The 121896-nt window shown below is 43.3% G+C and overlaps 1 protein-coding gene across 4 annotated transcripts; it reads left to right on the top strand.

Moving 5' to 3' along the window:
- Positions 1-21542: 21542 nt before the first annotated feature.
- DICER1 (dicer 1, ribonuclease III) lies at positions 21543-94277 on the top strand. 4 transcript variants are annotated; one of them, XM_064292914.1, is made up of 29 exons: positions 21543-21561; positions 43467-43532; positions 44519-44619; positions 49872-50060; positions 50706-50868; positions 52099-52229; positions 53389-53523; positions 53945-54105; positions 57567-57735; positions 59539-60011; positions 67474-67606; positions 69524-69766; positions 70383-70537; positions 72861-72993; positions 73771-73846; positions 74648-74787; positions 75361-75540; positions 75770-75983; positions 76191-76344; positions 77305-77487; positions 77744-77849; positions 78409-78584; positions 79922-80690; positions 84262-84417; positions 87584-88478; positions 90361-90629; positions 93249-93411; positions 93504-93579; positions 93945-94277. In XM_064292914.1, the coding sequence occupies exons 4-29, from the start codon at positions 49917-49919 to the stop codon at positions 94108-94110; spliced, it is 5763 nt and encodes a 1920-aa protein (XP_064148984.1). In that variant the 5' UTR covers positions 21543-21561; positions 43467-43532; positions 44519-44619; positions 49872-49916; the 3' UTR covers positions 94111-94277. The 4 variants fall into 4 exon arrangements, with proteins under 4 accessions (XP_064148984.1, XP_023402306.1, XP_023402305.1 ...); XM_023546537.2 differs by lacking the exon at positions 21543-21561 and adding an exon at positions 21633-21722 and having other exon boundaries at positions 44524-44619; XM_003408853.4 differs by lacking the exon at positions 21543-21561 and adding an exon at positions 21633-21722.
- The last annotated feature ends 27619 nt before the right edge of the window (positions 94278-121896 follow it).

Here is a 121896-nt window from a genome sequence, read left to right as displayed (position 1 = left end):
GTAGGTCATGCAAATAAGGTACAGGAATCCTTGAAGGGGATTGGTCAGTTTTGCCATTCTCCTAGACTTAAAAAGAGTCAATCCCAGAAGAATAGCTGGGAGTCTAGCCCGTAGTTTAGAGCCAGGGCCCCTGTGCTGAGTTGCTTTTAGACCCAGGAGACAGAGAAGGCTGTAACACTGAGGACAGCATTAGACAGCAGCAGCATGGTCCTGGCAGGCTACGCTCGTCCACCCACAGAGCAAGAGAGCTGAGCGCCTTCAGGCAGCAGGTGTCCTGGTGGAATGGGGAGCTAAAGAGCTTTGTAACAATTGCCCAGGTAGGGCAGAGGTGAGACCAAGAGCAAGGGCTGAGGGCCGAGCGCTGCCTGCGGGCATGGCTGAGAAGAAGCTGTCCTGATCGAAGAACTGCATCCTGAATTACTTCTGTTACTTCCAAGTTGAGCCTGATCCTGAATTGTAAACTGTTACTTCTCTAATAAAGCCCAGAATCGTGAGTAGGATCTATGAGTTCTCTGTAGCCATTGCAACAAATTATCAAATGCAACAGAGAAGCAGAGAGTGCCGTGGGAGGGACGGCTGGTGTCAGAATTGGTAAAAAGGTTGGACAGCGGAGGTATGTCTGACCTCCGCTTCACAGGAATTAGCTTTGTGTTGAGGCTAATCTCGGTGCTTCTCCCCCTTTGAATTTAGGTGACATTTGATACCACGTCAGTTTTAAAAAGGGCACACGGGATCTCTCTGTATTATGTCTTACAAGTACATGTGAATCTACAGTTATCTGAAATTAAAAACTTGAATCAAGATGAAAAAGATGAGAGGCAGCCAAGATTATAACAAGAAATTACTGCAGACTTATCTAGGGAGGCCTGAGAGGTAAACCATTTGCCTAGTGGGAGGCTGTGAACAGCCAAGTCACACAAAAGAAACCATGAATCATAAATAAATTGAGAGCAGAAAAGGCAACTAAAGAAATACAGTGGAAGTACTACTTTACACATTTCAAATTAACAAATGTCAATGGAGCTGATGTTTGCCACATGCTAAATTAGCACACAATTTAAAAATGCCACCCGGTGTTCTACACACCTTGGAATGTGCCATCAGCAAGAGCCACAGAGATGTTCACACCCTGTGGCTGTATAATCCTAGAAGTTTATTCTAAAGGATGGTTCCTGAGGGCCCCATTCAACAGAAGTAAAAAACCTATTGTGGAATATTGTACAAGAAAATATCCTGGTTTGACATTTTAAAAAGTAAGGTTGGGTGTGGTAAGGACAAAAGAGAGTTTACAAGACACCACAGCGAAATGCAATGTGTGGACTTCTGATCCTGATTTGAACAACTAACTCTAAAAGACTTAGACAGCTGAGGAAATTGTAATACAGACTGGAAATTAGATGGTATTAAGGAATTATTTTTAATTTTGTTATGTGTGAAAATGGCAGGATGATTATGTAAAAAATGTCATTATCAGAAATGTACTTTGATGTTTTTAGGGGTAAAATGGCATGTTAAAAATAACCCAGAAAAAAAAAATGTGGGACGGTGAGGGTGGGGAAGAGATGAAACAGGGTTGTTGAAGATTTGTGATGGGTACATTGAAGGTCATTATACTTTTTTATATCTTTGAAGTTTTCCATGATGAAAAGTTTTAAAATATCTTATTATGGCAGACTGCTAGTTAATTGTACCTTATTATCTGTTCTCCTATATGTTTAGCTGGGCACATAATTTCCCAGCCTTCCTTCCAGCTGAGGTATTGCCATGTGACTAAATTCTGACCAATAGGATGTAAGTGAAATTGATGTGTGCTACTCGTCGTGGATCTTTTTACTCATGGGTCTGGCCCTTAAAATAACTGGACAAGTGTTTTCCTGGTCTTTGCCTGCTTCTCTCAGGATGTTGTTGTTGTTGTTAGGTGCCGTTGAGTTGGTTCTGACTCATAGTGACCCTATGCACAACAGAACAAAACACTGCCCGGTCCTGAGCCATCCTTACAATCGTCGCTATGCTTGAGCTCATTGTTGCAGCCACTGTGTCAATCCACCTTGTTGAGGGTCTTCCTCTTTTCCGCTGACCCTGTACTCTGCCAGGCATGATGTCCTTCTCCAGGGACTGATCCCTCGTGACAACACGTCCAAAGTATGTAAGACGCAGTCTCGCCATCCTTGCCCCTAAGGAGCATTCTGGCCGCACTTCTTCCAAGACAGATTTGTTCATTCTTTTGGCAGTCCACAGCGTGTTCAATATTCTTCGCCAACACCACAATTCAAAGGCATCAACTCTTCTTCGGTCTTCCTTATTCATTGTCCAGTTTTCACACTCATATGATGTGATTGAAAATACCATGGCTTGGGTCAGGCACACCTTAGTCTTCAGGGTGACATCTTTGCTCTTCAACACTTTGAAGAGGTCCTTTGCAGCAGATTTGCCCAATGCAATGCGTCTTTTGACTTCTTGACTGCTGCTTCCATGGCTGTTGATTGTGGATCCAAGTAAAATGAAATCCTTGACAACATCAATCTTTTCTCCGTTTATCATGCTGTTGGTCACTGGTCCAGTTGTGAGGATTTTTGTTTTCTTTACGTTGAGGTGTAATCCATCCTGAAGGCTGTGGTCTTTGATCTTCATTAGTAAGTGCTTCAAGTCCTCTTCACTTTCAACAAGCAAGGTTGTGTCATCTGCATAACGCAGGTTGTTAATGAGTCTTCCTCCAATCCTGATGCCCCATTCTTCATATAGTCCAGCTTCTCAGATTATTTGTTCAGCATACAGATTAAATAGGTATGGTGAAAGAATACAACCCTGACGCACACCTTTCCTGACTTTAAACCAACCACTATCCCCTTGTTCTGTCTGAACAACTGCCTCTTGATCTGTGTAAAGGTTCCTCATGAGCGCTCTCTCAGGATGAGAGATGGGAAATGGCACAGACTGCAAGTTAAAGCCACATGTTGAGGTTGCCAGCCTAGGGCTGCCTGCCTGATAGCTTCTAGGCTCTTCCAGAAGAAAGAAAGAAATATATAGCTTGTGTACTCATGGAATTTGGGGGGTTTGTAGTTATAACAGCTTTTCCTGTACTCTAAGTTACCCATTTTCTGGCTGAGAGCATATTTTGCTCTTTTAGGTACAAGAGGGGTTTACGACATCATGTCTCCACTCTAGTGAAATGTGATATTGTTGTTTCAAATAATGGATGACATTTGAGTAGCAATAAGGAAAAATCCTATGAACCAAATACAAAAAGAAGAATACAAAGTAGTATGTATTCTGGTTATAATATAGAAAAGAAATCTGCATTCATGTAAATGAGGACTAAAAAGTAATGAGAAAATAGCAATAATTATTGCAATAGTAAAGGTGGACTGTGGGAGTAGTTTTTCTTCTAAAAAATATTTTCCCCCAAATGAATATTTTCCTATTGAGAAGATACCCAATTATAGCCTTTAGTTTAAAGTCTGGTTGAAAATGGAAGGAGATTAGCTAATGACGGGGGTGGGACTAGGGACCAATGATTAGGAAGAAAGAGATGGGAGAGCTTCTTCACCTTCTCTATTGCCCCAGCCAAAGTGGGAGCTGATGGTAGCAGGTGGGGCACCGCAGGTGTTGGAACTAGGGTGGACCAAAGACAACAAATGTGCCGTTTCCCATTTCTATCTTGCTGGTATCAGAAACACTGGGAAAGCCTCCAGGGAATTCTGGCTCCTCTGCTGCCCTCTAATCTCAGAGGTTTGTCTTTCTCTACATAAAAAGTAGACTGAAAGATACGTCATCTCTCTGATCCTGTTTTAGGACTGATTTCTAAGACTACATTGTGATGCTTAATTTTATGAATCAACTTGACTACGTTATGGCGCCCATTTGTTTGGTCAAACACTACTCTCGATGCTGTTGGGAAGTATCGACGTGTGTTCAGCATTTAAATCAGCTGGCCTTAAGTAAAGCAGATTACACTCCACAATGTGGGTGGGCCTCATCCAATCAGTGGAAAATCTTAAGAGCAAAATTGGGGGTTTCGCAAGGGAGGATTCTACCTCCAGACTGTAAAAGATATCCTGCCAGATTTCTTCTTTATCCTCCACCACCTGACCTACCCATTTTGGGACACATTTGCTGAAATTTCTAGCCTGTCCCCCCACCTACGGATTTTGAACTTGCCAGCCTCCACAATCACAGGAATCAATTTAATAAATACACAGCTAGTTAACTAGCTAGATGGATAGATGGGTGGATGGATGGACGGACAGATGGAAGGATAGTTGGACAAGTAGATGGGTAGATAGATAGATAGATAGATAACTGATCTATTTATAGACCACCAGTTGCTCTCCAGTCAACCTTGATTCATGGTGACCTCCATGTGTCAGGGTAGAACTGTGCTCCCAAGGGTTTTCAATGGCAGGTTTTTCAGAACTAGATTGCCAGGCCTTTCTTTCAATGCATCTCTGGATGGACTTGAACCAAGTACAAGTTATTACTTTCTGGTTAAATGTAAAATACTGAATTTCAACAAGTTTCTGCTTGCTTTGGCTTAACAGTAAAAGGATGGAGTAATTATTTGTATTCTTTGACTGCAAAAAGGTAATATCAGCAACAAAAATATTTTAAAGGAGAAAGTTCCACTAACAATCACTTAAGACATACACTATTTCAATTTTCCATTTATTTCAGTTCTTGCTTATACGTATGTACAAATTCTACAATGTCTAAGCCAGGTATGTTGCTGTTGTTGGGTGACCCATGTGACATAGTAGAACTGCTCCTTAGGGTTTCCTTGGCTGTAATCTTTTATAGAACCAGAAGGCCAGGTCTTTCTCCCACAGAGCCATTGGGTGGGTTTGAACAGCAAACCTTTCGGTTAGCAGCTAAGTGCTTAACTAAACATACACATAAGTTCATATTGTGAAGTGTTCAGTTCATCCCTGCCCACACTTTTTTTCTGTATCTCTGAATAGGCTGTGTTCAAATCCAGCAGCCACTCCTCGGAAACCCTATGGGGCAGTTCTGCTCTGTCCTGTAGGGTTGCTGTGAGCTGGGATTAACTTTCTGTTTTTCAAATAGGCTACAGAAATACTTCGATGGCTGTAAAATATTGCATTGTTCTAATATTACACTTCACTTAATTGTTCACTTCACATTTATGTATTATGGTGTTTTGAATGTTTTACTGCGAAAAAAATGCTGTAATGAACAACTTCTTGAATTTAAGTTTTTCCTTTTGAATTGTTTATTATTGAAATTTCCCAGAAATACAATCACTAATTCAAAACAGTGATTATTTTTATGTTTCCTGCCAAGTCAATATCCAAGGGAGTTAAACCAATGTTCATCACTGCTAGGAATGTATAAATGTAACAGTTTGAACAGAATTGCTGTGGATTTGGGCAATATCACTTAACTTTTTGATTTATTTAAAGTATTTATTTTAGAAATAGATATATAAAAGAATACTTCATTATTGCTTTGATTTGCTTTTTTAAGATGACAAGCGGGGCTGATTTGCCAGTTAACTGCCCTGATACGAAATGTCAGTTTCATCTGTTGGGGTCTTGAAGACTTCATTATATCTTTGGCTTTTAATAATGTCTTCTATTCAACTGGAAAAATAATTCTATTATGAAAACATTCTGCATCCCACTTTGAAATGTGGCGTCTGGGGTCTCAAATGCTAACAAGCGGCCATCTAAGATGCATCAATTGGTCTCAACCCACCTGGAGCAAAGGAGAATGAAGAACACCAAGGTCACACGATAACTAAGAGCCCAAGAGACAGAAAGGGCCACATGAACCAGAGACCTACATCACCCTGAGACCAGAAGAACTAGATGGTGCCCGGCTACAACCGATGACTGCCCTGGCAGGGAGCACAACAGAGAACCCCTGAAGGGGCAGGAGATCAGTGGGATGCAGACCCTAAATTCTCATAAAAAGACTATACTTAATGGTCTGACTGAGACTAGAGGAATCCCGGCGGTCACGGTCCCCAAACCTTCTGTTGGCCCAGGACAGGAAGCATTCCCGAAGACAACTCATCAGACATGGAAGGGACTGGGCAGTGGGTAGGAGAGAGATGCTGATGAACAGTGAGCTAATGATATCAGGTGGACACTTGAGACTGTGTTGGCATCTCCTGTCTGGAGGGGGGATGGGAGGATAGAGAGAGTTGGAAGCTGGCAAAATTGTCACGAAAGGAGAGACTGGAAGGGCTGACTCATTAGGGGGAGAGCAAGTGGGAGTACGGAGTAAGGCGTATATAAACTTATATGTGTCAGTCTGACCTGATTTGTAAACGTTCACTTGAAGCTAAATAAAAGTTAATAAAAAAAAAAAAATAATAATGTCTTCTATTACTTTTATCACTTCCTTTAAATGACAGCACAATTTCTAGGGAAACTCATAATAGCATTTTCTGGCAATTTATAGCAAACAAGGATAAACAGCACAAGCAAGTCCCATGGCTTTGAATATGGCTAAGCAAGAAGTATGAGCTGATTAATAACAACGTACATATTGATAATCCTACATGATACATGAAATACGGAGTAGATCACAGTAAAATACATAGCTCCATCTACTGTAAATACTTTGAATTGGATATCTCTAGGTTTTGTACTTCATGGATCTTAGTTTTTTACTAAGAATTAATTAAATTAATGAATTTGGGGGGGTTTATAAGATATGTCATGCTCACAGCATCTTGCTAAACACTGAGGGACATAAATATAATTTAGGAGAGATCCTGCCCTCAAGGAGCAATTTGTTGAACATTGACGAGGCAGCCCCCAGTCCAGCTTGACATCTGATGACCTGCTGACCTCTTGCTGCCTCAGAGGGCTTGGGGTATAAAAGGAAGTGCTCTGCTCCACCTAAAGCCACAATCATTGGACTGGGATGAAATGAAGTGATAAACAGGGAAAGAACTTTGGGAAGTTTTGAGAGGTGGACAGGGAGATGGAAGTATGAGGGAAAGAGTAAAGAGAGGCCAATGGGGTCCCCATCTATCCTGGGCTGACCAGCATTTCAAGGCAATGAAAGGGTGTAGTCAGAGGGACAGTCCGTGATGGACCAGGACATCCATTTACAGATATCATGTTCTGAATGGGGAGAATACTCAAGGAACTATTGTCTAAATAAAAACAATGCCCTGGATATGTGCTGGAATAAAAGTTTATGCAGTCTGCCTTGGAAGGAGAGTCAAGGAAGGACTTCATCCTCCCGCAGTGGGTAGGAGCTGGAGCAGTGGGGCATCAGGGTACAGAACGGGTGATCACCCAAAGGAGGAGACAGATGAGGCAAACCTGAAGAATGGGTAGGGTGTCTATGGGTACAAAAAGATAGTGTTATGAATTGAATTGTGTCCCCCCAAAATGTGTGTCAACTTGACGAGGTCACGATTCCCAGTATTGTGTAGTTGTCCACCATTTTGTGATCTGATGTGATTATCCTGTATGTTGTAAATCCTAACCTCTATGATGTTAAAGAGGCAGGATTAGAGGCAGTTTTATTAATGAGGCAGGACTCAATCTACAGGATTAGGTTGTATTTTGAGTTAATCTCTTTTGAGATATAAAAGAGAGAATTGAGCAGAGAGGAGAAGGACCTCATGCCACCAAGAAAAAGTGCTGGGAGCAGAGCATGTCCTTTGAACCTGGGATCCCAGGGGTGAGAAGCTCCTAGACCATGGGAAGATTGATGACAAGGACCTTCTCGCAGAGCCATCAGAGTGAGAAGGCTTCCCCTGGAGCTGGTGCACTGAATTCGGACTTCTAGCCCCCTAGACTGTGAGAGACTAAACTTCTCTTTGTTAAAGCCACCCACTCGTGGTATTTCCGTTAAAGCAGCACTAGCTGACTGAGACAGACAGGAAAAGCATTTGGGGCAAGAGGAAGGGGATGAACAACTGCATACACCATTGCCGTGGAGTCGATTCTGACTCATAGTGACCCTATATGACAGACTAGAATTGCCCCATAGGGTTTCCTTGGCTATAACCTTTATGGAAGCAGACAGCCACATCTTTCTCCCATAGAGCAGCTGGTGGACCTTTAGGTTAGCAGCCAAGTGCTTAACCATTACACCACCAGGGCTCCTTTAAACAATTGCATTGTTAGTTGTTAGGTGCCGTCAAGTGGGTTCCCACTCATAGCAGCCCTATGTACAATGGAACAAAACACTGCCTGGTCCTGCACCATCCTCGCAATCATTTGTATGTGGGAGCTGGTCATTGCAACCACTGTGTCAGTCCATCTTGTTGAAAGTCTTCCTCACTTTTGCTGGCCCTCTGTCACTGACCTTTACGTTAGCAGCTGAGTGCTTAACCATTGCACCACCAGGGTTCCTTTGAACAACTGCGTAACCAAAAACACCAAGCCCACTGCTGTTGAGTCAAGTGCTATAACCACCCTATAGGACTGAGCAGAACTGCCCCTAGGGTTTTCTAGGCTGTAATCTTTATGGGAGCAGATTGCCAGGTCTTTCTCCTAAGGAGCTACTGACTATTCAGTTAGCAGCCTAGTGCTTAGCCATTGTGCCACCTAGGGATCCTTTAACTATTATTATTACTATTATTATTTATTTCAAAAACTAAGTCACCTTTCCTGATTTTTTTTCAGGAACTCATCTTAATAGATAACCTTTAGAAAAGTTATATAATTAAAATTTCTTCAGATTAAGCAAAATATCAGAGATCACTAGAAAAACTGGCTTATTGCATTTAAGGTCGTTAACCCTTAGATCCTTTGTAATTATGTCTCTTCGTTGTTGCCTCAAGAAGCAGCTGTACAGCATTAGGATATTACTACACCTAGCTTACCTGTCTCCTGTTCTCACACCCGACTATGAGCTTCCCAATGTCAGGCACTCGGACATATTCATCGTTGTGCCCTCAATATCTCGGAGAATCTCAGAACATGGTCGATGTTATTGCCGATCAGTGTCAGTTAACATCCTTCTTATCTCCCACCCCTTGCCATAGCAGGGCTCCTACGCAGGTGTCACTAAGACTATTGTCCTTGATGCACGCTCAGCCTATTGCCAGGATTTCTAGCTGGAACAGGGTCCCTCTCCCATAACCATTGGGAAGTTACTGTTGTGTTTACAAGTTCTTCCTTATGTGATTTTTTTCTCAACCCCCAAGTAACTCTCTGAACACAAGGGTCGGGAACTTTGGCTAAGGCCAAACTGGGCCACTTGCTCTAGCCGCCATATTGGAGAGTCAGGGAGAATAAGCACAATGCGATCAGTGCTCCAGTCGGGGTGGGGGTGGGGAAGTTGTGGTGAGAAGACCAAAGAGGGAGAGTTAGCTGTTTTTGGAGGCAAGGAGCCAGGGAACAGACGTGATGAGGTGGCATTTGAGTGGATTTTTGAAGGACAAGCAGCTCTGCAAGCAGAGAAAGGGGAGAAGGCGTTCCAGCACATACCAGTAGAATAACTACCTTAACAACCCAAGTCAAAACACAGGGACAAAACATCCTGTCTCTGGAGTGTTTTCACAGCAGCGTGAGGAGGTCGGTGTTGCCAGAACAGAGAGGAGGGCGGGTGCAGAGACAGGATGTGAGGCTGGCGACCTGGCTAGAACTGGGCTGCGGAGGACCAGGAAAGTCACACGAAACATTTGGTTGGGGAACAATTAAAGGTTTTGGGTAGTGGACTCATTCGATCAGATTTGTGCGTCTAAGAAACGGGTCTCGAAGCACTATGGCACAGGAAATGGAAAGAGGTGATCCTAGATATGGAAGGAGGTGAATCTTCAGGTCCAAGGGATTGGAGGGAATTTACCTCCAATGGCCTCTCTTTTTCCTGTGAGTTATTAGGTCAGAGAGAAGGTCATGACTGGACAGTGAATGACAAGAGACGTGGGTAGGGGTCATAGAAGGACTGCTAAACAAAAGTGCTGTGGGTGGAAAGTACCCTGGGCAGAAGGTGCCATGGGCGGAAGATGCCGTGGGCAGAAGGTGCCGTGGGTGGAAGTCTCTTGGCCTCCCCACTGGTGTTTCAGTGGACTTGCCTGCCATCTTGCTGTCTTAGTCAGGATTCTCTAGAGAAGCAGAATCAGAGATATGCATATTTATATATGTACATTGTTATTGTTAGTTGCCATTGATTCCATTCCAACTCATGGCCACCCCGTGTAGGCAGGGCGAAACTGCTCGGTGGGGTTTTCAAGGCTGTGACCTTTCCGAAGCAGATCACCAGGTCTGTCTCTGACGCACCTCTCAGTGGCTTCAAACCACCAATCTTTTGGCTAGTAGTAAAGCACTTTACCATTTGTGTCATCCAAGGATTCATATATGTGTGTGTATGTATATATACATATGTGTGTATACATGTGTGTATAAACCAAAACCAAACCCATTGCCATCGAGTTGATTCCAACTCATAGCAACCCTATAGAACAGAGTTGTTAGGTGCTGTCGAGTCGGTTCCGACTCATAGCGACTCTATGCACAACAGAACGAAACACTGCCCAGCCCTGAGCCATCTTTACAATCATTGTTATGTTTGAGCTCATTGTTGCAGCCACTGTGTCAATCCACCTTGTTGAGGGTCTTCCTCTCTTCCGCTGACCCTGTACTCTGCCAAGTATGATGTCTTTCTCCAGGGACTGACCCCTCCTGACAACATGTCCAAAGTATGTAAGACACAGTCTCGCCATCCTTGCTTCTAAGGAGCATTCTGGTTGTGTAGAACAGAGTAGAACTGCCTTTTCAGGTTTCCAAGGAGCAGCTGGTGGATTCAAACTGCTGACCTTTCTGGTTAGCAGCTGTAGCTCTTTTTTTTTTTTGGTGAATGTAGATCATTTATATGCTCAGATAATGTAGTTAGTACAATATTCAATACAGTTAAGTGGGTTTTAGCCATAGTTTTTCATTTAGCTGTAATGTTATGTCAGAATAATAGTCTGATCTCATGGGGACTTCTTTTTATTTATATGTTTATTGTGCTTTAAATGAAAGCACAATAAATAAATTAATTAAAAATCAGGTCAGTCTCTCATACAAAAAGTTATATACACCTTGCTATGTACTCCTAGCTGCCCTCCCCCTAAGGAGACAGCACACTCCTCCTGTCTGCCCTCTATTCTCTGTGTCCATTCAACCAGCTCCCGTCCCCCTCTTCCTTCTCATCTCACCTCCAGACAGGAGTTAGCAGCCGTAGCTCTTAACCACTATGCCACCAGGGTTTCCTATGCATGTATACATATGCGTGTATACATGTGAGTGTATACGTGTGTATACATGTGTGTATATGTATGTATGTATACATATGCGTGTATACATATGTGGAGCTGGTGCAGTGGTTAAGTGTTCAGCTGCAAACCAAAAGGTTGGTATTTCAAATCCATCAGCTGCTCCTTGGAAACCCTATTGGGCAATTCTCAGTCCTATAGAGTTGCTTTTTTTTTTTTTTTTTATTACGACAGGGAACAGAGGGGCCCCCAAATCTGCAAACAAAGTAACAGGAAATGGGCCAGGGTGCAGAAACAAAGCCATTCCCCAGAACAATGGGGTACAGTATCAGAAAATAGCCAGCAAACTTCTTTAAAGTTATCTCTCAGAAGCTATACTCAGAAGCAGCTAGATAAAACCAGCCCCAGGGACAGAACATCCACCTGTGACCGCTGTGTGACCTTCCACCAGGGGCAGTGAGGGGCTGCAGCCAGGGAATCGTACTCAGGGAGAGAGAGACGGTGCAGGCGCAACACCCCATAATAAGTCCTGCTACGAATTCCAGAGGCCTCTGGGACAGGAGCCATGTTAGAAAGCTGCTGCGTGTGCACCGTAGCTATCATATCCCCGCCTATGCCTATGAATAAACATGTGTCGGGGAACAGCCCCAGCAAGGAAAGACCCTCGCTGTGCATCCTGGCAGATAATCCGAAGAACTGACACGTAGCCCTTTCCAGATTCATGAGTTTATTCAGGGAAACTTACTGACACAGGCAAGCAGCTGCTCTCCTGTGGCGGCCGGCTGGAGTATTTTCCACAACCACCTAGCAAGGGACCCAAGCTTATATGCCATTCCAGCTGAGACCAAGGCTCATTGTTTTCTTCCATGTCCTTGGGCAGTCAATGTTCCCAGGGACTTCACGTCCAGGCCCAGATGTTTTCCTTCTTGTTGCTAAGGCATTCTTCGGCCTTGGCTGCTGGCCCAGCCATGCCATTCCCAGCCTTGTACCTTAGCCCAAGTCCCTCCTGAATTCCTCCCCAGCATGCTTCGGGGAAGAGCAAAGCTGATTCCATTAGGAGGGGATGCACATAGCTGAATAGCATTACCCTACGACATGAATCTTTTCCTGCCCAAGAACTTTTAAAAACCCAGGCGAGTCTTTTGTTCTGTGAGATGGGAGTATGCGTTGCTTAGGCCCTTCTCATAGCTTAGGCTCTCCTCTTCTCCACTTGCAAGCCTCTTCAATAAAGCTTTGCTCATGTGGAAAACTCTGCGTGCCTTACCTGCTCATTCTTGACCAGTGAGAGGCAAGAACCTCACTTGATTCTGGCAACACTATGAGAGAGAGTGTGTAAAAACGGAGTGGAGGCAGTGTCTGATCTCCTCCAAACCCACAAGGGGGAAGGGGAACCAAGATCAACAGCCCAAGGCTGATTGTTATGAGGCAGAGGTCAGCCATGCCTTCTCTCTCTGCCATTTTTACCAACTCTGACACCAGCCGTCCCTCCCATAGCACTCCGTACTTCTCTGCTAGGTTTGATAATTCATTGCGATGGCCACACAGAACTCAAAGACTATAGTCATGATTATGGGGTTTAATATAAGGGAAATAACAGCTACAATTCAGGTGCAAGAACACCCACATTACAGTTCTTTCATCAGGACAGCCTCTTCCCAACCATGCTCACAGACACGCCTCTCCCTGGCCCTAGGCCTTTCCCCAAAGGCACTCGGTTTTTTTCTCTGTGGGCTGGGAAGCCTGCCGAGCTGTCTCTTGCTGCTTGGTCTCTCCTGCTGGTCTCGCCTTCCTTGGTGGTGGTGGGCTTTCTGGGATTGGCTCTCTTTTAAGGCAAAACTGACCAATCCCTTTGTTAGGCCACAATTACCCTATCACACAATCACCTGGGTGGGAGTTACTAGACCTTGGCTAGAAAGGCCACACACAAAAATAATCGAACTGCAGAGATTTACTTCAAGGGATTGGCTCACGTGATTGTGGAGGCTGGCAAGTCCAAAGTCTGTGGGTTAGGCTGCAGGCTGCCCCCCAAGATCTGTAGAGCAGACAAGGGGAAGAGTGCAGAGTAGAGACAGAGAGAACAAGTTCTGCCAAAATATCTATTTAAAGTCTCCAGGCCTACCACGTCCTAAGGAACTCCTCTTTCAACTCATTGATTGATTATGGTGTGGAAGGTTGATTACATCACATTGCATTAGATTACATTATGGAACAGCAACTAGTCTAATGTTTGGCAAAACCACTGGGAGCCATAGCCTGGCCAAGTTGACACACAAAATTAACCATCACACCTGCCATGTCTAGCTATGGCTTCTGCCAGTGTTCCGTTTGGGGGAGCATTCAGGGGTCAATTTTGTGTGTCCTGGACCCCAGTGATGGCAGAAGAATTGCAGAGGATCCCATGAGCTCCCAGATCCTGGCTGTACGTAGGCAGCTAGCTGGCAGTTGTCTTCTCCTGATTGGTTGGCTTGGTTCACACCACCTGGGGGAGATGCCAGTGGCGAGTGGGAGAACTAACGGAAAGAAACCATACATTCCATGTTCTAGTAAAAGCAGGATTGATGAATGGGAGTGAAGAGTGAAGGGGTGAGTGATAAGGCTCCTTAAAGTCAGGGTGAAAACCTCCAGCCCTGTTTAAATGCATTAAAAAAAAAAAAAAAAAAAACTTGGCAAATTTGATTTTGTAATTCCAACTTCCTTTAAAACTAGTTTATCAGAAGTAGAAAGGCTGGGTGAATGTTGTTTTCTCAGTAACAATTCAATGTAAATTAAATTGTTTTTATTTTCCCAAATGAGAAAGAGCTGATACTAAGATTTGGGAAAATGAGGGGGGAGGGTAGGGGGGAGACATTCAAATAGTGTAACACTGATAGGATTACCACATGGCCAGAATCTTTCTGTTGTTTTATTTTCCCCTGTGGGGGTGAAAAGATACTGAAACTCTATAGGAGGGCTATTCAGCATACTGGAAAAAGCAGAAAGTAGTTTTAGATAACGTTCGCAGGTAAAATATTGCATAGTCTGTGGGGCAGGGTTCTTTAGTGCTATAAGAAACAAGCCTCAGGGATTTGGAACTGAGGTGAGTGCCCAGGACAGGACTGAAGCAGAAGTCTGAGTCGCCCTGAAAAAGGAGATGCCAAGAAATGCTAATTTTACTCGAGTCTGAGAATGAGAGCGGACAGAATTGTGGTCTGGGACAGTAAAAAGGGTGTTGAAATGTTCCTGACTGCTGTTTTTTTTTTTTTTTCCTACATTTTATTCCAGCTGAAAAAGCTATCTAAATAGATTTAAGCTTTCTGTTGAGCTGCTTTGATTATTATGTTAGGAACAAAACAAAATAACTACAACAAGAGAAGCTTCACCATGGCTGTTATGGGCAGGATTTATCGACAGCATAGCTAAGAAAGTCCTTTGGTAGGATCTAAAAACCCTGATGGCATAAGGGTCAAATACTATGGCTGCTAACTAAGAAGCTGGCAGTTTGGATCCACCGAGTGCTCCTTGGAAACTCTCTGGGGCTGTTCTACTCTGTCCCATAGGGTCACTATGAGTTGGAATCGACTTAACAGCAGTGGGTATGGTTTTGGGTTTTGGTAATATCAGGTCCCTGATGGTGCAGTGGTTAAAAGCTTGGCTACTAACCAAGAAGTGGGCAGTTGGAATCCACCAGCTGCTCCTTGGAAACCCTATGGGGCAGTTCTACTCTGTCCTGTAGGGTCACTATAGGGTCTGTATGAGACTCAACGGCAGTGGGTTTGGTTTTTGGTAGGATTGTCAAGCTCTAATGCCTTGCAATGTTCTATCCTATTTGCACCTTTACCTTCTAAAGGAGCCCTGTTGGGCAGTTCCACTCTGTCCTATGGGGTTGCTACTCGACAGCAATGGTTTTTTTTTTTAGGAGCAGAGTAGAATGTTCACACTTTTATCTCCCAAATGTCTCTAATTCAGCTCTATCTCTCTTCCATGAAGACTATCCTTGTCAAAGCCACCACATCTTTTATGGTATTGCAAATGAGCACTTTAATTTTGTTCTTCCACATTTTTTATCCTGGCTGGAGTTATCTTTTAGAATTGTAAATCTCATCACATCACCTTTTGCGTAAAAACCTTTCAGTGGCTTCTCTTGCTGTCTTTTGGATGAAGCAGTAAATCCTTAACGTGATACACAGGTTCCTTCCTGTTCTGGCTGCCATCTTCCTGTCTGTCACCACCTCTTGGGTCAATACTGAATTCTTTCACTTCTTTGAATGAGCCACACCTCCTTGCCTCTGGGCTTAGGGCATCCTGTTCCTTCTATCTGGAATGCTTTCTCTCCCTGCCCTGTGCTGGGCTACTAGTACTTCAGGTCTCTGCTTACGGGTGCCTTACTTAGGGCCACTTTCCTTGACTCTATGGACTAAATTAAGCTCTCCTTACTGTGTGACCCCATCTCCCCCCATGCATCCACCATCGTAGCAATCATCGTTCTTTATTGATATTATCTGCCAGTCTCTCCTGCTGGATTGTAAATTCCTTAGGGATCACATCTATTGTGTTCAACTCTGATCAGCTGCTAACCTAAAGGTTGGTGGTTCAAACCCACCTCGTGTCTCCTTGGGAAAAAGTCCTGGTGACCTGCTTCTGTAAAAATTACAGCCAAGGAAACTCCACGGAGCAGTTCTGCTCTGTAATGCACGGGGTCGCCATGAGTTAGGGGCTGACTCAATGGCAGTAGACAACAATAACGACACAGTTCTCGCGCCTAATATAGCATTTCATACAGAGAAGGTGGTCAATGTTTACTGAACAAACGAGCGTTTTTATGATGAAGAGAGAAAAGCTTTGAACAGTGGATGCTTCAAAATTCCTCTCAGGAAAGGAGCTACAGTTGATCTGGGTCGGGGAGCCTTCGAGGTGTGGAGCTCTAAGACCTGTCTGAGTAAGAGGCTGCCACTCAATATCTGAATTAAAAAGGAGAATTTATTGTTTGTTTAAGAAAAGGAGAGCTGTGCTGTACCTGCAAGGCCCAGTCTTTGTGAGCAAAGCAGCCTGCAGTTCTTGAGCAGGCACTGAGAAGCATGGAGTTCAGGGACTGGTGGGCTTTCAGAAGCACGGTGTTTCGGGGTCGATTGATCATTACCCGTGGAAGCATGATAACTGGACTGAGACTTGTTAATTGGCCAACTTTCAGAGAGTGGGGGCTGTCACTGGTTGGCCCGTTTTCAGACATGTGCTAGATTTCGACTAGTTCTAGGGGTACCTGTTAAAAAAAAATTGTTACAGCTAAAAAGCAACCAGTTGTTTGGGAGGGTAGAAACTTTTATTCTCAGACCGCGATGAGGAAAGAAGCAAGGTGAACGCACAGAGGAACTCCACAGTGATGGGGTGTCCAGAAGACATTTTGAGAACAATGCCTTCTGTTCAACTGAAGTTGTCTGTTCTGATGTGAAGCAAATGCTCTTTTTTCACCCCAGCTTGCCTCCCACCTCTCTTCCCTCCTTTCTTCTTGTATTTTTAGCAAGATTTTAAGATTACTGAGAATAAATGAGCTTTTTGGGGAAACAGAGAGAAGGCTAGATTCCGTGTTGGAGTCAATATGGTGTTAGACAAACATGTTCACATTGTCCCATATTTGGCCAGTGGGAGCCCCTTAAAGCTGATTGCTGTGCCTTTCTGAAATGTTCCCATCATTCTTTGAGCATATTTCCATAGGTTCTGGCACAATAAGTTGCTCCAGGCTCATCTTCTACTTTCTCTGTCCCAACCCTGAACGCAGCCATTTCTGCAAGGAGTCCTGGTTCCTTTTAGTGGAGAATTGTGTTTAAAAACCAAGATCTGGCCATTAGGTTTGCTCGTGGCTATTGGGGTGTTGCTGCTCCAAGGCCCTCTCAGCAGACAGAGCTAGGAAATATATGTATGAGACTTGTTAATCAGCTGACTTTCAGAAAATAGGAGCTGTCACTGATTACCCTGTCTTCAACATACATACGTGTGTGTGTGTGTGTGTGTGTGTGTGTATGTGTGTGTGTACACAGAGCCCTGTTTCTGGGGGTACCTGTTGTTATAGCAAAAGAGCAATAGGTTGTTTGGGAGGTTGGAAGATGGAAACTTTCATTCTCAGACCCCGATGAGGAGAGAAGCAAGGTGAAGGCACAGATGAACTCCACAGTATACAGACAGATGTAGATACATATATATACACTTTTAATTTATATTTAATACATATGTTGATGTATGGAGTCCCTGGGTGGCACAAATGTTTAAGCACTTGACTACCAACCAAAAGACTGGTGGTTCAAACCCACCCACAGGTCCCTCAGAGGACAAGCCTGGCTATTTGCTTCCGAACGGTCACAGCCTTAAAAACCCTATGGAGCAGTTCTACTCTGCACACACGGGGTCATCGTGAGTTGGAATCAGCCTGATGGTGACTAACAACAACGACATGCTTATATATACTGAAAATCAGGAATTCACATCCATACCTCCAGCTCCAACCCAATCACACAAGTGTCTTTCTTGCTTTTTCCCTTTTCATACTTGGAACTCCCTTCTCCATCATCCTCAACATATTTTTCCTGTGTGCAGCCTCCCTGTCTATAATCAATCACCTGACCTTACAGGGCTGCACCCCCCTCGGCCACCTTGCCAGCTTGGGCTCTGATGCCCCATTGGGTTGCCTCTTAGCTGAATACAGGGGTGGTTATATTCTTCTACGTAGATGGAGGCAGAGGGAATAAGTCAGCAGATACAGACAAAAATCACAGAAGAGGGACACAAAGAGTAATTTTTGTGTTCCTGGAAGCTGTCCAATACCTGGTTCTAGTCCTTTGCAAAGACATGGCTGTATGCCAGCTCCTGGCTTTTGTGAGAAGCTCCTACATCTTTATGATAAATTTCCCCCTTTTGGGTAAGCTAGTTCAGGTTGGTTTCTGTTACTTGCAAACTGAGTCTTAAACAAAGGTGTATTTATATCCTGGCTTGTTCTACAAAATAAATAAATAAATAAATTATGGAAATAATCAGGGCAAAGGGAAAATAAAAATTAGCCCACAGAAAATGCATACCACATGGTACTGTACCATTGCCTTGCACGGGCTGAATATTAACTCTAGGATTTCTAGTGATCCAAACAAAGTGTGAAACACTACCCCTTATAAGATTTTATGTTTCCAGATTTAAAATAAACCAGCAACTGGAGCATGAATAGATGGACTATTGGAACAGAACACTGAATTCTGAAGTGCACTTACTCAACGAATGGTCAATAAATGGCCAACTGTGTAGCCATCTGGAAAAAATAATTGATTTCAATCCAGACCTCACCCCATAGATGGAATAAATCCCAAATGGATCAACATTTAATTCCAGAAGACTAGAAGTCTAAATGTCCATCGATAGATAATTGGTTAAATAAATTAATCTCTACAATGAAATGTTATGAGGGTTGAAGAAATAGTGAGGCACATTGTATATATTGCTATGGACTTATCTTCTACCCATAAAAAACTTATTGCCGTCAAGTCAATTCCAACTCATAGCAACCCTACAGGACACAGTAGAAGTGCCTCATAGGGTTTCCAAGCAGCAGCTGGTGGATTTGAATTGCTGACTTTTTGCTTAGTAGCCAAGCTCTTAACCAGTGTGCCACCAGGGTTCCCAGATATATTAAAAAAAAAAAAAAAGTGTAGTAAATGTGTATGGTATGCTACCATTTTTTTTTTTCAAAACAAGGAACAGAATATATATCTGCATAAAAGTTCTCCAGAAGAATGAATGAGCAAGAAAGAGTGGTTACCTGTCTGTGGTATGGAGACAGGTGGAGGGGAGTGATTTTTTTCAGTGTATTTTTTAATGCTGATGATGAGTGAACCATATGCATGTATGTATGTTGTTGTTAGGTGCTGTCAAGTCAGTTCCGACTCATAGCGACCCTCTGCACAACAGAACAAAACACTGCCTGGTCCTGCGCCATCCTCACAATTGTTGCTATCCTTGAGCCCACTGTCACAGCCACTGTGTCAGTTCACCTCATTGAGGGTCTTCCCCTTTTTCGCTGACCCTCTAGTTTTCCAAACATGATGTCCCTCTCCAGGGACTAATCCTTCCTGATGACATATCCACAGTATGTGAGATGTAGTCTCGCCATCCTTGCTTCTAAGGAGTATTCTGGCTGTACTTCTAAGAGAGAGATGTATGTATGACTTCTTTTAAAAATAAAATGATTTATTTAAAAAATAAAAACTTGAAAAATGAAAGCAACCCGGTGATGAAGCCCAACTAGTCTTGAGAGACTGTGAGAGGACTACGGGGAGGGGAGGGCGGGCTCCCAGTTTCTGTAGCCATTGTACCAGGGTGCTTGTCCTTACTCTCAGATGCCACCCTTCTCATGAACAAACATACCCAAAAGCTTTTACGTATGTTACTGGGCAGGTCTATTCCCACAGCGTTAGACACAGGAGACTCGTTATTTTTGGATGTGGAGGTGTGCCCACACTGTTCAGCCTACTTCCTAATTACGCTCATGAAGAGTCTATGTTTAGGTGAAGCTTCAAGCCAATTTACAGCAAATATATCATCACAACTTGAGCACAGGAGTGATTAAGCAAACTAGCCAGGAAGCCAGACCACCTGGGTTCAAATCTCAGTTGTTCACTTATTAGTTGTTACTTGCTGGAGATTATTTGGTTTCGTCATCAGTTAAAATGGTGTGTGGGTGGGGGGGGTGGGGGGGTGTGTCATGACAGCACCCACTTCACGGGGTCCACATGAGGATGAAAGTCATGTAAGCCCCAGACCAGCGCTGTCCAAAAGCAATATCACACAAGCCACAGATGAAATTTAAAATTCTCTAGTATCCACATTAAAGAAATAAAAAGAAACAAATGAAATTAATACTAGCACAGTATACAAAAAATAGTATCACTTCAACATGTAATCAATGTGATAAATGACCGAGATAATTTAAATGCTCAAATAGCCACATGGGGCTAATGGCTGATGCACTGAACAGCCTCAGACAGTGTCTAACACATAGTAGGTGCTGTTGTTGCTTTTGTGAGTTGTCTCCAGTTGGCTCCCCATGCATGCCCCACCCATATGTTACAGAGTAGAACTGCTGCCTCGGGTTCTCTTGGCTGTAATGAAAGCAGTTGGCCAGGCCTTTCTTCCGCAGTGCCGCCGTGTGGGTTCCAATTGTCGGCTTTACGTTAGCCACAGATCACAAAACCGCTACTAAGCATGGTTGCTGCTACTATACCTCACCGGGAGTAAACCAGTCTTTCAGGTGAATTCTTTTCAAGAGATGCCTACAAAACCAAAAACCAAATCCGTTGCTGTGTAGTCCATTCCGACTCATAGCGATTCTATAGGATAGAGAACCGCCCCATAGGGTTTCCAAGGCTGTAATCTTTATGGAAGCAGTCTGTCACTTCTTTGTCCCGCAGAGCCGCTGGTGGGTTCAAACCACTGGCCTTTGGGTTAGCAGCCAAGCGTTAACCACTGCACCACCAGGGCTCCTAGAGATGTCTCCATTTGTGGACAAATGAGGATTTTCTGTAAGGCAGCCCCTAACTTCATCTCCATCCATACTTCAAGTCACAGCTACAGGGTACGGTAGATTTGTTCAGATCTAGTCAAAGGAACCAATGACACCCATGCGGCCGCTGCTCCATTTCAGCATCAGGTTATCCCACTTCCCAGAGGGCTGGGGGTGCAGTGGGGGGTCTGTTCTCTCCAAACTGCGGGGTGCCTGCACCGCGAACGCTGCAGTAAGACGCCGGGAAGCAAACAGGGCAGCAGAGGCCCCCGCGGCCGAACGCAGGGAGGAAGCAGGCGAGTGGGAAGGTGCTTTACAATGGAAGGAAGGTGGCGAAGGAGAGCGGAGCTCTGCAGAACTCCAGCCGGCGTGGGCGCCAGAGGGGGCGACAACGGAGGCAGCGGAGTCCCGAGGGGCAGGAGACCCTCCCGAGGGCCAGTCGGGCCAGCAGCTCCAACCTCCGCGCGCGGGGCCGGGGAGGCAGCCAACGCGCCGCCCGGCCGCAGGCGGGGAACGCCCGGGTCCCGTCCGGCTCCCGTCCGGCGCTGGGCCGCAAACGCAGCCCCGGCCGGCTGTCTCCCTGCTCCTGAATGGCTGGGGGGCCGGGATTAACCTTTCACCGCCGCGCTGCGTCCAATCACAGGCTGGCTCTCATGCCGCCGCGGGGCGCGCGGAACGTGGGGCGCGCGGAGGGGGCGGCGGCGGCGCGGGTGCCAGTGGGATTCTCCAAGCGGCCGTGCGCCGTTGCCGCGGGCCGAGCGCGGGCTGCGGGCGAGCCGGGCGCTGCGCAGTCTCCGCAGGCGCCGGCGGGAGGGGCTGAGGCGGAGGCGCGGCGCGGCGCAGGCGGCTCCAGGCCCAGGTGAATGGAGTAACCTGACAGCGGGGACGAGGCGACGGCGAGCGGGAGGAAATGGCGGCGGCGGCGGCGGCGCCGGGCGGCCCCAGGCGGCCTGGGCTGTGACGCGCGCGCCGGAGCGGGGTCCGATGGTTCTCGAAGGCCCGCGGCGCCCCATGCTGCAGGTGAGGCGGGCTCCCGCGGAGCCGCTTTGTGTCCGGGCGCGGAGTCGCTCCGCCCGGTCCGCTCCCGCCTGCGCGCCGAGGCCTCGTGGGCGCCCTGCCCGGGCCCGAGCGCGGCCTTCGGGCCTGCTCGCTGCCCCGGCGCCGCTGGCAGATGGCGCGGCCTGCAGGGCCCGGCCCGGCCGCCCGCTGTCCAGCTCGGCCCCGGACTGGCACAGGCCCAGCGCCCGCGCCTCCGCCCGAGGCGGTGCTTGGGAGCGACTCCCCGGGGCCGCTCTGGCATGGAGCGGGGATGCGGCCCCGCGCTCACCGCTGACCCCCAGCCCGGTGGAGGGCCGGGGTCTTGACAGGTCCAGTTACAGAAATGAGGGTGGGGAGGAATTAGCAGCGGTGGGACGCGAATGCATCCTGGGGACCTGCTGTGCTCGGGGTCGCTGCGCTGGGCCTCCGCTGGCACCTTCCAAAGGGCCAGCACGGAGTAGACAGGGGCCCTCCAGGAGGCTCCCGGTGCTGGCAGGAGAGCGGGAGCCTCGGGCCCCTCCCGGGAAGGGTTGTCTGTGTTTACTGGCAGGCGAGCAGATCTGGGTCCCCAGGGGCCAGTGGCCTAGGCCATCTTTTTGCCCCTCCCCTCCCATGTTTTTGTGCATGACTTCTGCCAGGATGCCTGGCCCCTGCAGATGGACACTTTCCTAAGGGTTTGTAACTTTGGGAAATCAAGTTAGCAGTACTGATTTATGTGGACTTTTTAGAGAAGCTGAGCTTCTGTGATGGCTTTGCCTGCTAACAAGTACTGAGCTAACAAGCCACTTTCTGTATCTTTAGTGTTCTGAATATTTGTAAACACGTGGAGATGCGTGCAGAGTTCTTGCTCCAAGGATCACAGTCGGTGCTTTCGTGAAGAAAGTCATGCTGCAGAGGACACGTTACCTAAGTCTAAATATTCTTATGACTACCAGATTTTAAAAACGTGCCTCTGAAGTCTGTGCTTATCCAGGTTCTTTTGTCTTTGAATCTTCCGAAGCTTTACAATCTTGCAGTTGTCTTCTTGTGGCTTGTTTTTCGCGTGCAGCACGCTCAGCGAATGGAAAAGGGCACAAGTCAGGAGTTAAGTAACTTCGAAAATGTTTTTTTTTTTCTTTTAATATGCTTTAAAAAAAGCTGAATTGAAACAGTGAAAGTTATATTGGTACAAACATTAAACTCTTAATTTGATTTCTGAATAAAAACTGTCTTATCCAAGATCTCAAATAATTTGCTCTATTAAAAAATGGATGATGGTACAAGATCCTGAACGAGCTTGCAAGTCTATAGTGGTTTTACTAATATTAATATCTTTGGGAGCTAAGTTCTGGAATAACCAGTTTATTTTGGAAGGCATCTTTTTTAAAGTAGCTGCCTACCTGTGGTAAGGTCCCTGCGTGGCGAAAATGGTTTTGCAGTTGACTACTGACCTACAGGGTCACTATGAGTTGGAATCAACTTGACAGCACGGGGTTACTAACGTGAATATTGGCAGTTGGAACCCACCCAGTGGCACCTCGGAAGAAAAGCCTGGCAATCTGTTTCTGTAAAGATTACAGCCAAGAAGATCCTATGGAGGAGTTCTCTGTAACACATGGGGTCACCATGAGTTGGAACAGACTCAGGGCAATGAGTCTGGCTTGGTTTAATACGCTGCGGTACGTGTGTATTACCTGTAACGCATGCCGTGTACAGGAGCCCTGGTGGCACAGTGTTTAAGCATTGGGATTCTAACTGAAAGGTTGGTGGTTGGCTGTGAGTCAGAATCGAGTCAATGGCAGTGGGTGAATGCTGTGTATGTATATGTACAGTGAGTCATAACGCTATGAGTCAAAATCAACTCCGTGGCAGTTGGTAGATGAGTAAATGTCGTGTCTATATATAGTAATGCGATAAGACAGCAGAGCTGCCCCACAGGGTTTCCAAGGCTGTAGTTATTACGGAAGCTGACTGCCACATCTTCCACGAAGCGACTGGTGGGTTTGAACCGTCAACCTTTGGGTTAGTATAAGCACTTACCCACCATGCCACCATGACTCCTTGTATTTATATGTACACATATAAAATTATTTCAAAATTTCATTTTCAGGCCGTATTTTTATAAATTTCGTCTGTTTATAGATTAAAAGCACTATAAAGATTGCTTTAAATATGATCGTTATAAACATTGGTAATGGTAACCCAAAAACCTAGTGCCGTCGAGTCGGTTTCGACTCATAGCGACCCTATAGGACAGAGTAGAACTGCCCCATAGAGTTGCCAGGGAGCGCCTGGTAGATTGGTAATGGTAGCACGAGTTTATGGATTTTCTCATGGCATCAAAATGCTATTTTAAGAAAAGATGAATTAGCTTTAATTTGGGAAGAAGAGACCTTCTTTTCCTACAGTTGTCTCTTGGTGAGAGTTCACTTTGTCTTTTTATGTTACCTTGAAAGGTTCAGTTCTGATGCTGTATTATCCATGTGGCCTTGTACAAGTTGTATAGCTGGGTCGTTTTGCTGTCGCTGAGCTTTAGGGTCTTGGTTTTGGAAGACGTTTTATTTCGATGTGGCTCGTGATTCTCAGCTGGGAGTGATTTTGTGGTGGTGTGTAGCTGATGGTCCTTGGACTGTTGTGCTACCTTCTAGGAAGGGTGACTTTTATGGCGCTGAGCTTTTTATTCCCTGCTACTGCCTTGAGACAGTGGATATTTCATAGATATTCTCTTGCTTGAGACCTTCACATCCCACAGTCATGTTTCAGCTTACTTGTGGCAAAGAAGGGAAGGGACCCTTTTATTGAGTGCCTCGTTATTCCCACCATGTTCCAGGTCCTTTTACATACAGTCTCTTTTAATCTTCGCCTTGGGGGAACCCTGAGAAGCTCAACGTTGTCCATATTTTATAGGCAAGGAAAGTAAGACTCAGATTATTGCCCCACGCCGTGAATCTAGTAGAAGTGGTAGACCCCAGATTGAATCATGGTTTGATTCCGGAGCCCTTGTATGGGTGCTGTTTTCATTCCGTTCCATTCCATTGCTATTCCAAGTAGATTTTAGGGGAAAAGCCTTCATAATGTCTAGTAAGTCCTCAGTACTAGTCTAATGAATGAAGTTAGAGCTAACCTTAAATGTTCAGGTGACCTCGGGGTGTTTGAATACTTCGGATGGTTTCTTGATCATCAAAACCTAGACTCGCAATTTATTGCAGTATGAGCTTTCTCAGAGGTCTTCCAGTTATTTCTTATGAACAGTGTCTCTGTGTCAATAAAAAGCTGTGATCTCCTTGAAGCCTAGGGTTCATTCGTTTTTTTCCCCACAATTCCTATCATAGTGCCTGGCAAGTAGGCATTCAGACAACTGAGTTCATTCTGTTGATCAAACATGGAGCTCTGTCGTGCTCTGTGGGATGCTAGAGTACTGGTAAACATCTGTGTTTAACTTGGGTAAATAGTAAGGTGCAGCCAAGTGTTTTATCTTGTTTATCTCATGCTCTGATTTTTGGGACATTCAAGAGTTTAGCTCATTCTAAAAGCCTAATGGGTGTGTATATATTATATTAGCCCTTGCTCGCAAGTTTCTTTGAAATAATTTCTCCATTGTTATGTACTTACGATTTGCCAAAGTAGATTAAGATTTTCTGAGGCCGCATTGTTTCCCTGGCATGCTACCTTCTTAATCTGTGAGGCGTGAACCCTTGAGTCTGTGCTTTCTGATTCTTTGATGTTTACCAGATCCTTCGCTTGATAAAGCCTGGTTTTCACTTCTTACTAATTTCTGCTAATGTCTAAAGGAGCTCTGCAGGAACAGCCGTTTATTTATTCATTTGTAACCTGCCGACTTCAAGAACGGACTTGAGATGATCTTAGAATAGTAGATGGGTATTTGAGAGGACTACTAAGATAACGGTAAAGGTGGGGGCAGGGGTGGGGCATGAAGGGAACTGCAGGGGGACAATTAGATGAGAAGCTTAGATGGAGTGGGGATAGCTCAGTGCCTGTGTGTGCATGTAACCGAAGTTAGTACTTCTTATTCGCCAAAGCGAAAGAGGAAATAGGACTAATTATCGCTTGTGTTGATTAATGAAAGGAAGTGTTCCAATTAATCGGGAGAAACAGACTTTTCTCTAGGGTGAAGAATCATTAATCATTGGGAGCCTTACATAAAATGACATTACCAACATGTGGAGAAAACGCTCTGCAGTTCACAGATGGTACAGAAACATTTGTCCAATGCCATTTTAGACAAAGGAACTGGATCAGAACCTCAGGCAGATAGAAAGGCATTGTTAATACAGGTGTCGTCATTCTGGTTGTTGGAGTCGTTAGAGTCTGTCTTTCAGACGGTGTCTCTCAAATATCAATTGTCCCATCCAGGCGTTTGACAGATGCTTCACAGCCATCTGTTCAGGAGTAAGCTCCCTTCCGGCCAGTACAGACAGTCAGGATTTCCCAGATAGTGATGCTTGGTGCCAGACTTTGGGAATGTGTGTTCGTCTGAAAAATAGGACCGCTTGTGTGGTGGCGTACACTTGTGAATGAATGAATACAGAGAGAAGAACATTTTTTTTTTTTTGAGGTCTAGCTGATGAAATCACAATTTTCAATCATATTAAGATAGCCATTGTTAAAGTAAATTCTGAGTGCAAAATGGCTTAACGCTGGCGGAGTAGTGGTTGAGAGCTATGTCTGCCAACCAAAAGGTTGGCAGTTCAGATCCACCAGGCACTCCTTAGAAACTCTGTGGAGCAGTTCTACTCTGTCCTATAGGGTCGCTGTGACTTGGAATTGACTTGATGGCAACTGGGTTTTTTTTTTTTTTAATCTAAAATTGTCACTGAATTGTTGAGCCTCCTTTAGTGTGTGAAGTTACTGTACTTTTTAAATAAGTGACTAAGAAGATGCCACAAGAAAACATTTGTCTAAGGATGTCAATAAGACTGTTCTTGAAATAAGACATGGAAGACTTAAAATTTGGCCCTAGTGCTTTGATCATTAATTTTCGAGGCTCATCATGACATGCGATGTTGTTGGCTGTGTTCACGTTTTTAGAAGGTAAGGATTAAGTACTTGATGGGCATTCGGCACCAGACCCAGGGCCTGGCATATAGGAGGTGTTCAGGTTTGTTGAGTGAATGAATTAGTTTATAATACTTTTTGAAGCATTTAGAAGGAAACACAGTTTTGTAGAGAAGAGTCTTCGGGTTGCATATTAAGACTTTTGCAAAGCTTGTTACTGTTAATTCTGATTTTGGAGCACTCAGCCTGTCTGGTTCCTCTCCATTTGTGAGGTGCATGTAATTATATGCAGAGAAACACTGTGGACCGAGGGTTGGGTTAAGAATTTCATGAAAAAAGATGGCTGTAAAAATTGACTGGTACTGTGGACTTTCTCACTGTTGAAGCAGGCTAACCCTGACTGATACTGTGGACTTTCTCATTGCTGAAGCAGGCTAACCCTGATGGGTATTGTGGACTTTCTCACTGTTGAAGCAGGCTAACCCTGACTGATACTGTGGACTTTCTCATTGCTGAAGCAGGCTAACCCTGATGGGTATTGTGGACTTTCTCACTGTTGAAGCAGGCTAACCCTGACTGATACTGTGGACTTTCTCATTGCTGAAGCAGGCTAACCCTGATGGGTATTGTGGACTTTCTCATTGTTGAAGCAGGCTAACCCTGACTGATACTGTGGACTTTCTCATTGTTGAAGCAGGCTAACCCTGATGGGCATTGTGGACTTTCTCATTGTTGAAGCAGGCTAACCCTGACTGATACTGTGGACTTTCTCATTGTTGAAGCAGGCTAATCCTGATGGGTATCATGGTTATGCTTTTTTAGGTGATGGCTTGTTGTGTGGGATAAAATAGGGCTTTTTAAAACCCATTCGGAAATTCTTTTGGGTATTAGGAAATAAGCTCAGCTAACCAGTTCAGAATTTTAAAAAATAATGTACTTAAAGAACTCAGATAATGAGAGAAGAATCTTAATTTAAAAATTGATCTTTGAAATGGTGTAGAAAGTTTCTTTGATTAAAGAGGGAAAAGTAAAGAGAAAGGTGATAGATTTAACTAAAATACTTTGACATATTTTGAGTTCCCAGGATTTGTCTTCCCTGGTGGCACAGTGGTTAAAGTGCTCAGCTGCTAGACAAAAGGTTGATGCTTTGAACCCACTAGTTGCTAGATGGAAGAAAGATGTGGCAGTCTGCTTCTGTAAAGATTACAGCCTTGGAAACCCTATGGGGCAGTTCTGTTCTGTCATGTAGGGCTGCTATGAGTCAAATTGACTCTATGGCAGTGAGTTGGGGTTTGAGTTGTGGGAAATAGTAGAAGGGCATGAGAACCGTGCCAAGCCTGAAGGTCTGAATGGCCTCCCTGCCTCTGACACGTCCTGCTGCACGGCCACCACTCATGGGGCACACTGAGGAGTAATGGTATTTTGTGCTTTTTTACATTTTGCAAAATTAAATACTAGTATTGTATCATAGCATTATAGGGGGTGCTTAAGAGCAAGTCTTTGGCATCCGAGAGTCCGGGCCTCACATCCTGATTCCTCCAGTTCATAGCTGAGGAACACTGAGTGGATGGCAGCCTCTCTGAGTCTCGGCTGCCTCGTCTGTAAACTGGCCATCATAATAGTCTCTATCTCTTGTGGTTGTGAGGGAAATACCATAGTTCCTTAAGCTTTTAGTTTGGTTATGGCACATAACCAGCCTTCGATAAAATTCAGCTGATGCTATTATTTTCCCTTTAAATGCATGGTTTAGAGAAAATTTTACTATAGTCTTAATGCTTTTAAATTATATTGTGACCCAACATGCAACATTGAGATGCATGTCCAGTGTTATAACGGGAGATGAAGAAGAACAGACAGTCTGAGAGCAATATTTCATAGGTAAGTTTTCTGTATTAAGGGTTATCCATACTGGATCAGACACATGGTTCAGCTGTTGTCAGAACTGCATGGGGGTGCTGTATGACTTCCTCTAAGTTCACAAGGAGGAGCAGAACTCAGATCAACAGGCAAGGCTGATTCCTGTGAGGCGGAGGTCAGACACGTCTCCTCTTTCCGCCGTCTTTACCGGTTCTGACACCAGCTCTCCCACCCACGGCTCTCTCTCCTTCTCTGCTGAGTTCGATAATTCATTGCAGTGGCCACACAGAACTCATAGACCATACTCAGGATTGTGGGGGTTTATTAGGGAAGTAATGGGTTACAACTCAGGCTCAGGAACACTCCTGATACAGTTCTTATATCAGGCCAGCCTCTTTTCAGCTGTGCTTGCAGGCACACTTCTGTCTGACCCTAGGCCTCTGGCCTGCTCAGGCAAGTGTTACAAAGCTCTTTTAGCCCCTGCCGGAAGTCCCCAGAGGTACCCCATGTACTCAGCTTTCTTGCTGTGTGGGCCAGGAAGTCTACCACATTGTCTCCTGCCCTCATTTCTCTGCCGCCGCTTCTTTCTCTCTGTCTCTGTCTCTCCTGGTTCCAGGAGCTTCTCAGCACAGGGATGCCAGGTCCAAAGGACACGCTCTGCGCTCCTGGCTGTTGTTCCCTGGTGGTGGTGGGATCCTCTCTCTTCCGCCTCTGGCATGGCTCACCTTAAGCCCAGCAGGATGACAAGACTGACCAGCCCCTTTGGTGAGCCCCAGTTACCCTGTCACACAGTCCCGCCTGATCACTCTGGTGGGAGTTACAAGGCCATGGCCAGAAAGGCCACACAAAAACGACCCATCGCACTGCAGCCATCTTAGTTGGGTCTCTGTAACAGTGATATCAAGTGTAATAGTACCTTCAATATCGCTAACTTTCCCTAAATAAGCCCTTATTACCTCTTGGGCATGAATAAGTAAATCGTCATTGCATCTGTATTTTGAACCAGCTTAAGCTTTTTGTACTCATTGGAGACCACTGATTTGTTCAAAGAAATGAATATTGTCCCTAGAAAAATGCACCTGTACATACTCATGATTTTACATAAAATTACAGGAAGCACGGGGGTGCCCACCGCATCAGCCCCGTCCACAGACACTTGATTTAGGCTGTATCTACACACACAAAGACAAGTTACAGGTTAGCAAAGGAAGCCACCTCACCCTCCCCTCCCCCCCCCCAAAATTCTGGGTAATTGAGGAAGAATGATTGGTGGAATGGAAGGAACAGTGTAAAATAATGAGTGGTTAAGAAACGTGTGTTTTAGTTTGGACTTACTTCCAATTCATTAGCTGTGTGATTAAGGACAAGTCGCCCTAACCTTTCTAGACTTGGTTTCTCACTGGCAAAATGAGAACATTTACTAAGTCTCCGAGATATAGCCAGTAATCTTCAAAGCCCTCTCATATAGCTCAGGGACTTCTCCATTTCAAGCCGAGAATCTGGACTAACTATGGGACAAGGGATGGAGGGGGACTGCATTTGGTGAGCATTAAGGCTTGCATATGGGACAGTAGGAAAGGAGAAGATGGAATCGCGAGATGTTCTGAGGAGGAACTGTGAGGTGAAAACCGTGGGAAATAAGACTTGGAAATGAGAGAGAGTCTGATTTTGCCTGGAATAGATGGCAGTGTCTTTCAGAGGCAGTTGAGTCTTTCACCTTCTGTCTCTGCATCTGGTACAGCTTAGTAATGTCTGTTAATGAATGAGAATCCCACAGAAACTGTTCAGAGCTTTCCAATCTGATCAGTGGAGTCAAGAGCAAGTAACCCTTAAAGAGGCTGCTGGTGCTGTTAGAGCTACCTCGAGTTTTAATTTTAAAAGGTTATTAACATTTTGTATATAACACTGTACTGAGATTACAAGTTATTTTCAGGGTCACCTATATTATACAGTTAAACATTAAAAAAAATCTCAATTACTAAATATTAATATATACTTGTTACATATAATAAACTCAAGCAATTTATTAATCTTGGGCCAAATGTAATTTTGAGTGTTTTAGGGAAAATGCAGAATTGTGTTGATAAAAATACATGAACAAATAATAGAAAAGCCTGAATTAGGAATTTAAGTGATCATCAACACTGAACTGAAGTTAAGGCAAGGTGCAATTTCTAAACACTGCTAATGTCTTAGGAGTAATTCTTTCTTATGTGATATATGGGTTTTAATTTCCAACCATTCTGCAATAAAATACATGGAATAAGGTATCAAACAGTGTTTTCCTTTTGGGATATGTTTGTAAGAGAAGTTTTCATTGATGTGTGACAATTCTCAAGGAGAATATTGTTTGTACAGAAACTAGCACTAAGCCCCTATAACTCTCTAAATTTGTTGGGGCCGAACATTAGGAGAATTCAAGGAAGTTTTTTACACATGAATAGGGTCTATACTCAGTAGGGAGGTAATTTTCTCCAAGCCTCTTTAGCACTTTATATATATATGGAAACCCTGGTGGTGTAGTGGTCAAGAGCTACAGCTGCTAACCAAAAGGTTGGGAGTTCGAATCCACCAGGTGGTCCTTGGAAGCTGGGGGAGGGGGGCAGTTCTACTCTGTCCTGTAGGGTTGCTATGAGTTGGAATTGACTCGAGGGCAACAGGTTTGGTTTTTATATATATATATACACATACCCACCCACATACATGCCAAACCCCCTGCTGTCGCGTATATTCCAACTCATAGTGACCCTATAGGATAGAATAGAACTGCCCAGTGGGTTTCCAAGGCTGTAATTTTTGTGGAAGCAGACTGTCACATCTTTCTCCCATAGCACAGAGCACTTGGTAGCTTCAAACCACTGAACTTTCAGTTAGCACCCGAGTGCTTTAACCACTGTGTCAGCATGGCTCCGTGTGTGTGTGTGTGTGTGTGTGTGTGTGTGTGTGTGTAAGGAGCCTTGGTGACATAGTGGTTAAAGCAGTCGTCTGCCAACTGAAGGGTTGGTGGTTTGAAACCACCAGCAACTCTGCCAGAGAAAGATGTGGCAGTCTGCTTCCGTGGAGATTTTCAGCCTTGGAAACCCTATGGGATTGCTATAAGTCGGAACCGACTTAATGGCAGTGGGTTCGGGGCCATGGTGGTGCAGTAAAGAGCTTGCCTACTAACCAAGAGGTCAGCAGTTCCAGTCCATGAGCCACTCCTTGGAAACCCTATGGGGCAGTTCTACTCTGTCCTTTAGGGTCACTATGAGTTGGAATCGACTCAGTGGCAACAGGTTTATATTGATGTGTGTGTGTGTGTATTTGTGTCTATATGGGAGTCTCCAGGTGGTGTAAATGGCTAAGGTGCCTGCTGCTAACAGAAAGGTTGGTTGTTCCAGTCTATCCAGAGGCACCTTGGAAGAAAGGCCTGCTTCCAACTTATAGAAATCAGCCATTGAAAACCCCATGGATGGAAAAGAACCACATGATGATCTAAATCAATGCAGAAGAGGCATTTGACAAAATCTGATACCTTTTTATGATAAAACACTCAACAAGATAGGAGTAGAAGGGAAATTCCTTAATAGAATAAAGATCATTTATGAAAACCGACAGTAACGTCAAACTAATGGAGAGAGACTGAGAGTTTTCCCATTGGATTAGGAATGAGACAGGGATGCCCACTGTCAACACTGTTCTGGAAATCGTAGCCAGAGCAATTAGACTAGGGGGAAAAAAAAAAAAGATACCCATACTGGCAAGGAGGAAGTAAAACTACCCTTTTCGCAGATGACGTGATTCTATATATAGAGAACCCCAAAGGATCCGTAAGAAAGCTGTTAGAACTAATGAATTCAGTGAAGTTGTAGGGTGCAAGGTCAACACAAAAATCAGGCAGGTTTCTTTACATCATCAATAAGCAAGAGGAAAAGGAAATGAAGGAAACATTAACATTTACAGTAATACCTAAAAGAATAAAGTACCTAGGAATAAATTTCACCAGGAAAGCGAATGACGTGTACGCAGAAAACTATAAAGCATTGCTAAAAGAAATCAGAGAAGACCTAAACAAATGGAAGGACATTATGTGTTTGTGGATTGGAAGGCTTAATACAGTTAAAATGTCAATACTACTCAAAACAATCCATAAATTCAATGCAATCCCCATTAAAATTCTAAGAGCTTTCTTTCCAGAAATGGAAAGGTCAGTCCTCAAATTTATATGGAAGGGCACAAGGAACTCCGTATAGCTAAATCAATCTTGAAGAAGAAAAAGGAAGAGGACTCTCACTTCCTGGTTTCAAAACATACTGTAAACCCACAGTAATTAAAACAGCCCGGTATTGGTATAATAATAGGCATATAGACAATTAGAATAGAATTGAGAGTCCATGCATCCATGGTCCACTGATTTTCAACAAGGGTGGTAAGTCCATCCAATGAGGAAGGAAGAGTCTCCTCAATAAATGGTGCTGGGCAAATTGGATTTCCACTCGCGGAAGAATGAGTCAGGATCCAGCACTGAAACCATACAGAAAAACAATTCAAAATGGATTGAGAACCTAATTGTTAAAACTAAAACTATAAAATTTTTGGAAGAAAATGTAGGGCCAAAGCGGTGGGACTTAGTTTTTAGCAATAAATAAAACAAAAACGAACCTTTTGCCATCGAGTCGATTCCGACTCATAGCGACCCTATAGGACAGAGTAAACCGCTCTGTAGGGTTTCCAGGGAGCAGCCGGTGGATTCGAACTGCCGACTAGTTTTGGTTAGCAACCAGACTCTTAACCACCGACAACAGAAGCATGAGCAACAAAAGACAAAATAGATAAACTGAACTTCATAAAATTAGATACTTCTGTGCATCAAAGGACTTTATCAAAAAAGTGAAGAGGCACTGTACAGATAGGGAGAAGATTTGGGGGAACGAGATATCTGATGAGGGTCTAATTTCCAAAATATATAAAATACTCCTATAACTTAAGAAAAAGACAACCCCAGTAAAAAACCATGCAAAGGACTTGAACAGACATTTACCAAAGAAACATACAAATGGCCAACAGGCACGCACAAAGATACTCAGAGCCAGTAGCCATTAAAAAAAAACACCAGACCCATTGCTGTTGCGTTGATTCTGACACGTAGAGACCCTATATGACAGAGTAGAATTGTCTCATAGGGTTTTCCAGGCCGTAATCTTTATAGGAGCAGATCACCAGGTCTTTTCTCTTGCAGAGGAGCTGGTGGGTTTGAATCGCTGACCTTTGGTTAGCAGCCCAGTGCTTTAACCATTGCATCACCTGGGCTCCATTAGCCATTGCCATCGAGTCGATTCCAGCTCAGCGACCCTGTAGGTCAGAGCAGAGCAGCTCCGTAGGGTTTCCAAGGAGCAGCTGGTGGTTTCAAACTGCCAATCTTTTGGTTAGCAGCCTGAACTCTTAACCACTGCACCACCAGGGCTCCTCATTAGCCGTTAGGGAAATGCAAATCAAAACCAAAATGAGATACTATTGTACCCCCATTAGAATAAAAAAAAAAAATTTATTTTTATTTTTTTTTATTAGAATGGCAGTGATCAAATACAGCCGTTGTGGGCGAGGTTGTGGAGGAACCAGGAGCCTTCAGCCATTGCTGGTAGAAATGTAGAAGGGTACTACCACTATGTGAAATAGTTTGGTGGTTCCTGATACATTTGAACATAGAATTGCGGTGTTGTTGTTATGTGCTGCCTAGTTGATTCCAACTCATTGCGACCCTGCAGGACAGAATAGAACTGCCCTGTAGGGTTTCCAGTGAGCAGCTGGTGGATTCTAACTGCCTACCTTTTGAATAGCAGCCCAGCTCTTAACCATTGTGCCACCAGGGCTCCAGTATGACCCAGTAATTCCTGTCTTGGGTATATACCCAGAAGGGCTGGAAGCATTGACACAAACAGACACACGTACACCAGTGTTCATTGTAGCGCTAATCACAATAGCCAGAAGGCGTATACAACAAAATGTCTTAAATCAGCTGATGAATGGGTAAAGGAAGCGTGCATAGAGATACGATGGAATGTTGCTCAGCCGTAAAGACGGATGAAGATGTGCAGCCTGGAATAAAACATGCTGAGTGAAATAAGGGCATCATAAAAGGACATGTACTGTATGACCTCACTTACAGGAGACAAGCAAATACGGAGAAGCCAGAAATCAGTAGTTACCAGGGGTGGGAGGGAGCGGGGAGGGAGTTTTTGCTTAGGCGGTATTGAGTGTTAATGGTAGTGGGATACTTTGGAGAAGGATGGCAAGAATGACTGCACAACGTGAAGAGTGTGATCAATGTCACTGACTTATACACGTAGAAATTGCTGAATTGGCATATGTCTTGTGTATATTTTTACCACAATAAAAAAAATTATATATTAAATATGAAAAAAAACAAGCCCTGTGGAGCACAGTTCTACCCTGACACACATGGGGTCTCCGTGAGTCGGAACTGACCCCACAGCAACTGGTGTGGTGTTTTGGTTGGATGTGTGTGTGTGACATGAAAAACTTGTCTTGCCTCAGCAGCAAAATGCTCTAAAAAACGCTCATCTGTGTTATCTATACTGAGTGAAGAAGTTACACAGTAAGTTATAGTTTCTTATAAATGTATCTATTTCACTATGTCTGAGTCTCCGTTATGATAATACTCTCTCTTAAGGTAGCACTTTTCATTTCACTAGAGGCCAAAAAGTCGTTATATAGCGTTTGTAACAAAGCAGTAGATCCGGATTGGTCTTCAGCTCAGTTGACGACCTTAGAAGAAATTGTGAGACACAGAGTCAGTCACTGTGTATTTGCTGAACACCTGTGTTCCGGGAATAAGAGAGACCAAGAGAAACGTCAGTGGACGGGGTTGGTTTCAGTTGCCGAGGCTTTACAATGAAAGGAATATTTGTATGTGTTGACACAGACTCAGTTAAAATACTCCATTTGGGTCTGTGAATTGTAAATTGGGTCTGCTCCCCCTGGAACCCCCTGGGGTCAACAAAAGGAACATCTAGATGCAGCTTGTCTTGACTGGCAGATCAGTGTAAATGGGCCTCTCCTTTGAGACTGAATCCACTGGTCAGTCCAGTCAGCTCTGACTCCTGGTGACCCCAGGTGTGTCGGAGTAGAACTGTAAATTCTTTAACCCCAATGGGGTTTTCAGTGGCCGATTTTTTGGAAGCATGTCGCCTAATCTTTCTTCCTAGGTACCTCTGGGTGGATTTGAACTTCCAACCTTTTTCTTTAGCAGCTGAGTGCGCTAACCGTTTGCACAACCCAAGGGCGCCTACTAGAGACTATAGCGTATTGTGTATAGTGGAAATAGAAGGTTGGAATCAGACACAATTTTAGATAGAATTCCAGCTCTTCCTTTTGTCTGTGGAATGACCTTAACCCCATCCAGTGCCCTGGAGTCGATTCTGACTCATAGCAACCCTGTAGGACAGAGTAGAGCTGTCCCGTAGAGTTTCTAAGGAGTGCCTGGTGGATTCGAACTGCCGACCCATTGGTTGGCAGCTGTAGCACTTAACCACTAGGCCACCAGAGTTTCCTGAATGACCTTGGATAAGTTATTTCAGATTCCTGTAAAATGGAGAGGATACTTGTCTTAGTGTTGTTTTGAGGATTAAATCAGGTAACAGAATTTAAGTGCGCAGTAAAGATAAATTTTCTTCCTTCCCTTCCTACTCTGGGAGCTTTTGGTACACTCAACATGGTGAATTTCTATACATTGTATTAAATTGTTTTTGCGTGTTTTTTAAAATAAGGTTTAAATGAAATCACTTTCAATTGATACACAGGAAAGTGCGTAAATCATAAAGATACACAAAGTTAACACTCCCTGTAACCAGTACCCAGCTCAAGAAACATATGACCATCGTTTTATAAGCCCCTCTCAGCACGCCTTCCCAGACACTTGTAATTGCTGTTGAGATGGCTGCTATGCTTAGTGACCTCATGTGTGAGAGTGAAATGTTGCCCGGTCCAGGGCTAGTGACCTCATGTGTGACAGAGTGAAATGTTGCCCCGTCCAGGGCCGTCTTCATGATTGCTGGCATGTTTGAGTCCATTGCTGTGGCTATTCCCAGGCACTACCCCTGCAAAAAGGGTAAACGCCATACTGCCTTAGATTAGTTTTGTATATTTTCATCTTTATACCAATAGAAGTCTTACAGTGTATATTCTTTTGTGTTGGGCTTCATTAACTCAACATGATGTTTGTGAGGTTCATTTCATGTTGCAGTATTTAGTTTATGCCAGTATTTACTTGTCTATTGTTAATGAACCATTGGGTTGCTTCCAGTTTTGGCTTGCATGAATAACGTAGTTCTGAACATTCTTGTGCGTGTCTTTTGGGGGATATATGTACATGTTTCAGTGGGGTATATACTTAGGAATGGAATTGCTTGAGTCATAGGGTGTGTTTGTGTTCAGCTTTCGTAGATTCTTCAAGTTACAGTCCCACCAGCATTAGTTTACACATCCTCCTCCTGCTCCCTGTTGGCTTGTCTGCCTTTTTCTCACTGATGTGTGGGAGTTGTTTATATATTCTAGATACAGTTTCCTTGTCGTGTGTAGTATTGCCCTTACGTCCTACTCTGGCTTGCCTTTTCACTCAGATCATTTAATAAACAGAAGTTCTTTATTTTGACGTAGTCCAGTTTATCAACTTTTTTGTTTTATGCTTAGTGCTTTTTGCATCTTGTTTAAGAAAATTTTTGCCCACTTCAAGGACCTGAAGATATTTTCCCCCCGCCCTGCTTTATTTCTGTTTATTGTTTTTCATTGTACATTTAAATCTACAATCCAACTGGAATTGATTTTTGTGTATGGAGTGAAACAAGAGTCAACATTTCACCCATTTACCCAGCGCCATCTATTTGGAAAGATCATTCTTTTCCTCACTTCATGGCAGTGTTATTTTTGTCATTAATTAAAAGTGACCTTGTATGTGTGGGTCTGTTTCTGTTGGTCTGTTCTTGTGCCAGTACCACACTGTCTTAATTACTGGAGCTCTCTGTTAAGCCTTCATACCGGGTAGCATAAGTTCCCCAGCTTTGCTCTTCAGGATTGCCTTTGGTGTTCTTGGTCCTTTGGTTTTCCATGTAACTTTTAGAATCAGTCTGTCAGTTTCTACACACACCAAAAACACTTGTTTGGGAATTAAGCTTATTAAAATAGTTTGGATTGTTTAAAGTCGTTTAAAAGCTCAAAGTAACTATCTTAAGTTTTATATTTGACCTAGTAAAAGCTGTGTTAACTCAATACTTGTTCGTTTGAGATTAGATGAGTAAGGCCTAGTTTCAGCTTAAAATTAATAAAAGTGTATTTATGGATGTTTCCAGCTTACTTTAAACCCTATGTAAATAAAGTATGAGGTGATCTTTCCTTTCAAAGATCTTACTTTCGGGCGAAAGACCTCGCACTAAGAGCTGATGTTGGTCAGTGGTAAGCCGTGATTTGGGGCTGTGGAGAGCCCACGCGTGCTGACTAGAAGGGGCCACGATAAGGCGTGAAGGAAAGCTTGGGGGGGGTGGGGTTGGGGCACAGCAGGAAGCGGAAGCTCTTCCGTGAAAGTTGGGATGCTTTTGTCAGAGCAGAGGGGACGGTGCGGAGGGAAGGCGGATAATACACTTCCTCGCGCTACGCTCGGAAGCGGTGCTTTCCCCAGCGCCTGGAACTTGTGGTGTTTGTTGGCTCAACAAATATTTATTGTACACTCATCATACTCAGCGGTGCCTCAGGCTCATCCAGGATTAAATGTTCACGTTATGTTGTTTTAAAACAGCTTGACATTAAGAAAATTGTGGCCTTTTTTCCCTCCTGGGTGGTCTCACTTGGTAATAAAGATAGAAAGTAGTCATGAGTGGTGTAAAATTCTAGCACTTGCTGCGGGTTTTTTTTTTTTTTTCCAATATTTATTGTGCTTTAAGTGAAAGTTTACAAATCAAGTCAGTCTCTCATTCAGAAAGTTGTACCCACCCTGCTATGTACTCCTAGCTACTCTCTCCCTGATGAGACGACAGCACACTCCTCCTCTCTGCGCTGTGTTCCTCATACTGCTTGTGTCCGTTCAGCCAGCTCCTGGCCCCCTCTGCCTTCCATCTCGCCTCCAGGCAGGAGCTGCCCACATAGTCTCGTGTGTCTACTTGAGTCAAGAAGCTCACTCCTCACCAGTGTCATTTTCTGTCTTAGAGTCCAGTCCAATCCCTGTCTGAAGAGTTGGCTTCGGGAATGATTCCAGTCTTGGGCTAACAAAGGGTCCGGGGACTGTGACTTCCAGGGTCCCTCTAGTCTCAGTCAGACCATAACGCCTGGTCTTTTTACGAGAATTCGAGGTCTGCATCCCACTCTTGTGCTCCATCAGAGAGTGTCTGTTGTGTTCCGTGTCAGGACAGTCATCAGTAGTAGCTGGGCACTGCAGTGTTTTTAAATGAGCAAAATACAGAAGCTTGGAACTAAAGGCCAGCCCTAAAACTCACCTTGAAAGCTAGTGGTATATTAACTTTTTATCTCTCTTAAAGCAAAACTGCAGGGTCAGTGTCATCATAGGTGACTTGAGGGGGTGTTGCACTGTTCTGAGGGGTAGAGTGTTGTGCTTCTGAGAAGCGTGCCAAGTATGTGGGCCCTTGGTGCATACTTTTTATATGGAGATTTTGACGGATGGAATTCATTAAGATGGTATTTGACCTGTATTCAACTTCAATTTTGGACAAATCTAATTTCAGATGCAATTATTTTGAAAATCTAAACATAATATGCTTATGTTACAGATTTTGAGAAACCCAGAAATCTGTTTGGTTCATAGAGCAGTGCATGAAAAGAGGGCTAATGAATTTGTGGTTTAAATTATAGAAACTGGAGTAAATTTTACCACATCTGTGCTTATGGGAAGGGTTTTTTTCTTTTTTAAATACCTAGCATGGACTCATATTATCTCTAAACTGTTGTTCTTCACATAAGTCATCCTCAGTTGGAAAGTTTGTTTTCCAGTTCTTAAAGTCATAGGTGTTCACTGTAGAGAATTTTAAAATGTAGAAAAGTTTTAAGAAGAAAAAAATTATAGTATTAGTCCCGTCATCCCCTCCCTCTCTTCCTCTCTCTTTAGTTTTTCATTTTAAGAGACAATTATGATCTTATTTCAAATAAAAACTGTTCTCTACTTTTTTCATTTAATGCCAAACTTTTAAAAGCATTTGTGTTCATTTTAAACTCTGTCGTCATTTTTAATGGCTGAATTGTATTGCATCATGTAAAAGAAACCATGATTTATAAAACCATTCCCTCATTCATTCTTAGACATTCGGGTTTTGTTTTTGTTTTTTGCCATCTTTGCTGCTGTAAACGGTAATGCTGAAGGAAGTGTTTCTATATGAAGTTTGTGTGTGTGTGTTAATGCTGTAGGCTACATTAATATGCAAAGATTTTTAGTTAATGACAGATACGACAAAAGTGAAAATGAAAATATTTCTTTTTCGCTGAGTGTTTAATCATCTGAAGATGTCAGTGTTTAAATCCCACAAATTATCATCTCTTCTTTTCTCTCCTGTTTATCATTCTTCCATTTGACCTTAATTTTTTTTATAATCTGTATTCACCAAATAATAGCAGGTAAATCCTTGAAATATTTATTTTATGTACTATGAATATTTTGGAAAATCCCCACCTTTTTGAAATTTTTTTCCCTCTCTCTCTCTCTTTATTGTACTTTGGGTGAAGGCTTGCAGAGCAAATTAGTTTTTCATTAAACAACTAATGCACATATTGTTTTGTGACATTGGTTGCTAACCTCGCGATTATCAGCACTTGCCCTTTCTTGACCTTGGGTTCCCCATTTCCATTCGACCAGCTTTCGTGTCCTCTCCTGCCTTCTTGTCCTTGCCCCTGGGTTGGTGTGCCCATTTAGTTTCTTTTTGTTTTACGGGCCTGTCTCATCTTTGGCTGAAGGGTGAACCTCAGGAGTGACTTCAGTACTGAGCTAAAAGGGTGTCGGAAGCCATACTCTCAGGGTTTCTCCAGTCTCCATCAGACCAGTAAGCCTGGTCTTTTTTTTGTGAGTTAGAATTTTGTTCTACATTTTTTTCCAGCTCTGTCCAGGACCCTCTTCTGTGATCCCTGTCAGAGCAGTTGGTGGTAGGAGCTGGGCACCATCTAGTTGTGCTGGACTCAGTCTGGTGGAGGGTGTGGTAGTTCCGTTTTCTCTTTTGTTATATTTTATATTTTCAAACCTTGTCAATTTGATCATTATCATTGTTGTTTCTTGCCCATCTATATACTGTTTCATTGCCTAAGTAACAGTTAATTGAAACAATGTCTTCAGTATTGTCTGGAGCAAACAGAAGTAACAGAGTATTTTTTATTTTTTTGCCTTTAAAGAGAACTAGTGGACACAAAGCTGTTTAATTTTATTTCACATTGTATACCATATTTTGTGATTTAATTTGTTTGAGTTTCCTCTTACCATAAATTCATAATGTGCTTTTTCAGGTTAAAAATACTTGTATTCTTTAAATTTATATGACAATACATTTTCTATGTTGAATCTTGGTATTAATAAAATATTTTAGGTTTCCTTTAAGGGGTTCCTTCAATTTTGAAAGGTTTCAGAATTGTTTGAAAACAATGGCTCTGGATAGAGATGGTAGTGGTTTTTTTTTTTTTTTAAACTGCTATTTATTGAGCATTTTCTGTCTTCCAAGCACTTTATTTTCTCCCTACCAACTTTGCCATATGTGATCTCATTTGATCCTCATGGTAGTCAGGTGTCCTGTGTTACAGGCAAGAAAACAAGCTCAGAGAGAGAGAGTGGAGGCTGGGTGTAATTCCTGGTCTTTCCGGCTCTGGACTCATAGCTGGCCTTTAGATGATTTTTAAATGAGAGATACTTAAAAAAATAAATAAATAACGACTGCTTCCTATGCCGCAGTGGGCCTAGTGGTGTCTCTTGCATGTAGGAGAGCCCTGTGAGGAGGGGTGACTTTCTGTTAGAAAGTGTGAGGTGTGAGCACATCGGTGGATTTTGGATGAAGCTCTCTTAAAACAGCTGAGGGCTTTCTCTTCTCATTGTAATTGAAGAAAATGGAAGGGAGTTGTGTTTTTAAACGACTTGGATCTGTTTTTATGTGTGTGTTGATTTTTAATATAGCTAAGCATGTGCCCGCTTAGCTCCGTCTTCATTTTTTAAGTTCCCTCCCTCCAATATGGAGCCCTGGTGGCACAGTGGTTAAGAGCTCTGCTGCTAACCAAAAGTCAGCAGTTCAAATGCACCAGCCGCTCCTTGGACACCCTGTGGGGCAGTTCTCCTTTGCCCCCCATAGAGTTGCTATGAGTTGAAATCAACTCGATGGCAATGGGTTTTGGTTTCCCTCCAGTATAATTGGGCAGCCCATTTTAGGATTTCTCCAGTATTTAAGTTCCAAGAAATGGAATTTTGTTACTTGGCATGAATACTATTTAAGAATTGGATTATGGTTAAAACAAAAAAACAGCCGTATAACCTGTTACTTTGCATCCCTGGCCATGAATCCCCTTAATAATGTAGACAGGTTACACACTAAAATAATGCCTTGGCTCTCCATAGCACTTTTGTTATGAGGCACTTAAAGCTCTTAAGAGAATTTTTAGTCTTACCTGTTAGCTTACGGAAGTACTTTTGACAGTGTTTTAATGTCACAGTGTTCATATCACGTTGTTTTCCTTTTGTTCACCATGGGATTTCATGGGAGTTGTGCATTTTGAGAACCAGGAGAGTAGACGTGAAATCTGGACAGTAGTATTTGTAAAGTTAATGGCATCAGACTTTGTGGCACATTGTAATAAAATGAATGAGTTGAAGTTTGTTTCCGTCACCAGTTTTGAAAATTCACACCCAGGAAACAAGATGCCTTTAGCCTTCAGACAGAAGAAGTTAGCTGATTGTCCTTATAAGCGTTTGTCTGAAAAGGGACAGCCATGCTACTCCACTTAGACACTGACGTGGCTTACGCTTGTACAGAAGCCTGACTGGCTGATATGTGGCATATCTATTTCAGATTATCAAACAAGAATTTTTAGGTTTGTAGTTTAAGTCATGGTCACCAATTAAAATTAGAAACCTTGACCCATCAACTTTGTGTTGGTGACATAAAGTAAGTTGTCATTGTACTAGGCACGTTACCTTCCTAACGTGTGTCTATAGAGAATTGTCTAGGGAAGTAATTTTGGTAACTGAGCAATATTATGTAATAGTTGAGTGGAAGTGAATTTTAAAGCAGTGTCAGCTTGCTCTTATTTTGGTTATGGTCTTTCTAGAAAAGAGGCGAGTATGAGTCAGAAAAGGCCTGGAGTGTGATATGTCAGACAGTGTGGGTGTGTTTCTTTGTATCTTACTAGGTTGACTCGATGGCAACGGGTTTGGTTTTGGTTTTTTTGGTGACTCTATAGGAATGGAATTAAAAGTCAAATGAAATATGAGGTAGTTTCAGAAAACGCCAACCCTCTGATACACCGGTAGGTAGGATATGCTTACGTGAAGCGTGATATTGGTTACCATAGTGTGTGTTAAGTGTTTTTAAAGCCAAATTTTACTGGGGAAAACATGTAATTTTGTGCCAGGAGTTCTCCCTTACATCTAATTGGATTAAACTAACAACTTGTTTTTTCGACCAATTGTGTTAGAGCATAATCAATGTTCGATGTTGATTATTAGACCATAATAATTTTAAAGGGCAGCTCTTTCAGATATGTACTGTTTGGTTCCCAAAAGATCAGTCGTTTTATGAAAGATCTTATTCTGATAAGTTAAATATGAAACTTTGTCAAGTTGGAGATTTTTTAAAGTTCATTTTAGAAAATGAGTTGTCTGTTCTAAAATATGTTCTCTCCGATTGCTTTTAGGTTACCTAGGGTATGAAATAATACAGACTTGGAAACGCTGAAAGAGCTTAGAATCAGCATTTTGAGGTAAATACGTATAAACTAAAGTCATATTAAAGTGACCCCATTCTGCTTTGCTAGTTTTTTAGTAAAACAAATTTGTGTATGAAATTTGAAAGCATAATCTCCACGTGAATTTTTTTAAACAACTGGAAGTAGATAAGTGAGATACACACTATTGCCGATTTTTCTTTCGGAGCTCAGGTAACAATGTGAAGTAGAGGCTTTCCAGTAAGTTAATGAGCATAAATTCAATCTGGTGTCCAATCTTAAAAAAACCAGTGTTTGTGAAATTAAGCTTTTCATCTCAAGGCCTTAAGCTTCCTTAGTTCGTGATCTATAATGAGAAAAAAAAAAAAAAAAAGTGAGAGCTACCCCTAAATTGAAATCTCTCCCACAGCATTAACCGTGTTGAGCTGTGCTCCTGAGTGCTTCTATTCGTAAACTAAATAAACTCTATAAAAAAGTTCGTAGTGTGGATTCAACTGTTCTTGGAGTTTGTGCTTTTAATTTCACTTTGGGAAATTGCAATTGCTGATAGTTTTCGTACGGGAGTTCCTTATTACTAGGTGATTTGGATTTCTCAGCCGAAGCAGCTCTTCTGGTCACCGTCTTTCATTTCTTCTGTATATGTGAATTTAGGAAATAACACATAATTATTTTCTTATTTTTTCATTTTTTGGTAATCTGTAAAGCACTACCTTTAGAATTTGTTGACTGTTCGATTTCCTTGTATTCTTTTTGAAACCTTTCCTTGAATTTTTCTCTAGCTTTTTCTTTTCCTCAGATCTCTGGGAAGCGGGCTAGCTATTGATGCAGCTCCTTCTCTCGTTCTCTGCTTTAGGATAGGACACGGGATCCTAAAATAACCTGGACAACTGTGTTTAACATTGAATGCAAAATAGTGGCCTTTCTTTCAGTCCTTCCTATCAGTAGGGCTCTCTTGTAGATGCGTTTATATTCAGTCTAAGGACAGGAATCTTAAACCTGGCTGTTTCTACATTTATTTTTAGAGCAGAAGCTTGGGTATGCTGTGATTTTCCAATAAACTGCCATCACAATGTCAAAATGCAGTTCAGACAACAGCAACGCAGAGATCTCAAACATTAAAACGGTAAATCTATCATTTATAATGTGTAGAAAGAGGAAGAGAGTTTGTCTGCTTTATTATTGTTTCTAAGTGAATACAATATGGAGACTATGGAACAGCCTCCCCAGTTTCATGAGTGTAAATCGTTTGACCAGAAATTTATTGTCTGTGCTTGAAAAAGTCCCGTGGAGTAACTGTTGGCCCTGCTAAAGCAGGAAACAGCGGTCAGCTCACCTCTGGAACCCCAGAGCTTGTGCTTGCCAGCGGGGCCTCGCGTCTCCTCGTTAAGGCCAGGTAAAGAAGTCTGCACAAACGTGCCGAAGAAAGTCAGAATTGGCGAAACTACAGGTTTCGCTGTGTTCACATTATAGGGTGACCTGTTGAGTTTTTTAAATCTTGGATTTGCTTTCCCTAAATAGAAAATGTGTTTCTGTGGCCAGCCACTGTATATGAAAGGAATGAAAATGAATTTAAATATTATGAGCTTATGTGAAACACGGTTGGGAAGGGTTAAGTTGCTGTCTTCCCTTTCCGTGCAGACCCTCGTACCTGCACCCCCCCCTCAGTAAAAGGCCATGGGGGCCTGTGTGGGTAGGAGTCAGATGGGTGTACATTTTCTAAGCCAAATAGGAATATCTTTTGAACCATCTGTTGTGTTCTGTGTGTTATTGTGTGGACAGCCATGAATCTCTGATTTGGTTCATCACATGTTTATTTAAATGTATATCTGGTACATTACATTGTACCAGGAAATTTAATTGATGCAAAGAATGAGACATGTATCTTGCACTTATGGAGGGTATGTTCCAGTCAAAGAGTAAGGTATGTATGTATGTGTGTCTTTGTGAGTATATGTAATATGATATAAATTACGAACGGCAAGGTTTCTGTTTCACTCAGTTGGACATCGTTTTTGCTCTGCAAACCTGCACTGATTGGTTACCACGTCTCAGGTGCGGTCTGGCACAGGGGAAGATACCAGTGTATGTAAGACGTACCGCCTCCGTACTCAAGGAACTCCTAGTTTAATTGGTCCTATTTTGTGAGACTGGAGAGTAAAAAGAGTTGCTAGCTGGTACAAACAGTTAATGTGCTCAGCTGCTAACCAAAAGTTGGAGGTTCAGGTCTACTCAGAGATGCCGCAGAAGAAAGGCCTGGTGATCTCATTCTGAACAATCAGCCACTGAAAACCCGATGGAGCGTCTCTATTCCACACACGTGAGGTCCCCGAGTCAGGATGGACCTGGCAGCAACTGGCTTAGAGATTAAAAAGAAATTATTTAAGAATTATTTTTAAGTTACAGAGATACATTTTATTGTGTGGATGTTGGACAGCATCCCCAAAACCTACATAATGCAACTCATAATAAAAGTCAGTCAGTGCAAAATTCCCTGTGCATTTTAACATAGGGTTAGAGTGCGGGATTGATGAGTTTTAAGTGGTCACTGAGGCGGTGTGGATACTAGGCTCAGTCATGGGCAGACAGAGATGACCCTTGGTTTGGGGGGCTGCTGGTGAGTGATGGCAAGGTGGGGGTAGGAGCATTCTAAGCTGGGTGAGTAACCTGAGCAGAAGAAGGGAGGTGGCTGAGGTCAGGCAGTAACGAGCCTATAATGGACATAAGGTTCCCAGTGTCACTGGGGTCAGATGGTACAGAGGGATGGGATTGGATTGAATTCTTATGTTCATGTTAGATGTCTTTTCTACAAATTCCCTTCCAAAAGTGTGTTTCCTTATGTGTTGTCTCTTGTGAAAAGCAGCATCATCCTTATTTTTTTGACAGCCATGCATTACGTTTATATCAACTTACTGTTAGCCACTTTTTTTGGCAGTATTTTCTCTTTAGTTAGAACTTAAATGCTGATGAATGCACACATTTCATCTCGTTTTTTCTTGATATTTTCATCACTTTTTATTCTTAAATTGATTCTTAGAGACTAACCACCTGTCCTTTTCCCCCACCTCCAGGCAGTTTGGGGTGGGGAGGAGAGAAGTAATGAGAAATGCCTTGCTTTCCATGTTTTGAGATGCCAGGAACACAGCCAGGACAGTGAACCTAGAACTCCTCCTTCCCGGGTTCTGTACCTGCTGGTTAGAAGGAATAGGACTGTCAGACTTGGGTGAAATGGGTGTCTCCTTGAGGTGCAGCTGGGCATGGGGAGCCGTGGAGCTTGGGTCTGCTTTGTGTGTCATGGGCCAGCTTCCCATTTGTTCCCAGGGACTGGCTTGCCTATTTTCATTTGTGTTCTTTCTGCCTTGATTGCACACAAGATCTCTTTCCTTCCTTGATTAATGGCACAGGGAGTATTGTCCAGGTTTTTTCCAATTCAGGTGTCTCTGAAACAAGCATTTTAACCTTTGCAGTTCTAAGAAGGATATACTAGCAGTGAAAGGGAAAAAAATACTCATAAGGACAAAGAAGGAGAGAATTTCTAAGTCTCAGAAGCTTCTAGATAGGACTCGTCCCTGGTTTCTTGGAGTGTACCTGGTGCTAGACTTTCTCCTACGAACAGTTTTTCCCTCCCCTCCCCTCCCTCCCCTCTGCATTTGCACTTCCCCAGGGAAGGGAAGCGATAACAGTGATGAAGGGCATCATTTGGTTTGCTTTTGTTTGTGAGTCACAGAAAACTCAGTGGCAGCTAGCTTAGACAGTTCAGGTAGTAAGGGAATTGGTTGACTCAGGTAACTGGAGCGTCCATCCTTAGACTGGGCTTCGAGGTTGGTTGATCCAGCAGCTCACTGATGTCTTCAGGGGCCCAGATTCTTTATTTTTGCCATCTCTAGTGCTAGTTTCATCCTGAGGCTGGGTCTTTTCATGAGTTTTGGGTAATTTCAGCAGCAAATGGGATTGATGGTTTCCTGAACCATGTTCAGAGGGAAAGAGAATTCCCTTTCTCAACCACCAAATAAAAGCCCCAGCCTTGGTGCTATTGGACGGGTACGAGCCAAATCCTGTGGCAAGGGAGAGTTGTGCAGCGATTGGCTTAGATCTGGGTGGCTGGCGGAGATAGAAAATAAGAAGCTGGATCCCTGGTGACTTCAGTAAGGGGCCGTGTGGCTGAGACAAGCAGAGCCGCTGCTGGAGTTAGGGAGGTCAAATGGCACAACTGCTGCCCAGTGGGAGAAGTACGAGGGGCCGTTGCAGAGACCACCACCACAGAGTTGAAAGTAATTGTGCCTTTGAGCACATAAAAGAATGAAGTGTTTTTGAAGAATACAGTTCCCCTCTTTTAAAAAATAGAATAATCCTCTCATTTATTTCTTAGATGATTTCTCTGGCCTTATTATTAATATTACCTATATGGAAGAATGGGTGGCAGTGGTGGCCAGAAGGAGAGTTTCTGGCTGTCTGTGGTTTCTGGAGGTAGGGAAGATGTGGGTGGACTTACACTGCTCTCCTTTTTTCTCCATTTGCCATCCCCTTCCCCGCCTTCCCCCTACGTGGTCTGATTCCTGATACCTTCTGCTGTGTCTGTGGTAGGCCTTGGGTTAGCGTTTGGGTTGGGTGAACAGTGAGGGATCAGATAAGGGTAAGTAATGGCAGGGAGTAAGCAGCCCACAGTCATGAAGGAGAAGTCTGGAGTTGTCCCCAAGGGTGGTCGCCAGGTGTGAAGACCAGTGAAAGTGCCTGAAAACCTTAGACTTGGGCCTTCAGACTGGCTTGTTGGGTCTCAGGAAATTAGATAAAATGGACTTCCACACACGGTTCTTGTCAGTTGCATTGAGAAAAAGCCCTGAGTGATGACCTTGAAGGCTTGCTCCCGGAGGGCCTGAGGAGTTTAGAAAAGGGAGCGCCAGGTGTGGGGTGAAAGGAATGGCTGTTGGGGCTTTGGCTCAGTAGAAAACGGGCAGATCGTTTCTCATGAGATGGTGGTTCATTTCCTCCAGGGAAAAGAATGACTCAGTGGTTTTTCAGAGTGTACTCCAGCCCTTCACTTCCCACCTCTCTCAGTCAGATAATTAGAGCGACTGTGCCCTCTGGTCCACAGACATATGTATCTTGCTGAAGTCCTCAGCCCTTGTGCCACTTACTGGGGAGAGCACTTTGTAGGAGCTGGACGCTGAACCCTTGTCAGCTGTTTCATCTCTGGAATCAGAGTTTGACGCTACGTCTGCTGATGACAGGGACTCTGCGCTGGACACTTCTTGTTGGATTTGATGCAGCAACCTAAGCCGCTGTGTTGTACCGTGGTTGCAAGTTTGACGTGTCAGGAGATTAAAAAGTTCTGATTGGCAAGGAACAAAGACCTGGGGTCTCTCTTACCGGTTTCAAAGAGTATAACAATGAAGGCTCCAAAGTGGCACAGGGATGAAACGCCTTTCTGCAGGCAGATAGGTTCTGCTGACAGTCACCAGCTGGTGACGGGCTTCGGTACAGAGGTTTGGAACTCTGGCCCCTATTTGCAGGTTAGAACTTTGAAGAAGACTCAAGTTTTATTTTGTTGTTTTGCATAATCAGATTTACCTTTGGAAAAGAATATATGAAATAAGAGGAGTGCCTAGATACGAGAACATTTCATTTCACAGGAGGGTGTGCTTTAATTTCTCAGGGATGTGTGTGCTGTCGAAGATGCAGACTTGAGTAGTTGGTCAGCCACACGGTTGTGATAGGTTGTCAGTTGGGAAAGAGACCTCCTGTGCTGATGGCCCTTTGCTGTAATGACGTGATAACGGCAGGCATTGGAGTCTTTCCCGAGGGGCAGGCACGGTGCTTGGTGCCCTCTGTGCATTAGCTAGTTTGTCAGTGATGACATCATCAAATTTACAAAGAACATTGGAAACGCACACACACAATTGCATGTTTTATATAGTTATATACATGTACGTATTTAAAAAGACTATAGTGATTTTAAAGGTTTGTTACGGTTACTGTTCTCTATCAGTAAATACAGATACGAATTGTAATTTTAATGGATTAAAAGGATCCTGTTATATAACTGTCATATTTTATGTAGCTCGTTCTTCATGGGTCGATTTTAAAGTTATTTCCTCTTTCTGAATAATAATGCAGCAGTAGGTATTCATGATCTCCTATCTCCGGGCAGTTGCCTGATTCTTTTTAAACGTGTTTCTAGGTACAGAATTGTTGGCCTGAAGGGTAGGGAAGGCTCGACTTTTAAAGTGATCCTATTAGATCGAGAAAAGGCTGTAACAGTTAAAGGGGGCATTTGAAAAGACCCCTAGGAATGATATGCTGACGTGTCTCTTGTTTCTGTGCTTTCTTCTGTTTTTAACCCTGCACGGTGTGTAATGGTATTCTTTTTCCCTTTTGTAGTAAGCTGTGCTAGAACAAAAATGCAATGAAAGAAACACTGGATGAATGAAAAGCCCTGCTTTGCAACCCCTCAGCATGGCAGGCCTGCAGCTCATGACCCCTGCTTCCTCACCAATGGGTCCTTTCTTTGGACTGCCATGGCAACAAGAAGCAATCCATGATAACATTTACACGCCAAGAAAATATCAGGTACTAATGATGACACTAATACTGGAGCTTTTTTTTTTTTTTTTTTTACTAAAAAGGAGTAAATTAGCATATAGTTGACACATCTTCTGTAAAACTCATTTACCGTTTCAAGCCTCCCTCTTCTGATTAATTTTCTCATACAAAACACCTTTGTTCTTAATAGTCCTTTTCTTTTCTAACATCTGCTGGATAATTTATTTGATAGTTTTATTTGTGGAGTTCCGAATTTTTTCCCCTCTGTGAAAACCTCACTGTTCCTTAATATCCTTTTGGGTGTATCTGTTCTGTTGAGCTGGGTAAGAATAGACTGGTTTGAAAATACCCAGCCAAGTGGGTAGAACCCTGCTTACTGTAAGTTGAGTCACATTATTCTCGAGAATTGCCCCATCTCTGTAGAAACAGAGTCCTTCAGTGAAGATCAGAAATGATGACTGCCATTTCAACGTAAATTTGCACAGCACAGGCATTTTCACCCCTCTGATGATGATGATTCTAAAAAGATGTGGAAAGTATTTTTTTTTTTGTAAATTTATTGAAGGAAGATTTTAGAGAACAGTGACATTTCCTGGTTTGAAACAAAAAGCACTTTTCTAAATTTCGTACTTGGGTCAGAAGTGTGTAACCTCCTTGCCTGCTGTATTTCAGGTCGAACTGCTTGAAGCAGCTCTGGACCGTAATACCATAGTCTGCTTAAACACTGGCTCAGGGAAGACGTTTATCGCAGTACTACTCACTAAAGAGCTGTCCTACCAGATCAGGGGAGAATTCAGCAGAAATGGAAAAAGGACGGTGTTCTTGGTCAACTCTGGTAATAACAAATTGTTTTATCAAATTGTGTGGAGATTGGATGAGATTTTATGTTTAAGCAGATTTTCTCTCTGGGTATTCAGTTAAGTTATTGAAAGTAAAGGGAGTTGGACAAATAATGGGCTTGTTAAAACTGATAGAAGTTATCACTTTGTCTTATTAACTTTATGCTATTTCTCTTCAGTATTAGCCATTTTATTTCTGAGGTTTATACTTTAATTTTTCTCTTAAATGTAATTGCATTTAATTCTGATTCTGCATTTCTTTTGAATGGAATACTTTTAGAATTTAATCTAAGTCGTTAAAGTTATCTTTGTTGTTGATGTTTTAGCTTCACAGAGTGTGTCAAAAGGTGCCCTGATTAGGAGCTAGGCAACTTCTTGATTTATAATTTTGTTCTACCAGCTGCAGAAAGAAATATGCTCCTTAAGGGTTAGACGTAGTAAGAGTTTAAAATACCGATTTTTATGTGTTTGGGATTATACATCAAAACAAAAAGTATAAAATGTGAACATCAGCTGATAAGGTTCTAATGTAACTGTCACCTCCTTCCTCTTTTGAGATAGTCTCAGCATGACTATGCGACTGCTTTATCTCTTGGTGAAATAATCCGATTTTATTGAAGAAACAGGAGGGGTGGTCCTGAAGTGATTGCCATTCAAGTATAGCAGGCTTGACTTTTAAAATGATCCTATTAGATCAAGAAAGGGCTACAACACTTAAAGGGGGCATTTGAGAAGACCCCTAGGAATGATATCCTGACGTTTCTCTTGTTTCTACGCTGTGGTCTGTGTTTAACCCTGCACGGTGTGTAGTGGAAGCTAAATTCTTAGGTGGGAAGAAATGGGCTGTAAAGAAGGGAAGTGATACAAGGTTCTCTGAAACAGGGCTGGTTCAACCCCCTGCTGAGAATTTGCATTTCTACCCCAGACATACTGAATCAGAATCTACAGTTTAACGAGACCCCCAGGTGAGTCGTATGTATCCAGGTGATTCTTACGTATACACGTGATTGGAAACCCTGCTCTGAAGTGAATTACCAAAGGGCAGGGTGGTGAGTCTAGTGAGTGCATTTTGGAGGATAACCTTGAAACTATGATTTTAAATGGGCTATTTAAGAAACTATAATATATAGTAAGGATTTACTCAACTGTCATAATCATTATCAGCCCAGAGAGCCAACTAGGTAAGATTTCTCATATTTACATGGAGTTGTTATATTTGTAATCAGCAAACCAGGTTGCACAACAAGTGTCAGCTGTCAGAACTCATTCGGATCTCAAGGTTGGGGAGTACTCAAACCTGGAAGTAAATGCATCTTGGACAAAAGAGAAATGGAACCAAGAGTTTATGAAGCACCAGGTAAGAATTGTAGAGAAATTTCACTTTATAAATCCCTAGAAGTCCTTGACTTGGTTTATAAAATGCCCTATTGCCGTGGTCGTCTGAGTTAGCTTTAAAGCTCTACTTTCCTGTGCTTTATCGGCCTAGAAACTAGCCCATATGCTCTCTCTCTCACTGTAAGGCTCCTGCTAAAACCAAATAGATGACAATTTATTGTTGCTCTTACTGCGTAGAAAAGCAGCAGCTTTGCAGTGTGATTTACCTGCTGGAGAAACACAAATTTCTGCTCCCTATTTCCAACTTGCAGATCATCTGCTTTCAGAAAATTTATTCTTGAATTAAATGTCTTGAAACTTGAGCGCTTTCTTGGTTGAGGTCTTTGAGTCTTTGATGGAGATTTCCTCTAACTTAGGTTTCCACGTGGCCAGCATGTGTTGAGAGCCTTCTCTGTGTCAGCCACTCTGGTGGGTGTTGGCGGATACAGAGTGGTTGAGAGGTGCTTCCTAACCTTCAGCAGTCCACGGTCTACTAGCATAGCTCACATATTGGGTTAAGTCCTTATTAATAAAACGCCTAAGTGTCCAGAGTGGTAAGCTCCAAGAAGAACATTGAGTCTGTGTTTTCCTCTGGAAAATCTTGTCAGTTCAGTGGGACGAAAAAGATCAGCGTGAATTGTTTTATGATTTGATTAAATTGACAGAACTTGTCAGTCAAAATTTGGCTGTAGGAACCTGAAAACCTAAAGGAGGTTTATCACAAAGACAGAGCCTTGGTGGTGCAGTGGCCAAGCATTTGGCTGCTAACCAAAAGGTTGGCAGTTCGAATCCACCAGCTGCTCCTTGGAAGCCCTGTGGGACAGTTCTGCTCTGCTGTATCAGGTCGCTGTGAGTCGAAATCGACTCGATGGCAGTGGGTTTGGTTTTTGGGTTTATCATAAAGACCTCGTCCTCATAGTAGAAAATTTTATCCAGTAGAGTCTATTCCATGTTTTCATCATTTTGTTTCTTGGTTCCAGTGTATGAACTTCTATATACTTAGAATTTTTAGTTTAATTTTGACTGACTAATGAATTTCTTAACCCTCATCTACCAAACAATGGCTCCATGATTCGATTTCATTTATGTGTGTCTAGGCAGGTAAGTGACACGTTTGTATACTGATGTTGGTTTTATTTTAGGTTCTGGTTATGACTTGCTATGTCGCCTTGAATGTGTTGAAAAATGGTTACTTATCACTGTCAGATATTAACCTTTTGGTGTTTGATGAGTGCCACCTTGCAATCCTAGACCACCCCTATCGAGAAATTATGAAGGTAAGTTTTAGACTTTATCAGTTTTGGTGATTCGTGGTCAAATTACTGAGTATATACAGTATTTTAGGTATCAAAAAGCAGTAACAGTTATCAATTTTGGGAACTTGATTCCAGTGTATGAATGAATGAATATTAATGTTTACTTAAAAGTACAATGAATTTTTCAACATCGTAATATAAACAAATGGACTATATATAATAATCTGTCATAGCATGTTTAAATGCGTCTTTTCGATAAACAGATTCATTAAACATGCTACAGTAAGTTCATAAGTAATGTGTCCTTGGTACATTGCTGTTTGCACTGAACAAATTGTTGTTTGTCTGTGTTTAGTACTTTTGACATGTTTTAATGTGGTAGTGTCTGATTTTGTCATGGCCTTACAATGGAATCCTTACTGTCAGTATCTTACTATGTTAGCTCTGTGAAAATTGTCCATCATGTCCTCGCATTTTGGGACTAACTGCTTCCATTTTAAATGGGAAATGTGATCCAGAGGAATTGGAAGAAAAGATTCAGAAACTGGAGAAAATTCTTCAGAGTAATGCTGAAACTGCCACGGACCTGGTGGTCTTAGACAGGTACGTGCTGCTGCTTGCTGCCGATTGACGTGGTGTTAATGAGGCTGTTTGCAACGACTTTTCATCCCTCAGTATCTTTCACAGTGCCTTGCACACAGTACCTGTTTGAGTGAACAAAAACGTTTGTTGGAAGGAATGAGCAAGACTAAGAATTCTTTATGGGGATAGTTAATCTGCGAATGCAGGAATCTAGCCTTCCTTCGAGGGCAACAAATGGAGGTGCTTCTGCCTCAAGAGATTATGGGGAGTAAGGGCAGCCCTTCCTCTGCTGATGCTGGCAAGGACTGGGGACTGTGACAGCAGAGTTGTGTTTTTATCTGTCAGTGTCTCTGCATTGTTGTTCGGACCTAAATGTCCTACGTCCTGCTTTGAAAGAACATTGATTTATTCAGAGAATCCAGAGTTTTACAATATACTTTACAATAATTGGAAACACCCTGGTGCTTCAAAAATAGGTTGTGGATTCCTGATGCTATTTACAATATCTAGGTTTGTCTCATTTGAGAGAGTTGCTGTTTTGAGGTTCATTAAAATACACACACACATAACCTTATTGATTTGCTTAAGTTGGTAGAAGGGAGCCTGTATAAATTGGTAGCGAAAGGGGTTTTTAGATGAGTGTAACTACATTTGAAAAAGCTAAAAGAGGAAGACCTTCAATGAGATGGATTGACACAGTGGCTGCAACAGTGGATTCAAGCATAACAACGATCATGAGGATGGCGCAGGAGCAGGCAGTGGTCCTGTTGTACATATGTTGTGTTGTACATACAGGGTCGCTGTGAGTCAAAACCGACCCGTTGACACCCAACAAAAACAACCACATTCAGTTCACAGAAAAATACCCTTATGTCATTCTTAGAGTCTTGAATCTAAGGATTACCAGGTGGTAATCCACAGGACAGTTGTAATAAATAGAGAGGACTGATTTCTCAGGTGAAGCCCTGCTGGCATAGTGGTTAAAGAGCTCAGCTGCTAACCAAAAGATCAGCAATTGGAATTCACCAGCCGCTCCTTGGAAACCCTGTGGAGCAGTTCTGCTCTGTCCTATAGAGTCTTATTAAGTCGGAATAGACTCAACAGCAGCAAGGTTGTGTTTTTTTTTTTTTAATTTCTCGGGGATAGAGTTGAATCAGACATGGGTTTGAATACTGGCTCTGCCAGTTGTAAACTGCGTGGCTACAGGTGAGTCACTGTCCCTAAACCTGTAAAATGGCACCCATAGTGGTTTGCTGTGATTCCTTGATGAACGATTCCATGGGCAGCTTGTGATGTGCCTGGTATTTAATAGGAATTTGGTCAAAGTTCTCTTTGTAGATGAACAGAAAAGTAACATTTTAGATTAATCAAACTTACATATCTCAGTGCCATATGGAATACGAATACAGATCTTATGACCTTCAGGACATCCTTTTTCTGACTTCTCTGAGCCTCATGTAGAAGTCCCAGGCTGTACTTTTGCTTATATCTGGCCAGACATAGATTGCTAGGCCTGTACAACTTGAAATCTTCAGGAGAAGTAGAGGTATCAGGACGTTTAATTACAACGGGTAAGTACGTCCTTTACTGGATTTGATATTTACCTAGTTCTCCACTTGTGATTCTTGGTGCTGAATTGCTCCTTTTGAATATTCTTTGCTTGATTAGCATCTGTTCCACAAAACCCAGATACCCAGGCTCTTTCTGGGTATTGCCAAATTTATTTCCGGAAAATGTGTACTAGGATTATTAGTTTACAGAGCTTTTCTAATTTGGTGGGAACTGTATCAACTATCCATTTCTTATATTACTAGTTAGAATAAACAGTTTAGAATATTTATGTAAAATATCCATTCATGTCTTGTGCTCGGTTTTTGCATAGGGCTTCAGTATTTTTGTTTTTAGTTTGTACAAATTCATGATTTATTGAGGATTTCACCTTTGTTATAGTTACTTTAAATGCCAGTACGTTTGCTTTAGATTGAGTTAGGAGTTGTTTCTTTGTTTCTCAAGAGTATTCTTCTGGACTCTGACTTTAGCTTTATGAGTTTTTTTGAATTCTTTACATCATTAATTCAACAACCTACAGAAACATGATGTCACAGTATGTGTTAGAGACACGGGGCTGGTTAAGCATAAATTCTGATTTGGGTTAAGAGAAAGGAAAACTACAGTATTTAAATATGTCATCACTATATTTCTTTTTCTTAGAGTCATATGTGCTTCTAGACTATTATGTGTCATTCTGATTGTCATATGTCATGGAAGTAAGGCAAGATCAAGGAATGATATCAGACATGATTGAAAGATGGGAGAGCTTTCCTTTCAGGGCTCATTTAAAATGAAATTAACATTTGGAATGCTATAAAGTTCAAATAGTATGGAAAAGGATACAATTAGTGATAAAGCTTTCCTCTGTTGTCCACCTCCCATCCCTGTGTCGTCTTCTGGGAAGTGATCGTGATTGAGTTTCAAGACTATTTTGAATGTCACTGTTCTTGCTTCTGGCTGATGCCCCTGGGAGCAAGAGACGGAAGACCAAACCTTAAAACAGAACACCTGGGGTGATAATGAAATCTGTTCCCCAGATTCTTGGACCTATCAGCCTTAGGCAGTCAGTCCTGGAGACCTGTCACAGGCAAGCGTAGTACAGGTAAAAGTCAGTACCACCTTAGGAAGGCATCTTGTAAGCCTGCCTGTTGTCCCTAGGAGGCATGCAGACTGAAAATATGAAGTTTCTTCTTTGGCATGGAGATTTAAATGGAGGAGGCAGTGTGGTTTAGCTGCAAGAACCTTCAAGGAAGGCAGTCCTGAGTTTTGGCTTGGACAAGATAACTTACTGTCTTGAGCCTTCGTAATCCTCCCTGAGTGAGGATTAAATACAGGGCCTCGAATCGGTTTGTTCCAGTTCAAACCCCTGCTGAGAATGTGCATTTCAACCCAGAGATACACTAAATCAGAAGCTGCATTTTAACAAGATCCCCAAGTGATTCTTGTGTGTAACACACTTTGAGAACCGCAGCTCTACTAGTGGTCCCCAGAATTGGTCCCTAACCAGCAGCGTTAGCATGACCTGGGAACTTGTTAGAAATGCAAATTCTCAGCAGGGGTTCCAACCTGAAGGACCCAGTTCAAGCCTTGATAAAGGAGAATCTAAAGCCCCTGTGTAATGTGGCCGGTGCTCAATTTTTAGTCCTCTCTTCTTCCTTTCTTCTCCTTCGTTTTGAAGGATACCTATTGGTTTACAAAAAAAAAAAAAGTTATGTGTTTACTGTGGAGAAATTCAGTAATATGGAAAGGTAATAATTAAAAGAATCACCTAAAACCCCAGCCCATTGCTAACATTTTAGCCTATTAGTATGTATTCTTTTTTTTTTCTTGTTTTATGAAAAAAAAAAAAAAATTTTTTTTTTTTTTTTAACTGAAGCAGTTGTATTTTCACTGTTGCTAGGTACTGACAGCTTTTGTTTCTGACCCTAAAGATACACTTCTCAGCCATGTGAAATTGTGGTGGATTGCGGACCTTTTACTGACAGGAGTGGGCTTTATGAAAGACTGCTGATGGAATTAGAAGAAGCACTTAATTTTATCAACGACTGTAACATATCCGTACATTCAAAAGAGAGAGATTCTACTTTAATTTCTAAACAGGTAAAACATATACAAAGTAAATGTTGTAAAAGTATAATAAAAAGCTTCTATTTGTTTTTAATACTGACGTAAAAATATGCTTCTAATGAGGCTGTTTTCTAGGTATTTAGTTTAAGGCCTTATCTTCCTACCCCTCTGGTAGAAGCGTAACATAACAATTACGTTATTAAGTAGAGATCTCCCTGATTTGGGGTCGTGGATATTTCAGTATGGAGAGGGGGTCAGGTTTTTTTCCTCTTTGGTCAGGTGAATGAGCTCCACCCTCAGGCTGAATGAGTCTTTATGTTTCCTAGTGTGGGTAATTGGTAAGAGCCTGTCGCCCCTGTGCTGCAGCTTTGAGAGTAGGGTTCTCACTGTGTGCCCCTGGGCTGTCAGCATCAGCATCTCCTGGGAACTTGTTAGAAATGCCAGTGACGGGCCCACTCCAAACCTGGTGGATCTGCTCGCTCGGGGTGGAGTCCTCCAGGTGACCCTGATACGTTAAAGCAGGCCTAGGGCTTTGCGGACATTTGCGAATACTGTGTTAATACTGTGTTATACTGACTCTCAGCCTTCGTTTCTCTCTTGCTGGCTTTTCCCAGAGCAGCAGTGCTCAAATGTTTCTCAGCCCAGTATGTCTCCTGCTTGCCTGCAGACCTGGTGACCCCTCAGTTACTGCCAGGTTACGGCTTACACTCTGCCCTGAGCCGGGATTGTAGGAGGCGGCGCACTAAGCAGGCTCCGATATCAGCATCTGGCATTAGCTGACCTGACCTGGTGCAGTTGTTTTCATCGAAATGTTCACAGAGGACACACTGTACAGCGGTTTCAGAACAACCTCGCCATTGCAGACGGAAGTGCTGGCTTAGACTGGCCAAAAATCATCCATAGTTCTGGCCTTAAAAAATCAGGATGTTGTCTGTAGATAAAGCTCAAGGAAAACTGTTTTGTTCTTTCTTGATAACATGTATAATGCCTTGCTTATTTTGCCAGGAAGTAAATGACTTGGTTGTAGTTCTAACTAGTCACAGGTCCAAATTAAGTTTTTTTAACCTTGTATGATTCCATCTTTTAATTTCTATTTAATTATTTTCACCTAAAAAAAAAAAAAGCGTCCTGGATATATGTGTGTGTCTGTATATCTCCAATAAACCAGTTGCCATCGAGCCAGTTCTGACTCCTGCCATCCCATTTGTGTCAGAGTAGAACTGTGCTCCATAGGGTTTTCAGTGACTGATTTTTTGGAAGTAAATTGCCAGGCCTTTTTTCCAAGGTGCCTCTGTGTAGACTTAAACCTCCAACATTTTGGTTAGAAGCTGAGTGTGTTAGCTGTTTGTGCCACGCAGGGTTAATCTGTCTGCTGTCTATCTCTCTCTGCCTCTCTCTATATACAAACCCAAAAAAAACCCATTGCCATCGAGTCGATTCCGACTCATAGTGATCTTAGAGGACATAGTAGTGCCCCATCGGGTTTCCAAGGCTGTAAATCTTTATGCAAGCAGACTCTCACAGCTTTCTGTCACAGAGTGGCTGGTGGGCTTGAACTGCCAACATTTTGATTAGCAGCCCAGCAGTTAAATCACTGGCAACCAGGGTCCCTTTCTCTCTCTCTCTCTCTCGCTCTATGTATATAGGAAAGCACAGCTTGAAAGGGCCTCTGATCCCTCCCTCCAACCTTAGGAAATTAACCTCAGCGTTTACATTAATGGGGTAAATTTATCTTGAAGGGGCAGTTTGAGGACAACTTAAATTCAAGTTAAAGCCCCATATGAAAATGCCACATGAATATTGCTTAGCATTTGACTTTTTAAATTTTTTCTGTAGATACTGTCAGACTGTCGTGCGGTATTGGTAGTTCTGGGGCCCTGGTGTGCAGATAAAGTAGCTGGGATGATGGTAAGAGAACTGCAGAAATACATCAAGCATGAACAAGAGGAGCTGCACAGGAAATTTCTATTGTTTACAGACACTTTCCTAAGGAAAATCCATGCACTGTGTGAAGAGCACTTCTCACCTGCCTCACTTGACCTGAAATTTGTCACTCCGAAAGTCATAAAGCTGCTCGAGATCTTACGCAAATACAAACCGTACGAGCGGCAGCAGTTTGAGAGCGTTGAGTGGTATAATAATCGCAATCAGGACAATTACGTGTCTTGGAGTGATTCTGAGGATGATGATGAGGATGAAGAAATTGAAGAAAAAGAGAAACCAGAGACAAATTTTCCTTCTCCGTTTACCAATATTTTATGCGGAATTATTTTTGTGGAGAGAAGATATACAGCAGTTGTCTTAAACAGGTAAAATTTTAAGATTAACATTTTTTTTCCCCTAGAGTAGAACAAGGAAGCCTTTTGTTTGGTGAAGTGACAACGCTGTGATAGCTTTAAGAGCTAGCGGAAGGGTTATGTAAGTGTCCTTTACTTGGTACCATCGCAACGCTACACTGGGATTGCTAGGAAAAAAAAAACAAAAAAAATCTTAACCTTTTGCAGTTGAGGATACAGCTGGTTTTGGTTTTTGGGGTTGCTGTTGAGTCGACACTGACTCATAGCGACCCTGTGGGACAGTAGAACTGCCCCATATGGTTTCCAAGGAGCACCTGGTAGATTTGAACTGCCAACGTTTTGGTTAGCAGCCGTAGCTCTCAACCACTACACCACCAGGGTTTCCAGGGTTGATAGAAGATCTTTACATATAAGTAGCTGTCACAGAAGGCTAGGTTTGCCATGACTGAGACTTTTTTCTTACAAGATAACAATCCACCAAATCCATCTAAAATAGAGAGCATTCGTAGAAAAATTAAGTTACATTAAAGTAAAGCATTCTTTGTTTTTAATTCAATTCAGTTAAATTCAAGTCGGGTGTTTATTAATCTTTTTGAGCTAGGCATGTGTTAAAGCGTTTCACACCAAGCTTTCTCCTGTTAATAATCTTAGGATAAATTTTATCTGACTGTCATCGTGGCTAATTTCTGTTAACTTCGTTTTCTTCAAGGAATGTTGATTCAGATTTGCTAGTCTCCAGTGGAGAAAGTTCAGAATAACTGGATATTTTAGTTTATAGTGGTTCATAGACTACATGTTAAAACCTTCTGGCTCAGAAGAGAATAAGAATGTTAGGGAAGCGTTCTGAGAATATTAGCTAAGGTGATGGTGAATCCAGATTTTAGGTTGTGGATTCTAGCCCCCTACCCACATCATTAATAAAAATTTATTTTTCCTGGATATAGATCCAGCCAAGGAGCTGTACTTCCAATTTGTGTCAAACGGTCACTTAATATGTGGTTCTTTCGGTTTGGGGATAGATGCTCTATTTTTTTTTTTTTTTGCCAAAAATGGTCTTTATTTTGTACTTAAGACAATATACTTTTATGTGAGATCTAGTAATTGGCCAGAGTTGATCCCTGAGAGCCTTCTGCAAGTAGTGATCTCTGAGGAAAAATTAAGCTTTGTTTCCTGAGGTAATTAGAATTTTTTTTTTCTTAACTGCTGCTGAATGTTTAGAGGTTTTAAAAACTTTTTTGAGTAAGGAGAAATTGGACTCTAGGGTAGTCATCTGGCAGTTTTCAGTCTGGTAATTTTCATAGTCGTTGGGCCTGATCCTTCTGATGAATGTGAAGTAAAATAACTTAGTAGTGAATTACATTCAAATCAGAAGTTTAAGGTTGGGGAAAGGGACCTCACTGACTATCTAATCCAACCCACTTGTTTTTACAAAAAAAGAGAAAGGGCCTCAGGAGGAAAAGTGATTTTCCCTAAGTTAAATTGCTAGTTAGTGGCAGAGGTGGTTCTAAAATCCTGATATCCTCACTCCCTATTTCCAGTCCGTTCTGCAGTCATAATGCCCTAGGGTGGAAACCAGTGCTTTGTAGCAGGAAGACTGCCAGGAGACGGGCTGGGAGGGCAGGACTGTCGAGGGATCGTTTCTTCTCTGAGAAGGAGGGGGAGAGGCACTCCAGGGGTCAGAACATGGCAGAGCTCTCAGTCTAGTTATAAAAACCTCACCTTCCCCTGTACAGGAGGGTAGGAGGATTGAATAAAGTTTCTGGGGCTTGGAGAGAAGAAAAAAATGGGTTTACTTTCTTTCTGGTTCTCTACATGCCTTTTTTATGTACAGACATGCTAGTTTTCACTGCAGGAATATTAACCTGAAAAGGTTTATCCATAATCAGTCAGTTACTTTGGGGATCAGATTGTGATCAGCTTCCATAAAATGTGGCTGGAATTTAGTGTTGTATGATGACTCAAGAGCGCTCTGCTGGTTGACTTTATAGGCAGCTAATTAAATGTACAATAGAGGTCTTGTTCCAGTAAGCTTTTTAATAAGCTTAGAAAAACTTCCTGAAGTCCAGATTCTTTCCTTCCATCAGTTTAATGGAAGGAAAAACCCTTCTTCAGTGAACAGTTGTGTGTGAGCGTAAACTATTGTAATACTCGTGCAGTTTTCTACTCTCCTGATTAAAAATGAAATCAGACTTAGTTTTGCATGTCGGTGTTGCTATGGTCTTATGCTTATAGTTTTCCCTTTAGCTCATACTCGTATAGGACTCTCCGGTTTGTAAGTTACTTTTACATATATTCTTTTAATTTTTACAACACTCTGTGAGGAAGGGGGGTAGGTGTTCTTACCATATTACAGATGAGGAAACTGAGACTCAGTTTGTGACCCTCCCAGAATCACCTAGATGACAAGTGACAGGAAATGGTTTCCAGTCTCCAAGTCCAGTGGCCTTTCCGCTCTGTGTGTAACCTACTAGTGTTGTGTGATGTTGACGGTGGACAAACCTTGGTTCACATCCTGTCTTTCCCTTCCCCTCCTTGGTGCCTAATAAATTTGTATTTTGGAATAATTTTACGTTTACGAGAAAGTTGCGGAGAGTTCCTGTATACCCCTTACCCGGGTCCTCCCGCTCTGCCCCTCCCACCATTTTTAACATCATACATTACATACATTACTGTGGTATATTTGCCGCAACTAGGAAACTGACATTGGTACATAACTGTTAACTAAACTCGAGGCTTTATTTGGATTTCACCAGTTTTCCCTTTAATGTCCTCATTCCAGTCCAAGGAATTGCACTGAGTTGTCGTGTCTCCTCAGCCCCCTATGGTCTGTTATGGTTTCTCGGTCTTTCCTTGTTTGCGGTGACCTTGACAGTCTTGGGGAGACTGGTGAGGTATTTTGTAGAATGCCCCTCAATTTGAGTTTGTCTTGATGTTTTTCTTTTTTCTTAGTATTAGACTTGAATTATAGGGGTAAAGTACCCTTCTGGCTGGTGGTGCAGTGGTACAGCACTTGGCTGCTAGCTGAAAGATCAGCAGTTCAAGCCCACCAGCTGCTCCATGGGAGATAGATGTGGCAGCCTGCTTTCATAAAGATTAAAAAACCCCAAAACCAAACTCACTTCTGTCAGACTGCCCCATAGGGTTTCCAATGAGTGGCTGGTGGATTTGAACTGTCAACCTTTCGGTTAGCAGCCAAGCGCTTAACCACTGTGCCACCAGGGCTCCTCTGTAAGATTACAGCCTTGCAAACCCTATGGGGCTGTCCTTCTTTGTCCTATAGGGTCACTGTGAGTTGGAATTGACTCAACAGCAATGGGTTAATTGTATCAACATGACTTACCACAGGTGGTGGTAAACTTCATCACTTGGTTAAGGTAGTGTTTGCTGGGCTTGCCCACTGGAAAGTTAACTAGTTTTCCCTTCTTGTACTCTGCTCTTTGGAAGCAAGTCACTAAGTCTAACCCACCCTGGGAAGTGGGGAGTGGGAGGGATTAAGCTCTACCTCCTGAAGAGGGCTGTATTTGTCTTATGTTGTTTGGAATTCTTCTGTAAGGAAAACTTGTCTCTTTTACCAGTTTTTTTAATCTGTGTATTTATTGGATCGTATATTCTTATCAGCTGGACTCTTGTTTATTTTATACTTTGGGTTATAATCTACTATGTTTTTTGTTTTGATGCTCATATCGTTCCAATTTTAGCCATTGGGGAAGCCCTTGGAAGTTAGTTCCTGTGTCTCTTAGATTTGTCCCCATCGTTGTGTCTTTTGGGCATCTTCCAGGGGTGGAGTATCCAATAAGCAAGGTAAGCACAATGCTTACCTTGCTTACCAGATCAAATGTAGCCACGTTTTTTTCACCACATCAAAGATTGTTTTTCTAAGTATGGTTTGCATCTGTCTCTCTCCCAAACCCACATCTCCTTCTTATGGAATCAAAACCCCTTTTTAAACTTGTAGCCCCTGCCAGGTGCGGATGACCTAGTGAGCAAGGTAAGCACAGGCTTAATTGTGTTTATTGGATAATCCACCCCGGCACTGCCTTACTTTCAGGCTCTTCCTGTGTTTTCCCTGCCCCAACCCTAGAATCAGCTGATTCTCCGAGGAGCCCTGGTTCCTTTTATTTCTACCCACTTTTTGGATGTATGTTTTGTGAAAGTTATTTAACTTTTAAGCCTCAGTTTTTTCATCCGTAAACTAGTAATGATACCGCTCTCTTTTACTGGGCTCTTACTAAAGTTCAAATGACAATGTATGTAAAACTGTAAAACTAGCAGTTTTATCACCTGGCATACCAAAAACCAAAACCAAACCCACTGCTGTTGAGTTGATTCTGACTCATAGTGACCCTATAGAACAGAGTAGAGCTGCCCCATAGGGTTTCCAAGGAGTGGCTGGTCGATTCGAACTGCCAGCCTTTTGGTTAGCAGCCCAGCCCTTAACCACTCTGCCACCAGGCTCCACCCAGCACATAGTAGGTGCTAATTCCTGCACACATTTGGGAGATACTGATACTGTGATAGGGTTCTTTTTTTTTGTTGTTGGTAAGATTGAAGAGGAATTACATTTGATGTTTTCACATTGATAAGAAAATATAAGAAGTAAGGGATACTATTAAAAGCATTATTGAGACTGGAGGAACCTCTGAGACTGTGGCCCCCGGACACCCTGCTAACTCAGAACTGAAGCCACTCCCGAAGTTCACCTTCCAGCCAAAGATTTGACAAGCCTATAAGACAAAACAACACACAGATGAGACCAAATGGGCAACAGCTGCCTGAAAGCAAAGACAGGAAGGCAGGAAGGGACAGGAAAACTGGGTGACTGGACACGGGGAACCCAGGGGGAAAGGGAAACGGGGAGAGTGCTGACACATTGCAGGGATTGTAACCAGCATCATAAAACAATTTGTGTATAAAACTTTTGAATGAGAAACTTACTCTTGATAATATACTTAAAGTGTCTGATAGAGATTTCAAGTGATGTGTTGATGTGTGTGTACCCTTGAATTTTTTTCTGTATCTACCATAGATACTTCTGTTTTTGGTCTTGCTATTTCCAGTCTAATTGGGGAGGTGATTTGCTCAGATACACAAACATCAGAGCAGCGCTTCTCAAAGGGTAGTCTGCCAACTGGTGCCAGCCCACCACCAGTTACCTTAACTCCACGGTGAGGTAGACTGAGAAATGGAGAGGAAGCATTTAGAAACTTTCACAGCAGTTTGACGGTAATTTTATGTCTCTTGAATATAATGAAAATCGGCACTTGAGTTTTAATGCTTTTAAAATTTTGTTTTAAGTAGTTGTGGTTGTTGGGTGCTGTCGGGTCAGTTCTGACTCATAATGACCTGTGCACAGCAGAAGGAAACGCCGCCGGTCCGGTGCCATCCTCACAGTTGTCAGCTGTGTTTTGAGCCTGTTGCTGCAGCTGCAGTGTGGTGGTAATTTAACAGTAACTTATTTCTGGGTAATTTTATAAAAAGATTGATGGATTGGGAATTCTAAACAAACAAACAAAAAAGGTTCTTCACTATAGATAGCTTAAGAAGCCTCCACACAGGAGAACAGGGTAGCTTATTGAACAGCTTCCGTGTGGAGCAGCTTGCTTAAACTTGGTGTAAAAGGCCCAGACAAGACTCTGTCCTGCGGGGCTGTGGAGCTGTGAAATCCTTAAGCGGTTTGTGTTACTCACTTGTACGCCCCCTGAGGACAGTGGACACTTTTTTTCCCCTGACGGTCGTAGCTTTGTCTTGGGTACAGAGGCACCCCTTAAATTCATGTGATAGAGGAATAGATTTTTTCTGTCTAAACTTCATCAGGTTAGGCATGTGGTGTTTAATGATTTCTTACAGGAGATTTTGTTTATTATTGTGCATATTGTCCTTTCTGTTCTCTGCTGTATTGATGGGGCTTCATCAGGGAGATCACTCTGGTGCCTCCGTTTCTCAGTTAATTGAAGTCTGCCGGTTTGATCATTTTGACAAGGCAAAACACACTCTTCACCTAATTAGGACTAACTTGAAGTGCATTTTTTTTTACCTTTATTACATTCAAATTGGTGCTTCTATATACTAGCATTTGGATCTATGTATTCTAAGATAATCTACCTGATATTTTAGACTTTTGGTCATGCCATCTGTTGGCATGTAAGACTGCTTTCTATCTCTGACATAATGAGTTTATTATAATAACTAAAAAGCTTTTGAACATATTAAGGTGGTTTCTGATTCTGGACATTTTACCTTCTCGAACTGTGGGACAGACTCTTAGACTAACCTGGACATGCAAATGTTTGGCTGATTGGGAGTCAGAAAGATACTCTAGATGGCCACTCAAGGTTTCTTCCAGCTCTTTGATATTAGTCTGTTTCATGTATTTAGGAAAAGAATGGTTTGACTTAAAAACGCAATTTTCTATTAGGAATTGATGCTGTGTTGTAGTATGGCTTCAGAAGAACCATGTGGGATCACTTACGTCAGGTGTGGAACCATTTATCCTCCGTGCTGAGTTTTTGAATGTGGATATTTCCAAAATAGCTGTAATGGCAACACCAACTGTTAACCTCTGTACCTGTGTAACGTGATCCCATCCTGCAGCCCCTTTCCATTTCTTAGCTTCAAGGCCAGCTTTCAGTTGCTAGCACACTGGCTACAAAAGAGGAGCAGGCAGAAGGAGGACAAAGCTGGAGTCTTTCTTGTCCACTGACAGGATGGGCTGGGGAACTTTGTGCATTGCTTGGCTGGAGCCTAGTGTTTTATTACGCTCAGCTTTGGGGAGTAGATTCTGGAGGTGGGAAAGTATTGGGAATTGAGAGGCTTATCTAGCCAGGCATTTCTTCCCCAAGGCTCTACTTCCAGTGATACAGGGTGTTGGAGTAAGACTAAAAGACAGAGTTGTGCTTGTTTTTCACACACAGCTGGGATGCTTTGATTAAATACGGAGTGGGAATAAGGTTTCTTTGCTGTAGAAATTTGCCCTTTGGTGTCAGAGTGTTGGTACTTGTTCTGCGTAAGGATGGCCAGCAGAGAAAAGGCCAGGGCTGCAGCTCCAGGCTGTGCACCTGTTTGGAGAAGTGCACTGAGCTATGCGTAACTGTCTTCATTGTAAAGTCCTGTCCTGAAGCCAAGGGGGGTGAGGATGAGGAGCCGTGCTTCTCTCTGCCTAGCTCTGCCCGTCCTGGGCCACATTTCTGATAGGTCAGTATTGCCGCTCAGAAAGTTTGGGGTAATGTGGCCATGTCACTGTCGGTATAAATCAGCCTCATATTTGGCATTATAAATACTTGGTCTACGTATCCATGGGCTGAAGAGCAGCAGGGATGTCTGTTTAACCTAGTTGAAAAAAACCAAGACCATTTTGTTAAGTATGTTGGCAAAAGATAACGTTTATTTCCATCTTAAGGGAGAGGTTACAAACAAAAGTTATAATTATTTTTTCCCTCAGCAATGTTTAACTGCCACATGTGTGTAATGTTCTTAGATTGATAAAGGAAGCTGGCAAACAGGATCCAGAGCTGGCTTATATCAGCAGCAATTTCATAACTGGACATGGCATTGGAAAGAACCAGCCTCGTAACAAACAGATGGAAGCAGAATTCAGAAAACAGGAAGAGGTAACTTAAGATAATCATACAGTAACGATCTTCAGAACATAGACTGTCGTCTCTTGGTACCCGCGGGAGATTGGTTCCAGGATCCCCGAGGATACCAAAATCCGCAGATGTCTGAGTCCCTTATATAAAATGGCGCGTATGTGTGAACAGTGCTCAAACCGTGACTGCTGGAGAGAGACCGAGGATCTGTGAGACGGTGGGAGGCTACAGCAGGGGATGCCTGCACATCACTTCGTTGGCGAGGGTTCAGCACGTGTGCAGCGCACGGCAAATTCAAGTTTTGCTTTTTGGAACTCCCCCCCCACACACACACACATTTTTGATTCGAGGTTGATTGAATCTGTGAATGCAGAACCCACAGATACGGAAGGCCAACTGTGTAGACAACTGTACGCCCATCAGAACTCCTTTCGTCATAGTTCCCCAGCATTTGTTTGTAATGTAGATAATTTGTTCATATATAAAAACAGCTGTCTCCTCTGAGGTAGCTGCGCAGTGAATCATGTGCTCAGAATTAGAATAGCTGTCCAGTACATTAATTTTGTGTCTTAATGGTCATCAGCCATTTCGTTTTCCTCTATTGGAATGATGGCACATAGCTACCTTCCATAGAAAAACCAAGGTGTAACCATCACGCCTGCTCAGACTATGAAGCAACAAACTGAGGTCTTTGCCTAGGAAGGGGTTTTGTGTTAAAACCTACCTTGGTTTGATATTTTAAAAATAATACTATATTTTGTAGATTTTGGCTTAATTTTTTTTTGTGCTATTTAAGGTCTTAATATAGGGAACAATATCAAAGATGCCAAAACCTAATATAATGTTCTCACCAACAAACTTTTTATTTAAACTTTGTTATATAACTTCACATTAGCAGACTAATTCATGTTGAAATCACTTTCCAAATCATACCTTTTTAATGATATTCCAAGTTTGAGGAGTCCAATAGCCAGAGTGAAGTACAGCTGTCATTCTAAAAACCAGCTTACTGCATTATTTAACTTGTCTGGGTTGGGAAATTATGTATATTTTAAATACAGTATGAAAAGTGTTTTCATTTTATTTTTTAATCATAGTTTTAATTCCTTAAATTGAAAAATTCCAGGATGCCAGAAAATAATTCCTTGCTTATAATTTTTAATTCCAAGTGGTTTAAGAATTTCAGTGGAAAATTTTTGCCGTCTTTGGAAAGGTGTTAACAAAGCATCACAAACATCAGCTATCACCGTGGAGGGTCAGAATCTCCACAGGACTCCAGACGTGACTTCATTTGGTCACTCACTTGGCTGGATCCCCTCGTGGTGGTGAAAGAAGTGTAACCCAAAGACGCTGTGTGGGTTGTACATGGGTGCTTAGGGGAATAGAAAGGCAATTTGATTAAAAAAAAAAAAAAAAAGTTGTCGTGAAATATATACAGGAAAAAATTTGCCATCCTAACCTCTTTTTAGTGTACAATTTAGTGATATTAATCGCATTCACCCTGCTGCACCACTGTCACAACTATCTATGTCCCAAAGTTTTACGTCACCCCAAGCAGAAACCCAGTAACCCTTCAGCAGTAACTCTGACCCGTCTTCGCTCCAGCTCCACGGATCAACTCTAGCCTCTTTGCAGCAAGGCATTTTGATTTTTAAGCCACCTTCAGTTAAAAACCACTGTCATTAAGTTGAAGTTTTCTTGGTCCGTGTGTCCATGTATCCCGAATTTTTCTGTGTTATTGTCATCTTTAGCCTGGCCTTAACAAATTAGCATGTTTGGATTATGTGTCAGAAATGACAGTTGTCACTTATTTTTACTCTTATTTTTTTTGGAAATTAATTGACGTGTTACTGTGAAGTCTGTAATGCTAATGATTGTGAAGAAATTTAGATATATTTCTGAGCATTGCTTTTCTTGGTTAATTTGTTTTTCCCCCAGGTACTTAGGAAATTTCGAGCGCATGAGACCAACCTGCTTATTGCGACAAGTATTGTAGAAGAAGGTGTTGATATTCCAAAATGCAACTTGGTAGTTCGTTTTGATTTGCCCACTGAATATCGATCCTATGTTCAATCTAAGGGAAGAGCAAGAGCCCCGATCTCTAATTATATAATGTTAGCAGATACAGACAAAATAAAAAGTTTTGAAGAAGACCTTAAAACCTACAAAGCTATTGAAAAGGTAAGAGCCAAAAGGAAATACGGCATCTTTAAGTTATCATTCTTTGTGTGCATAGGAGTAGATGAAAACAGGTTTGTCTACAGAGAACAGTTTTAATGGGGGGCCCGCAATGTGTATATTATAAAGTGCAGTTGGGAGTGATCCAGACGAAGACCCAGCAATATTTTACAAGGTGTTTGAAAGCATACAATAAAATAGTAGTGAAATAGTCATGTGGATTATTAGGGAAGGTTGCCTGGCAGAGTGTTATGTTATTGGGGACAGTGAAGTGGCTGTTGATTTCTTGAGTTGTGGAGTGTTCTGGGATTGATGACATAGACCCTATTATTCATGAAAGACAATCACACATTTATGTGTGTGTGTGTTGCGCGGAGCGGGGGTCATACAGTATAAGCCTCGTCCCTGTGTGGTAAGTGTCTCCACATGATTGGAGCTGGGAGGGAATCACTGGGAGAAATTTCCTACAGCAGCTGATTCTGGGATATTGAACTGCGTTTAAATGAGGCGGATGTTTCAGGTGAAGAGAACTGTTTCTACAGGCACAGAAGCTGACAAGTAACTTACAGCAGAGAGGGCATTTTTTTCTCATCACAAGTTCTGTTTTTAAAATGTTCAGATCTTGAGAAACAAATGTTCCAAGTCAGCTGATGCTGGTGAGACTGACCTTGAACCTGTTGTAGATGACGACGATGTTTTCCCACCGTATGTGTTGAGGCCCGATGATGGTGGTCCCAGAGTCACGATCAATACTGCCATTGGACACATCAATAGGTGTGGTATCAATCATTTGCGTGGACAGCCTGCCTGTATTGCAGGATTTAATCTAAACCTCTCAGTATCCTGTTGTTGTTTACATTTTACAGTCACCAATCTTTTTGTTTATGGCATGTAATGTTTTGATGAGAGAAGAAAAAGAAGTTGCTTTTTTAATTCTTTTTTTTCCCCCCTTTTGGTCAAAATGTAGAAACTATATTGTGTAGTAATAAATATTTAGTACTCATTAACAAGTCTGACATAATGAAGGCATGTTTATTTTGATTAGATTTAATTTGATAATAGTCACTAATTTTTTTTCTAAATGCTAAAATGTGTTGTTTTGTGCCATAAATGTCAGTTAATGTTGAATTTGTTGTTAGCATTCACGTAAGATTACAATAAATTAATTTGTATTTTGGGGTGTTCTAATTTATCTTGAGCTGGTAATATTTCTAAGAGCTAAGAAAAACACATATCTCGATAAGAATAAATTTCATTTGGAGATCAAAATAAAGGTGCAAATGTAAGATTTTCTCTTCAGTGTTTTATCTCCAAACAATTTCAAACTTTAAAAAGTTGCAAGGATACTATAAAGACCACCCATAAACCCTTCTGTCCTGTAGGGTCACTATGAGTCGGAATCGACTTGACGGCACTGGGACTGGGTATGCCCTTCCCCTAGAGAAACCCATTCAGACGTCACAGGAATGTCCTTCGTAGCAAAAGGATCCATTCCTGGTCACTGGTTGTACCAATTTGTTACATCTCCCTAGTCTCCTGCAAGGAGCCCTGGTTCCTCAACAGTTAAGCGCTTGGCTGCTAACTGTAAGGCTGGCAGCTCGGACCCAGCCAGCTTCTCCAGGGGAGAAGGACTTGGCGATCTGCTTCTGTGAAAGATCACAGCGTAGAAAACCCAGCAGAGCAGTCTGCATTCGACTCAGCGGCCCCAACAGCAGCAGCAGCCGCCTTCTATCTGGAACTGATTTCCTTGACTTTAATGACCTGGAAACTTTTGAACATTACAGGGCCTTCGGTTTGGGGTTATCTGATACTTTCTCATGATTAGACCCAGGCTGTGCGTTTTTGGCCAGCACGTCACTGAGGTGATGCCCTGTTCTCGTTCTACCTCGATGAGTGGCCCGTGATGTCGTTTGTCTGCTCACTGGTGGTGCTCACTTTGATCACGTGAAGAAAGTCCGCTGCTTCCTCTACCCCACAAAGCCGCCTCCCCCCTTATCGTCACTAACGTTTCTCCCTCTTCCCAGGCTCACCCATTGGTCTGAGCCTCTGCTGATGTTTCCTGCTTGAATTAATTATTACGGTGGTGGCTGCTGAATGGTGATTTTCTAGTAACAGTCTTTCTGCATTTATTAGTTGGCAGTCTGCTGTGAAGAGGAACTTTCTCTCCGCTCCATGTATTTATTTGTTTAATTTTTTATTTCCTTGTGAGCTTATGGGCTCATGTTTTATTCAGTAGGTTGTAATCCGTTACTATTGTGTTATTATTATTTTGGTGTTAAAATTGTCCTAGATTTGGCAGTGGGATCCATTTCATGCTAGCTTCTGTGTCTTTTTACCATGTCCCGTTTATTCTCTGAATACTTACTTATTTTATGTCCCAGTAAGATGCCCTAGTCTCAACTCCGACTTCCCTGCCTAGCGCTGGAATTGGCTGTTTCTCCAGCGGCTCTGGTTCCTGGCCCGACAGCCAGGTCCTTACCTGGACCCTGGCTCTCCCCGGCTACCTTCCTGCGGTGCCCTGACGCTCTGCCCGTGCTGCTGCCGGTGGTCTTCCTGCCCTGGTGCCTTCTCGTGTCAGTGCTGTGCTGCCCTTCCACCACCTTCCCAGGCCTTTCCTGTGCCGGCCCTGATGGTTGCTGGCAGATGAGATGATTAAGGAGCAAACATTGACAATATGTTCTCTTTACAGATTCTAAACAGTACTTTCTGCACTGTCCAGTATGGAGCACTAGACACATGTGGCTATTTAAATTTAAATTAAGTTTTAGCTTTAAATAAAATTAAATAAAATGAAAATTCAGTTACTGAGTTAAACTTCAAGCACTTTGAGTGCTCAGTGACTGTGTGTCCTCAGTGGCTGTCTTGTTGGACAGCACAGATACAGAACAGCATCACGGAAGGTTCTGCTGGACAGCACTGTCCACCTTGTTGCAAGTTGGAAACAATCAAGTTCAAACTCTGAGTGTAAACACAGATCCGGTAGGAGGAAAGGGAGACTTGAGAAATCAAACAAACTTTAGATGATGAGTGTCAATACAAGTTTTTGCATCTCTTCCTTCATTGAAGATTCACCATCAGAATTTCTTTTTCTTCACAGATACTGTGCTAGATTACCAAGTGACCCGTTCACTCATCTAGCTCCTAAGTGTAGAACCCGAGAGTTGCCCGATGGTACCTTTTATTCAACTCTTTATCTGCCAATTAACTCACCTCTTCGAGCCTCCATTGTTGTAAGTTAAAAAAAAAAAGAAGTGGTTGTGCCTTTAAAATACGTCGGTGATGGATTGTTTCAGCTTCTCTAAGAGAAGTTATAGTTGGTTTTAAAATCTACTTATGAAAGTAGGTTTATGTTTCTTTTGTAGTAAACTAGGCATTTGAACCTTCAGTAGACTGTGGGACTGACAGACTATCGAACTGGACTAGAGGACCTCTGGGGCACGCTCCAGCTCTCAGTGCATACATTTCTGCCAGGTCATTGAGCTGTGGCTGAGACGCTGACGGTGGCAGAGACCATAGTGGAGCTGCTCTAGGTGATTTGTCGTTGTCGAGTCAGAATTCTGCCTTTCTGGAACTCTGCCTCTGGTCCTCATGCCGGTTTCCGGATACTCCCGGATGACTCATTTCTATTGTGTGTGAAAAGTTGTCCAGTACTACTCAAGTTGCAGTTACATCCCAGTATATCTTCATTTTGTTCTTTTTTTAAAGTCTGTTTGTATTCGTGAGAGTAAAATACGTCAAATTTTTATTGAAATTTGAATCCACAAATTAAAATCTTAGTTGTGACTCGTTTAGTTTTTACTGGGCAGGATTTTTAAAGGTGCATGTTGCAAATATGGAGATTGGGATTTTTAAAAATTTGTTGGTATTTTTCAAAATAAAGAACTTCGTTCTGCTTAGTTGAACTTTTAAGATATTGGGGCAGAGATTTGGTAGATGTTTAATATTGTGCTGGTTATATAGTTACAACTATGTGCATATACAACACAAAGGTTTCCTTGTACTTCCAGGGTCCACCAATGAGCTGCGTACGCCTGGCTGAAAGAGTTGTAGCTCTTATTTGCTGTGAAAAACTGCACAAAATAGGTGAGGGTGTTTGAGAAGCATATGCAAATAAAAACAAATTATTTCCCACAGCTTAACTCCAGGCAGTGGTAGTTATTGCTCCCTTGGCCGACCTCTTCCAAATACATAAAGGTCTTTTCTTAACTGTTGACTCATGAACACTTGTGTCACTGTGAATGTGCCAATCCCTCACATTAGTCTTTACTAGTTTACAAATTATTACTTTTCTCATGGAAAGACTCATTTTCTGTTGCCTTTAGAATTAGAGGTGTTGTTATATGCTGTTTCCTGTTTAGATGTTTTTATTTTTTAATCTTAGAAGGAGTTTTTACTCCTGCTCATATTTAGTATCTGAATGTCAAAAAAGACTTTGCGTGAAGTACTGTATCTGATTACATTCACATTATTAAAAGCAAAGGCGCTCCCAAGTATGTGGAATATCTAGGGGAGGCAAATGCGTAGGAACAGGAAGTAGATTGGTGGGCACCATGGTCTGGGTGGGGGCAGTGGGAGGGAGTCCATGCTGAGTGGGGCGTAGAGTTTCTGTTTGGGGTGATGCGAAAGTTCTGGAAATAGATGATGGTGATAGTTGCACAGCATGGTGAATGTAATTAATACCACTGAACCGTATACTTCAGAAGTGATTAAAATGGCAAATTTTATGTTCTATAAATTTTTACCCTTATTCTTTAAAATCCAGAAAAAAAGTAAAGGTGCTTTAGTTTTCTGTACTCTTCCACTTTGATCTTAACATGGTGCTTTCCTGGATTATTTACTAACTAAGGAAAATCTGAATTGTTTATGTTAATTTGTGTTTCTTAGGTGAACTGGATGACCATTTGATGCCAGTAGGGAAAGAGACTGTTAAATATGAAGAAGAGCTTGATCTACATGACGAAGAAGAAACCAGCGTTCCAGGAAGACCAGGTTCCACGAAACGAAGGCAGTGCTACCCAAAAGCAGTTAGTATTGATTAGGACGAGTGGAACACTAGCCTTTTCTGGCTTTTTATTTCCAGCTACCTCAAGTCTAGGTCCCTCTGCTCAGCTTCCCAGACCCTTGTAGTTTGGCCCTCTCAGGGCCTCAGCTCCTTCCCCTCACAGCTTCTCAGAACAGCCCCTTCACTTTGGTGCTGTACTGATTTTCTCACCTCGGTGCTACTGTGGTTGTCCTCAGAGATTCTGGGACTCATCCGTCTGATCCCACCCAGAGTTTATTTCATTTAGAGAGACTTTTTTTGTTCCATTCACTTTAGTGTTAAGATTCTTACTTTATTTATGAATGGGCCTAAGACAGAAGAGGACTCCTATGACAAAACAGGCAAGTGGAAGGATGTCCTCTCAAGGTCAGGGGCACTCCAGGAGGTGGAAGCGCTAGTGTGTGTCGAGGGTTAGGATGTGGGCTACTGGGAGGGGAGATGAGTGATTTCAGTGAACATGTCAGCTTTTAGGAAAACCAGGAATAAATTTGTTTTCTTGACAGCGCCTGGAGAGAGGCTGTTATATTCGAGCTTGACCCTTAGTTTTTCTTCCCAGATTCCAGAATGTTTGAGGGATAGTTATCCCAAACCCGACCAACCCTGTTACCTGTATGTGATAGGCATGGTTTTAACGACCCCTTTACCTGATGAACTCAACTTTAGAAGGCGGAAGCTCTATCCCCCGGAGGATACCACGAGATGTTTTGGAATATTGACAGCCAAACCCATACCTCAGGTAGGCAAGTGATGAAGACCATTTATGTTAAAAGTATCTTGCTTTCAAAAAAGGAAAAAGAAAACCATTTAGGAGTAGATGCCTTTTGTTACCTCATTATGTTTAATACTTTAAAATCAAGGTCTCCTTTCTCCCCTTGATAGAAAGTGTTATTTCTCTTCTGAAGTTATGTTTATAATGAGTAAAGTACCCATTAACCTTGGGGGGCGCTTTTTCTCTTTCTGTGAAGATTCCGCACTTTCCCGTGTACACACGCTCTGGAGAGGTTACCATAGCTATTGAGCTGAAGAAATCTGGCTTCACGTTGTCTCTACAAATGCTTGAGTTGATTACAAGACTTCACCAGTATATATTCTCACATATTCTTCGGCTTGAAAAACCTGCACTAGAATTTAAACCTACAGACGCTGATTCAGCATACTGTGTTCTACCTCTTAATGTTGGTAAGAAGGACCCAGACTTCGGTGCTCACTGATCCTCACTAAAAAATGAAAGTTTGGCTTTGTCATTAGCTTATTTTATATACTACAAGATGCTCTTTGTCCAGGGTAACTCTGAAGTAGACAAGTAAATGAACATACAGCTGAAGTAAGAATCTTATCTGTATCATTATATTGTAACAAGCTAAAGCGTTTATTTTCTTCCCTAAGTTAATGACTCCAGCACTTTGGACATTGACTTTAAATTCATGGAAGATATAGAGAAATCTGAAGCTCGCATAGGCATTCCCAGTACAAAATACTCAAAAGAAACACCCTTTGTTTTTAAATTAGAAGATTACCAGGATGCAGTTATCATTCCAAGGTGGGTGTTTGAATGGAAAGGAAAATGGTGGTGATACGTTGTTTGAAAAGATTCACTTGTTCACCTGGGAATGTAGGCAAGCCGTGACTTTGCCGTTGACATTACTAGGAGAGAATAGAGGTGTCTCCCTGCACCTTGGGCCTCTTCTCTCCTGTTCACTTGCTTCAAAAACAAAACCTAAAACACTGCAGGAGAAGGGAGTCTGCTTTGGGAAGGTCAGGTAATCCAAGTTACATCGATGTTTTCTTCTGAAAATCTCCATCCTTTTCATCTCCAAAGTTGTCTTATAGGATTCGATCATAGATAATTGTTTTATTTCTAAAATTCCATTGCGAGGAATAGTGTTACTAACCCTCAATGAAAACAGTAAACCAGGATGCTTTTTTTCTTGTGAAAATTTAGGGAATGGAGTTTCTGGGCAATGAAATTAAACACAGGCACTTCTCAAAGAATTAGAAGAGTGGCTGGGATTCAGTCTTTCTTGATTTTTGCACCTCGAAGTCATTGTTTTAAATGTTATTGAGCTATCACTATTGTAGACGGCACAATAATACGTTTTACGTGACAGGTGTCTTTCACGGTTAGTATTAGGTACACGGTATTTACTCAGTTACTTGGTGATTGGAAATTTGTTATACTGTTTATATTGATGAAATTAAGAAATATTTAAAGGTGCCATCTAGCTTCTGTGTATTCAGAATACAGACACTTAGAACAAGAAGCCTAGTGATACAGGAGGGGAGAATAGTCAGTTTTTACTTGATAAAAATATAGTTCTTACTGTCTCCAGTCCACCTGAGATATCTTCTTTGGAATTGAAATTTTCATTCATGTTATATTTATTTTTAACCTTTTAAACCCTTACTCTCAAATAATAATTTTCATTTCCATATTAAAAACAGCTGTGTTTTGAGAGTAGTTGATTTAAACCAAAAAGTAACTCTTTTTTTTTTTTTTCAGATATCGCAATTTTGATCAGCCTCATCGATTTTATGTAGCTGATGTGTACACTGATCTTACCCCACTCAGCAAATTTCCTTCCCCTGAGTATGAAACTTTTGCAGAATATTATAAAACAAAGTACAACCTTGACCTGACCAATCTCAACCAGCCACTGCTGGATGTGGACCACACATCTTCCAGGTAAGGAAGGACCTTTGCAGGTGGCATGTAGGTTCACCCGAGACAGTCTTTCCGGAGGACAGAGGTACAGGCAAAAGGCTCACCCTCTGGAACCCAGGAGGTTGTTTGCACACAGAATTGCCTGAGGTGGGGCTGGGGGGGCCTGCAGTTCAAAGGAGCCCTTAGGTGATTTGTAGGCACACTGAGGTTAGCACTGCTGCAGGAGTGTGTTTTTAGTTTTGTTTGATAAAATAAAATTATTTTGAAATCTTTATAGACTTAACCTTTTGACTCCTCGCCATTTGAATCAGAAGGGGAAAGCCCTTCCTCTAAGCAGTGCTGAGAAGAGGAAAGCCAAGTGGGAAAGCCTGCAGAATAAACAGGTAACCAGTGAGTTGTCACCAGCAAAACTTAATATTTTTAAAGATACGTTTAAATTTTATATGATCAAGTGAACTGAGCAATGTGTGAAGTTTTGAAAATTTACCTAGCCCTTAGATTTTGTTTTGTTTTCTTTTAATCAACATTGTGTTGAATTTTATTTGAATGTGTTTTTGGTAACTCTTGAGCATTTTGTTTTTATACTAAGTCCGTGGCGTCCTGGTAATCTTCTAATTTAAAAACAAAGGGTGTTTTTTTTTGAGTGCTGTGTACTGGGAGTTCCTACGCGAGCCTCAGATTTCACTGTATCTTCCGTGAATTTGAAGTCAACGTCCGGGGGGTAGATAGTTTTTTTATACTATCCCTAAATTGTTTTTGTAAATTGTAGGGTAAATCTCATTTGGCCGTAAAGGTTATTTTTAATTTTTTTTTTACAATTAGATGCCACTAGTATTTAACATTTTTTTCTTTATCCGTAAGTAAAATCGGTCTTTAATTTTCTTTTTCACTCTTTCGTGTGCGTGTGCTTATTTACCTATCTGCTTTTTTCCTTACTCAAAGATACTGGTTCCAGAACTTTGTGCCATCCATCCAATCCCAGCATCACTGTGGAGAAAAGCAGTCTGTCTCCCCAGCATACTCTATCGCCTTCACTGCCTTTTGACTGCAGAGGAGCTAAGAGCCCAGACGGCCAGCGATGCCGGCGTGGGAGTCAGATCGCTTCCTGCAGATTTTAGGTGAGTCTCTGCTGGCAGCCAGGAGCCCTGCTGGTGCAGTGGTTAAGCGTTTGGCTATTAACCAAAAGGTCGGCAGTTTGAGTCTGCTCCTTCAAAGCCCTATGGGGCAGTCCTACAGGGTCATGCTACGAGTCGGAATCAACTTGATAGCAATGGATTTGATTTTTGGTTTTGGTGCTGGCAGCCAGAAAGAACACGTGTCATGAAATCCTATTTGCATGAGAACCAAGTTAAAATTTTAATTTTATGTAAAATAATTATTAAAAAGTGAGAAAGAAAGCACGGATGTCTAGTACATGAAATAAATGCATTGTTTGACCGCTCAGTGAAAGTCTATGTTCTCATCATCAAGTTCTGCGTTCTTTTCAAGTCACGGAGGGACATGAGTCCCTGAGGTCAAAAATAATCATTCCTTCTTCAGTGCAGATGGTTGGCGTGAGAGTGAGAACAGTCCTTAAAAACCGAATGTGTGTTAAGAAGTGATGGCCTCACCTAGGTCTTAGTCTTCATTGTTTTCTTCCCACTAGTAGTGGCTGCATTCTAAGGAAATTACTTGCTTTAGTAGCTGCTCAAATTAATTGTGGTCATCTAGTTGGCAAGACCAAAACGATCCTAGAGCTTAAAGGAACTTTGAAATATAAATAATAATAACGATCACTGTATTTATGGAGTGCTACTACATTGTCAAACACTGGTTTAAATGCAATTACATCGCCTACCAAAAAAAAAAAAATTCATTGCCTTTGAGTGGCTTCCAACTCATAGCGACCCTATAGGACACAATAGAGCTGCCCCATAGGATTTTCAAGGAGGGGCTGATGGATTTGAACTGCTGACCTTGCGGTTAGCAGCCAAGCTCTTAACCACTGAGCTACCAGGGCTCCTAAATGCTGTAGTGTGTGTTAACTCACTTAATCCTTAGGACAGTTCTACAAGGTAGAAATTGTTATTGCCCTTATTTTCGAGTGCAGAGGCTGAGGCATCCGAGAAATTCTATAAATTGCCCAAAGTTACCCAGCCAGTTAACTGGAGCACCTGGGATTCCGGCCCAGGCAGCCTGGGGCTCCAGGTCCTGCAGGTGGGCTCCAAGCTCCGTGATCTTTAACCACTGCAGTCTGCTTTAGGGCAAGGGATTAGAGCAGTGCAGTAAATAAGGTCCCACGCCACGGTTTGCACTGCGCAGAACTCCAAACAGTGTTGATTTCTGGCTTGGAAGCTTGTTTCCCTTCTAAAGTAGGAGTCTAGTTATAGAGAGCTTCATTTTTTAGTTCAGATTTCCCTTGCTTTGAGCCTAGCCCTTTTGAAGGATCTGAAAAGTTATCCAAATGTCTTTGCAGATACCCCAACTTAGACTTCGGGTGGAAAAAATCTATCGACGGAAAATCTTTCATCTCAATTTCTAACTCTTCTTCAGCTGAAAATGACAATTACTGTAAGCACAGCACAACCGTAGTCCCTGAACGTGCTGCACATCAAGGTGCTAACAGAACCTCCTCTCTAGAGAATCACGACCAAATGTCTGTGAACTGCAGAGCGTCACTCAGCGAGTCACCTGGAAAGCTCCAAACTGAAGTTTCAACAGATCTTACAGCAATTAATGGTCTTTCTTACAATAAAAATCTTGCCAATGGCAGTTACGATTTAGCTAACAGAGACTTTTGCCAAGGAAATCAGCTGAATTACTACAAGCAGGAAATACCTGTACAACCAACTACCTCATATCCCATTCAGAATTTATACAATTATGAGAACCAGCCCAAGCCCAGCGATGAATGTACTCTACTGAGTAATAAATACTTTGATGGAAATGCTAACAAATCTACCTCAGATGGAAGTCCCGTGGCGGCCATGATGCCTGTTGGAGCACTCAAGGGCAGGATGGATTCCAAGCAGAGCCCTTCTGTTGGGTATTCCTCAAGGACTCTTGGCCCAAATCCTGGACTTATTCTTCAGGCTTTGACCCTTTCGAATGCTAGTGATGGATTTAACCTGGAGCGGCTTGAAATGCTTGGTGACTCCTTTTTAAAGCACGCCATCACCACGTATCTATTTTGCACTTATCCTGATGCTCACGAGGGCCGCCTTTCATACATGAGAAGCAAAAAGGTAAGAAGTAACCAACCGTTCTTTGATTTTGAGCAGTTAAAAGTCATCATTCACTGTGCCTGGAAGTGGTTCAAAGTGTTGGATTTTTAAGCTCAGAGCGTGGGAAAGTCTTACCCCAGAGATCGCCACACCAGATAAGCACAGCTGTTCCATCTCTCTCAGGGCCGGCCGCAGCCTGAGGCGTAAGTGCCTAGCAGTGGACAGGAATCTGCTTTTCAGCCATGAAGCGCGCAAGCTTTGGGGTTAGCCAATCTATGTGTGCCTTATTTACTGATAGAAATCTTGTTCAAATAAAACTTTGTGTATGTGTGTGCCTACTAGGTGCTGAGGGGGTTGTAAAGAAATACGAGACATGGTCGAGTTTTTGCTGTACTTGGGTGAAGCATTTATTTGGGAGAATACTGTCTTGACATGCAGACATGGCTGAGACACAGGTCTGTGTTGAAGAGCTTGTGTTCAGGGTTTTGGAGAGTCGGGAGGGGAAGAATAACAGACCTTCACCTTGCTGGTCTCACCGAATGGGGATGACACTCGGGTTCTCAGGGAGTAGTACCTGCTAGCCCGAAGGAAGGTAGATCCTTCAACTTAGTTGTAGAATTAAGACTTAAAGAAGAAAGTCAATGAAGGCAGAGTTTTTAAAAGGCAGTAAAAGAGGTGTCACAAGGCAGCAGGCACTCATTTGAGGAGTCACCTACAAAGCTGCTAATCACCGTGAGCACTCAAAAGAAAGGACTATCGCGTGTGATCAGGGAAGGCACTAATGGAAGAGGCGAGTGTGCAGAGCATGTTGGCACTCAGTGCGTAAACTGGGGCCCAGTCAGAAGTGTGGAAATACCTGAGGAAAGACTCGAAATGGCAAGAGGGTGAAGCTGTATTGCAAGCTGGGGTGGTAGGTTAAAGAGTGTGGTAAGCACTGTTGAAGGAACTTTGATCAAGGGACTATTAATAGTAATAAAAATGGTATTTTTCAAATGAGTGCAGTCTTGGTCGAAAAGCAAAACCAAACCAAGCTGAGATCTCAGCTGGCCTTCGAAGAAGCCTAAGCTTATGCAGAAAATAGGACCCAACTAGTGTTCAGGTGCCGAGGAAGGGACCGGGTGAGCGGTGTTCCAGGAGAAATAACGTTTTTAGTTAACACTAACAAAGTGCTTGCTTTAACCTGGCACTATTTCAGTCACGTTACGTATATTACCTAATTTCATTCTCATTCTAGTCCTGTGAGGTGTATACTTTATTACCTGCATTTTATAGATGAGGACACTGAGGCAGGAGAAGTTAACTTGCCCAAGGTAACCTGGTAAGTAAGTGGCAGTGCTGGGATTGAACCCAGAAAACCTGGCATTAGAGATCTCGCTCCTCACCATTATACTGATCTGCTTCCATATGGGGGCCCTGGTGGCACAGCAGTTTAGAGCTCAGGCTGCCAACCAAAAGGTTGGCAGTTTGGAACCGCCAGCTGCTCTTTGGAAATCCTATGGGGCAGTTCTACTCTGTCATATAGGTAATACCAGACCCCTCTACTGAGCATGTTAACAGCCATCTTATCAGTGAGCCTCTGAGGGGTAGATATTTTGTGTCCCCATTTTGTAGCTGGCAGTTTAGTCATCTTGTGTAAGGTATCTGGCTGGTCTGGGCAGAGTCAGGAGTGTGTCTGAAGATAGGCCCACAGTCTTTCTCCCCTCTGCTGCCTGCCAGTGTGGTCTGAGACAGAGAGACTGGTCTTTGGGGTAGTGGTGGGTGGATGGAAACGTAGGAGGTCAGGATGAGGGTTTTGAGACCTTGTGGACTGTCAAGTGGAAATGTTCAGTGAAGTGTTCAGGAAATTGAGAATTTAGGACTCAGATACACTTTGGGAGTAGTCTTCTTTAAAGGCGATAATTGAAGCTCTGAGAGCATATGAGATTTCCAAGGGATGGTTGTGGGAAGAAAATATTAGAGGCTGAGAATGAGTATAAAGTAAGAAATAGTATACCCTGTGGAGCCTTGGAGGCACAGTGGTTAAGAGTTTGGCTGCTAACCAAAAGGTCAGCGGTTCGAATCCACCAGCCTCTCCTTGGAAGCCCTATGGGGCAGTTCTACTCTGTCTCACAGGGCTGCTATGATTCAGAATCATCTCTGTGGCATTGGGTTTGGTTTGGTTTTATTGGGAAAGGAAGAAATTATTTTATATTACAAACACCCATCCATTTTTTCTGCCGACAAACCTTTGACTGTTCATTTCCTGCAGAACTAATTATAGCTCCCTCAGCCTGTATTTGTGGCCCTTCAGCTTGCGCACTCACACCCCACAGGGCTCTTCTGTCCCAACCAGGTGCGAGCCCATCAGCGCCCACCGCCCTCCTCTGTGTTCCGCTGATGTTCCTTCTGGAAGAATGTTCTCCCATTGCCACTTGCTGAATGCTGCCTGTCCCAGATCTTGCCTCATCTGAGTCCCTTACTTAGTCTTTCTTCCCGTCCTGTCCTGCCAACCCTCTGTCGACTTTGAATGTGACCTCTTTTGATTCCACTTCCGCTTTTTCCTTTCGTTGGCATCTGCCATGCTTTGTTCACGTAGTACGAAGAAGGAAACTAGCATTTATGAAAACTGTTGCGTTTCAGGCAGCGTGGGAAAGCACTGTGGCCCGCAACGAGTATGGTATGTAGACGCCTCTTCCCTGCCAGCTGTGTGGCCCGCCAGGGCTGGGACTCCGTCTTGTGGACTTTATTGTCTTGGGGTGCCTGACCGAGTACGATTCACATGGTGGGCGATTGTTAAGTAGTAGCTGAGTTATGTGGGAAAAGGCTCACGGAGTACTTTAAGGAACCCAGTTTTTAGGAAATGAATATGAGGTTGACAATTCTAGACCCTGGCTTCCAAGTGAAAACTAGACAGAAGTGCGGTGATTTGAGCAAATTAGAGAGAAGACAGGCATTAGGAAAAACAAACGGACCAGAGGGTAGAAAATGAAGCTGTTTTATTGATGTAAGACAAAGTTCCTCTTTATTACCTTTTAAACCATTTTAAAATGGTTGAACAAAAATATCTTGAAATGCCATCCAAAACAAAAGAAATATGTGAGAGAACTTTACAATTGAAATCATATTTGTGGCTTGGATTCTAGGAATTTAAAACTGTTTTAGCTCTGATCAGTGCAAGTTTTCACTTTATAGCATTTTTGTTTTTTTTCCTTTATTTTACCAGGAGTATTCTGATGTCCTGACTTTTTATAAAAAAGGGAGTCTTTTTTCTTCTAATAGTCCCGATTAGTACTTTATGCCACCAGCTTGTGTTTCAAAAGTTCGAAATTGGCTGTTTCTTCTGGCTTATTGATAAGAAATTTGTGTATTTACATACATCAGTTTTCTGTGACCTGCATTTTATATTCAGGAATCTTCATGTAACTAGAGTAAACAGTCTAGCATGCTTGGGAATTTGATATTCTTCTATGTGAACGGATAGAAAAACTGTGTAACTCTTCTAACTGGTGGCCAGTTACAGGAACACTTAGCTGAGGCTATGCTGACACGGCTTGTGTGAATCCCAACAGTGATCACCTGTGGATAAGTGTTTTATGAATGTTTTCTGCTAAAGGTCAGCAACTGTAACCTGTATCGCCTTGGAAAGAAGAAGGGACTGCCCAGCCGCATGGTGGTGTCCATATTCGATCCCCCTGTCAATTGGCTTCCCCCCGGTTACGTAGTAAATCAAGACAAAAGTAACACAGACAAATGGGAAAAAGATGAAATGGTAAGTTTTTGGTAACTGGGAGACTTTCTTAATACCTTAAAAATGTTCATGATTTCGGTGAGGGGAGGATCTTGTCTCCCTTCCGTGGGGTGTGCACAGCAGAGTTAGATGTGCTTCGTTAACCCGGTGAGCAGACTGGCTGCTCACGGCCTGAAGAGCCAGCGTTTGAATTTTGATGGAGGAGGGTTTCTATTTCTATTATTTTCCTTTTCCAGACGTAGAAGAGCAAAACCCCTTAGCATTTCACTTTGCTGTGATGTCATTAGTTTGTCATAGGTGCTTAGTCTGTTCAGTGAAATGACTTTTCAGTGACTCCCGACCCAGTCTGCGTGAAAGAACTCATCTCAGTGAACCCTTGCACTTGCAGCTCAGGGTTTTCTGGGTTAGGACTATTTCTCCTCTCGTGTAAATAAAGGTTATAGTTTTCTGGAAATCATTTAAATCTTGCCAGTGACTTCTGAAGACTCCAGATACCAGCACCAGCTGCTTCATTTTGTCTTGTCTCCAAGGCCACCAGAGGGCACCCCGGAGGGCCTCTAGCAGTAAGCGCAGTCGGTGGGGTTGCCTGGGAAGAACTCCAGCGCCTCTACCTAACGTTAAAGTCACAGTTTCATTTCCTGGAGATGTATTTTGCGTTAGTGATAAACTGGCACGTTGTTACTTGATGCCAACAATGATAGCACCATTTCTCTCCTAGGTTATATTTTCTAAACATTCATTCTCTTCATGGCTTCTTGTTTTACAGCACTTGTAGCCGAGATAGCTGCCTTACATATTTCCGGTAGCATACGCTGTGCCTGTATTCTGATTTTTACCTATTTACTGAGTGTATTTTTAGCTCAGGGAGTATTTGGCTTATTACAGAAATTGAACTTTTCTGCAAATTGTGTCAGAAATCACTATACTTGCAGGACACTTAGATAAACCTTAAAGAAAAATGTATAGATTTTGAGAGCTTTAGAGAAAATGATGCATTTTTACAAAAAAAATTCCAGTGACAACTATCCTGCTTCATAAATATTTTCTCAGAGTACATTTGACACTTTTGTTATTGTTAATTGTAGCTTAAAGGTGACATTGCTATGTCATTTTGATACTTTTTTTGAAGATACAGTGCAAGGTTATTTTCCTTAACATTTCTGATGACTTGGCACTTTGGTTCTTGTAATACATTAAAAATACTTTTCAGATTTTCATTTAATAATTTAGGCTTATATTGAAATTAGGCCCTTCCATTATATTGGAAAGAATACCAGGTGTTTTTGGCTTGTTCCATTCCTGTCTGTCTACCTTGCTTCTGCCCCTCAGGAGACAGATGTAAGTGAAAGCTTATAATTCTGGTAAAAGGACTGAGCTGAAGGTCAGAGAAAAGGGTTTGTGTGAAACTTTTTTTTTTAAAGAGCTTAAAGTGCCCTTGGAAGCCGTTGAATAAGGTAGAGGAACCCCATATTTTGCAGATGAAGAAACTGAAACCGGAGGCGTTAAAGGACTTTCGTCCAAGAGCATACAGCTTATTAGTGATAAAACCCAGTCCTTATTTTTTGTTTGCTGGTTTTTGCACTCTGCCAGTTTTAGCTTATGGTTACATTTACTAAAGGCATATGTAAAGATTTTAAAGAATTTTTTTGAAAAATTATGCAGCCTTTTTTTTTTTTTTTTTAATTGCAATTTGTCCTTTTTTTGGTCTTAAGGACCAAACAGTGGTAAAAAAACATCTCATAGTACCTTGGAAAAATACAGATTTTTTTAGCAGGAAATGCCTTGTTTGATCAGTGACTACTAATGGAGTTCTATGTTCAGGAATTATTACTTTTAAAAATTGTATTTATTTATACCCCAGCTTGTTTGTCTACAAAGAATGAGGTAAGTCTTGCTAGGTTGGGTGATTTGCCATTCTCCAGAGCAGGGACAGGGCAAAGTGATACCAAAGATGTTTTTTTAGTTCTTGGAACCCTCTTGGAGGTCTGTCTTTTGGTGCTCTTCTTTGTTCTTGAAAAAGTTTTATAAACTTTTTTATTAAAAAAAAAAATGTAAAGGTATATAGTTCTAGATATGTGGGTTGGCTCACTTCTATTTATTTCTTTTCAAACAAATATACTAACTTTTTTGAGTCTGGTTTAATGGAATATCTGCCATATTTAAAAAATGCTTGACAGAAAGTTTGAAAACTTTTTGTCAGAATACTCTGGAAGGTTATCGTAATCAAAATTGAAGCACACCCCCTACGTTTCTCCCTAGTGTTTTTTTTTTTTTTTGCACAACAGAAACTTGCCATCTTTCTAGCATTGCTAAGAAGTCGGAGCATTAGTGGATCCTAGCCTGTTATTAAGGCTGTCATTCACAAATAAGCTTTTGCCAAAGAAATTGGAATTAGCAAAGATCTTCTGACAGAAATTGGGTTGTTGTGTTTCATGTTAGTCTAAATTTTCTTCTGTTTTTGTCAGTTAGGCCATAATCTGTTAGCCCCATTACTGAGCTCAGGGTAGAGGGGAGGAGAATGATTTCTCAGGTTCATACCTTAGCTCAGTGACCACATTTGTTTTTCAAGCAACGCAATTTAGTTTTACATTGTAGCAAATGTACTTTGAAGTGGAAATACGGATAAAACTTCATTATAAAACTTTATTGTATATTTTTTAAAGTTAGGTTTTAAAATAATTTTAACCTGTTTTCATATTTTAGTTAATTGCAAAGAATGCTTTTCCTATATCTGGAATTCTATTTTATTAATTTGAAAATCATCTTAAAAAATCGGGTCACCACGTTGTCAGCTTTGTCGGTGAAATGGAAGATCTCGGTGATCGGAGTATGAGTACTTTTATTGTCGGTCCTGCCAGAGCTGGAATTCTGAGCCCAAGTTTTGCACTGTGGGCATTAATTTTAACTTTATATCCATGTACCAAATTTTTAAGTTAAAGCTTTGTAGTGGATAAAGGTCATTTTATAACTTAGAAAATGAACATTCAAAGAACATGTTTTACTTTGTTTATATGATTAAATAACTTATTTATGTTAATTGAAAACAAATGGCCATGATTTTAAAGTTGCCTTTTAGTATTTGTGGTTGTCATTTGAAATTATCCATAACCCTTGCTTTTATTGAGTTTCAAACCCTTTTAAAAACAGCAGTTATGTCTCCCCTCCTTCCCATTCCCCCTCATTTCAGACAAAAGACTGCGTGTTGGCTAATGGCAAACTGGAGGACGACTATGAGGAGGAGGAAGAGGAGGAGGAGGAAGAGGACCTGATGTGGAGGGCTCCCAAGGAGGAGGCCGATTACGAAGATGACTTCCTGGAGTACGATCAGGAGCATATCAGATTTATAGATAACATGTTAATGGGATCAGGAGCTTTCGTAAAGAAAATTTCTCTGTCTCCTTTTTCAACCACTGACTCTGCGTATGAATGGAAAATGCCCAAAAAATCCTCCTTAGGTGGTATGCCATTTTCATCAGACTTTGAGGATTTTGACTATAGCTCTTGGGATGCAATGTGCTACCTGGATCCTAGCAAAGCTGTTGAAGAGGATGACTTTGTGGTGGGGTTCTGGAATCCATCAGAAGAAAACTGTGGTGTTGACACAGGAAAGCAGTCCATCTCTTACGACCTGCACACAGAGCAGTGCATTGCAGACAAAAGCATAGCCGACTGCGTGGAAGCCCTGCTGGGCTGCTATTTAACCAGCTGTGGCGAGAGGGCCGCTCAGCTTTTCCTCTGCTCATTGGGGCTGAAGGTGCTCCCGGTAATTAAAAGGGCTGATCGGGAAAATGCCGGACGCTCTGCTAGGGAGAATTCCAACAGCCAACAAAAGAACCTTTCAGTGAGCTGTGCTGTCCCTTCGGGGGCCAGCGCGCGCACTTCTGTATTGAAAGACCTGGAATATGGTTGTTTGAAGATCCCGCCGCGGTGCATGTTCGATCATCCAGATGCAGATAAAACACTGAATCACCTTATATCGGGTTTTGAAAATTTTGAAAAGAAAATCAACTACAGTTTTAAGAATAAGGCTTACCTTCTGCAGGCATTTACCCATGCCTCCTACCACTACAACACTATTACTGGTAAGGAGCCCAGGACCAGCCTCACTTCTCTGAGCAGGAGACCTGTGCTAATCGCGCCCTCCCGGCCTTGTGGAAAGTGATCTGTGCATGCACCTGCGTGCTGCTGAATTTTCAGGGGGCGGGGGGAGAAAAGAACAAAGAAAGAATCCTTTAGCTTCCTCATCTTTTGGGGAGCAGCGACTCCTTAACTTGGGCAGTTGGGAGTACAGCTGTCTTATATGCAGGGGAACCTGTGAGCTGGATGGAACTCAGCGGGACGGCCTTGTTTTTCCAGGTCTTGCAAGTTTTCCTCCTTTGACAGGTGCACTCTTACCACTTTTCTCCCACTGTCTACTAGTGGACAGTACTTGAGTTTTCCTTCTCTGACAGGTTTCCGCCTCACACAGGTTCTGGCTTTCGCGGGTTTCACTGTACTTGCGTACACGTCATTTTATATCCTTCATACTTAAACGTGAGCCTTAGGGTCGTGGCGTGTTTCCTTTCCCACTTGATCCTCCCGTCCAGATGTCTTTCTCGTGCCCATTCAGTGCTGCTTTGGGGGTCTCGATTTCTCCCTGTACTCCGCATGCATTTCCACACCCTTTTATGGTTCTTCCGGGGCAAAAAGGCCTCTCACTTCAGGTCTTTTTCAATCTAAAGGTGACAGAGTAAAAGAAGTTTTCGTGGGAAGGCCTTGTTGCTTTTGCTCTGACTTGGCTGTCTGTCGTCTACTTGTTGCTGTGTCTTTTCCCTCCTTGGTCTGTTAGGCTCCTGACCCCACTGGATTAGGAGGGAGAGCAGACGTGGGAAACCACCTTCAGCTTTGGTGTGTGAAGCACAGCTCGAGTTGGTGTTTTTGTTTTCTGTGTCACAGTAGTACGTGCCTAAGTCCAGAATCCAAAAGCAAAGTAGCAAGTTTTATTTAGTGCTTCCTAGTTGGTATAATGAGAATGATTCCGGTTAAGATGATCAGGAAAATGAAAAAGCAAAAAATTGTCTGACTCTGCACGAGAAAGACTGGTGCAACTGAAGACCGTTCTTCTTCAAGGAGAAGAAATGATAGTGGTTTTCTGATACACTGTACTGGAAGTTTTGAGACCTGTGCTGTGGTTCTAGCCTCTCTCAGCCCCTGCCTGCTGCCTCTTTGGGTGTTCATCTGTTCTTGCCTCAGTTTCCTCAGCTGAGTGGATTCTTGTTAATCACTGTGAGAAAACAGAGGTGTTGGTTGGTTAGCACTGTTACCTTCCCATTTTGGCTGTGATTTCTGCTGAGGTCTTTGCTCACTTCCACAACTCTTCTTTCGCAGTCTCTTGGTATTATGTGTCAAATTCAGCCTTTCAGCTGAAGTTGGGAGGGTCTTCCTTTCCTGACTGTCATCCTGTGTGACATGTAACCCAGAAGTGGCGAGGAGCAGTATCATATTCCAGAGCGTGAGTGAGACAGCGTGTAATGATGGCAGCGGAGCATGGCGTGTGGGGGGTGTGTGCGCGCAGGATCTGGCTGGGCTGAAGTGATGATGTGTGGTGGCGACGCTAGCTGAGTGCCCGAGCACCTGCCTGGGCAGCACAGCGCCAGAGGACAAGGGTCAGTGATAATGATATCATCTGGGAAATGGTGTTTCTTAACAAGCATCGGTCTTTTGGCCACTTAAAAGATTTTATGACCCCAATTTATATATAAGAAATATGCTTACTTTGCCATTAAAATTTAATTTCCAGAGGCTTTGTCAAAAACGATGACAAAGAGTGTGATTTGTTAAATCATGTTGTCCTTAAGGAATACATGTGAGCATGGATCCAGCATTTTAGGTGGGTTTTGGGCTCCGAGCTTCGTGTCAGTCACGTGCAAGTAAGCAGTATAAATGGTGTACAAGCTCATGGCTCCACTTTGGGCCCTCTCCCAGATTGTTACCAGCGCTTAGAATTCCTGGGAGATGCGATTTTGGACTACCTCATAACCAAGCACCTTTATGAAGACCCACGGCAGCACTCCCCAGGGGTCCTGACTGACCTGCGGTCTGCTCTGGTCAACAACACCATCTTTGCATCGCTGGCTGTAAAGTATGACTACCACAAGTACTTTAAAGCCGTGTCTCCCGAGCTGTTCCACGTCATCGATGATTTTGTGCAGTTTCAGCTCGAGAAGAACGAAATGCAAGGAATGGATTCCGAGGTTAGTGCCACTAACGAGTCAGGTGGACTAGGTGTTTAAAATATGCCACCCGACTAGGGTTCTCGGTAGGTGCGGAGTCTGACTGCAGAGCTCTCCAGAGGCACAGCCGAAGGCCTGCCAGGGCTGTGGACTCTGGCACGTGGGATGCTCTCTGGGGAGGGCTGCGGATGGACCACAGCCTCTGGGTAGGCTGCTTCACCATGGAGCACCCACACTATTGTACACGCGGTCATTCAAGTGGCGATAAGGAGCTGGGGGTTCCAGTTACTCCACTGTTACCAGTCCGATTAGGTCTCCCTCTGTGCAGTTCCAAAATGGCAAAGGAATGCCACTCCTCCCCCCCGGGTAGCTTTATCCTTCACAAAACCCCTGTGTGTTTTCCTTTTTTTTTCTTTCCTTTTTTAATGGATCAGCAGAATTTGCTACTATCTCAGGTAAGCATTCACAGTGTACATTCTGCTTCTACTGGAGATGGGAAGATCTCATTTGAAAACCAAACATTGAAATTTTTAACCATTGGAATTTGGGAGACTTCTCCTGTTAAGTTCAGCCAACGGTTCTTTGGTGATGGAGCTAATTCTAATGTGTTTGGGAACTGTTTTGAATTTTTTGTAGGAAAGGCTATTGCTTAGATCTTTCCAGTCTCCTCTAATCCCTCACTAACATTCATCTGCATACCTGTGTGCCCCAGGGGAGCACTCCCATTTCTTATTCTTCTTATCCTAATTCATTTTTTTATTTTTATAGATTTCTTAAAAGGAGTCGAGGAATTTATTCATAACCGTTAGCTGCTTTGTTTTTTCTTTCATTTGTACCTTTTCTCTCTTTTTTAATTGTGCCAAGTCATTGTGGAAGAGTAAAGGATTTCCTTGACTTTTTCTGAGAAAAATTAAGAGTCTAGGTTTTGAAGTGATCTTAAGTGTAGCCAGAAGGCAGAGTATCCAGCCCTGTGAGCCGTCCAGAGCATGTGCTGAAGGGAGACCAGTAGGCAGTGTTCCCGCCCTCTGCAGACTCCTCCAAGATGGACGACGTGAGCTCTTGAGCTGGAGCACAGCTAGCAGTGAGGCTGGGCCCTAGAGCCATCTCATATGGATTCCAGTATTATTTCTAGTCTTATTCTTTTCTAGAAACATGCAAGCTTAGAATTTGAGGAGTTAGCTAAAATTAGATCCAAGTCCTCTTTTGAGGCCAGTAGGGCATACTGGTTGTGTTAGTTTTTGTTCATTTTCCTCCCCTTTGTTTATATAAACACATGTGTAGAAGTTACAAAAACTGATGGGGAATGTCATGGACTGGCTTTTCTAACATACCAGCTATTTGATGTTGAGAAAGCCCGTCTACTTCTCTAGGCCTCAGTTTCCTCATGTGCAAAGGAAAGAATGAAACTTGAAACATTTTAAACTTCTGTTTTAGCTCAAAATCGTGTTACATGAACAATACATGTCCTGTTTTTCTAGTAGTCAGCATTATAAATATATAGAGTTTTGAGTGGCTAAACAGTCTATTTAGAAATTACTTTTTTCCCCTTTCCCTGTATTTCTGTTACGTAGTAATTCAGGTTTATTTTAGAAAAAAATGGAAAATACAAATAAGCAAAAAGAAAAGTTAGCCAAATATTCTACCCCAGAAATAACTGACATCACCATTTGGGATGTATCTCTTGCTAATGTATATAGACATATAAAATATAAAGTGGAATTATATCATGCGTGGGGGACTGGAACCTGTTGTTTTCGGTTCGTATATTGCGGCTGACTTTCCACATGTTGTTGATTGGCACCGTGATTTCTAACAGCCCCATGCTAGGCAGTGTGTGCCTGTACTGTAAGTTGTGTAAAGAGCCCTTTGTGGCTGGATGTTTCTGTTGTTTTTAGCTAATTAGGCTTTTAATAAATATGAACGTGATCAATATGCCTGTATGTCCAGTTACCTCCTTAACTAGAGATAGAATTGCTGCGTCAGAATTATAAACGTTGGGAAGGCTTCTGCTACATACATCAGGATTTATTAATTTATTAACCCTATGTGTCATGTACTCTATTATAGTGAACCTGTAGTAAAGTGGTTTTAATGACAAGGGGGTGCATAGGAAAATATCTTCCAGATAGAGCTTCCCTGCCAGAAAAGTAGAGATGTGGTCTTCTTCTGCCAGACTGTACTGACGAGCCTTCTGTTCACCCTGCCAGCCTGCTGGGTCGGGGGCACCTGTTTCATTATGCACTTCTTTGACTACTAGTGAGTTACTAGGTGTTTTTTTTTTTTTTTTTTTAATACACTTATTGACTATTTCCAATTCTGTGTTAAAGTTGGTTTTTGTTTTTATTTAGAAGTAACCTTTTTTTCTGTTGCTGGGTGTAGAATACTAAATGGAGAGGGATTTTTGTCTTTGCCTTGAGAAGTTTGGAAAAAAAACTTGATTTAAAACTAAACTAATGTTTGTGAAGAATCTGTTACAGTGCTTGGGGTATAGCAGGCCGGCCCTAAGTGGTTGGTGTTGATTCCTTTGTGGAAAAAAAAGGAGATAATAACAAAAGCCGTGTCCAAGAAAAGAAACACCCCTCGGAGAACTGCCTTTAAAATGGCCTTTTTGCTTCGGAGTAACTTTTCTCTCTGTAATAGCTTAGGAGATCTGAGGAGGATGAAGAGAAGGAAGAGGACATTGAAGTTCCGAAGGCCATGGGGGATATTTTTGAGTCGCTTGCTGGTGCCATTTATATGGATAGCGGGATGTCACTGGAGCTGGTTTGGCAGGTGTACTATCCTATGATGCGGCCACTGATAGGTATTGTGGGCTCCCCTTCCAAAGAAATGAAAACCTCGATTACAGTCTGCTTCAAGGCTGTTATTCACACTGTTCTTTCATTTTGATTACAGAAAAATTCTCTGCAAATGTGCCCCGTTCCCCTGTGCGAGAATTGCTAGAAATGGAACCAGAAACGGCCAAGTTTAGGTAAGGCCAAAGGTGCATGGGAAAAAAATGAACTTACATTAGAACAAGGCGGGGAGAAGTTCTCCAAGATTCCATAGACAAAGGATTCTGAAAAATATTTACACTGCCGTATGCCCTCATACAGATTTCCATTTGTCGGCTGATGCATTTTTCATTTTCCTTTCTGTTTTGATAAAGTAAGGCTGAATTGCAGAAGAAACAGCAGCCCCGTCTGTTGGTGGCGAGCGCTAAGTCATCAGGCACATTTCCTTCGTGTGTTGTCAGTTGTACGTGGGCCTCTCGGCTGAGAGTGCCTACTAACTGCTGATTGACAATCATAATAAATACTTCTGACTCCTAATTCAAGCTGTGTGGGTGTTTTACAGCCCAGCTGAGAGAACGTACGACGGGAAGGTCAGAGTCACGGTGGAAGTCGTAGGAAAGGGCAAGTTTAAAGGCGTTGGCCGAAGTTACAGGATCGCCAAGTCTGCTGCAGCCAGAAGAGCCCTACGAAGCCTCAAAGCTAATCAACCTCAGGTCCCCAACAGCTGAAGCCCCTTTTCAAAAGGAAAAACACAACAGAATTAAGGGGAAAATATTTCAGTGGCAAAGGGTGATTTTTACAGTCAACATTGAGCAGAATGAATTGAAGACAGAATCTAAAATTTGTTTGATAACAAGATAGCTAACTGAATAAAACATTTACCGTATGTATAAAATTCTGGGAACTAATTGTAGTTTTAGTTTTTTGCGCAGACACAATCTTGTGTTCTTTCCTCACCTCTGCTTTCTTTAAATCACAAGAGTGCTTTAATGGTGACATTAGCAAGTGTTAAAATAATTATGGACAGGTTTTTATTTGTTATTGTGTGTTTTCATTATTTTTATTTTTAGTTTAATTTTGGTCTGCATTGCTTAGTGTTAGAAGGCCAGGGAGCTTAAACCTGAAACAGTCCCTAGGTTTCTGTAGACTCTTCCTAACAGCCCTCAGTTAGCGCAGTAGTGCCAGCCCCACAATGGCTGGTAAGCCGGATTGAATGAAGTGGTTTGCAAAAGGAGGAGAGTGCCAGCGTGGTCTCTTTCCTTCCACGTTCCAGTGGGAGATGCTGTCTGCAGGTACTGTTGACAGTAAGGGACAGATGTTTTCATTTAACATTGGCTGGCGTGTTGGTGAATCAAGTTTTAATTTTCTGATGCCACGTAGTCTTGCATAAAAAAGGTTCTTGCCTTAAAAGTAAAACCCTCATGGATATTCTTTAATTTCTGATCTTTTTTGGAACAAACTCTTTTACATTCCCTTCATTTTATTTATGCATTAGATGTTGAGACAGTGTGATATTTACAACTCACTAGTATAGTTGTAACCAAATTTACTACAGGATTGTGTTAGAGTCCCTGTCGTGTGTGTACTGAAGATACTTGGAGAGCCGGGCTATGTAGTCTGTGGATTGTTTTTCTTACCCCGTAATAAAAGTGATCTTTTGTCAAACACCCAGTTTTACAGAAAACCTCCAGCTAGGTAGTTCCACTCAAGGCAACGTTTACGGCTGTTGCTATAGTAAAATAAACCTTAGACATATCACAGTTAAAATATGCTGCAGATTTTAGGGTTGGTTACTTAATGAAAGAAGCAAAACAGAGCACCTTTACCTGAGTCTTCTCAGCTGAACCCCTTACTGTCCTTCACAGTGTTGCATGCGTGTCTCACCTGCCAAAGCTGTGCCGTCTGTCAGTGCCGGGGAAGGTTACCGTTTTCATCAACTGCCGTCGTTTTGATACATCTATGATCTAGGTCATTAATTTAGATAAACTAGCTCATTGTTTCCATCTTTGGAAAAGAAAAACAAAGACATTTTTAGGCATTTGCCTAAATTTCTTTAATTAGACTTATGGGCACTCTTCACGTAAATACCTCAGTTCTTCTTTTCTTTTGCATGCGTTTTCCCCTGTTTGGTGCTATGTTTATGTATTATGCTTGAAATTTTTTTTTTTTTTTTTTTTGCACTGTAACTATGATACCTCTTAATTTACCTTTTTAAAAGCTGTGGGTCAGCCCTGCACTCCCACCGATATGTATACCAGTAGAAGTTTGCTGCAGTTTGCCCCATTAATTATGCTTGAAGTTGAAGAAGGCTGAGCAGAGGTGTCTTAATATTTCCCAGCACATCTTTCTGAACTCGATGCTTCGTGTGATGCGGCATTTGTGTCCTAAATGACGACCAAGTGCTGTACTTCCCGCTTTCTCCACCCGGCCCCAGAGAAGCACCTCTGCACGTGTAACCAGAAAACGGTCCGCTCCAGCTCTCCAGGGAAACCCGGTGAAAGGTGGATTGAGCTTCTCCAACATCATTTATTGTCTCCAATCTTAAATTGGAATTGTGATCTCTTGTTAAATGAATTTTTTGAGTAAATTAATTTAGGTGGACTCATTTTTATGATATTCTAATTTGGAATCTCAGATTTCTATTTGATTGTTTAAAAAATCTCAACATGTAAGATATGACGAGTTAAAGACCAAGAAATTCTTGAATTCTATAACTGTAAATGTGTGCACTTAGCAAGTAGGGCTGTATATGAATTTTATTTGTGAGGGTGATTTGAGATAGAGTTATACCACAAGTCTCTGGGTGACTTATAAACTACCTGATGCCAGGAAGGGAGAGTTCTGCAGCACTAATACCACGGTAAGGGACTCGCTCGCTTCCCGGCACCAAACTCCGATTGGTTCACAGTTAGGGTTCCCATTGGGAGATAAATGCCTCAATATATTTTGTAACCTTTAAGAAGAGTATTTTTGGTTAATACGAGAAAGTTCAGGCTTGGATGTGATTAGGTCAGACATTCTCAGGGGTTCAAATTTCCTGCTACCATTCAAAATATTTTATCAACAGCAAACTTCAGCTATTTCTTTTTGTTGTTGTTGTTGGAGAGAAATAGCTGACTTTGTGACTTCCATTTTGAAGCATTCTATGACCCCCTGGTTGCTAAGTTAAAAAAGAAATCAGAAGTTCTGAGTAGACGTATGAAATGGTTTGGAATGCCCCTGGGCTGCTGATTTTAGTGCTGGGAAGTTTCTTCCCAGTTTAGCTCGTTGAAATGTTTTGCGTTTGTCACTTAAGAAGAAATCACCCTGTGCTACCCCACTTCACGACCATGTCATCCTTTGGTGTGTGTCATCCTTTTGTTCCCGTGATTGCCATGTGAGACCGAATGTAAGACAGAAAACGTGCTCGTGGGAGGTGTAACTGTGCTGAAAGCACGCGTGTAAAGGACTGGTGAAGCGGATCTTGAAAAAGCAGCTCAGAAATTCCTTCCAGTGGTTGTGGGGAGCTTAGTCAGCATGAGCCTTCCTGGTAAATGTTTCGATTCCTTGATGCTGCCCTTGGAGCAGTCCTAACTATGCTGCGTTTTGTGATGACTTCCCCTCTTCTCTTCGTGTAGCACAGATAAGCGTTGCACTTGGTACGTGCTTTTACCTCATCTCAAGGAAAATAGGCTTCACTGAGGAAAAACGTGGTTTGGCCTCGCTGCTGTTCTGATTTACCGAATTTGAAAAACAGAGAATTATAATACCTGCCTTGTGTCATATACTTGCACAACTTAAATAGGTCATTTCTGTCTGTGACGTTTTTACTGTTTGTGAAAGTATGACAAAGATTTGCTAACTGAACTCTTAATTATGTTCCTAAAATGTTTGTTACATTTTCTTTTCTTTTCCGTTATGTGAAGTGATTAAATCTAGAATGACCTCTAACACTCCTGTAATTATCTTTTAACATACTAAATGTTTTTTAATTTCTTAATTAAAGCTTCTCAGAAAGACTCAAATACCTCGCCTGAATCACAAGAGGCTCGAGGCTGCTTTGATTCTGTTGGTTCAGTCCGTAAATGCAGCTCGTCCCCAGCAGTTGGCTCTCGGTCGTTACCTGAAACTCGGCTGGGACTGCCAGAGGCCAGAGCAGAATCGAAACCCAGGCCTCCACCATTCAGTCTTAAGGCCCCGTCAGTTTAAAACTTTACATCTTGCTCTGTTAGGGTATCTAATCTTTTTATACAGAACCTAGGCTACCAAACTGAGACCTTGATGTCTTTATTTAAAACTGCATCTGAGATTATATTAAAGCCCGCCCTTAACCAGTTTGCATCATCAGCAGAAGAGAAATTCAGTGTCGTCTTTAATACTATTATAGTTATTTTCATTACATTCAAATAGGTATATTTTTTTCAACCACTGATTACATTTCAGGAATTTAATTATTTCCAAATAAATTTCTTTATTTTATATTGTATGTGAAAAGTTTTTAAGATGTTTAAGACCAAGACTATTGAAATGATTACGAATGTTGTTGAAGATGCCAGTAGCAGTCTCTAGGGCCTTGGCGTTGAGGCTCTTGTGTTTTCCCCTAGCAGCAAAGTGATCTTTCAAAACTAACCTGTAAATAGATTTTAATCCTTTTTTCTTTTTTCCTAGTCCATTTTTATTTGGACACCAATCACAGGCGATTTAAAATTTCATAGATGCACTCAGAATTCCTGGCAACAGCAGGTGCTGTAGCAGAAATGCAAAAATGGACAGGAAGTAAGATTTCCGGCTTTTCTACTGTAAATAGAGTGGAAGGAAAATGACTGAAATCAAGTAAAATTAACAAATATAATTTGGTCGACGATAAACCATTTACCATCACATGCTGCAGCTGTTTGTTAAAGACGTGATGTAATTCATGCATCCCGTGACCCTGCTGTGAGACTTGCAGACCGCACCTTATGGGTCACAATTACCTTCAGTTGTTTTCGGTTTTTTTTTTTTTGTAATAATTGTAGCAAGTAAATCTTCAATAAAGTTATGGTTTGTTCACTTTTTGTCCTTTTGTCGTTTTCCTCTCCCATTTTAATTCCGCGCAAGTGGGTGACAGCGTTTAAATAGTGATAGCGGAGGCAATCTTTAAATATTTAAATAAGGTGAAATACAGTGGTGAAAATGCATAGTTTAATATGATAAAATGTTGCTTACCAAGTTTTCCTCCAGGTCTACCTGTAGAATTACATAGTAACAAGTGGTTTGCTTTTTTTTTTTTCTTTTAAAATTTAAATAATGCCCCTGTGTTTTCCTGAATTCCTCCCGCACTGATAGATATGGTCCAGTTCTAGACCATTCGTGGTACATGTGATACACCCCTTATGTGAGCTTGATTATTCCCAAATCAAGTGGGCAGAATGCCCAGCTTCCAGATTTTTAGGACACGCTCCAATATTGTTGGTTAAGAAGTGTGTGCACGACTGCCCACGAATTCACTGGCTGGTTGAGTCCGAGCCTTACAGCCACAATCCCTTCCGGCCAGTGTTGGCCCTGCCCTGCCCGGACTAGCTGCTCTCACTGCTGTGGCTCCCATGGCTGCTAGTGAGGAACACAGCCGTGCCGAGGGTCCCGTCATGCGCGTGGTGATGCTCGAGGAAGAAATCCAGGTGGCACTGGAGTTGACCTCTTGCAGACCCCTCAGCACAGTGTGTGTTCAGATGGAGTGCTGCTGTGTGCCCTGAGACCTTCCAGAGATATGGGGAGCTGGGGCTGAGCTCAGGGTAGATGTGCAGGCCAGAGGAAGGCTTTTCACTTCTCTGCGAGGCCATCTGCAAACGCCCCGGAGCTGTTGTGGTGCACCACTGTCAAAGCCGTGCTCTGGGACGCCCCCTGCCCAAGAGCCGCCTAGGCTAAAGACTTGCCAAGGGGCATCCTTGGTTCCTACCCTTATACCATGTATCCTATCAGTGCAGCCACAAGTCCTGTGGATTCGGCCTCCTAATCAACCTGATCCCATTTCCACTGCCAACGCCATGGTAGAAACCCCCTAGCCTTCACCTGGACTAGGTCATGCCTTTTCACTGGTCTTCCTGCTTCTGCTCTTGGCCTACTCTGACCCATTTTCACTCTATCTAGAGCAATTTATTTAAAATAGAGATGATAACACGACTAACCCCTTCCTTGGTGTACAGAGCCCAGTGTGAACAGCTGTCCTCCCAGGCCCCCTCCCTGGTCCCCTGTGCCCCATGTCATGATGGTGGGGAGCTGAGTGTAGGCTCAGGGGGCTGACTCCCCAGATTGCAAGCCTGCTCTGTCACTGACATTCTGTGTGGGCTTGACATGTAATAACTCGATAAATGTCTTAGGGTCTTTACCTTGCAGGACTGTCCCCCGCCCCCATCTTTGCATGGCTGGCTCCTGGGTCAGGGCCAAGTGTAACTGAAGGGAGGTCTCTTGGTGTTTAACATAAGATGCCCCCACCACTGTCACATTTTTGTCGTGGTACTTGTCACCACCTTTACTTCGCTGTCTAAGGAGAAAGTAAGCTCCGTGAGAGTGGGCCTTGTCTTGCTACCTCCGGAGATCCAGTGCCTAGCTCAAATGTTGAATAAGTGTGTGTACGTTCAGTGGTCTGACCCATTGTGGCTAAATTAAACCTCGAATTACAGAGCATTAGATCTCCTTTCACGGGGCCAAAAATGATTTTTTATTTTTGCCTCTGACCCTCAGGCCAACCTTTTGCAGTAGTTAGCATTTACCTTTGTGGGTACAGGGGGTTTGAAACATCACACACGCACATACCCTTTACACTTATTGAAAACCTGACTTCCCAGCTCTTTGGAGCTGCACTCACACTGGCTCCTGCAGACATTTGAACCTGAGCTCTGCTAAAACTTCAGTTTTCACTTAATCACTGCTCTGATTCCATAGAACTCAGTCTTCTTGCCCTTCCCTGATGAGGGAGCAAGGACCTGGAGAGTCAAGTAACTCCATCTCAACAGCACAGACGGTAGCATTTTTAAAAAAGCACAAATCACATGGTTAAGACCAACCTCAAAACAGTACAAAAACGTCTGCAGCAAAAAGTACTGTATCTCCTTATAGTACGTTTCCCCGAAGATAACCACGGTGAACTGGTTTGAGTATGTTTTTCAGAGAGATGTTACCCAAACAAGGAATGTCTGTATCCTTTCTGCTTTAAATGGCAGCTTACTCAGACCCACTTCTACACAATACTTTTTTAGCTAACATATTTTAAAACGTTTTATGTCAGATCTGCCTGTTTTTTCTTTATAATTGAGGCAAAGCACACGGTAACATGTAAAACACTAATTTTGAGAATATAGCCCAGTGAATTTTGAATAAGTATAAATGTGAATGTATATAGTAACACTCGCATATTACTCGATTACATGGGGGTCCCCTCATTCAGTTAGCTTCCTGTCGGGTAGCTGTTTCCAATCTTTTTGCTGTTAGAAACGGAAGTGTTAATATCCTCATGCATACTTCTTTGTGCAAATGGAAGGGCACGAGGTAACTTCGGCAATAATGTTATTTATTGTTGGTGCCTTCAAGTCAATTCTGACTCATAGCGACCCCACCGGACAGAGTAGAACTGCCCTATGGGGTTTTCTTGGCTGTGATCTTTAAGGAAGCAGATGGCCAGGTCTTTCTCTGGCAGAGCCACTGAGTAGGTTTGAACCGCCAACCTATTAGCAGCCGAGCACTTAACTGTTGTGCCACCAGGGCTCCTGTAGGCACTAACATAGGTTCATAAGTCTGAAGTCCGAAAAAGCTCCAAAATCAACTTTTCTGGAACTTTTTTGGCAGCAAAACCTGACCTCAAAAACTTGAGGCTACTTACAGTTTTTATCTTACTCGATGTGACTATTTATAGGTTTCCCAACAAAACTATTAATGTCTCATTACCAGTGCTGCCAGAGCCCCGCTGGGGTGCTGTGTAATACATGGTATATGCACGGAATTACCGTTCTAAAATTTGAAAAATGCTGGATTGCAAATCACATTGGCCTGCAGGATTTCAGGTAAGGGTGTGTGGAGCTCTAATAGCTAACTAAGGTTTATTGAACAAGTAATGGGCGCCAGGCCTGTGTTGAGTCTTCCACTCGCTGATGCCATTTACTCCTCAGGACAGTTAGGAGAGCGATTACTTTTGGGGGGAAGCAGAAGGCAGAGATTCAATCTGAGGGCTGGTTTCCAGCAGGAAGTGACTTTGGGCAAGCCCTCTAACCTCTCCGAGCCTCGTTTCCTGGCCCTTACAATGAGGTCAGAGAAGCAGCTGGGTTAAGTGAGAGTTCAGGTGAAATACGGGCACAGTGCCTAACAATGTTAACTGGTACTACAACCCCCATTTCACATATGAGCAAAGTGAGGCAGGGAGAAGTGAAGCAACTACCAAGTATTTGGTGTGAAGCTGACCTCTATGAGTCAAGAGGTGCTTGCTGAGGCCTGCAGCGCTCCACAGTCACAGCTTTGGGCTCTGTGCTGGCTTTTGCTGCTAGTTCCCAATGGATCCGTATTTCCAGTGTGTTAAATGGGTACAGCCACAGTAGACAGGTTCGGTTCTAGGAGGACAAGCTGGGTAACAGCCTACTGGGGCTGTCCACACGACGGGGCATTGCATTCTTCGTTTTCTCAAGCTGAGAGCCAAGGCTCGGTGTGGGCGGATGGTGGCACAGAAATTACTTTATGGGAAAGTGTGTTTGAGCTTTATGTTCTTCTGAGAGCCCTAGGCCCACTTTGGGTTTTGTTTGGTGGTTAGTTTTTTTTAATTTTTTTTTTTTTTTTTTACCTATTTTGGAATAAAGGGCTGAATCAGTCCTCCTAGCTAGCCATAATTTCAACTTGAGGTTGTGTTTATAAATAGAAAATTGAGGCTTTCCAGAACTAAAACTCACTAAAACCAGTTTTGTTGACAAAGCAGAGGCACTGTCAACTGGCGGTATGAGCACTTCTAGGCATCTGAATCCCGGCCACGGTCCCAGGACAATCCAACATTAACCCTCCTATTCCCAGGATCCTGAAAGGATCACGTCAACATGGTGCCTGGCGTAGTGCCTGGGAGCCACCACTGTAGGGTGGCCCTGGGTCTGCCACTCCCTTGGTCCCGCTCTCCTCATTTATAAAATGAAGGAACTGGCCTACAGGACCTACTAACAGTTGATAATACTCAGAGCCACAAAATGTAGTTTGTGATTACAGCAGTAACAGATTCAAATCATGGCTGGTTAAGGCCATAACTTCCAAGAATTCTGGGTCATGTTCTTGCTCTTTGCATCATTTATTCATCCATCCCCAAATACCGATGCAGCATCCATCGTGGACTGGCTCCCTTCTGGGCACTGTGGAGTCAGTAGAATTCACAGACAAGTTTGTTACTTTCGTGGAAGCTTACTTTCCAGCCAGTAGGAGTGGGATAGGAGCTAGGTCTTAAACAAGGTGACACCATAGTTCTGGAGAATACTCGCTAGGAAGACAATTAACCCAGGGTGATGGAGTGAATTGACAGGTGGAGTGCTGTGGCCAAGCTTAAATATTGATAAATAACATTTAGCGAGTGTTTACCGTTCTACGCAGTGTCCGTGGATTTCATATAAGAGTAGGTACCGCTGACATTCCCATTTTACAGATGAGTAAAAATGTGTCAGGGATGCTGAAAGACCTTATAAAGATGAATAAGCCAGGGACCCAACATTCAAGGCTCAAATCTGTTGGGGACAGTTAATTTTTATAACCAAATAATTTCAATCCAGTGTCATAGCCCTCCACTAAAGGTCTGAATGCAGGGCACAGCAGAAGGCTGGAGGATGAAGGGAAGGCTCACAGAGGGGTGATACTTGAGCGGGGTTTTGAGGCATAAGTAGGAGTTCTCCTGACAGCAGACTGTCTCACCATTGTAGACCCCCTCCAGGAGTACTTGTCGAGTCATGGTGGTTTGGACACTTGAGGTCTCTTCAATCAAATGCTTTATCCTTTGAGTGATGGATTCAGGGAGACTCCTGAGATGTTGGTCATGCTACATGCCCAAATCATAAAACCCTGCATGTTTTTGAAGAATTATTTAAGCTAGATGATCACTCTGAATCTTCAAAACAAACTTGCATATTGTGACCCAGATTTACCATTTTTCATCGTGGATAATGACATCCCTGCAAACGTTCTGACAACAGGCTGTATTTTTCTGGATTGTAATTTTAAATCTGTATTTCCTCAAGCAAATCTCTTCCCCTCTCGGAGTCTCGGGTTCCTCCATCATAAGATGGGGTTGGACTAGACCAGTGAATTCAATTTAGTATCACAGTGAAATCAGAATTTCTGGGGTGAGGGCCAGGCATCTGCATTTTTAAAAGTTCCCCAGATGATTCGAATGTGTAGCCAAGGTGGCAAATCACTGGACTAGAAACGTGGTTTCCAGCGTGGGCTGTGGAACCTCGAAGGCAGCATAGAAACCCCTCAGGGGAGCCAGGACCTCTCTTCTTCCTTCTTCAGCCCTTGTGGTTGCAATTTTATCAGTTCTATTTATTGAGATTTCTTATAATACTGTGTTGGAAGAACGGGCTCTGCTGCCAAAAAGTAACGTTTGAAAACCGCAGAAGCAGAAGTCTATTAGGACCCTCAGACTCTTCGTCTGGTTCTCTGTAAAGCTTTTCCCCCTGGTCTGGATCTTTGTACCATTTCTGCTTTCTGTAAAGCGGCCACTGCCTTCGGTCTCAGACCAGGCTACCTTTCCTTGATAGGTGAGTTAATCCCCCAATGTGGCAGTGGCAGCGCTACAATGAGGTCTTTGATTACCTCGTTATGAATTATGGTACAGCATGCTGGTGAAGGGTCAAAGGTATTTGAGACCCTTTGGGATCAAATGCGAGATATTACTAAAACGAGACTCAATTTAATAGGTGATAAATCTCCATATTGTAAATTTAATATAGTTTGATGGTTGTAAACCCAGTGAATCTACTGTAGGAATTTGCTGCGTGCTGCAGTTATGAAGTATTTAGTCAGGTGTTTTTAAAGGTACAGCTTTTCTCATAAGGTACTAATTTTTATGGGCTTAAGAAGCAAATTTCATATTGGTGTCAAGTAGGCTGCTGTTTGAGGACCTTTGAAATGAAAAAAGAAAAATTATTGTAGTCTCTTTTTTGTATAATAAAAAACCTAATACTCCACAACTGGACTACACCAAAAGCAAGCAGTTTCCTGAGTAAACTGAGTGCTTCGAAGGCCAGCGCAGCAGCGGCAGGGGGCTGGGGACCATGGTTTCGGGGGGCATCTAAGTCAATGGGCATAATAAAATCTACTAAGAAAACATTCTGCATCCCACTTTGGAGACTGGCGTCTGGGGTCTTGAACGCTAGCAAGCGGCCATCTAAGATGCATCAATGAGTCTCAACCCACTTGGATCAAAGGAGAGTGAAGAACACCAAGGACACAAGGTAATTATGAGCCCAAGAGACAGAAAGGACCACGTGAACCAGAGACTACATCATCCTGAGACCAGAAGAATTAGATGGTGCCCGGCTATAACCGATGACTGCCCTGACAGGGAACACAACAGAGAACCCCTGAGGGAGCAGGACAGCAGTGGGATGCAGCCCCCAAATTCTCAAAAAAATGCTCAGACTGAGACTAGAAGGACCCCGGTGGTCATGGCCCCCAGACCTTCTGTTGGCCCAGGACAGGAACCATTCCTGAAGCCAACTCTTCAGACACGGATTGGACTGGACAATGGGTTGGAGAGGGATGCTGGTGAGGAGTGAGCTTCTTGGATCAGGTGGACACTTGAGACTATGTTGTTATCTCCTGGATGGAGGGGAGATGAGAAGGTAGAGGGGGTTAGAAGCTGGCGAAACGGACACAAAAAGAGAGTGGAGGAAGAGAGCGGGCTGTCTCATTTTGGGGAGAGTAATTGGGAGTATGTAGCAAGGTGTATATAAGTTTTTATGTGAGAGACTGACTTGATTTGTAAACTTTCACTTAAAGCACAATAAAAATTATTTTAAACAGCTAATAGTCATATTAATAGCCAAATTAGAAGTAGATTTCAATATATAGGAGTTTATTTTAGGATAAGAAAATGGTGGAATAAAAGTAATTCAAAAGTGAGTTAAAATGAGCTTAGATTTGATGTTTAGATTGTCAGTATTAGGAAGGAGTGTGCTTGCACACCTGCGACGCACACACTCACACACACAGTCACACACACAGGATTGAAATACGGCCACAGCGTGGACGCTGGGGCCAGTTTTCTGGACTGGTGGCCAGGAGTCCCAAGTTTGTTATTGTTGTTGTTGTTAGCTGCCATTGAGTTGGCCCTGACTCATGGTGTCCCCATGCACATCAGAAGGAAACGCTGACTGGCCCTGCACCATTCCCACAACTGGGTTGTTGTGCTCCATGGGGTTCTCATTGGCTGATTTTTGGAAGTAGATCGCCAAGCCTTTCTTCCTAGCCCATCTTAGCCTGGAAGCTCTGCTGAAACTTGTTCAGCATCATCACAACACACAATCACTTGCTGACAGACACATGATGGCTGCACACGAGATGCAATGGCCGAATCTCCTGGCACAGGAGGTGAGAATTCTACCACTGATCCACCACTGCCCTGAAGTTCATTACTAGCTGCATATGTTTGTTTACTATTCCTGTGTAACAGATCACAATAAATTTGACAGCTTAGAAGAATATGCATTTATCCCATCACATTTCCCACGGGTCAGGAGTCTGGCGCAGCTTAGCTGAGTCTTCTGCTCAGGGTTCATAAGGCTGCCATCATGGTGTTGGTGTAGGCTAAAGCCTCGTCTGAGCTCGGGGTCCTCTTCCAAGCTCTCGTGGTTGTTGGCAGAATTCATTTCCTTGCCACTATAGAACTCATGGTGGCCAGCTTCTTCAAGATCAGCAAGAGAGCCTCTCTCCCACTTAGAATCTCTTCTTTCAAGCAAGGTATGAACCCTCTAGGCATCCTGGTGGTGCAGTGATTAAGCACTTGAGTGCTAACTGAAAGGTCCGCGCGGTTTGAACCCACCAGCTGCTCTGCAGGAGAAAGATGTGGCAGTCTGCTTCCATAAAGATTGTTGTTGTTGTTGTTAGGTGCCATTGAGTCAGTTCCGACTCAGTGACCCTCTGCACAATGGAAAACACTGCCCAGTCTTGTGCCATTCTCACAATCGTTGTTATGCTTGAGCCCATTGTTGCAGCCACTGTGTCAGTCCATCTCATTGAGGGTTTTCCCCTTTTTTGCTGCCCCTTTACCAAGCATGATGTCCTTCTCCAGGGACTGTTCCCTCCTGATAAAATGTCCAAAGTATGTGAGACAGAGTCTTGACATCCTTGCTTCTAAAGAGCATTCTGGCTGTATTTCTTCCAAGACAGCTTTGTTCATTCTTCTGGCAGTCTATGGTGTGTTCAATATTCTTCGCCAACACCAAAATTCAAAGGCATCAATTCTTCTGTCTTCCTTATTCATTGTCCAGCTTTCTGATGCATATGAGGCAATTGAAAATATCATGGCCTGGGTCAGGCACACCTTAGTCCGAAAAGCGAGCTTTCTGCTTTTTAACACTTTCAATAGGTCTTTTATAGCAGATTTGCCCAATGCAATATGTCATCTGATTTCTCGACTGCTGCTCCCATGGGCGTTGATTGTGGATCCAAGTAAAATGAAATCCTTGAGAACTTCATTCTTTTCTCCATTTATCACGATGTTGCTTTTTGGTCCGGTTGTGAGGATCTTTGTTTTCTTCACTTTGAAGTACAATCCATACGGAAGGCTGTGGTCTCTGATCTTCATCAGTAAATACTTCAAGGCCTCTTCACTTTCAGCAAGCAAGGTTGTGTCATCTGCATAACACAGGCTGTTAATTAGTCTTCCTCTAATCTTGTTGATGCCCCGTTCTTCTTCACAGAGTCCAGCTTCTCAGATTATTTGCTCAGCATACAGATTGAATAAGTATGGTGAAAGGGTACAACCCTGATGCACACCCTTCCTGATTTTAAACCAGGTAGCATCTCCTTGTTCTGTTCAAACAACTGCCTCTTAGTTTATGTACAGGTTCCTCATGAGCACAATTAAGTGTTCTAGAATTCCCATTCTTTGCAATGTCATCCATAATTTGTTTGTGATCCACAGGGTCAAATGCTTTTTCGTAGTCAATAAAACAACCTTGGAAACCCTATGGGGCAGTTCGACTCTGTCCTATAGGGTTGCTATGAGTCACAATTGACCGGACTGCAATTGGTTTGTGAACCTTCTTCTAAAGGGCTCACCTGACAAGGTCAGAGCCACCCAAGATAACCTCCCTTTTGATTAACTGAAAGCCAACTGATGAGGGGCCTTAATTCCATCTCTGAAATCCCTTCACTTTCCGACTCCCTTCACTTTTGTCAGTTAATCAGTGGAGTGAACCCAAACGCAAGCCAAACCCACTGCTGTTGAGTTGAAACCAATTCATACTAAACTCATAGGACAGAGTAGAACTGTCCTGATAGGGTTTCCAAGGCTGTTAAATCTTTACGGAAGCAGGCTGCCATATCTTTCTCCCACAGAACGGCTGGTGGGTTCGAACTCCTGACCTTTAAGTTAGCAGCTGAGCACTTATCCACTGCGACAGGTAAAACACCATCCTATTCACAGGTCCCACCCACACTCCAGGGAAGAGGATTACACAGGGTGTGGACTCACACCAAGGAGCCCCGTGGCTAAGCGCTCAGTCGGTAAGCACTCAGCTTCTTACCAAAAGGTTGGTGGTTCAAACCTACCAGCCACTCCACAGGAAAAAATGTGGCTATCTGCTTCCATAAAGATTTACAGCCTTGGAAACCCTATGAGGCAGTTCTACTCTGTCCTATAGGGTCGCCATGAGTTGGAATCACCTTGATGGCAATGGGTTTGTTATGGGTTTGGTATACACTCCAGAGGGTGGAACCTGGGGGTCGTCTTAGCATTTGGCTACCACACCACATATGTGACTCCGGACAAGTCTCTTACACGCTTTGAGTTTCCTTTTCACAGCCGAACTGTGGGGGCGATCATTCCTACTTGTCTGGAGGGATGTTGTCTGCGTGGATGAGATGCTGCGTGGGAGATCCGGGTGTAACCGGGCAGCCCCAGGTGCGGTGTGCTATGGGTCCTGGGCAAGCAGAGAACGCGTGCCTGGAAGAATGAGACACACCAATTGCTACTCAGCCTGCAGCTCTACTTTGGGCTGAAGACACCAGGATGGAGCAAGCAACTGCCTGTAAAATTGGAGAAGCCAAGGATGAAGACTGAAGTCTCATTTGATCAGAGAGCTGAGTGGCACTGAAATTGTTTCAACAGCAATATCTGTGAAAGCTGCAAACTGTATAAGGCGGGAACCTATCAGAGAAGGAAAACACAAGCATTTCCCACTAATAGAGAGCGATAGAAAAGTGATAAGACTGCACTCTGTCAAAGGCGGAAAACAAGACCTGGACAAACAGGTAGTCCCATCAAGTTCCGGCTCTCCCAGGTTTCCCTGTAGTTTGCTTTTCAAAACTGTTGCCTTTCCAATCCCTCGGGTCTTAATAATGTCCACTGACATCTTTCTTGGATTAGGAATGGGCACACAGTCTAATATTTTACTTTGACTCTCTCTTCTCGACTGTTCTTCAGGATGGGAAAGAGAAATCCCTGGTTTACCCTATCGGTGCCATTCCGGGGGAACTCGTTTCCCCCTCCTTGCCACCTGCCCTAGGTACTCCCCAGCACCCCTCTCCCCCAAGTATTCCCCACGATCGCTTCCCATTCACAGTGAATGCAGAACCCAACTGAAGACACAGGGGGGAGAGACAATTTTTTAAACAGATGCTGACGGTTGCTCGTAAGTTATCGGTGTAATAATACCTGGAGCACAGACCACTGCTTTGGCCATCGTAAGTGAAGGCGTGCGCGGCGCCGCCGTAATTACAAACTCAGGGAAACGGAGGGAAAATCCATCTTATTTAAAAGTGTTTTAGTGTCAGCAAACACATCTCGATGCCACGAAGAAAGTTTTTTGTTAAGGACACGTTCGCCTTGAGGTTTTTAATTTGTTTGAAGTATTTTGCTAAAACAGAATTATGTTGGAGTTTACATAAAAGTAGAGAATGACATGAAAAGTTTTAACTTAAGCAGCGAAATATAAAGGCTAATCTTATTTAAAAGTAATATGTATGTCTTGATTGAGTGCCCAGATACGCTCAACTGGGACTTTTTAGTGCAATCGGGTCTAAGCTGTTACACTGAGTTAGACCGGGAAGGTTTTCCTGGGCTTATATTGCCAGACCTGAAATACTCTTGTGACTGCATTTAATAAAGAAACGAAAGTCTTGAGTAAGGGGATATGATTTTTTTATGACAGAAGGAATGCAAATAACTTTTAGTCTCATTGCTTCGACCGGGGTTGGTTTGATTTGATGGAGTTTAATAATGACTTATAACCTGTGCTGACAATCCACAGGCCCCCACAACGTCATTTGACTCATTTATTCTGCTTGCTGTAAAAACAAAGAGATGGCAAATAAATATATGGAACGTTCATTGTTTGTCAGAGGGCCCAAGCCAAGGGTTTTCAGTGACCTTTTAAAATATGGTCCCAGGTTAGCACTAAAATGTCTGTCACTCAACACACACACTTGCAGGCTGTGGCCTTTTAACCCGCGCATCTTGGGTTTTTCTCCTTCAAATGGGTGTATGAATTTCCAATCAGCTGCAGCGATTTAGGCTTTTGCGTCGGAGGATTACTGTAAATTGCAGCCTGACAATTACAATACGCAGGGCACCGGCAAGTTATTAATGGGCTCGCCTACTGACGGCCTTTCAGTAGAGCCTTGGACCTGCTGGGCCTCGGCCTAATTAGATCCAGGGGTGGAGGCCCCGGCGGATGAGGTCAGCAGGGCGGGGGGCTCCCCAAGACCCCGCACCCACAGAGGAAGATATCAATTGATTATGGATGGCTCCCGTACGCCATGTCGGATCTCGAATTCACCTTCTCCTTAATGACTTGTATTGGCTTAAGGAGCTCTTCGGGATTTGACAACGTCAAGCTCAGCTGACAAAGACCAGCAGGTGGCTTTAATTGAGGACTTCGATTGCAAGAGATTTTATGCAAGACAGCAACAGTTCAACAGACACAAAAGAGGCCTGTAAAAAAAGAAAAAAAGAAGTTTGTGGCAGTTCTAGAAGGAGACCAGGACCAGACTGGGAGTTAACTACTTGCCTTGGGTTGCATTTACACTTTTTTCACCCCTTCAGTGGTGGGATCAGGAAGGGAGACCCCGTCTCCTACCCCCCTGCCCCGGGAAACTCCGCAGCAGCCTCGCCTCTCTTGGGATTCAATATTTATCTTCAGGAATGAATTATGTCCAGGCATAAATTATGTTTGACACATCCCGATGCTGGGGGAAAAAATTAAATTTTTCACCGCTCAGAAAAACATTCCCCAGCACATATCAGACTCAGAACGCTGTCCTGAAAGAATTAGGCATGCTGGTTAGTTTTACAGAGTTAAATGGACGGCCTGTCTGAAGTGTCAGGAGCCAGGAGGGTAACGATCAGTGAAGGAAAAAAACGACGGTGCTGAGAGGATCCCAGACCTGGAGCCCAGGGAAGGAGGACGATGGAGGCCTGAACAGAGAAACTCCTTGCCGTTAGAGCCAGTTACAAAGCTCTTCACGAGCCCCATGGTTTCCCCGAGGGCCGGCCCAGCAAAGGTAAAGTGTCATTCATGAGGTTTTGGGGGGCTTGGGGTGCCTCTGCTCTAAGGGGCTGGGGAGCGGGCCGATATTGACCTTTGTGGACATGACATGCACAGTCCATGTTTTTTTTTTTTTTATTTAGTTTTGTGGTAAAAATATGTAAGCATTTGCCAAGTCAACAATTTTTGCCTGTGCGATTCAGTGACATTGGCCACGTCCACCATGTTTTGCAAACATCACCACTGTCCTTTTCCGATTTATTCCACCACCGTTAACAGAACTGGGTGGCTCCTAAGCAACGACTCCCCCCACCTCCCCACCACCTCTGGTAACCAGTAATAAGCTTTGGTCTCGATGCCTTCGCTTATTTCATGTAAGTGGGATCGTACAATATTTGTCCTTTTGTGACTGATTTATTTCACTCAGCATAATGTTTTCAAGGTTCACTCATGTGATACTATGTATCAGGGCTTCATTTCTCTTCATAGACCAAAAAACAAACAAAGAAACCTGTTGCCGTCGAGTCAATTCTGACTCATAGCGACTGTCTTAGTCACCTAGTGCTGCTGTAACAGAAATACCACAAGTGGATGGCTTCAATGAACAGAATTTTGTCCTCTCACAGTCTAGTAGGCTAGAGGTCCAAATTCAGGGTGTCTGCTCCAGGGGAGGGTTTTTCTCTGTCAGCTCTGGAGGAAGGTCCTTGTCATCAATTGTCCCCTGGTTTAGGAGCTTCTCGGCACAGGGACCCCAGGTCCAAAGGACACACTCTGCTACCAGCGCTGCTTTCTTGGTCCCCATGTCTCTCTGCTTGCTTCTCTCTTTTCTATCACAAAAGAAATTGGCTGAAGACACAATCTGACTTTGTAATCTCGTCAACATCACTGCCACTAATCCATCTCCTTAGCATCATAGTGATAGAATTTACAACACAGGAAAATCACATCAGATGACAAAATGATGGACAATCATGTAATACTGGGAATCATGCCCTAACCAAGCTGACACATATTTGGGGGGAACACAATTCAATCTATGACAGCGAACCTATAGGACAGAGCAGAACTGCTGCATAGGGTTTCCAAAGAGTGGATGGTGGATTTGAACTGCCGACCTTTTGGTTAGCCCTGAGCTCTTAACGACTGTACCACCAGGACTAAGTAATATTCCATTGTGTGCTGTCTTAGCTCCCTAGTGCTGCTATAACAGAAATACCACAAGTGGGTGGCTTTAACAAACAGAAATTTATTTTCTCGTAGTGTGGGAGGCTGGAAGTCTGAATTCAGGGTGCCAGCTCTAGGGGCAGACTTTGTCTGTCAGCTCTGGGGAAAGTCCTTGTCTCTCTGAGCCTCTGCTCCTGGGCAATCTTCACGTGGCTTCTCTTGTCTCTTCCTTGTCTCTACTTACTCACTTGCTTGTTTAATCTTTTATATCTCAAAAGAGATATGACTCAAGATACACCCTACACTAATCCTATCTCATTAACAGAACAAAGACAGCCCTTTCCCAAATGGGATTATAACCACAGACATAGAGGTTAGGATTTACAACACATATTTTGGTGGGACACAGTTCAATCCATAACATATGGAAGGACCACATTTTGTTTATCCATTCGTCTCTTGATGGCCATAAAGGTTGTTTCCACCTTATGGCTATTGTGAAAAGTGCTGCAGTGAGATTTGGAGTACCGCAGTTTGTCCTGATGTAGTCTTGAGAACTCCGCTTCTTCAACCATCTGTCACCTCACCCAGCCAATCACCCCACACTTCCACTTCACCCAGCTTCTTACCATTATTGAAATATTCCTTGTATATTCGTGCCTCCAACCTTTCTCTGCCTGAGCTATGCTCTCTCTCCTCCCTCCTTCTGCACCTTGCAAACTCCTATTCACCCTTCAGGACACTTTGGTCACCTTCTTCAGGAAGCCTTCCAGCTCTCCGCGCTACTTCTCCCAAGGCATTCTGACACTGGAGCCTACATTCCCCTCCACTAAGCTATACTGCCTTCCATGAAGGTGTAGGGGGCACTTTAACATCCGAACTGACAACCCCGAACACAGATGGTACCCCAAAGAAGGCACCAAAGGCGTCCCAAAGCTAGAGAGGTAGGAATAATGGATTCTGAATGAGGGGAGCAAGAGGCAGAATTAGGGGGCATCTTGGAAGGGAGGTGATCCCTTTAGGCTGGGCAGGACTCTGTGGGTAGTAGTGGGGGCCAGAAGAGGGAAGACTTGGGAAATTGGTTGGGTGCCAGATGGGTTTAAGGTCCGGGAATGTTGCCAAAGACTCCTGATTCGGGATGATGATGCCAATGATAGACCCCAGGGTCTAATTGCTCCAATAGCCTACCTTGCTCCATAGTTAGGAACAGGCTGGCAGACATTCCAAACCCCCAGACGAGCAAATCCATATGCCCCAGCCTCACCACACACTCCCACTATCCCCTGCCTGTGGCTCTGCCTCTGCTCGGCACAAAAGCCTTCTCCCTCCACCTGCCAGCCCTTCCAGCTCTCACAGCAGCCCCTCCTCTGGGAAGCCTTCCTGGAATCCTCATCCTGGTACCAGTACTAGCTGCTGCCATATCCTCCAACTCATGGTGATCCCATGGGTGGCTCTCAGAGCAGAACTGTGCTCCATAGGGTTTTCAGTGGGAGGAGCCCTGGTGGCGCAGTGGTTAAAAGCTCAGCTGCTAACCAAAAAGGTCGGCAGTTCTAATCCACCAGCTACTCCTTGGAAACCCTACGGGGCAATTCCACTCTGTCCTACTTGCTATCAATTCCAATCAACTCGGCTTGACAGCAACATATTTTCTTATCTTTCGGAAGTAGATCACCAGGCCTTTCTTCCGAGGTTCGTCCAACCTTTCAGTTAACGGCTAAGGGCATTAAGCATTTGCACCACTCAGGGACCTCTCTGGTCCTGGGAGAGCTGACCTTTTCCTCTGCGTGCCCACCACACACCTAGCAGCACATGCTCTCGTGCTTATTCCTCCCCTGGCTGGCTCCCTGGCTGCTCCCCATTCTCCTCCCTCTTCCTGGCACAGGTCTGCTGTTGAATGACTGAGAATGCAAAAGGAATGGGCCCATCTCTACAAACTATCTCCATCCACAAATTTGGCAAGTTGGATTTTGTTGCCTTTTATAAAAGAATTAAAACTTGGGACCCTTTATTGACTGTGGATAACTCAGCACACTAGTTGACCAGCAGGAAGTTATCTATCTTTGGTCGATGTTTTGACCACCTGCTGTGTACTGTGAGCTCTGGGTGAGAGTTGGTGGCTCCTGCTCTGCCGAGGAGGTGATTCCTTTGTGGTGGGCAAGGAGAAACCAGCCGCCCATGACGTCCGTAAAGGGCTTTCTTGGGGTTTGATTAAAGCAGAAGGGCTTTTGGGGCTAATGTTCAAAGAACTTAAGCAGGCAGCTCCAGGATTTGAAGGAACAGTGTTCGTAGATGGGTTCGAACTCATGTCTAGGGGAAGGGGAAAGGGAAGGCTCTCTGGGCCATCTTCCTTGAAGTCAGAGGGGGCACTCTGAATGCCTATACTGCAAAGACAACTAGAGGGCTATCTTGGTCTTTCTCAGAGTCTAGTCCAGAGCCTGAGACACAGGCAACTTCCACAACATATTTGTGCAATGAATGAATGAATGATGAACATGAGGAGTGGATCCTAAATTGGATCTCCAGCCCTGATTTTAAACCCGGGTCTGATGTCCCCCATTTATTTTGGAGCCATCTTGGATTCATTTTTCCCACAGGGCCAGCCGAGGGTGCCTTTTACCCCAGAGCCATGCAGAATGGCCAGGCCAGGCTGGGGAATGATGGCTTGGCTGAGTGAGCGTGGTTAGCTCAGTGATCCCATGGCTGAGCGGCCCCTGGATGTCGTGACTGCTGGCCCTGTTCGCCTTGCAGCTGCACCTGGGAGGGGCCTCATTAGCTAGCTTGAGGAAGGTGGGCTGGCTGGGCTGTCAAAATTGCCCTGCCATGCACAACCCTGGATTCCAGGGGTCCTGGGGAGCCTGGCAGTCAGCAAGGTCCCTTTGCTTGTTGCCCTGGGGACGGGGGTGGAGCCGACCTACCTCTCTGTGCGAAAGCTCCTGCTCCTCCCAAGGATGGAGCCCTGATGGACGGCTATGTGCTGGGTATGTGCTGGCCAAAGACAGCTGTGGCTAGACCCTGCATTTCACCTGTCAGGCTGCAAAAGAGCAGCCTGGGAGGAGAACACTGCCAAGGTGTTAGGCAGGAAGGGGAGGCTCTTGGGATTTATGGGCTCAGGAGCTCACCCAGGAGAGGACACGCCCTGAGGGTGGCACTGGAGGTGTGGCTGTCCTTGGAGACATCAGGACAGTTGGCACCTCCACATGTGAGCCAGCCTGCCTATCCAGGAAAAGGAATGCGCTGTCAGGAGAGCAGATGGCCGAAGCCCTAATCTGCCAGCCGAGGGCAGGGATGAGGCCCAGACTCTGGACAGAGCAGATTTTAGGGGCTGAGACTGCGATGTGTTTCCTCTGCTCTCCTTCCTCTTCCTTCTCATGCTCTTAGACTTTGGGATGTGAGAGCTGGTTGGACTTCTGCACCTTTCAGCAGAAACTTTCCTTCCCTTCCCTAACCCATTTTCTATACGAAGAGACTGAGGCTCGGAGAGAGGAAGGACTCCCACTGTGACCCACCTTGAGCTGAAGCCGAAGCTGGCCTGGGACGCTTTATCCATACACTACTTCTTCATGTCCTCTTTTCCCCCTTCATCCTCTGTGTTTTGTATGTATTATACTTCTCTTTTCCTGGATCCTTCTGTTTCAGTCACCCTTTAAGCAAAACGAAGAATTAGAGCAAGGGTTTTAAAAAGGAGTATGTACACATGACAAATAAATGGGAAGAGTTGGAGGGAAGCCCTGAGATGACAGAAGCCATCTCCTGATATGGGGAGGGGGTGAGGAGGAAGATGAGGTGTGAGAGGGCCTGCAGAAAGAAAGGAGGAAGGGCAGGGGGAAGAGGACCCCTAAGGAAGGAGTCTGGAGTCCAAGATCCGGTGATGGTGCCCTAAATCCCTTATGGAATAATGTGGGGCAAAAACAAACAAACGATGTTGTTGATGATAGTGATGATGATGGTGATGATGATGGTGATAGTGATGATGGTGATGATGGTGATGGTGGTGATGGTGGTGATGATGGTGGTGATGATGGTGGTGATGATGGTGGTGATGATGGTGGTGATGATGGTGGTAATGGTGGTGATGATGATGGTGGTGATGATGATGGTGGTGATGGTGGTGGTGATGATGGTGGTGATGGTGGTGATGGTGGTGGTGATGGTGGTGATGATGATGGTGGTGATGATGATGGTGGTGATGATGATGGTGGTGATGATGGTGATGATGGTGATGGTGGTGATGGTGGTGATGGTGGTGATGGTGGTGATGGTGGTGATGATGGTGGTGATGATGGTGGTAATGGTGGTGATGATGATGGTGGTGATGATGATGGTGGTGATGATGGTGGTGGTGATGATGGTGGTGATGATGGTGGTGGTGATGGTGGTGGTGATGGTGGTGGTGATGATGGTGGTGATGATGGTGGTGGTGATGGTGGTGGTGATGGTGGTGGTGATGATGGTGGTGATGATGGTGGTGATGATGGTGATGGTGGTGATGATGGTGGTGATGATGATGGTGGTGATGATGGTGGTGATGGTGGTGACGGTGGTGGTGACGGTGGTGGTGATGGAGGTGGTGATGGTGGTGGTGATGGTGGTGGTGATGATGGTGGTGATGATGGTGGTGATGATGGTGATGGTGGTGATGATGGTGGTGGTGATGATGGTGGTGGTGATGATGGTGGTGATGATGATGGTGGTGATGATGATGGTGGTGATGATGATGGTGGTGACGATGGTGGTGACGATGGTGGTGACGATGGTGGTGGTGGTGATGGTGGTGATGATGATGATGGTGATGATGATGGTGGTGATGGTGGTGATGACGATGGTGGTGACGATGGTGGTGACGATGGTGGTGACGATGGTGGTGACGATGGTGGTGGTGGTGATGATGGTGGTGATGATGATGGTGGTGATGATGGTGGTGATGGTGGTGACGATGGTGGTGACGATGGTGGTGATGATGGTGGTGGTGGTGATGATGGTGATGGTGGTGATGGTGGTGATGATGATGGTGGTGATGATGGTGGTGGTGATGATGGTGGTGATGATGATGGTGGTGATGATGGTGGTGATGATGGTGGTGATGATGATGGTGACGATGGTGGTGACGATGGTGGTGGTGGTGATGATGGTGGTGATGATGGTGGTGACGATGGTGATGATGGTGGTGACGATGGTGGTGGTGGTGATGATGGTGGTGACGATGGTGGTGACGATGGTGGTGATGATGGTGGTGGTGGTGATGATGGTGATGGTGGTGATGGTGGTGATGATGATGGTGGTGATGATGATGGTGGTGATGATGGTGGTGATGATGGTGGTGATGATGGTGGTGATGATGATGGTGGTGATGATGATGGTGGTGACGATGGTGGTGACGATGGTGGTGACGGTGGTGGTGACGATGGTGGTGGTGGTGATGATGGTGGTGGTGATGATGGTGGTGATGGTGATGGTGGTGGTGATGATGGTGGTGATGATGGTGGTGATGATGGTGGTGATGGTGGTGACGATGGTGGTGACGATGGTGGTGACGATGGTGGTGGTGATGATGGTGGTGATGATGGTGGTGGTGGTGATGGTGGTGACGATGGTGGTGACGATGGTGGTGACGATGGTGGTGACGATGGTGGTGGTGGTGATGATGGTGGTGGTGATGATGGTGGTGATGGTGATGGTGGTGGTGATGATGGTGGTGATGATGGTGGTGATGATGGTGGTGATGGTGGTGACGATGGTGGTGACGATGGTGGTGACGATGGTGGTGGTGATGATGGTGGTGATGATGGTGGTGATGATGGTGGTGGTGGTGATGGTGGTGGTGATGATGGTGGTGATGATGGTGGTGATGATGGTGGTGATGATGATGGTGATAGTGATGATGGTTATGATGGTGATGATGATGATGATGGTGATGATGATAATGATGGTGATGATGATGATGTGGCAATGATGTTGGTGATTATGTTGATGGTGATGATGGTGATGGTGATGATGGTGGTGGTAGTGATGACAATGATGTTGATGATGATGGTGTTAATGGAATGGTGAGAATGATGATAACGAGGGTGTTGATGGTGATGATGATAGTGATAACGATGGTGGTTCTAACTCACTAAATGACCTTGGGTAAGTTCTTTATCTTCATTGGGCTCCACTTTTAAAATGAAGAGGTGGAACTTTAGTCTCCTTCCCTCTCTGCGAGTCTGTGATTCTGTGAAAGGATCAGAAGGATGTAGGAAAATCTCTTATCACATGATGATAAAGAAAGGAAAGAAAGATAAAGGGCTGGGGGAGGACAGGCAAGTTGGAATGAGCCAAACAGAAGGAGAAGGGAAAACATTTGTCTAGTCACAAGACAAAAGAGTGATGTTTCCTGAAAATCTCTCTCCTCCCTGGACGGGGAAGCCCATCCCTCCACATCCAGCAGTTCGGTGCTGGTGCTGGGAGAGCGAAGCCTGCAGGAAGGGAAGTGGGTTAACAGCACAGTGCTGGGCTGCGCGTTGACAGCACCTGATTTCCAGCCCAGCTGATCCTCACCTGCTAATTACATCGCCCAGGCCAGTCTCCACTGAGAATTCAGCTTCACGAAATCACTGCCCCCACCCCAAAGGGTCTGAAACAAATCATTAAAATATCAGGTTTCCAGCCCCTGGGGGATGAGTAGGTGCTAAAAAGAGGCCTAACTGGATTGGCCCAAAACCAATCACCTCTCACACTCCAAATATCCCTGCTGGGTCCAAGCAATAAGCCTGGCGGCGTTTAGATGCAGTGGGGTGGGGGAGCGTGGGGGACTCTGGGAAAGCACTTAACCCTAGGGCACCACTGGCTGCCCTGTTTGCCCCCTCCCCACACCCCACCCCCACCAGACAGAACATGGGGAGCTGATCAGGATTAAGGGAAGAGAAATTACCCTGTGAAACCCCCTACGAATTCAGTTCTCCACCCAATCTCAAGTGTTGGAAGCTTCAGGGTTTTAGCACAAGGTCAACCTTGCCTACCTCTTATAAGAGCCCAACATGCCCATAGAAATTTGCAAGCTGTGAAGCTCTAGAAAATGCAAGGAATTCATCCATGTACCCCTTCAATCAAGAAAATTTTGAGGGATCAAATTGACAACAGCAACTTGAAAGTTTGCTTAGGGGGCAGTGAGTTCTTGTCAGGGAAGAACAATTCGGAAAAGGAGGGTGAGGATGGTTGTACAACTTGAAGAATACAATCAATGTCAATGGATTGTACATGTAGAAATTGTCGCATTGGTGTGTGTTCTGCTGTGTATGTTTTCAACAACAACAAAAATAAAACAAATTATGAAAAAGAAAGAAAATGTTGAGCCCCTACTGTGTGCAGCCTCAAGGAGGCTCTGAGGAGTCTAACACTCTCCCCTCGTCTACCATATCCTCCCAGCTGTCTTTCTTTGCCTGCAGGACCACAGCTTAGTCATGTGCACTGACTCCTCAGTCTCTGGTGGACCCTTGGGCTCTGTCCTGGCCTCTGCTCTTCTCCTCTCTTCTCTCTTCTCACCTCCCTCCCCTCTCCTCTCCTCTTCTCACTCTGCTTATTTTCTCTGGGTGATATCTTCTACTCCCATGATCTTAATTACTCACAGTGATGTTGGCTCTGCAGGGTTATGTCCCCATCCAGACCACTCTTTCTTACTTCCAGATCCACCTACCTGTCCACCTTCTGGACATCTTACATTGGATGGCCCTCAACGCTGACTTATTAAGAACTGGTCATCTTGCCAGCCCCACCAAAGCCATTCCTCCTCTTATGCTTCCAGTCTTAGTAAAGGGCACCGTGACCCATTGAACTGCTGAAATTGGAAACCTGGGACTCATTCTTGTCACTTTCCTCATCCCTTCTCCCCACCTGCCATGCAAAGCCTTAGTCCTACCAACCCTCCTTCCTCATTCTTGTCATAGCACAGGTCTCGATGTCCTCCTCTCTCCCCTGGACTGCGGTGCGGTCTCCCCACTGCTCTCTCTATTCCCCAGTTCACTCTTCCCTGAGCCCTTCCCTGAACAGCCACCATAGTGATCTTTCTAAAATGTACTCCTGATTCCAACACCCCTTTCTCCCAGGAGGCTCCTGGTCTTAATGGGATATTTCCCTGAATAAGGCATCCCCTCTGTAGTCCATGCTCCATGTGGGCTTTACTGCTGCAGGGCCACCTTCCAATGGTTTTAGCCCACTTACCAGCCTAGCGTTAAGCAAGACACTTAATACCCTGAGCTTCAGTTTCCTCATCTGGGGGATGGGGATTATAATAAATGCTCAGTGCACAAGACTGGTGTGAGGGACTAAATGAGATAAAGTGTGTCCCATTTTCACAAATTGGGGCATGGATTTCTCTGGGTCCTGGGGTAAAGATGAGACACTTTCTTATATCAGCTTTACTCAATTCTTGGGGAGGGGGCAACATATTTCTATATTAAAACAAATATGGACATATTAGGGAGTCAGTTGCAATTTTTACATCAACATAAAAGACAAACATGAGCTCTAGAAGAAGCCGTTGGTGCTCTGCCTGTATCCCCTGGCCCTGATCATGTCATTGCTCATTGCGCACCTCCCCTGGGCCAGCACCAGCATTTCTCTGCCTGAGGGCTTGCCTTTGTCCACCCCCATGCCGGCTGGAAAAGCCAGCAGAGTCGTGGTCTCGGGCAGCAGCCCTCAACCGATGAGTGGTGGGAATTGCTGTATCAACACCCCAGCTCTCTTGCTCATGGGCTGGGGTAGCTCTGAGGTGTGTGTGCTATGCTGTCACCATTGTGCCTCCACAGGACTGAGCTCCACTTGTCCGCAGCGGTGGTGGCTTTATGGGCTGCTTTCCCTTTCCTGTCTCCCTCCCCCACTCTCCTGGAAGTTCTGGGATTCCTTCCTCCTCCCCAGATAAACCTCTGCATTGAACCTTGGTCTCAAGGCCAGCTTCTGGAAGAACAAAACTAAGACATAAGCCATCTGTCAACAGCAACGACAAGAAGAAGAACCCTAACGGCAATACAAATAGCTGCCAATGAGCATGTTAATCGTTCTTCGTGCATTGTCTTCACTTAATCCCCACACCCTCTGTAAAAGCCAGAACTGTGTAAGGCAGAACCCTGTCAGAGAAGGAAAAGTCAAATATTTTCCACGAAGTAGGGAGCGATAAAGAAGTGTTGACTCTAACCTGTCAAAGGAGGAAAACTTGCAAGACCCAGAAAAACAAGGCAGTCCCCTCCGGCTCTCACAGGCTTCACTGTATTTACAGATGAAGAAGGTGAGGCTTGGAGGTTAAACAATTTGCCTGAGGCCTCATGGCTCGTGAGTGGCAGAGATGGGATTCCAGCTCCAGCCGTAGGAGCCCACACTTGACCCTCTTGGTTAAATTCACCACCCTTTGGTGAAATGGTCTGGGGAGTGAGGCTGTGGCAAACCCAGGTCTCATCGTTCATGCTGGGAGGGGGAGCGGAGGTGGAAAACGAGTTGTAGCTGCCCAGGAAATATCTAAGACCTTTTCTCACATCTCACCACCCTCTTTGAAATATTCTACCTTTTTAATTGATCATCCATTTTCCTACCTGATAAAGATACAGGCACAAGAGACACTTCAGTCTCTTCTCAACTCCATGAGAAGGAAAAGGCGACAGAGGAGCAGATGTTATGGGCTGAATTCTGTCCTCCCAA

The sequence above is a fragment of the Loxodonta africana genome, chromosome 10 (genome assembly GCF_030014295.1).
Source record: "Loxodonta africana isolate mLoxAfr1 chromosome 10, mLoxAfr1.hap2, whole genome shotgun sequence".
Taxonomy (NCBI): domain Eukaryota; kingdom Metazoa; phylum Chordata; class Mammalia; order Proboscidea; family Elephantidae; genus Loxodonta; species Loxodonta africana.
The sequence above is the reverse complement of the archived record's forward strand: the minus strand, read 5'-3'. Positions and strand labels throughout refer to the sequence as shown.

Excerpts from the sequence above, each read along its gene's own strand:
- DICER1 (XM_064292914.1), top strand. The coding sequence starts at position 49,917 with ATGAAAAGCCCTGCTTTGCAACCCCTCAGCATGGCAGGCCTGCAGCTC. Across the intron at positions 53,524-53,944 it reads CCTATCGAGAAATTATGAAG|CTCTGTGAAAATTGTCCATC; the intron begins GTAAGTTTTAGA and ends TTACTATGTTAG. Across the intron at positions 80,691-84,261 it reads CATACATGAGAAGCAAAAAG|GTCAGCAACTGTAACCTGTA; the intron begins GTAAGAAGTAAC and ends TTTCTGCTAAAG.